Consider the following 143,562-nt stretch of genomic DNA (forward strand, 5'->3'; position numbering starts at 1 on the left):
TATACGGTGCCCGCATGCTCTCCCTCTCCGCTGCTCTGGGAACAAGGAGAAAAGCATTCAGGTGCACCTTTGCCCCACAGCTGTTGGGAAAATGGGGGAAGAGACACTGCTGCACTCTCTGTGGCACACTGCGCGATTTGAAGAAGTGCGTTCTCAAAAACCACATGTAAATTAATCACTTGATCACTTGCGTCAACGGAAATTTCAATTTATTGCCGCTTTCTTCCTTTGCAGTACTAGTGAAACTTTGCTGTATTGAAATCATTGATAATTATGCTTTGTGATATTGAGGTTACAAAAGTTCACCGACGATTATGATACTCACTAATGCGAATTCTGAGTGCAGCTCAGTGTTGCGGCAACGCCAACTGTGTTTGAAGTTTTGGCTATCTGCAGTTGTAGGAATGTAATGTTCATTAAATATTGCCACAGAAACTGCCAGTGCTCAATTGTTACGCACACCACTCTTTGCATTGCTGGCGTCGCGAACCAAGTGAAACGCCGGCAGCCGCATTACGACTAGCAAAAACCAGCCGCAGTGCACAAGCATGGCCGAGGGGCCAGTGCGCATGACGGAGGAAGAAAGTGAGGTTAGAGGCCAGTGGCTTGAGATATCGGCAGACTCTGCGATTGCTCCCTTTCATCCTCGTTCGCTCTATCGATTACGCCAACGCCAGCCAACAACGGTGACGCCGCTCAACCCAGGAACGGGCTCCTAAGAGCTGTGCTCGAAAACGTGTGGCAGCTCCACTACTGTGAAACCTGAAGAAGTGCGTAGCACGGGCACTCAGCAATTCCCGTTCGTAGAGTTCCCACTACTCCGTTTACCAAAGCGTCGATGACGCCAATGTTTGAGGTAAGCATTGTAGGGTTCGCCCGCCTCGAGTAGAAAGGGAGATTCGCAAACTCGGTGTGCGGCATGTGCACTACTTTTTGCTGCACTTTATCGACTTCCTGCTTGTTACAGCAGTTGAGATACGCGTCGTCTGCAGTGAATTCCGTCAGGTTGTTTCCCCATCAGATGTACGACGCAGCACCTTCAAAGTGTAGGGGGAAGCATAGACTAGTGCACGAGGGGGGCAGTGGGAGTGCACCCCCCCTAATCATCTGAGGGGGGCGTCAAGTCTGCCCTATACCTTCACTTAGTCGGACCTGTCCAGTCGTTGTTTGCAAGTTGATTGTTTAAAGTGCAAGTTCTCCAAGGTGGCAATCTGGGCACCTGCGTTGGTAGTCCATGCATTTTTAAGAACGGTAAAAGTGCTATGTATGTGCATGTGTGTGTGCGTTCTTTGTGTCGCTGTTTCCAGTGCACTTTTACTGGTCTTAAATGTTAAGTGCAAGGTTATAGTCGTGCAGGTTTTCGATGATAATGGCAGCCGAGGACCACTGATGGTCACCGTAAAGCCAGGGACCAAAGGTGGGCCGTTGTGGGAAGCATGTCATCGCTTTGCATTTTTGCATCCTCTGCGAAAGGGGGAGGGGCTTTGCCTAAGGGGGAGGGGGCTTTCGCTCAATTGGCGAGATGGTGGCGCCCTCTCTTGCGTGGCCTCGGAGTAAGCTGCAGGTTTCAGAAACGTTTTCAGCGATTTTTAGTTAATTACTGCGATTACTTCTTGGTTATCTCTGCTAATTATATTATTTTAGACTTTATTTGTTCATTTTAATCCGGTTTCGAGCATTGCTAGCCTTGTTATGGCCTGTATTGAGCGCTTTACTGTGAGCGTGATCACGCCACATGATATGCATGGATGAACGACAAGTCGGGCTCCTGAAGTGCTTCCCACTTAAAATGCATTGTGTTTATAGATCTAAAGTCATAAAAAATTGTATATTTTGTTACATCGAGAATTTTATTATGTAAAGTTTGTTATATATAGGTTTAACTGTATTCGCTTAGTATCGCTTATGATGGTGGTGATTAGCATGCGCAGCTCAGTGTTACTGACATTTGACGAAACGGTGCTGTTGTATTCGTAGACGCCTGTAGATGAGATACGGTACCTCACCCGCATCCTCTACAAGGCTCCTTCCGATTCCACCTGGGGTGAAAACGAAGTCGACTACATCCTCTTCGTGCACAAGGATGTTGCCATCAAACCCAATCCCAACGAAGTGAAGGAATCCCTCTACATTTCAAGGAAGGACATCTCAGACTTCATATGTGAGCACACATCCTTCTTATGTCTGTTACTCTTTCCTAAGAAGCAGACCTTCAGCATTATTGCAGGTGACGGACATGGAGAATGTCATTTTTCCAGTCCCAAGATTTAACTGCAGATTAAGAGAAAGAATGGGCAATCAGTAATTATTTTCAAAGTGATAACCTTCGCAATTCATACTTGGAGTATCCATCATACATAGCATGGCTGCCATATTGTTTATACTGGGTGTTCTTTTTTTTGTACGATACCAGATTTTTTATAAAAGTCCTATCACAGTAAGGCTGTTGTCGCTTTCTCACATGCAATCCACGTCGAGGCAGAAAAACTTTGCCGCAGTTAAAATGACACTGTTACCACTAATTAACAAAAACTTCTTAATTAACTGTTTAATTATTGACTTGAAGGCAGGTGTTTATATGAGAAAGTTGTAGTGCGTACCAATTTATGGCATACCTGTATTTTACAAATCACAAAAGTTGCACGTAGTTCGAGATATTCTTCATCGGATGCCAAGGGCGAAATCGAAACTAATCGCGCAAGGCACGCACGAAGCATGACCGTTCCGCTATGTCAAACCGGAGCTACCCGTCACAAGGGAGCGATGAAATTTGAATGAAGGTGAGCCGCGGCCGTATGTTTTCGTGAAAAGCTGCAAGTCATCTCGCTTGTGCCCACACATCGCCTTATTTTCACACGTAGTGTTTAGTGCTTATCCGTTTCTTTCTAACTGTGCACAAGAAAACCGCGATATCAACCTTTTCTTTGTCTGGTAGGCATAAAACTCAGGGGCTGCCAATTCGGTGCTTCTTCTTGCAGACACGCGAAATAGTTATTCGCGCCTCTTTGAAGTTTAAGAAAGAAACACATAAGCACCACCCATCGCACACAAACATTAAGCTGTCTACTTGTGTATTTCAGAATGCTTGCTGATTTTGCTGGCCAGATTCTGCTTCTGCGGGCCGTCGTTCAAATTGCGTCACTTCCCTGTCACGTGGTGTCCTGGTGTTCCGCTGCACTTGGTGGGCGTCGGGTGCAATCAGTTTCAATTTCGCCCTTGAAATTCAATGATGAATATCTCGAACAATGTGCAACTTTCGTGATTTCTAAAAAAAAATGGGTGTGCCATAGAATGGCACGCACTACAACTTTCCAAGATAAACACCTGCCCTCAAGTCAATAATTAAAGAGGTAATTAAAGAATTTTTGTTAATTTATGGCAACAGTGTCATTTTAACTGCGGCAAAGTTTTTCCACCTCGACATCTGCGACATGTGTTCATGTGCGAAAACAGCAAGAGGCTTACCGTCATTGGTTTGTTATAAAAAATATGTATTGTCTAAAAAAAAAAATCCCCTGTATATGCATACCTGCCAACCTAGGGATATCGAAAATCGGGAGCATCGCAGGGGAGAGGGGGGGATGCGAATGACAAACAAGTCATTTTTTGCTTCTTAGGACCGCAGTAACGTCACTCACAGCTCTGCGTAGACACCAGAGATCATACCGATGCTCATAACTAGGCGCGCAGGACAAAATGTGCTATGACCCGAGAATATCCCCTCCGCACACTTCGCTCACTTCACCGCATAATGTTGTACGACGGCAAACTTAACTAGCGGGTGCTGCACTGTGATGTTACCGCAAGTTAGTCGTCAAGATGAAGATAACACGCCAAACGGTAAATAACCAAGGCCACTCACAGACACGGCGGCATCTTCTCCCTTTACATCAGTATGTAGGAAGGAGGGTTTCACAGCAAGCTGTTCTTTTTCCTTAAGGCTAGAAAATCTTTAGAACTGTTGTCCTTTGTTATTTGATATCAGGTGGGGTTAGGGTTGCTTATCGGGAGATTTTAGGCCGCGCCCGTACTATTGGGAGGATGGGTCGGAAATCGGGAGTCTTCCGGGCAAATCGGGAGAGTTGGCAGGGTATGTATATGAAATTTCTTCCTTAGTTGTTCCAGGGCAGTGTGGAAACATCGTTAGCATTTCATGTAATGGCTTGAAATAGACTTAAAACTGTATATATATTCACAATTTTATTTGGCCCCTAATTGGCAAGCACACTTTGAAATTTGCCTATGCATTACTCCTAATATTTCCCACCTACTTTCAAGCTATGAACATGGCGAGTGACCTAGTAAGCACTTAAAACTATTGATTTATTCTCTCGTCAGCAGAATAACTATGGGAAGGTAATCATAGGGGAGGGAAAAAATTCAGGAGCCCTTTCCCTATCTGGAAAATGGGGGTAGCTGAAGCTTGGCATGTGCAAGCCTAACCTACTACCTTTCTTTCTTTCTTTCTTTCTTTCTTTCTTTCTTTCTTTCTTTCTTTCTACCGCACTGCTCCCTCTCAACTGTTCCCTTCCTCCATGCCGGAGTGGAACCGTCATCAACGTGTTTAGCAGTACAACACTTCATTTGCTACAGGCAACAATAACAGTTATACGTTCGTACACAGGCAAGAATGAAATGCGGCAACGTGGAATGACAAGTCGCCTCGATAACCTCGGTAAACTATCAGACTGTCGTATCAGAAACGACTGATCACCGACTAGTCCATGATTCATTCTAAAAAGACAAGGCATGCAAACACGGACACAAGAAAGAAGTCAGGACACCACAAACGCTGACTAACAACTGAATAAACACACAAAAGCGAAAAAGAAAGAAGGCACGAAAACTTCTCCGCGCATGCCCAATCAATAAGCGAACCTATCAATCTGACATGCGTGGGGGTCTACGTGAAAGATCATTGTTAAGGCATTTGATTTCATCTTTATGCAAGTTAATCGATGGTTGGCTCACGCGTGCACTGCCACTATTCTCAATATACCATGCCTCAATCATCAGGCGCGTTTCTTCATTCCTATGCCGGTACAGAACTGCGCATTCGTCGAACTTTGGCGTGCACTTACACTCTCGACAAAGTAAAGGTAGATTAGAAGGTGAGCCTCCGGTTAGTGATCTCTTATGTTCCAATAATCTCTGGTTAATGGAGCGCCCCATCTGTCCTACGTAGAAGCGACGGCAGCTCAAAGGGACCTTATACACCATGCTTGAACAGCAATCAGTTAAATTGTTGTTGTGTTTTACGAAACAAACATCGGTCCACGATTCAGAGAGCATCAATTATTGGAAAATGCAGCTTACAGATGCGCATGTGACCTATGCACCTTCGAGGGCCTATTTGTGTACATCCGTGAACTATGTGGTGCCAGCGGCGTAGTGCACGAATTATTTTGCTGCCACCAAAATCTGTTACACATAGAAGCTTTGCTTAAAATGACTAAAAAAGAATAAACAAACCGATTGTCCACTCCTACAAAGCTGACTTTATTACTTGATCAAAGAGCTGCGCTCGGCTTCACACAATAAAGGAACAAAAAGTCTTTTCTGTTCGTGACCCAAGGAAATACATTTCTTTTGCTCTGAGGAGAACCAGGGGCGTAGCCAGGGGGGGGGTTGGGGGGGTTCAAGCCCCCCCCCCCCCCCCCCCCCCGAAATTTTTCAGTTTTGCTTGCGTATATATACACGCGCACAGACAAACGCACGCACGAACATACATAAAGTATGGTTGAACCCCCCCCCCCCGAAAAAAATTTCTGGCTACGCCCCTGAGGAGAACGCATGGCATAACTACGCATATTGTTTAGTTTTCTTTGTTGACACTCTCGGGGTGCTAGCAAGGTGCGTGGCAATACCATAATGGTGCTTGAAAAAAGTTCAACTTTATAGTGTCACATTTATCTGAACGTGGCTAAGGAACCATAATATCTTGGAAACGCTGTTAGCACAGCACCGTCATTCACACCGCATCAAAACTTTATTGACTGTGCCCAACATCAGCTTTAACTTTCTCGCAGCCTCACTCGAAGTACAAGGCCAGGTGATTACACCCTGGTTCAAGCTCGTGCTAGAGAATTTTCTTTTCGACTGGTGGGACAACCTGCACGACCTGAAGAAGTTTGAGGACCATGCAACGATACATCGCTTGACAGCCAAGACCTCATAGCAGCCTCTCTTGTTCAAGGACCCCAACAACTGTGAAAGACTTTTTTAACCGCTCCGATACCTCACCCTGACTCGTTGTTTTTACTGTGGCACCTGTTTTTATTTATTTTTATAAGGTTTGTTATAAACTGACTCATCTGTCCTGACAGTGTTTACATGCTGATGCTTACATTTTTATGTGAGTGGTAAAAGACCATTTAGAGCGAAGACAGTTAGTCAGAAGAGTTCAGCAGAAATCCACAAGGTAAAGAAAAATCTATGAATAGGAATGTTATGAGATCGGTTTGGATGTACTTGAAGGCTACTAGTGTCAATTCCCTTCGTGGTGTTGTGCTGTATGTGGAGGTTGACATGGTACCAAGACACCGGAGCCGATTAAAGGTGCTTTTCAAAAAGGCTCTGCAGCACCTTTTGTTGAAGAAGCCGTTCCTTCATATCAGTGGCCTTTGGCATTTTCTGGCATGCAACTGCCGTCGACAAAACTTGATGCATTCTTTGACAGCCTGTGCCCTCCCTCCCGGTACGTGTGCCTCCCGAGGATAACATACTGACAAAAAATTATGAGCGGACATCAGAAATTTAAGTAAGCATGCAGTGGGGTCCCTCTGTAGAAAATCTACTTTCTGTTTTGTTAGAAGTCTCTTTTATTTCAAGATTTCTGACAGGAGTCGCATGAGCATAAATTCGAAAAGACGTGCTTTATTGGTGCGACATCAAATTCATGTTATCTCTCTGCTGGCATGCACATGTCAGAAGGAATGTGCCCTAAAAGTATTAAAGCAACTAGCACTCAGCCTTTGGCATTAAGAAAAGGTAGTTTTTCTATGCATCAGTAATGCGAGATGCAGTTCTAAAGCAACAGCAGGGTTTTGTGTCATGCTTGTATTGGAGGCTTTTTTTTGTGTGTACATTGTAGAACACAGCTACTAGTTATAGCAGCGCTGTTTCGATGTTCAGTATTGCTTGCCTCAGTAGTTGGATGTGGTCAAGCATGGAAGCCTAAAAATAACGGATGTCACAAAAGCACATCTTCTTCACTGCTTTGGTACGCATCCAGGCTGAAGTCAAGTGGTACAGTCTATGTTCTACCCATGTAATATGTTGAAGCTGTTTTACTAGAAGAAAATTTAACCTTTTTGTTGATGCTGTGGTCTCTAGACTTTGTCATGCATAATTAGGAGACTATGCTGCCACATTTAGCACTCGACTGCTCGAGAAGGAGCATCACAGCGTATATTGTGCGTGTTTTTTTGTTATTGTAGACTGCAATTTTTATCTGAGGTTATATTTATGCCACTGACACTTATCCATCAATGTGGCAGTTTATTTTTGGATTTGGGCAGCAATACCTAACCTTCCTAACCAAAGACACGTTAATTGTTTTGAGGTGAACACTTAACACATCTTGCCGGCTTCATGACCTTCAAAGCACATCAAACTGAATAACTATGTACCAGTGAAAACGGGTTTCCCGCGACAGTTGTGGTCCATTAATTTACGATGAGCGTAAGCTTTATACATTTTTGTTTGTTTAAATAAATAGTTGTTTACTTGCAACCATTTCTATTATTCTTCCGTCTATGACATTGTGTATGTGGTGCGAACTCGGTGATCAGAGATATGATTTGTTGTACACTCATTCCAGTTGCAGATAATTGTTGTGATATTTAAATTAGAGATCTTGTTTGTCAGGCATTGCCGGTATCTTGATGTGGCCTATAAACATCCCTCGGCTTATTTTGTCTAAGTCTTGGACAGAGTTTGCAGGTTCCAGTTTGTTTTGTTTCGCAGTGCATTACACGTATGTACGTACCTGCTTGACCCACCTCAAATAAAAGAACTACTGTTGTGTAAAAGCCTGTTCATGAAATTGTGAACTGCATCGGCTAGCTTTGATCTGCCTTATGAAACTTCAAGTGGCATAATGGATAATGGGAGTACGTTCCGACGCGGGCTTTTTTTTTACTTGGCCGGATGTTGTTTTACTTGACCAGTATGTACGTTCGCGCGTGTGTATGTATGTGTGCGCGTATATATACGCGCAAAATTAAAAACCTCGGGGTGATTTTGAACACCCCCCCCCCTTTTCCTTGGATGCGCAAGTGATGCTGGGTCACCGTTCAGAGTTCGTGGAAAACAATTGCTTTTGAAATTAATTTCAAACATGCGAAGGATTTAAAAGTCTTGATAATAAGAATAACAATAATAATTTTTATTTGTACAACAATGTGAGCTTTCGGGTGACGGGCAGGGCTAAGGAGAAAGGAAATTCCCTTAGGCGCGTGCGTCTGCTAGCCCGTCAGCGGAGGGCTGAAGTAGGAGCTGTAGGTGTCTAGGTGGGCCTATGGAAGCAATGTGTGGCATTACTGCGCGCATCGGAATGGATGTTTGGTTTGTTCTCCATAAGGATAACGAGGGCTGAATCTTGGAGAAGGGAAGGGTGAGGGAGGTTTGAAGCCTCCCCTGTCCTCCTACTCCGCTTCCGAAGCCCCTGAATGTACAGCAAGTAGCGGCACGCTGTCCCTGTTTCTTGTCGTATTGCCAGCGCGGAAGTCACGCGACGGGAGTTGAGGTCTCGAGGCGCGCTCGCCCGCCGGCTCGCGGATCTCACCGACCAAGGCAGAAGAGGGCGCGGAAGAGGAGAACAAACCGACACTGCGCATGTCCGTTGCTATGACGATGCACGTGCAATACGAGGGAGAGGAGGAAATTGACGTTGACTGAGCTTCAAGGTTGCAAACGCATGCGCAAAGTGGTTTGCTGAGTTTGTACCAGGGGGAGTAGAACTATCGCTCTAAAAGGAAGTCATCCGAAGCAATAAGCAATAGCTTCGTAGAGTAGAGCGCACGAACGTTCGTAAAGCCGTTAGCTATGTATCGGCGTATGCTTGCCCTGTTGCACTGTACATAGTACCAAGTGCTGCCGAAGGATTCTTTTTTTTTTTTTTTTGTCTACTCAATAAACGTTGCTACATGTTACTTATTCCAGCTGTCTTGGTGTCTTTGCGCACTTGCATTGGCTAGGTTCACTAAATAAGTTGGCTAACGCAGGGGCAAGCGATTTCTTCACCGTGAAGAAATAAAAAGGATGATTGCTCTGTGAAACATTACTTATATATATCCGTATTTTCCTATTGACCTAGTCTTAATACTTTAAATTTTTATTTCTTTGATCTTTTTTAATAGACAAAATCTAACTTATGATTTAATCATTTTCTTTTAAAGCTATTCAGTTCTTGGCCAATTCCCCAGCGTGGGTGTGTGCCACGGATACAAGGTTCTGCTCTATTCTGCTTCACTCTACGATGGACTACTTTGCTGAGAAAGATGAAGTAATGCTTCAGCAGAGCCACTAAACTTCGTGCAAAGCTCACGCTGAACCGCAGAAAATTACTATACAGCGCACCTTTAGAATGGCTCACCTTTGTAGTGTCGGTTCGAACCTTTTTACGAAGATAGAGTTCACAAAAAGAAGCTTGGTAGACCTATGCTGACCTCCCATCATAAAAGAACCCCATTAAAATGAAACGTTTTGAAGCTACCGGAAAACTAACCGATGAGAACACAGCGTATATGGGGACCCCTACTGAAAATTCCTATATATACAGGACCCATACATATGATGTTATTGGATACAGGTCGTATAGGGGATACGGCTTTATAGGTGATACAGGTTTATAGGTGGTATAGGTTGTATAGGTGATAAGTCGTATAGGTGATACAGGTAGTATAGGTGATACAGGTAGGTGGATTATATGGGTGTTACAGGTGATATGGGTAATAAGGGCCGAATCAGCGATTTGGGTCACAAATGACGTGCAGCAAAGGAACATATTGATAAGGACATGCCAGTTTATGAAGCGTATAATAAAAGCAAATATATACAGCAATTCAAGCTGTAATGATATCTCGCAGCAGTCTAATTATAAGAATGTAAGAATTCACTGTTGCACTTACATATATACTTGAAGAAAAACGATCAGGCAAGAATATTTGGTAACTGATTATTTATTTAAATCTTTAAGCATTTCCGCAATAAAACGGTTCATCTTTTTCAAACGTTCAGCTCCCGGCACTTCGTTGGGCTTCTCGGCCACATACTTGTTGAAGGCATCTGTGGAATAATGAGCAGGAATGTGAAGGAATTTTAAGCACTCATAAGTTCATATGTATGGTAAAAATGAATGTCATTACATTAAGCGAAATTAATGAAGCATGAAATACTCACTTGCATGAAATACTCCTTCTAAGCCCCTAGTTGACACAGTTAGCAAAAACAGGTGCTGTACACAATTGTGTACATAGCGTGTCAAAGGGTTAAGAACACTTCAGAACTGCAAAACTTTGGTGATGTAAACCGCAATAGTTACGTAGTTGCATACTGATACAACATCCAACGCACAATACTTTTTTTCACTTTTCATGACTTTCGAGTAGAACGTACGAAGGCAGTGAAAATGATAAACTTACCTTCAAAGATAATCAACAGAGGCGCGTGGTTTGGAGATCCAGCAAATACAGAAAATGTTGATGGCACGTCATGGTGACGGTATCTGTCTCGGCAGCTTTGCAGAAGGGAAGCTGCGATGGAGTCTTGCATGTAGGCTGTGGTGTCCATTTTTCCGCAAGAAAGTTGCGATGCTGGGTCTGGTGAACAACCGTTCCGCCGAAACAAACTTCCATGTACGGCCACAATTGCAGCACATGAGCGAAGTATGTTCTTCACTCTTTCGCTGATAGCCTGTGCACATCGCGGTACTCGATGTCCACGAAATCAGAGCAAGAGAGATCGCAAGTGACGAACACGTCCGCACTCGTGACGCTGGTGAGCAATTCTGAAGAAGGAAGTGCGGCGCGGAGGGATACACAACAAGAACTAAAGTGACCGTCAGAAATTTACACTGGTGTAACTGCCAATAAATTCTGCGAAGCTTATTTGTGAACTATCAAGTTTTCATGGCACAATATTAGCACCCTATAAAATACAAATTGATCTTTTCTCGCGTTATTTTCTTGATCGCAACAGTAGACGGGCCTCCTTGCACCTGTGCAGCGAAAGTTTGCGACATGCGTTCTCAGAATTCTTCTCTTCCCCCCTCATGGTCTCGCCACGTGCAAAGACTACCGCCCGCGACTTACCAGACAGGCGAGTTTCGGAACAATAGGGCGCGCCTTTTCCCCCCACGGTCGGGAGAGCAGCTTAAAAATGCACGACCGTTGAAAGACGCGTTCGTCGAATCCGCATTCTTTTCGCGTAAGCCGGCTACCACGACGTGTTTTATCTCCATTTTTATCGTACTTCTCATGAATAAATAGTAATAAAATAATAATAATAAAGACACTGTCTGTCAAAGCATTGAATACACATTCCGATAAACATTGAATCAAAGGTATTTTTGCTAATTTTGGAAGGCAGCATTTTAGCGAATCATTGAAGCAAATGCACGTGTCGCACTTGACCGCGACACGATCCGTCTACACAGTTCAGAAACACATGCGCCGCACAGTCAGTGCCTGAAAGCATATGCTTGCATGCAGTTTTATGTAATGCAATGCTGCTCCACTTAGTGCTGTAACTGTATCCTCAAGTTTGGTTTATGCCTAATTCAGGACCCTTATTAACGAACGTGTCTTACAGAAAAATGGAAAAATATGCGTAAGAGAAAACTGCAGCCAATAGTGGTGCTGGCCATATGACGCGCGCACACACACACACACACACACACACACACACACACACACACACACACACACACGCGCGCGCGCGCGCGCACACACGCACGCACGCACGCACACACGCACGCACGCGCGCACGCACACACACAATAAGTTTTGTGAATTCTACCCCAGAAGCTAATGTAGGTGTCAACATCCCTCATTGAGAGCGCTCAATACTAGGTCAATTAAATGTGTAGTGACCGTGGGTCAATTAAAACTTTCTTAATGTATGTCAATTAAAAATAAAATGAGTGAGAGTCAACTGAATATTTCAAACCTAATGTCAATTCAATGTTTATTGAGGGCACTCATTAGAAGCTTCCGTTTAATTGACCAGCTATTGAGTCAAAAAGGCCTCGGTTCGGGGTCAATTGACACGCAAAGTGCATTTTTGTAAGGGGTGCGCGTGCAAAAAGATGTTGTAAGAGGTGTGGATGAAAGCGGATGATTATGTGCTGCACTGCCATTTGTCAAGATTAAAAAAAAAGCCAGTTCGAGAGCTAGAGTGAGATGAAAGGGAATTTGAAAGATAACATTCAGAATTAGGTGCTGTCCTGCCACTTATAGAGATAAAAAGGCGAACTATTGATCAGGATGAGATTGTGAGAGGTTTGAATGAGAGCGGATGAAAGAAAACAACTCCTGTGTTGATCCTATATGCCGCCATATAGGTCCTGGGAAGCCCTATTTGTATCCTATAACCGCCATATGGGTCCTCTGGAGGTCCTATTTGAGTCCTATATACCGCCATATGGGTCCTCTGTAGGTCCTACTTGCGTCCTATATACCGCCATATGGGTCCTGTTTAGGTCCCATTTGGATCCTGTTTGGATCCTATATACCCCCATACGGTCCTATACAATTCCTATATTTAGTCCTGTAAGTCCTGTATAAAACCATACGGATCCTGTATGAAACCATATAGGTTTTTTCAGTAGGGACGTGTCTCATAATTTGCCGGTGATCGATCGCCTGCTTCAGCCATCTTGACCCGACCAAGGTAGCTTTGCAAAAGAGCCTGCTTGCGTCCTTTTGAGTGATATGTGACTTGATATGCAACGGTGTCTGATATACACAAGCGCACAAAACGACCCCCTGGAATACACTCTAAGAAAAAGTCGAGTATGTGGGGATTATTTCTGCCACTCAACTTTAATCGTCATCTGGCTTGCTCGCGTTTCGTTTCTTGAAAACCCAGCTCTCGTCACTTTCCTATCAAGGATGCTATGTCACGCTGATAGCGCGCGCGCCGTTCGTGACCGGTCGAAGTGCCGGGACCGCGGTGATAACGAGAGGTGGATGACGATTATAGTTGCGCGGCAGGAATACTCCCCAAACAGTCGATTTTTTTCTGAGTGTAGTTGCGTGGCAGAAATACTCCCCGAATACTCGATTTTTTCTTAGATCGTATGCCGAAGCACGCACAAACCCCTCGTCAGCTTCTATCCAGCAACGCAGTGAATAAAAGGCGGGCAGAGAAAATAGGAGCAGTTGCTTTACGTACGTAGCGGTTTTGATAATTGTGACTTCTGACAGGTCGTAATAAGCGCCGCACGCTGAACTTGAAGGTCGTATGTTTGTTTGCGGGAGCATCATATCGCCCGCCGTGTGCATATCGCTTGCTGCAGGTGTGACAAAACGATAGGAACGTCGAAAGTGTCGTGATATAAATTCCACACAGTAGCACTGACAAACGAGTAACGTAGAAAAAAAAATTACGAGAGTATACGATGTGTTTTCGCAAAATTGTTGATATAACAGAGCCTTCGCTATCCGTCAATCATTATCACCACATTAGCGTTCCAGATAATTGACTGAACGGGTACACAGTCGTGAACTGCCCCTTCTTTTTTTTTCTTTTAAATACGAAGCATTTCTTAGCGAACCTTTGGCACTTTGAACGTTTCTATCTACGTATCTATCTATCTAGCCGTACGTCTGGGTGCTCTCATGATCGCCTCCTTAACTTGGCGTAGACCAAAATTTTCATGGGAAGGTAACAGGATTTCACGAATATGACTGTCGGGTCATGACGTGAATAACGTGAAAGTCCTGTCGCTTACGTCGTCAAACCCTTTCCTCCAGACACGTGTTGCACATACCCGTTTACCACGGGCCGCGGTGTGCGGGTATGCGCCACAGGTGATTGACAATTCATATCTACCCAGGAACGGCGATTACAGACATTGGTAACGTAAATGCGAGAGCATTCGGAAAAACCGACATCGGCGGCGTGGACCCGACGAATGGAAAGAATGAAAATTAGGATCCCAGCAGGAATCGAACCCAAGCATTCTGCGTGGCAATCAGGTGATCTACCACAGAGCCACGCCAGGTCTATAAGCTGGTTTGGAAGAATAGCCTATGCAAGCGTAATGTCGGTGCAACGTCAATTGTGGTTATGGTGCTGGCAATCTAATTTTGCAAGAAAGCAATAAACACTGCATGATACTCTTACGATGTGTACTCCTACGATACAGGCGTCATATCAGATTAACGTTTGTAGTTCCAGTGTTGGCTCCGCTTTTATAGCAGTTTAATAAACATTACATTTGTATTCCTATGATTTAGCAATCTATATTGAAGCATTGCTCGACCGCGGAGGAATACATTAACGAAAGGTACGTATGATATTCACATCATCGCACCGTAAAGTGCACTTTGTCCGCATAGAACGACGCAGTGTCCTCTTCATTTCTTACTAGACTGGGCGATGGCCTCACGCATGCTGACCGAGGATGATGCCATATTGATTGACAGCCGCTACTAGGCTACGTAGGCCACATCCGCCCAGGTAGTCTACGAATACGACAAGCGCCATCCACTGATGTTGCTCTACGTAGCACTATCCAGGCCTACCAGCCTCGACGGCCTGTACCTCACCAACGCGAAGGGTGACTTCAGGTTCCGACGTGTCGCCGGCTCTATCGACAGACCAATTGTCGACGAAATGACCAAAGCATCCACGATTTCCAACAACGGTACTATACCTCATACTTCACTATACATGGACCCCTCGTCACCGCGATCACGACCGGATCCGACAACTGCTGGTGCTCACTGATCACGGTGGTGATTACCTTGTTCAAGAACTGTCAAGAACCTCTTCCACACATGCACATGGGTTCGTGAAACGTGCGTGCGTTCTCCATCATAAGGGACAAGTATAAGCACTACATATCAGTTTCCCGCTTCTGGTGTTGGTAATGCCCACGTTGCCGCTGGCAGCGTTACCCAACTTTAAACAATTGGTTATATAACACATATGCGCCTCTTCAAGATGTATGTGTGCGTATAAAAGTTATACAAATCTTTAGCGTCATTTTGTAACGTTTCGATCATTAAAAATAATTACGCCACTGTCACCTTCTGCTGCATGCTTCGCATAACATCGACTCCCACGGTACGTGGGATCTGCCGAATTTTTTCCACGGGTTTACATTACAGTGATCATGGTGTTACATTTACGCACGCTCCACTGAAAATCGCTACAAGCTCGTGGCCTAGACGCACGTATAGTGTTTTTGCTGTAGTGCATGAAAAACTTCCTCGCGCATGACGCGAAAGTTGCCCAAGAACAAAGTGCTGTCCTAGATGCAGCCATGCCAGTTGATGTCAAAGGTGGTAACTGGCATCCTTCTGCACAAATTGAGGTAACGACTCTAAATGCATCCCCGTTCAAGAGAATCTGCCATGTCGTCTCTGACCCCATTTCGCCGACGCGCAGCTGATTCATACTTAAGACTGTGCAGCGCTCACAAAAAAACGATGACGGACGAAAGAAGTGCACATACAGCGCATGTTGTGTGCGCTTCTTTCGTCCGTCGTCGTGTTTTTTCTTTCTTTTTTTTTTTTTTTGCTCAGTTTTCTAGCTCTGTTTAGCTTTTAGCTCAGCTTTACATTGTAAGGCAGCTGATGCGTTCACCAGCTTTGGGTCATCAGCGGAAAAGCAAGGACCGATCATGTGCACCACTAAATCAACATACCTTGTGTGACCGCTGCTTGGCGCTCAAAACGCGCTCGCGCTACCGCCAGCGCAGCTGCACCGTGGCTTTTCCGCAATAAACTGTTTTATGCAGTGAAGCACGCTTGCCGTTACGAAGATTGTTTTCTGTTTGGTCCACTTTGCGGTGCAATCGATTTCATTACCTGAACAAGATGGATAACTTTAGACAGAGAGAGAGAGTAGTGACAAGTGACAAGATTGTAACGATGATCACGTACAGGCACATTACGGGGGTATTCGGGCTAAGTCTACGAGTCGCGTGTTCTACGAGTCGCGCACTAGCGTCTGAGTTTGAATGCTGTCGGGCACTTGACGCAGAGCCCGACAACCCCTATTGTTGGTAAACTGGCTTAACTATGACGCTCACAAAGGGAAGAACGAAAATCTAGTCATCGACATCCATGCTTGCTTACTAAACCGCACACATACGGGTTCTATCTCGCACGGTGGCTCGTCCGATATAGCTTAACGGAATCACCACGCTTCGTTCACTCTGGCCAGATAGATTTTCACCGCTATGTCCCTTGCTGATGCAGGTGTGATTTCCTACGCTGTCAAAATATGTAACACGCGTACATGGTCGGTACGAGCAACGAATGTTAGCTTAACGTGCTCGTGTTGTACATGCTCCGCAATACGTTTCACATTGTTTTTCATGAATCTACACATCTTTTTTTCTTTTTCAGGGCCAGTGACGTCTCTTCTATCTTTTGATGCCGCGATTCGCGCTAACAGAATATACGCATATTGCTTTTTTCGTTCTTTCTTTCTTGCTTGCTTAGATGAGTCACAGGAGACAAGAAAGAACAGGGAGGACAGCTTAGGCCGATGCGCAACTAAGACGGCCTCGCGAGATCCAGAAAGGAAGGCGGGGGGTTTCGCACTTGGTGGGCTGAAATATATTGCCGTCCGATAAAGACAGGAGCTCTGCCTTGGCCGGAGAAGGTGGGCGCATTTGCATAACCCAGGCGCCTCCTTGGCAGCCGGGGAACGCGCGCCGGATTCCTGCCTCGCCAGCGACGGAGCCACATTAATCCCGCGTTGCCTCAGCCGCGAGGGAAGATGAACGGCCATCGCGGGACGAGGCGCGCTATCTCTATCGATTCTGCAAGCGAGGCGGAGCCTTCGGCAGATAGGAGAGGCACGCGGCGAAGCGGCTGCCAGCCAGGCAAGCGTATACGTGCCAGAGGAAAAGCGCGCGCGCGCCTATTACGCTGCATCGCCTCCAATTACCAATCTTAGCCCATTAAACTCCACAGAGATCAGTCCCGCGGCGCTCTCGCTCGCCGAAGACGCGGGCCCGCGGCCTGCCAAGGTAAACAAGCCCGGGCTCAGCGGGCCCGGAGCTCGTGGTGTACAGCCTAGCTGCGCAACAGGACGCGTGGGTGCGAAACAACAAACGCCTGTCTTTCTCTCCGCGAGCGGACGGCCCGCTTGAAGCGCAAAATTCTTTCCTACATATTCCAGGTATCGGCCCGAGCGTGGCAGCGGCGGAGTAATTACTTTTGCGCGATGCCCGGCGTCGGGTAAAACGCTTGCGGCGTCTATGCATGCTCCCGCGTATCCCCATTGGATGATGCGGGGCAACGTGGCGCCTCACGCTGCCTCCTCATGGAAGGGAAAAGAAGGTGTACGCACTACGTGCGCGAATATGTGCACGAGAATGGGAGAGGGAGATTAGGGAACAAAAGGAAGCAAAGGTACGGCAGAGTGTAAGGGATGAGAGAGAAAGGTGTTGCCGTAGTCCGAGATACTGATAAGCGGCCCATAAAGGTGAGCCCGTGAGCCGAAGCGCCGCAGTGCGCACTCCGGGGCAGTTTGGGGGCCGCGCGTTGGAAGAACACTCGACTTGGCTGCGAGGCGTTCCCATATCAATCAGCCAGCTGCTCGCCTGAGGTGAGTTCTCCCACTGGGACGTTCAGCTTCAACCAGCTGTCACTGCGCAGCAGAAGTGTCCGTGGTTTAGCCTCACCATATAGAGCGACGCAAAACGTTGCTTCAATCGCCTACACGTTCTCTCACGACTTTGTATGGCGCAGAACGACATGAGTGACAAAAAGAAAGAGACTTATGTGCCATCTCATCTATCCACTCGTTCGTTCTATCGTTTTACAGTGCAACAAATTGTGGAACACCACGTACGTCGAACCTGTGGTCGCCGCTGTCCTTTCATTTTTCTTAATTTTTTTAGGGTGGTGTGTAGCGTATTTCCTTGAGTGACGTGAAAGTGATCGGCTAGAGTATCGAAAAAAAAAAAAAAACAGACTTTGCGCTTGACCTGAATAGAGGGTGACTTGGCGCTTCTCTAAAACCGATCCACCATGAAGCAGAAGTCGGACAGATAAGCTAACTTTACCCCGCACTTGTAAATGCACTGCGCGAGTTGGTCCTAATAAAGGACATGTAGTTTAGGTGTGTATGTGCAAGTTTTACCATTCTTTACGGGCTTGATGGTGTCATGCTCCGTGTGATAGTCACACAGCGGAAAATTTGAGAAGTGGCTCGAATAATATCGGCTGCCTTAACTTTCCGTCTTAACATGTCGACGCATTCTGGAGTGAAACCGGTAGAATGAAGAGCCGTCCATTTGTCGGAGCGGTGGCTTGTAGATTGCCTATTGAGTGGAACGTGAAAGTTACGTTAAAGGCGTATACAAAATATTTCTTATTTCCCCCTTTTTTTATTCATTCATAAATAAGCGGAAAGAAACAACTTGAACCCGGTATAACGTCCTTTCATGCGAAACTCGGCGCATATATTTTACAGCCGTAATGAAATCTCTTCCCACAACGTGTATGCATAGCGTGCGGAGGGCGGCAGTACAGCAGTTTTCCACAGACTTCGCGTGTCACAACAACTCACATGTAGAAGCGTATTTTTGCTCCGCGATATAGACATCGGTAACGCGTACGATCGTGCGACTAGCAAGCAGTATGCGTGTTTACATAGAGGACGTTACTGCTCGCGCCCGCCGCTGCGAAGGACGGCGTGCGACATGCGCAGGTGTCCGGCCCCGTCGTCCAGCTCGAGCCCGCGCGGCGGTGTTCCGTCGCCGTGCCCGTGCGACTCGTCCTCCCCGCGGCTGCTGTCCAAGTTCCGCCAGCGTCGCCACAAGGCCAACGCGCGCGAGCGCCAGCGCATGCACGGCCTCAACGCGGCGCTGGACACGCTGAGGCGCCGCGTGCCCATCAACCACCAAGAGTCGGGCAGCGCGGTGCCCCGCCTCTCCAAGATCGAGACCCTGCGGCTGGCCAAGAACTACATCGGCGCTCTGGCCGAGACGCTGCGACAGGGCAGTCCCATGGAGGCCACCGTGTTTGCCCGCCACCTGGCCAAGGGACTATCGCAGGTCGGTAATCTTAGTCGTAGGCGTTCGCAGCTAAGGGGTGGGCGAGTTAGTGGGCGAATACTCCCCCCTCCCCCACGCACACACACAAGTGGTCGAGTCCGAAAGGAAACAAGCGTCGCAATGGATGCAAAAATAAAAATGAAGTGATGGCGTGTTTCTTAAACAGGCCTGCCTTTAGTACCCGGCTTTCTGGGGGTAAATGTGAGAAGCAAACAGAAGTAGGATGGCAGACTGGGCGAGTTGGTGAAAATGCATGCTACTTGAACAACGGCGCAAAAGACGGGGCAAGGAAGGGACGACACATACGACGCTGTCGTATACAGCGTCGTAGCTGTCTTCTCTTCCTTGGTCCTTTCTTTGCGCCGTTGTTCAAGTACCATGCAGAAGCAAACAGTTCTTGGTATGCAACGTGAAGTGTCGTCGGCTGGCATTATCGTCAGAAACTTGCATGGCCATAACTCTGCACTTTAAGCACTGGAGGTGCAAGTTCGTCTTAGTAAAAGTAAGGGGCAGACTTGACACCCCCTTCGTTGATAAGGGGGGGGGGGGCACCACCCCTGCCCCCCTCCGTGCGCACGCCTATGACCTTAGTGCGAAAGCACTTCTACCACACCTATATCGAGATTTCTGGGATCTCAGGAAAGAACACGAGGCTTCAGCTGGACTCAGTGGGGGAATGGATAGTCATGAAAACGCAACAAGCAATGCAGGATTCGGCAATGGCCCTGCAAGATATGAATAGCAACGCATGGTTAGTACCTTGGGCGTGCCTAGGACATGTTATGGCCCACCCGAAGTTTGACCACGGAATGACCTCGGCCGAATTTGACCGTTGATAAATATAGCAATTGAGAGACTTAGCAACAGCGCAGAAATTCCGAACCCTGTTAAACGAGACAAAAGCACCATTTTAAGCAACAGCCCAGCAACGCTAATGCTTTAGCGTGTGAACGAAAAAAGTAAGAGATGATATGGCTCCGCCAAGCAACGTAGTAGCGTTAACGCTACTACGTTGCTTGGCGGAGCTATATCGTCTCTTACTTTTTTCGTTCACAAGCTAAAGCATTAGCGCTAACATGTCGAGTGCGCCTGTCTGAGCTAGGCTGTCTAGATAGCGGTGCGCCTCCATTGAGCGTTGTTTTAAAAGGGTCACGCACCTCATGGGTGGGCTTTTCTGCCAAGCATCCTCTGCAAGAAGGGCAAGCTACCGCCGCCCGCTTTTCTTGCCTTGCGGTGAAGATGGCTTCGATGGCGGCTGCTGTCAAATGGTCTCGTCGGTACTGATTTTTTAAAGGTTCATTCTGGTGCTCTGCGTGGAAAACCCAGGATATTGTTATGAGGCACATCGGAGGCTCGTCAATTTTGACAACCTGAGGTTCATTAGCTTACACATAATGTATTTTTTCGTGGGCAGGGCGGGGGGGTTAAAAGAACTTTTATGTATGTTAGAGTACATGCTTTATGTATAGACCTCATGTACTCCTATGCACCGGAACAGCTAGGCTGCGATATGGGGGAGGGGAGGTGATTCTTAAAAGGAAGAAGGAAATGAAAATGGAAATTAGGTGTGGAGTGCACGATAACTGTCTCTCAGGTGAACGCTTTTCCGAGGCTAGTAGACCGAGAGAGAGAGAGAAAATAAACATCATTATTCGGGTGTCCTCTCAGAGTTGTCTTCGGGGTGGTCTCCCCCTTCCAGGAAAGCATAGACTTTCATTATACCTATATGGTAAAGTTTCGCACATAGACTTTCGTCACGTCGACAGCCCTCGCTACCAGCTGGCGCTGGCAATGTGAGGGTGGAGTTCCTGTGGACCGTAACCCGTGCTTATGGAGAGTAACACAGCGCGCTTTGAATGACATCACGTCGGTGCGATAGAGCCGCCCGTAAGGACACTTCAGGCTGCGCTAGAGAAATTGCATCACTTTAAGCCTGTAAGCCGTTAAAGCGCTTTGCAGTCTTTAACTTTATAGGAGCATTTAAAGTAAAAGGCATAGGTTTCAAATAAAATGCTGCGTGATTGTTGCTGGCGCAGTGTAACCGTTTAAAAACACGGAGGGATATTTCAGTCATGACTATAATATCTACCTGAGCAACCAAGACGTATCAGTAGTATAGCATTTTAGCTTGCGCATATGCGGCACGTGGCTTTGGTGCTTTAAATTTGAATGTCTTAGACACATGTTACGTTGAATTGCCATTGATGTTAAGCGTCTGTGACCGGGTTACCGCTCTCCAAAAGTAGAGGACGTGTACTCGCGGACAACTTTTCTGGCAAAGAAGGGAAAGCTTGGTGGACAGAGCTTCTGCACATGTACTCCTACGCGAAGTAGCCCGGCTTGGCGCGCGTTTCGTGCCGCTGTGGAAAGTTACGTGTAAAGCGTAGTTTCCTTATATACACTGGAGGAAAATCTGGCGCTAATGTCTATGGGAGCTGCAACGCATGGCGCTTCAGCCAGCATGGGAATGATGGGTATATACAGGGTGTCCCAGCTATCACGCAGCAAGATTTAAAAAAAGAGGAACGGCGTTACGCCAATCAAACCTACAGCATATTGTTCCTAGTACACCAGAGTAGCCACTGCTATTTTTTTTTCGTCAATGAGGTTTAATTAATTAGTCATAATTATATTTCTAACTCGAGAAGTACTCGCCTAATTGTCAAAATGTCAATGAGGCGTATGTAGGCATGTTCAAATGGCATCTAACTGCGCTACTTTCAACAACCTGCTAATTGCGCGCTCATTTTTTCCGGCTGATAAAGAAAGCCCGATAAATATGAAAAATAACACGTGACTACGCTCCCACCCGCAAAGGAAGCCAGCGCCATCAAATAAGCTTACTGCAAACAACCGCTTTGCCTGTTGCCTGTTGCGAAAGACAGCGTTCCGCATTTTGGCAAGGGTACAGGTCGGGCGCCAGCGATATGCGTGCAATTTCGATGGGATTCATTCCGTTCGATAGTACGCGGCAATCATCCATATCTCACGGCCGACTGTTCTCATTGATAACGCGGCAGGTGTTCTGATTACGGCCTGACTCTGTAAAGCCAAGCGGTGCGTTTCCGGGGAGTGGCACATAGGGCGACGCGTTTTTTTTTTTTCTTTCTGCATTTTTCCCTTGATAGTGTCTGCCTCATAGGGAGCCTGTTTGAGGGCGCTGGTTCCCGACGCGCGCAACACTCTAGTCACGTGTCACTTTTCATATTTCGCGGGCTTTCTTGATCAAGCGGAAAAAATGAGCGCGCAATTAGCACGTTGTTGAAAGTAGCGCAGTTAGATGCCATTTGAACATGCCTACATACGCCTCATTGACATTTTGACTATTAGGCGAGTACTTGTCGAGTTAGAAATATAATTATGACTAATTAATTAAACCTCATTAACGAAAAAATAGCAGTGGCTACTCTAGTGTACTAGGAACAATATGCTGTCGGTTTTATTCGCGTAACGCCGTTCCTCTTTTTTTTAATCGTGCTGCGTGATAGCTGGGACACCCTGTATACTATAGTACTAACAGATTTGTCTAAGCTTCGTTAATTCCTTCGGCTCCCTGTGGCTCCGTGTGGCCTGCAGCCGCTTTGTCGCAATACGGAATTCGGCCAATGTTCAGCAGTTCCACTTCACCACCTTGACCTCTTTAGGCTCACCAGTTCAAATCGGCTCACGAAGCTCACAGCGATCCATTATTTTATCCGAAATAAACGCCAGAACACAACAATAAACAAAGCCATAAGTGCGTTCAAAGCCGCAAGCACGAAGATTAGGCGAATCCGTGTACTGTAGAGGCTAGAAGCCTTTCCAGCCTTACGCCCATGGTGGCTGAGCGATCGCAGCGCCATTGTTCCCTCTAGTAAGTATTGTAGGAAACACTATGGTATATAAATTAAAGGAAATACAAGTATATCATTGGTGTGCGCCGCGTCCTGTCTCAAAGAGCTACATGTAGAAAATGAAGGATATCTCCCCTCTCCCTTGATAGTTTTCTGCACCCAATGTTTTGCACTGCCTCCGAGATCGGCCCACCTTTGGCCAAGCGATCATGTCTGATGACGTCATCGCGTGACGTCACGTTATGTAAACAGTGACGTCGTAAGGTGACGTCGCCACGTGATAATGATTTTTTGCATCACTCGTGTCGACGCCTCCGACGGCCACTTTTCCCGTTTCTAAGGTTTTCGCATACATAGGCGATGCGTTAAGGAGCATCGGTATCTTGAGAGCGCGCACGGAAGTATATGCAGTCAAGCTCGTGGTTACCTACTCGTGCCTATATTAGCGGTCGCTTATTGTTCGCAGGCCACGGTGAACCTGATTGCCGGCCAGCTGCGGCTAAGTCCGCGCGCCATCTCGGTCCCGGACAGCGGCGGCTGCGCCACGCCGTCTCCGGCGCCACACTGGGTCGGCGCATTAGGGACGACGCCCCCGCAGCCGTCGTCGCCCGCCGTCGTGGACGCCTACGAGAGGCCACCCCGGACGCCGGACGCCACAGCCGCGCTGGTTCAACGGCCACGGCCCTTGGCGCCATCGACGTATCCGGGGGCGGCTCCCTAGGTCGCTTCTCGACAGCGGCGCCGCGTTACACTGAGGCTGACTCGATCATTTCACTCTCCAACGCGTTTAAGCTCATTTACGCTAATGAACTGAGCAGAGAGATGGGGCGAGACGACCTTTTGCTGTATCATTTCGTTTCTCCACATTCTGAAAGCATTATCCCTCACTTTCGGTAGTCGTATACAGATATACTACGTTTAGGCCAGGTACAACCTGCATCGTCCCGCCTTTTCATTTGTCTCCCTCTCTCAGACCGTAGCTGTAGCGGCCTGTCGTACCTGTCAGATCAGATGAGGGGTCCTGAATTTAGTGCATGCACCTTTATATGTAGGGCTCAAGCTACTGGTTGTTAGAAATAAATCCACTTTTTTTTTCTCTCTCTCTCTCCATCTTTGCTGGAAACGTTAACCCACGTGGACTCCTAGCCACATTGAGGTGTTGCTGCGCGCCACTGAATGACGAAGGCAAGGAATATGAAATGTACACCTGATTTCTGAACGATAACATTTCGGGGAGCGATAAGAAATCGTCAAACGGGGAATTTCGCTGGAGTCGTCTTTTCGAAAAGTGGACTTTACTTCTGGCCCCAGTGTAATTATGAGCGATCGTTCTGTTCGCCCGTACAAACTACAGCCTTGTTTCCATAATCCCGAATAAATATGACTCAAAGCAAACACATAACGTGCGTAGACGACACGCGCACCTGTACGAAACGGGACTGTACTGCTTAGCGCGTACCCGCTGAAACTGTTGCTGACCGATATGGCCTGGGCACTTAATGTTTAAGGACTATAGTAATCCACGCAAACACGTTGCAGATTAGGAATAATTTCCTAGCAAATGGATAATGCAGTCGCTCTCTTTCACTCCTGTCAAGCATATAGTCGCGTTAGTATGCAGTCTCAACAGAGAATCTGCTCACATGCGCGTATATAATTTTCACGGCAAAATTAATTTGCTTGACAGGAGTGATGATGTCGTCGCGTATCATTTCGTCGACTTGTTCCTTTACGGCCTCGCGTTCTCGCGTCGGAACTCTGTACAGGCTCTGACGGAGTGGTCTGGCACTTTACTCTGTAATAATACGATGTTTTGCGACTGGGGTCTTTATTGCGCGAAAATCTAACGATCTCGTTAAATGTTTCTTGTTATTCTTGGCGTAGTCAACGTAAACATTCTGCGCCAACGTACCGCACGATTGGTTGTTCTTCGCGAAAGTTCAATATACTCCTCTGACATCATATGTGTGTCTGTGTTGAAAATTTTCAAGTGTTCCTTCGCTCTCTTTGGAAGCGATCGGCAAGTGGTCAGACAAAGTTAACTATATGAAAAGTTTAAAGCATATAATTTTCAATACGCGATATTGACGAAACAAACACGTTTGACTCCTACATGTCGAAATAAATGCGCGGCACTTGTAAATAGTTACAAGTAATGTTTGTTTTAATTGTCTTGTTAAGAACGACTCCCAACACATGAACGCGTGTAATTTACTGTTACGTATTGTTTCGTGTGTTAAGGCGCTGTTCGACCAACGTCATGCCGAACTGCTTATCCGTATCGTGCGAATCATATTTGACGTCATCGACGAATGTGATGCACGCCAGGAATTACTTTTTAAGTCTCCTTTGTGTCACGTAGCCAATTCGTCCCTGACTTGTTTATCTACCGTTTACCTTTTTTGTGTGCTGTCACCCCAGTACTAGTTAAATTGAGAATAAATACTACTGGCAGTGATCGTGACTGGTGCTTTTTGTGGAGGTTTCTCAAGACACACACACACACATACACACACACGCGCGCGCGCGCGCGGCGCGGAAGTGGGTCGCGATAACAAAGCATTCAACAACGCCGCTCTATGCCTACACCCTCTCTAGCCAATAGAACGGTGCAATACGACGAGAAAGACGAAAGGTATACTATTGAGGCGGTGTGTGTTATGACGTAAGCACGGAAGCTAACTTAATTAATTTAGCTGCTTCTTTTGAACGGCCTAAAACTTAGGCGAGTGTGTCCGCTTTTATGGGTTGGTTGGTTCCTATAGGGGAATAGCTCAACCCACTACGGGGGATCGGCCACGAAGGGTGCGGCAGTAGAATTTGTAAAAAAATAAAATAAAACGAATATGCGAAAAAAGATAATTTATAGTTAAGCAAAAATGTTAGGGGACAATATTAATGAGAACTAGCAGACAAGAATGCCAAGGGAAGTATAGAAGATGTTATTTGTAATAATTGGGATATAAATGTGAAGAAAGTAAAGTGGAGGAACGGATAACTTGCCGCCGACAGGGACCGAACCTGCGACCTTCCAATAACGCGTCCGATGCTCTACCAACTGAGCTACCGCGGCGGTCATCTCCCCGTCCACTTTATAGGGTATATGAGTGCATTTAAACCTAGGAGTGTTAGTGGTAATTTTGATTTATTTATGAAATGTTAGGACGCTGCGGAACCACTACACCATTTGTTTCGTCTTTCTCGTATAAAATATATTTTACGGATGGGTTTCTGTGCGGCCATATTGGGCTCTTAAATTTACAGTTTTGTGTTTTTGAGAACTAAACGAGCAGGGCTACGGTAAACGCGTACCAACTTTTCATCCAACCTTTCGTGACCTCGTTACTTTCGAGTCACTACATACAAAAGATAATAAGGCATCCGTTCAACTGCCCAAGATGGCGGCGCCCATGTGCGGAAAGTAAAATCGCCTATCCTGGCGCCGCCTGAAGCTCGTCACGAGCTAGAGGTACGAACCGGAAACTACGATACACCCACGCGTAATGTCCCAGCCTTGAATGAAACTCCGCGCCGGCAACCGCGCATCGCACCTTCTGCGTAGAGGAGGAGGACTGCCTTGCAATGACAAGGAGCTCGTCAGAGCCAGCACACACACACACACACACACACACACACACACACACACACACACACACACACACACACACACACACACACACACACACACACACACACACACACACACACACACACACACACACACACACACACACACACACACACACACACACACACACACACACACACACACACACCACACACACCCGAGACACTAACGCTTGTGCAGCGCATAGCGCCGGCGGTGAGTCATGCCCGCATCAGGGCCATAACACACTCCTCGCAAGCGCTTAGTAGAACGAGAGCGGGTAAGCCCACGCCAGGAGGCCGGTCACGGCGGCGGCGAAGGCGACGGGTTTACGCGACGTGCCTGGTAAAGACAACAACAACAGCAGCAGCGAAGCTCAGGGGTCAACGGCGCGCCGCCCCCGTTCGCCTGGGTCCGGCCACGTCCTTGCAGTTGTACGGACTGCGCACGTCCGCCCACGGAGCAACCGTTAGCATCTGGAGAAGGAGAAGTGGCTGCAGACCAGTTTCTGGCACTGCCCAGATGTACTGAAAAAACCACAAACAACAACAGGGGCGAGGAGTGGTATAGTTTGGGCGCGGTGATAGTTTCCTGCCCAGGTCGTTATGGGAACACGTGTCAGCGCGTCGTGTTTGCTTTCGCGATTGGGGATACACTTTAACCGGATTGACCACAGCTCGTCTTACGGAACGGTTCGTCTTGAATACATACAGGTAAATGACGGTCAGCGTCAGCAGCGGGCTGGCCAAGCATTTGCCTATACATGCGAGCAACTTCGTCATTCCGTCTTTGTATATAGTCGCGCCGCGCAATGAGTTGCGTCGATTCGCACCAGCCCGCTGGTGGGGAGGGACATGCGCGCAGCGGCCACCGCGACAAAAATCTAGGAAATAATGTGTTGTCGTTATGCTGCCTTGCTATTTTACCTGCACATAATAAGCAGGCATGGCTGGTAAATGCGCCAAAACCGAAGTACAAAGTAGCTAGAAAGTGGCCATGGAGCCAACCTGAAATATTCATCGCCAGAAGGGATCGTAAAGTAGCGAATTTGGCGCAAAGTATTCCGACCAACTGTAACCCTGGCATAAGCCAACTGCTGTTTTCAAGCAGGCAGCGACTACGCGTATAAAGCGCCTCATGTCATTAAACAAACGGTCGTTTGCGAGCAATTATATATGCAGCATATAGACAGGAAGTGGTAATGACACTTTATGAAAAAAAAAAGAATGTCATGAGAAAGCTGCGCATTTGCTGCGAGTTGGACAGAGGCCGAATTTTCGATTAGAACAGTCGTGCGTGAAATTAAAAGTCGCAGGGGCATTGCCTTTTAGATTACCCAAGGAACTGTGTTATCTCGGAAATTCCGCCGCTGTAATTCAAGTGTGTCAGTACGGGAAGAACGCATGTTCTCTAGCAACTGTTAACTGATTGATTGATTGATTGATTGATTGATTGATTGATTGATTGATTGATTGATTGATTGATTGATTGATTGATTGATTGATTGATTGATTGATTGATTGATTCTGTGTAGTGCCATTGATACTAGCAAGGCATGCCTAATGATTACACATAAACCCCGATTTAACGAAGTCATTGAAGTGAACTCTCCATGTGAACAGATGAAAAGTTAACTTTATAAGCGAACTTTGCATTGTCTCGTTGTTTTCTTTTTTTTCACTGATTAGTTCGTTAGTTAGGTAGGTAGGTAGGTAGGTAGCTCACAGCAACCAATATATAACATCAGAACACGAGAATCAATTATTTCGCTAAAGTGAGGACATCACTGAATCTACATAAAATACCTGTAGTAATTCAAGAGCAAGAAACAGGGCCGTGTAGTGCACGACTTCTTTGAATGCCCTTTGAACCCTGTCTATTTGTACACCATCGACCGCGGTTTGGCATTTCAAGGATTCTCCATCGATGGTATATATACACGCCAGCTTTCCCGTCATAAAGGACTCTGTCGTGCACGTTCTCGTCGCTTTCATTTATTTGACAAGTGTACAGAAGCTATCTCTAAGGCAGCAAGCAGCGCGTTAGTGCGCCGCCTTATCGGCGCCACAGCGCCTTGTTCCATTCGCACGAAAGCGGGGGCTTACGCATACCCAGCCTCCATTTCAAGACACATCTGCCATTCTCGGAACTGCGGGAGGCCGCGTGATGGCGGTGCAATGAACACGAGTTCATTGTTCCCCGAGGAGCCGTGTTCCCTCCCAGATGACGCGTGATTCAGACGCGTCTCTCCTTCGACTCTTACTCGCCCTTAATTGTTCAGGTAAATGTGCAAGGTTTTTTTTTTCGTGCCTTTGTTTTTATTTTGTGTCCTGCTTGTTTATTTTTATTACACGCTTGTGCACATTTGCGCCAGCGTGTGCTTACTTCGCGTCCTTATTCTGTATTCGTTTGTTTTTTTTGTTTTTTTTTTCTGTTTCTCGAAGTCATCAGGTGCACGCATGGAGTGGCCTGCGCGCAACGATCCTCCGGTGGCACACGTGACGATCCGAGGTTGACTAAAAGGGTTTTTCCATGATCGCCGTGAGTTTGAAAACAACTGCCCCGCGTCCTTCAACTGCGCGGCTCTTTCGTCGTAAAAAAAAAGGCCCGCCTATTTGGTGCGCTGTCTGTCTGGAGTGAATATACGCATTAAAACGGCGTGACGACCCGGCGACACTGCAGGTGCATTGTGTGAGAGTGTGCGCGAGCTCGCGTCACTCGCCGTTTATGGAGGTTGCGTGCTTGCGTTTGTTTTTAAGCGGTGGCCGCGGCAGCCCAGCGTGCTGCGAGGTCAAACGTAATAAGCAATATGTGTAGCGTGCTACTGCTCTAAACGGGAGGCATTAGAGGTTGTTGCGCTGCGGGAAAGCGTGCGCGCCGAGATTGCTCTTTCTCTATATATATACCGCTGTGAATAAAACGTCTAATGAAACTGCGGGCCTCCGCTTCGTGTCTGAAAGCTTTTTTACTGCGATAACGATTATATGGACACTGGAGGCGCATTTGAGCTGTCGCCGTCGCCGTCAGGTTCTGTATAAAGGGCAAATCGATAACATCGCACCGCGCGTTGTATGTTCTATGTGCGAACGAAAGCATGCGAGGACTACCGCCGGTCTCGACTCAAGCAGAGATGAAACGGTTGTCTCCGCCGCGCGATGGCGCCCTGTTGGATACCGTGCGAGGGAGGGGAGGGCTGTGTCGCTCTGATAACGCTCCTCCCCTCCCCCCCCCCCCCCCCCCCGCTGCAAGGTGGGTTGCATTATCATGTTATAGTGACAAAAGTTCGCGACGTCGAGACCTGCGTTGCTCCAAATGATTTCGGTAGGAATGAAAACCATCACCCTTAGTCGCGGAACATTATACCGTATCCTCCAATAGAGCACGGTTCTGTGAATTACATCACATGATGAAAAGAACGCAGACTCTTTCCGAGTGGGCGAGCACCAAAGTTGACACTCCGTCCACGGTTTTATTCACAGTAGTTCCCGGAACGTAGGTTAAACATAGAAGCGTAAATCATGCACAAAACCCGGTCGAAACGACTAACACATCGTCTGCGGGACGGCGCAGATGCCAGGTGAACGTGCATACTTCACCGTCCCTGCTTACAGTCTTGTACCCCAAGTCCGTGCCAGGGCTGCGATTTGGACGAGACAGCTTAACGGATACCGTTTACTTGCTTCATCTGACAACGAAAGTTATCTGTGTATTGCTTCCCGCGTTGCAGGAATGCGGCGTGGGGCTGGCCCGACTTGCTTTCAGAGAAGAAGTAATCTTTCTTCCGCGTGATGTATGAGCCCCGATGGCTTTCAACTAAGTTTTCTCTTCTTTCTTCGCCATTTCATTGATTTCGCGTCAATTTGTTGCCTCGTCATTTCATCGATCTCCCCTCTCATTACCTTATTTTTTATTTGTTCCTTTTCGTTTCCTTAAAGTGTTATCCCCGTACGAGGTTTAATCTGTTTCCCGAGCAGCACACCATGGACTCTAGCAAGCGACCCGACGTGCGCGCCCATGGTTCCAAGCCTGTCGCACCGCGAGCACGGCGTCTGCAGCTTTATTTCGGTGCTCGAGCCCGGTCGCGGCCGACTCCCCCTGTCACGTTTACGGACGCGAGATTGTCGTACTCCCTGACGGATAGTTCCTGGAAGCCCGTGGGCGTTTCGCGAGCTTCCTCATCTCATTCTTCTTTTCTTCTGTTTCAGCGTTTTAGTCGTTCTTCGTCTTTCACTACACGTTCGCTCGTTCGCCATCTTCCTTTTACCGCACTGTTTGCCGGTCGATCACGTTCGCCGTGTTGTCGATAACGCCAGGCGTCCCCGTCGCTGCTATCGATCTCGTGAGCGCACTCACACGTGCACGGGACGCCCCTAAGTGCGGCAGAAAAAGAGAAAACGAAATAAATAAAACGAGCGGGTCACTGAGGCGCGCCGGAGGAGTGGGGAGAAAATGATCTTTCCGCTCCCTTTGGCAAAAGAGCGATGCTATCTCTGCAGCGAGAGCACTGCTTGCCTTGGCACGCTTTACGACTTTTACGTTGGTTCGCGTTAACGTTTTATTACTCGTCAGTCTTGCAGTCCCTCGTTTTATTTCGCTTTTTCTTTTGTTTCATCGCGCGGTTCGATGGATGCCTCTGAACGCGCATAGCAAAAATATAAAGGCACGGAGGCAGCATCGACTTGGGAAACTGAACAAAAGTGCGGTTCGGCGGATACCTCCGTGTGCAAAGAAAGGCATAGCACGGAGTAATCGAACAAAAGTGCCCATTCGTCTTTTAGTTTCGCCTTAGAATGAAGACGAAATGATGGATCTGCTGGTTCGGGGTGATAAGGAAAAAAAATAATTACAGTTTAATACCCTGCAAGTATACCGCCGTGCGAAATCACAGTGAGGAAAGGTGAGGGCATACAGCTATAGGTATAAAATGGTGGCGTTCGCAGAGCGGGATATTGCTTTCCAAGGTGTGTATACAACAGATGAGAAACGTGCTAGTGAAACTGGTTTTATCTCATTTAAATCGATACTTCTTTTCAATTATATACAGATCGCTGTCGAGCACTGCATCATGCTTCTACAAAATGTGGACTTTTTCACATCTTAAACGAAAACATTCGCGTTGACATTCGGTATCGCATTAACACATTACTCTTCGACTCGTCGCAATTCGACAAGCTCATGATAGTGCCGACATACTCGGGCCAAATTCGACGAGCTTATCGTTCCAAGGAGCTCTTTGCCATTCGTCCGAAACCTTCAGTATGTGACATGTCTAATTGTCTCCATCGAACAATACTGGCTTAAATGCTGCTTGTAAATACGAGCCCTGGTTCACTCGCTATGTTCGTACAACTATAGTTGTACGTGGGCTTTAAATCTCATAGCTCAGGTGTTTCCAGCCTGATAGTCACCTGTCGAGCGCTGGCACGGCATCAATATTTAGAAGGAGCAAGGTGAAGAAAGTGGAGCCAACCACGTCCGATATTCTACCCTACGCAAGGAGGGATACACAGAAAAACACGTAAGGAGAAGCGCTCCCTTGGAACGTCAGCAGGACAGCAGATGTGAAAGTTGTGGTGGCAATGCTCTCACGGCGTAATTACTATCAAGGAGTTAAGGAAAACTGCTGCAATGTTTAATCTGACTTCTTGAAAACAGCGAGCGGTAATTCCGATTACTCTTCGGGTTCAAGCAAAGGTGACACGCCTCTTTGCGTTTACCTGCGCATAGGTAAAATAAGAAAGAAAGAAAGAAAGAAATAAATAAATAAATAAATAAATAAATAAATAAATAAATAAATAAATAAAGAAAGAAAGAAAGAAAGAAAGAAAGAAAGAGAAAGAAAGAAAGAAAGAAAGAAAGAAAGAAAGAAAGAAAGAAAGAAAGAAAGAAAGAAAGAAAGAAAGAATAGCAACTATGTACAGCCGTACAGCAGACACGGCAAACACTCTGTCTTTGTCTCCTCTTCTTTTTTTTTTTTACCTGGGCAACCGCATTGTCATTCATGTTGTGACTTCGTGCGACCGAGATTTTATATCTTGTTTGCGAGCCTGAAACCGCTTTTGATACACGCGACCGCTCACGCGTGACCGCACGCCAGAGGGCGCTTGCGGAGGCCGCCGCTACCGCGACGTGTCGCCCTCGTCGCATCTTGCTCGAGATCAGTCCACAAGCACGGGAACCGACATACGCTTTTGGGTCTCTTAGCTGCTGTATATTCGTGGCATGCACACGAAGTCCCGCTCTCTCTGCTGGTTTTTGGTGCAAAGTAGCCTCGATAAGCGCCTCTTTTAGCATCGCGTTGTGCCTTCCAAAGCACACACCGCTCGGCGATATATATGATGCTCCTCTATTTGGCTTTCATGCCGCATATGAACTGTACATGGAGATGATATCGCGATCTAGGTGTTTGTTTTTTCCTTTGCTTCTTCTTTTTGTGCACAAGACCCCTACCCCTACACCATGGTTCACGTGGAAGCCAATGTGGATATATTAAAAACAAAATCTGAAACATAGAACGAGAAAAGCACTGCTCTAAGAAATTACATTACCATACGTGCCCCGTACTCCGTGCTACCCCCATTAGCGAGGCCTCCCAACCCACACCCTTTTGCACGTTCCCAATATCTCGATTTTATTTAGTAGCGCAAGCGTTTGTACACTGCGTTTACTGCGCGCTGCATGCCGCATCGCAAACAGTCTGGCAGTTGAGTTTTTTTTTTCAGCCTACAGTAAATCTGTCGCTCTCTCTCAGCAGCAGCTTCCGTTATGCTAATTAGGGGAAGAGTTCAAGCACTAAGCGATCAAACAGCTATAGTTGAAACAAAACTGGATCGCACAGTCTTGGCCAAGAAGTGATAGATCTCTTTAACAAAAATTTCAACCAATATACTGCAGTCACTTTACGTGGTGTATTTATAAACGCAGCACACACTCCGCATTATAGATTGCATGTCCAAAAAACAAAGCTTTGAGCTCAGGTTATGCGTTGCAGGCGAGCCTGCACAAGACACATGAATTATGCAGTCCGCTAATTCTGATGGTCCCTTGAGGCGCTCCGTCCTAAATTGTGCGTACCAAGAATATACAAGAAACGCAACAGCACTAGTCGAAATAACGCTATTTAGAATACATCACATATATCTTGAAACACTCCTATGATTATACCAGGGTTACAACTTTGAACAATTGGTGTAAGACCCTTTATTAAAACTTGGTGGGAGTATGCAGACGGCTCGGTGTCTTCTATCGTGTTTCAGTATGTCATTGTGTAGCAGATTCACTTCATTCATTGTTGTAGTAGTGTTTTGCCTTAATTGTAATAGAAAACAGTATGCAATTCTGGCATTTATGCACATCTAGTGAATTTGACGAGCCTCATCGAGGAATTTAAAATCATTAATCTTTTCTACAGCTTTATACGTTTTTCTTGATCCTGACGATGCATGAAAATGTGGCAGAGTTCAATTGTGTTGATGCACACCTGAGAGCGAAATTATATATGCAGAGTTCTCACATATAATTCCAGATTACAGACAAGCCACGGATGTCAGTGCATATTCTATGAATCAGTGCTGGGCAGTATCGAGGATACATGTATCTTAGATACTATCTTAGATACTCTATGGGTATCTTGTATCTGTATCGCGATACTTCTAGAAAGACGAGTATTTGTATCTGTATTTCCGATACATTCGATAATGTATCGTGTATCTTAAAGGGGCCCTGCAACACCTTTCTTAGTTATATTGGAATAGTCTCATTATTGACGTATGACTCTTCACGAGTCATATGCCGCAAAAATTTTTCGAATCCGTCAAGTCTAAGTGGTGTTACCAAATTATAGAGATCACGTTCCGCAGCTTTCTCCCTCAACTCAACGCAGCGAGCGCGCGGAAAGCTGCGCGCGGCGTGAAGGGAGGGAGGGCGGAGGTGCGAGGAGGCGACGTCAGCGCCGGCGGCATTTGTTTTCTTCATTTTTTTCTCTCTTGTGTCTCGGCGCAACCACGTGGTCTGTGGCGCCACTTCCGGTCGGCTCGCGCGGTCGTCGTCGAGCGGCGGAGCCCCATGGCACCGTGTATCGCGCGTGCTTGAAAACTGCGAGTCGGTTTGGTAATGTTGGGTGTGCACCATGGTGTGCACCTCGAACTGCCGTAGTGTTTTCATCGCTCTGCCAACCATGGACGCAAACTTGCGTGCGCGTTTGGAACGAATGACAGCTTAGATGCGTTTCGACCCACACTCCGATACACCGCCTCGTCGCACTGCTCGCGCTTGAATCGTATTCAACACGGCAAAGCTGCGTGCACCCTTCTCCCAGTGGCGGTACTTCGATGCTGTTTGCTCTTCGAATGCGGGGGGCGCAAAGCGAGTGCGGGCTGACAACAGAGAACTAAAGACTAGAAGAAAGGATCGTGGGGCATCGGGCCGGCGCGGACCCATCCCCCGGCTGTCTGCAGCTACCGTGAAAATGCGAGTCTGCTTGGTTGCTGTGTCGCGGTTTCTCGGGAACCTGAGACTACGGGGAGGATACGCCGAGATACGGCTCGATGACATACTGAACAGACAGCGAACGGGACTCTCGCCATATAGCGAACACATGTATCCCAAGCTAGCCGGCGCCAGCATTGTTATCGGAGAAATGCTGCACCGCTGCCTCGGTCGGTCGTGAGAACGTGCCGACGATGCAGTTTCCAGCTGACGAGGTAACACTCGAACGGCTGCCACTGTCAACGGCAACCGGCGATGGTCAAAAGCACAGAAATATTCACGATTTCGGCACTGCACATGGTGAAGAAAACACAACCACGCAACTACGAGCAGACGAGCTGTCGGTGAGGCCGGAAGTGCTAATATTAATGTTTGTTCGGTGTTTTAACGGCATAACACAATATAAACATACATATTATCTACTTATTGAACTCAAAATTAACAACTAAGGTAATAATGAGGGTGTTATCGTGATTATAACATCAGCCAATGGTGGAACTGCCGACAATCGCGTCATATATTGGGGACTAATACATCATTTGTCGAGAGAAGAGGGAGCGATTTTCAGCTGACTTTGAGAATTTATTGTAAATTCCAGGCCGCTCGCTTCGCTATAATATTTGGCTCGCGTGTTCTCGGGAGCCTCGAATACCGATTGGCAGCGCTTTTTGACCCGGCTCAAAAAGTGTTGCAGGGCCCCTTTAAGATACAAGATACTTCTATCGCCACGCAACCGTGCGAAACAATCATTGCTGGCCAAGCTCCGCTTCTCAAGCTGGTACTGGTGCCACTAGCCATCTGAATAAGTCCTAGGGCAGTGACGCAATTTCATTTTTCCGCCAAAGTACCCCAGTGAGGGCAGAAGATGAGGAAGACAAGCGCGCGGACGTCTACGCCCAGCCCACGTATACCTTTTGTTTGCTCGAGTTCTTTTCTTTTTAGTTGCGCCAATGCCGCGACACTTGCTCTTAGCCACTGTCCTGCGCCGCGTCTATCGCGCAAATTCTGATGTTGCTACAATGTCGTTATTGAAGATTCTCTTGCGTCTTGCGTCTTGCCCCGTAACGAAATGTGATGCGTGCAAGAATGGGGTTCCTTTGCGTCGCGTGGATTTTACATATCAGCGATTTGAAGGATCTCGTGGATGTAAGTTTGACTTGCATGCCATGAATTAACTTATATGCAACTAAGAATCTAACAACGTTAGCACCACTGGTACTGATGCTAGATCTAAAAGAGCAAGCGTTTACCTAACAGAAAATACCTTGGCGTACCGTATTTTTCACTTCTTGCTACATTTATTCAAAGAATTTGTGAAATCATAATTTGATTATTAGCAAAAGTACTTTCTTAGCTGTCATTTTACATCCCACACATTACCTAAGTCTCTGCACTGTTTTCCCGGTCTGGTCACTGAAGTATGTCTTTTGCAACGCGCTCCCAAAATAAGATCTCTGCTGTATTCTTCTGTCTACTTTATTTCCACTACTGTTTACACATTTACACGTTGCCAAGGCGATTTTGAAAACAAATATATAATCATGTGGGCGTACCTTGAGTAAACAGTACAAAATATTCTGCTTGCCGCTGAAGAAAACAGCGAAATTGAGTTTGCATTATAATAATGGAAATCTTTAGGAGCCATCTTAAAGACGTTAGGAAGGGGATTCGAGAAACTTTGTTTTTGTGAATGCTCTGTTTTGCTCATGAGAGTCCCAACGAGCCGTTTCAAGCAATTTTCCATAGGCACTGAATTTTCTATTGTCTCAACAGGTAAGTTGTCAATACTTAATGCTCATAGCTATTAAGGGCGCCGTCTGTATTCTGTTTCTGTACTCATTCAATGTGAATGTTTGATACACAACCACCTCTCTATTTTACTTGTATTTGTTCTCCTGTTTTAGGCTTTCCTAAATATTTTTCGCATTACTAATCGCAACGTAATGGGAGCTATAAGCGGCAATAGCGCGAATAGCGGTGGTGTCCTGCGACGCTTTATGGAACTAATAAATACGTCTGAGACGTTTCTGTGTTGCACATGTTCTCTCGTTGAAGAATAATTGCTAAAAAGATTGCACGTTAGTGAGTATCTCAACAAAGAATCCCTTACGGCAGCAGATAAGTAGAATATGAAAATTCATTGCAGTTTTACGTCATCTACGTATACACCAGGGGTCTCAAACTGAGCTTATAGCCAGCGGGCCGCAGTCGCGAAATTTAGTTGCAAGGGCCAGGACAGTGAAGATGGTGGGAGAGAGTTTGAACAAAATTACGTTTGAAAGGAAGCCTTTCCCATATCTCATATACAGGTTATTTCTGAAGGGGATTTGGAGTCAGGATTCGAGAAACATCGATAGCGATGTACAGAATGACTGATATCTGGACGCGGATTCTGAAATATAGAGTTTTTGTTCCACGGTTATGTTTTAGCACATCGTGACCACATGTTCCTCACGAAAGGAATGCTTGAGACCACTCATGTCTGTGCAGCTCACGAACATACTTATTTAGAAAATAAAAACAAATGAGACGAAGACGGTCATGTGTGCGGGCCGGGCCGCTATCGGAATGGCTCAAACCCCTAGTATACACCATGCGCCCCCCCCCCAAAAAAAAAAAAAAAACTTAAAAAAAATGTCGCTACCAGCGTTGTTGCTGCTGTACACCTGTCCGGATATACGGTATTGGGCAAGCTGTCTTTTACGGACAAGGTAAAAGTCCACACCGGTATTTGCGCCGTCGTGAGAAGGCTTCTTATTGAAGTTATTGTGATTATATGGCAACCTGCTAAATGGTCGCCAGCTGTGCAAAGCAAGTACCGCTGTCAGCGAAGTGTAGAAAGAGTTTTCCTGTGAAGAAGCTAAAACAAACCTCAATAAGTTATTTTAGAAGCAAACTAATGTACCTCGAGCAAGAAGGGCAAAGCTTTTGAGATACTAACAGACATTTCATTCAAGTGAAACAAAATACGTCACAGTTAAGAAATTTTGAAGCAGACATTTTCGTTCATAGGCGTTTGCTGCTACATTATATGGATCTATAATAACAAATTTGAGAATGTATCGAAGTATCTTAAGATACAATTGTCAAGTATCGTATCGGATACAATTTTTGCGGCACTATCTTGTATCTGTATCTCCAATACTTCTTGCCTGAGTATCTTGTATCGTATCGCGATACAATTTCAAAGTATCTTTGCCCAGCCCTGTCTATGATGTTCACCTCGTCATTCACGCAAAGCTTGCAGTGTGCGAGGCCCGCGGTTCTAGCTCTTATTCATCACTGAAAAGGTGGAATGGCTGGCAAAGTACGTTGACAGCCATTCCGTAGGTTATCAGCCGATAAGAGCTGATGTGACGTGACATCATCTTCTATCTGCCGTTTTACACTCCTACCTATTGCCTCAGTCGACCCAACGACCGACTCGTTTTGACCGGAGTCCCTCGTTCAATACCCGAACTATGCCGGGTGTTCAAAATTAAGCTTTATAGTTTTATTAAAATTCAACACTGGGGGGTACGTGAAAACCACTTCTGCAGATAAGTTATGTATCCAGGGTGACACAAAGTGATACAATAACTATCGCTGTCAGCCGCCCAATTAACTAAGGTTGAATAATGAACTTTTTAATTAGTGCAGCAAGCGGGCATGTTTGTATTGAAAAGCTGGTGGCAGTCGCGTTTATACGTAGTTCCACTTGGAAGAATTCTTCTAGCATGTCTGTGTCCCGAGATATCCCGCTGCAAAGTTTAACTGCGGTTTGCATGATTACGCATGCAAGACAGTGAGCACTGGCGCAAAGCTCCTCCCCGATGTACCGCGGCAGTTGCGTGCGGCGTTTAATCTGACAAGTCCAAGGCATATAGGCAAAGATGATAACGGTTACCCTTTTGCTACCGGCTGGCGATAGCAAGCAATGACTGCTCGTCACATCAGGGCGGGACAATTGCGCCGATCCTCACCGTCTTGCATGAGTAATCATGCAAACCGCAATTAAACATTGCAGCGGTATATCCCGAGGCACATAGAAGAATTCTTCCAAGTGGAACTGCGTAGAAACGCGACTGCCTCCAACTTCTCAATATAAACATGCCCGCTTGCTCCACTCATTAAAACGTTCATTATTCAATCTTAGTTAAGTTGGCGGCTGACAGTGATAATTATTGTCTCACTTTGTGTCCCCCTAGATACATCACATACCTGCAAAGGTGGTTTTCACGTTCTTCCCAGTGCTGATTTTTGACAAAACCATAAAGCTCAACTTTGAACACCCGGTGTATGGAATCACTTTATTTCTATAGTAATTTACTTCTTCAAATGTTCGTATTGTATACCTCCTATGCAGTCGCGAGCGTAAAGAATTTTTCTTTTCTGAATATTAACAGCTTACCGGCAGCTTTCTACTGCATGCCTTGCAATTTAGAGCTGATTATAAATGCCTCGAACGGCGATAACGCCGACAACCGTTTGTTTGGGTTTTCGATGTTTACACTCCTTAAGTTCGATATCTTAGCGTCATGTGTGCACTTTATCAAATATTTAGCCAATAATTCCTAGTTCTGTATTTTCTGCCAAATTCCTCTACTTTGACAACTCTGTAGCATTCCTTCTTGTTTACAACATACGAAACAAACAAAAAACAAACAAACAAAAAAAAGGTGGCGATATGCTGTTTACCGGTGCACTCAGGCATAGCATGCATGCGAACGGTAGCTGCAGCAGAGCAGTCCGCAGGTGTATTTCGGCTGCTGCGCTTACGCCGTTTGCATGCCACTCGGTATGCATGCACGAGACGACGCCCAATATCCGCCTATAGATCGTGTACGTAGTGTAAACATATGCATCAGGCTTCACTCGAATAGATGCGATAACAGCTATACTCCACAGAGTATAGCGCGAGCCGTTTCCCGGGCGCTTTCTATCCGCGCAATCATCTTTATTTTCTCCATTTTTTCGTGCCTTCATTCTGTTTGATTTTCAGTGCACGTCGGTCGCTGAGGCAACTCGCGGTTTCGCGTGAGAGCGTAGGTGGGCTCGAGATAAGCGTTGACCATATTACGCCACTCGACTCTCCTCTCGTGAAAAAACAAACTTGGAAAGAGGCAAAAATGCGGGGGCTGCGTTTCTGCCGCAAGAGAAGAGCTGTGTCAACACGCTGCGCACTCCTTTGCGGCCGGAATAATTGCAATATCCCCACCTGTCACGGCCGGCGCACACGTGACACCGGTTAAATATATGGCTATGAGAAAAGCATCTCCAGTTGTTAACTGACATTAACTATTACTGCTGTTGTGTATGTATGTATGTATGTATGTACGTACGTACGTACGTACGTACGTATGTATGTATGTATGTATGTATGTATGTATGTATGTATGTATGTATGTATGTATGTATGTATGTATGTATGTATGTATGTATGTATGTATGTATGTATGTATGTATGTATGTATGTATGTATGTATGTATGTATGTATGTATGTATGTATGTATGTATGTATGTATGTATGTATGTATGTATGTATGTATGTATGTATGTAGGCCGGGCCCTCGTCAAATTTTGGCGGAGGTGAGGTCTCATTCGTACCTAAACAAACCGTCAAAAAAAGACCACCATATGCTATCGTTCGCGCTGAGGTTTTCAGGCCAGGCAGTGATGGCAGACGGCACTTCCGCTGAGTCAGGCTAATGACCTGTAATTGCTCGTTAATTAACTGTCAGTCATCAATCTCTTGCCTAATGACGTCCACTGCGATCCTCTCTCTGCCTGCATGGGCTGTTAAGCTATACGCTGTCGTTCTACAAATTTTCTGATTGTACAACTATATGCGTTTTCTTTTTTCTCGCATGCTTCTATATGCACACGCACTTATGGGGGGGGGGGGGGGGAATTCTGCAGATATTTGATGGCCATATCAGGTTGCGAAACTTTTCCGGTTTGCGTGACTCGTATAGAACGGGGGGAAAATATTGATCGGGAGGCACGGAACGCATCCTGTCTCTCGGGCTTTTTTTTTTTCCTTTTTCTTCTTTTTTACGCTCAGGATAAAAGCCCGAGGAGTGTATAAATACAGCACGAATTACCATGAACCTGTGTACGACAAGAGACGGATACACGAGGCGTGTCATGCGAACTTCCACGCGCAGACTGCAAGGCGTCACAGGATGCAGGGATATTCCGGAACAAGGGAAAGGTGAAGGTTAAGAGTAGAGTGCAAATCTCGCGGTAGGATTCCTATGTATATATATAGTACATTGCACAGAGATAAAGAAAGAAAGCTCTTTATTGAAAGCAGAATATCAGCCAGCGTATATTCGCCTACTCGCTATTCTGCAAGGAGACGGGAGAAGTGGAGAAAAGGCCGTACAAGAGTGTGGGCAGAAATATGTGTAAAAAAATAAAGCACGAAATGCAGGTCTTGTAATAGCTGCCCTAGGGGCCGATGGACAAAGTCTAGACAGTTAATATAAAATCTAAAAAAAAAAGAAGAAAGGAACATTTGTGCAGACAACACACGCTTTGTTGATTAAAGGATCAAAGTTTGCTGAGGAAACCAATATATTCGCATACAGTGTACTCGCAGTAAAAAATATATAGCATGCTTCGCTCAAAGGTGATTTTAATTCTTACGGCCAGGTGTCGTTATTAGCTGATTGAAACCCTGCAAATGAAGAATACATAGCACGCGTATACATATTATTCGACGAGTTCGTTAAAGATTGTCTGTTGAGATCCTACCTTAAAACCTGAAGCTAATTAAAGAATTCTTAAAAAGTCACATTTGACGGCATCCGAAGTTAGCGACACACTTTAACCTGGCTGTGTTATTTACGAACGTGCGCTTATAGTAAGTGTTGGAATAGGTCGAGTGAAGTTGCCGTCTTTTTTTTTTTTTTTACATCAAGCCTGATCAGTGATTGAAGTTGATTTCTCACTCTTCATAGACGCGGAGGCACGCCGTTTCGCCCCCTGTCCATTGCATGTACTGCACCTCCTCGCACCTCGCAAAAACGGGAAAAAAAAAAAGAAAAAAAGAAAAGAAAAGAAATTTCATCCAGTTCTGCGCAGTGACAACCGCCGGACAGCGAAGCTGTAAGCACGCGATGCATTTGATTGGCTAGTGAGATCACGTGTTGTCGTAAATCCGCCACCAGACTTGAAATACGCGCGCTTGCACATTTCGAGCTTCATCACCATCATTATCATCATCATTTCATTTTATTTGTTTCTTTATTCTCTCCTCCCTCTCTCAGATGACCTGCGTGACGCCTACTACTGCTGCTGCTACTACTACTACTACTACTACTACTACTACTACTACTACTACTACTACGACGACGACGACAACGGCACGGGGTATAGTAGGACGCCTTCGCTGTAAAAAGAAGTAAATCTGAACGAGATTAATCTGTATAAACCTCCGCCATAAAAATTCGGCAGATCCCGCGAACCGTGGGGATCAATGTTATGCGAAGCATTCGGCGGGAAGGTGAGTATGGCGTAAATTTTTACATTGAGCGAAACGTTAAGTAATGACACTAAAGATATGTTTATTGGTGTACGCACACACACATATGTTGAAGAGTCGCACATATGTTATATAACCAGTTGTTTACAGATGTGTAACGATGCCAACACCGTAATGGGTATTACAACATCAGACACGTACAGTAAGCTGATATGTAGTGCTTATATCTGATATGTAGTCCGCAGGGGCGTAGCCAAGGGGGGGGGGGGGGGGGCGTTGGGGGGTTCTACAACCCGCCCCCCCAACAATCTTCAATTTTGCTTGCGTATATATACACGCACGAACATACATAAAGTATGGTTAACCCCCCCCCCCCCCGCAAAAAATTCTTTCCTGCTTGTCCGTTATGATGGATAACGCACGCACGTTTCACGAACCCGTGTGCATGTGTGGAAGGAGTTCTTGAGAGTTCTCAGGTAGATGGCGGCGATCGTAATGTCTCTGCTATTGTAACTGATGAGCGCAACGCAGACCTCGCCGATTCCGCTCTTGTCTGTTTGTGTTATGTGTCTGGGATGCGGCCTACGTTGAAGTTGCGTATCACCGTGTTCTTATATGTGCCGACGCCTCCGCACCTCCAATGAAGCCGCTTGCTGTGGACGACACAGTGAGCTGCTCGCTCCAGGTTTTGGAAAGTGGTGACAAGCCAGTTTCTGTGAGCAGAGCGTCTTTTTCGTAGTCGTGCACGTGCGCGTGCATAGACTGTACGTTGAGAGCGGCGTGCGTGAGGTGATTCTTGTCGTTGTGGCATCGAATGAAGGTGGTATACCGGTCCAAGACAATGTCTAGAGGCATGTTTCCTAGCAGGGTCATGTCGTCGACAGACTGTCTGTCGATGGAGCCGGCGACATGTCGGTACCTGAAGTCACCTTTTGCGTTGGTGAGGTATAGGCCGCCGAGGCTGGTAGCCCTGGAAAGTGCTATGTAGACCAACTTCAGTGGCTGGCGCTTATCGTATCCGTAGGCTACCTGGGCGTATGTGACCCTTTGTGACATAAATAGTTATGGGGTTTGCTTGCGCTACGGGAAAGTGTCCTTTTACACGAGAATTTTTCTGGCGTATATCGTGGTTGTAGTGTGTGGTTCGCATTACCACGGGCACCCAACTCAATTCTATTGAGGGGTGTGCGGTAGGGATGTGCTTCGTCCTGGCTGGGACGACAATACTGTGCACGTTGGAAATTCAAGCCGCAGTCGCACGAGGTTGCCGTGTTCGTCACGCTCGATTACCACAAGGTGCCTACGTTTCCGTTAACGAGGCCGTCGCTCACGTAGATGTTGGCCGTGATCATGTACGGCTTGCCGATGCTCATGCAAATGGCCGGTAGGTCAGGGCACCCCTGTGTACCTGCTCGTTCTTATAGCCAGTTATGTTATAGTATGCGGGATGACATAACACGCTGTCCGCAGCGTCGAGGCAATGTTATAGCGGTCGACGTCCGCATTGCTGTATAGCCGTATGCCGTCAGGGCACTTTGCGGCGGCTTCTTCGCGTCTCACAAAGCGGCTCTCAGTCAATCTGACGTCATACTCGGTCAGCATGAGGCCATCGCCTAGCCTCATAAGAAATGGAGAGAACACTGCGTCATTCTGGCGGACTACGTGGACGGGTGGATGGCAGTCGAACGTCTTCCAGGGGAGTTCTGCCTTCAGCTCCCTCACATGCCTTGCGTTTCAATGCACGGTTACTGTGTTGATTGAGACTGTGAATCACCTGTGGCACATACCCGCATCATGAACTTTGGTATGCGGGTATTTACCACACTTGAATGATGGAAAGGGTTTCATGACGTACGCGACAGGCTTTTTGCGTTATTCATGTCATGACCAGTGAATCGTGTTCGTCATACACCGATCCCTTGGTATGCCAATTTTAGTACATTACAAGTATGGAGACGACCAGGAGAGCGCCCAGACGTAGGCGGCTAGATAGATAGATAGATAGATAGATAGATAGATAGATAGATAGATAGATAGATAGATAGATAGATAGATAGATAGATAGATAGATAGATAGATAGATAGATAGATAGATAGATAGATAGATAGATAGATAGATAGATAGATAGATAGATAGATAGATAGATAGATAGATAGATAGATAGATAGATAGATAGATAGATCAAAGCGGCCAAAGTGCGTGAGGTTCGCCAAGAAATGCTTCGCATTTGAAACCCACTCACAGAAGTGTAGAACTGCGCAGACCTCCATGGACGAAGAACAGCATCAACAAAATGCCGTGTAACTAAGTGCATCCAACTTCACAAACTTCGGGAGAACACGCATCCCTCCGCAGGGGATACAACAGTTCTCATACGCTCCGAACACAAAAGGATGTACGGGGGACAAAAAGCCTGAGATTTGCTCATTTCCAGGTACGTATACACACAGACGGGTCGCGCGAAAGCAATTACACTTGTTTACCTCACCGTCCGCTTTATACGTTTGTCCTTTATATAATATACACGGGCACGTCGAGGGGGTTCTTTCTCGTCGTCCCGTTTTTGGGGGAGATATTTCTGGCGCACGAATTAAAGCTGTCACCTTGGTACAATCCTTACGCTTTATATAACTTGCGTTTGTCTTTTATTTTTTTTGTTCTATCTAATCCTCCCGTAGTATACATGCGAGGAACCTGTCGTCAACGCGTTGTTGTTGTTGTTTGTTTTTCTTCCTCGTACAGTTGCCCCGAGAGAATTCCGCTGCCTCATTCTTTTTCTTCCATCCTCGCGGCGCGCGCTCTTTATTGATGAGGGGCCGTATTAAATTAGCGCCGCTTTTGTCTCGCCTCTAGAGGCGTGTGTAGTACGTGCGGACGAGAGAGTGAGTACGGCATTCGACGACGATAGCGCGCTGAGCGAAGGTTGCTTGCTCGTTCTGTTTTGTTTGTACGTTTGTTTGTTACGCTGCAACACAGGCGTCGGACGCGTTTACGCGTCAAGGCAGAAGCATCCGCTTCCCCCACCCCCACCCCTACCCCATCTATATCCACCGCGCCACGAGATCTGGTTGTTGTTCTTCCTATTCATCGTTATTTATGAGTTTGTTTACCGCGTGACGTTCGAAGGGGTTTTTTCTACGAAGCACGTTTCTCCCAATTACGGAACACTTTGCTCACCTCGCGAAAAGGTTTCCCCCCCTACACCGCCTGAGGCGATTTGTTTGCTACCGTCTGGAAGCCCTCAGAAAAGTTTTTTTTTTTTTTTTGCCTTGTTTTTTCGGGACCTGCGTGCGCGCACGCGCAGGCAAGTTCACTCCCTTCTTCTTTCGGAATAATTCTCGAATTTTTTTCTTCATTTGAGAGAGTTGTTGCTGATTATTGATTGCGACAGGGAAGAAATGAAATAAAATGATGTTTTAGATGTCAAAGGGGGGAAAAATACACGCAAATAAGAAAGCAACCAATAACATTCACTTTGGTTTTCAAAGAAGAAAAACCGAGACCGTGGCAGCAGGATAACAGTATGTACTAAAGCTATTCCACTACATTTCTAACTCAAAGCAAGTACTATTAGACATACCTTGCTTCTTCGGGATTTTCGTACTTGAGTTATTATTGCGCCAGAAGAAACCGTTAAGCCCGTGTTCGTAACAACAATATCATTTTTCTCCGAGAAACAATCATCACTAATGGGAAGGCATAAACCCATATACGAAAAAAATAATAACAGCATCACCAAACCTCCCATAAGAAGAAATGAAATAAAATAAAATAATTAGTACTCGTCTCCGTCTTGAAACTTCCTTTACGTTTTCTTCTGCTTTCTACGAACGTTACATTCGATGTTTTCTTTGTAATATGCCGTTCCATGTGATGAGCTCTCGGCGTTGCGTGCGCCGTTGCTAAGCCTTCGCCATCGCACGCACAGCTAGAGAGCTGCCCTGGACGCTATCTGTACGAACAACGGCCGGGTCCAGACGAATGGACCGTCTAATTACACGTGACGCGAGCACGCGGAATCCCTCTTTACAAATAGCGCACCCGGCCGCGGCCTCATGCGGCGCAGGCCACTCGCCCGCACGCAATCTCGACCGATCAGGGCCACTCTTAATCAATGTCCGTCCTTCTTTTACGGTCGTCTTTTCTTTTCTCTGTCTTTCTTTTTTCAAAATCTCTCTCTCTCTCTCTCCATTCACTGAACAGCCGACTGCATAATGCAGACTCGACAGCTTTGCGGCGGTGTCTTGGGTGTCCTTTAAAGACCACAGCCTCGGCGCGGCTTAAAGAACTGTCGCCCGTCATCTTTAAAAAAGAAAGCTGGCGGATAATTGCTCAGTCGTTTCGCGCCAACGACAGTCGCCCTTGAAGGAACGGGTAACGAGAAGCCGATGTGGCATGCTCCAGTGATTCCAAACTCGGCGCGACTTACGGATTAGCACCGCTGCTTTAAAACATATTCCGCCTTAAAAGGGGAATACGAAGGAATTAGAAGAGTTTAATTGTATAATTTGCACCCTTTTGTTTAGATATCCGTATATTCTTTTCTTTTCGTGCCACGAGTGTAAAGGCTGCGCGGGGCTTACCGTCGCGGTGAGAGCTACCGTCGCGGTTAATACTGGCAGCAGGGATGCTCTTTTACGTGCGTACACCTATCTCAGTTTCAGTTCGTCGCTCCCGTTCTGCCCGCCTCTATCTGCGAATAACTACCTCGAGAAATGCAGAATGCAGCTGTTTTAAGTGGGAATCAAACCCGCAACCTGAGGCTGCAGTATACCAGAACACTACAATCGTCGAGCCGCTGCGACAGCATGGCTTAATTAAGGGGGCCTGGTTCTACCACTAATACTTAAGATGCGGGGGCCGCGGCCCTCCTTGCCTGATGATCGGCAATCGATAAACACATACATGCCAGAAGTTTACTTTCTGCTCATACATACATACATACATACATACATACATACATACATACATACATACATACATACATACATACATACATACATACATACATACATACATACATACATACATACATACATACATACATACATACATACATACATACATACATACATACATACATACATACATACATACATATGCAGCCAGTGGAGAGCGGTTGCTTATGGTTTAGCCGAGGCTTCGTCACTGAATCGTCAGTGATGTCGTTCTGAAACAAGCGACAAGTAACTAGAGAAAGAAAAAAGAAGAAAAAGAGTTACATTGTAGCACACAGATCAGCGAAGCAAGCGATTATGTAACCGATATTTACTCTGTCCGAAAAGATTAATATGTCTCCTTTCTCCCGAGTCTTCTGTAACCGGACGTAAACGCTTTATTAACACGATTCGTTTCCTTTTTGACGGTCTTGCTTTCTTTTGTACGTGTCCTTCCGCATCTCTCTATCTGTCGCTACTTTCTATTGTCATCTTCATTCTTTCTTTCTTTTTGTTTGTTAGTCGTCCGTGCCAGGTACTTTCCGTTTCCTGTCCAAAGTGCGCGTTTTTTAAGAGACGCCCCGCCCCGTACTCTTCACAAATGACGCCGTACTCGGAGGAATGCGGAGTTGCGTAGTGGTAAAAAAACTGTACGGGTATAGGAAAAAGAAGGCTGGCTGAGCGGAAAAGTTTCAAGCCGCCAAGACACGCAGCGCGCGGCAGCAGCCGGTTTTCCCTCTCTCATTCCCAGCAGCGATTTCCATTCGCGCACGCGTACAAATTTCTTCGAGAAGCCTTTCATTGTTTACGAGCCACGCTCGACGACTACGCGCTAACTCGGCAAACGATGTCGAAGAAACAGAAACGGAAAAGCAAAACGCGGAACAGAAATGTCAAGTGCATGTGCCCTTTTTTCTTAGAAGCTCGTGGCGCTTGAGTCACCGCGGTTTATTGATTAATTACGATGGGCTTTGGTTGCGTTGGGAAAACTGCTGCTTGAGGAACAAATCAAAGTTGTCGTATAGTGCAACTTATAGCAGTCGTAGTCGTAGTAAACAATCCAGAAGCTCGAAGAGATGTGACCATATTTCGCCAATTCTAGGCCTATCGATCCGTGCGTACTGAAAAAAAAAAAAAAAAAAAGGCTTGTAGTTTACTTTTCTTTCTTCCCTTTTTTTAAGTTCTTTTTTTCGTAAAATCTTTTTGTATGGATGTTTGATATAATGATGTACGTACAATATAGTTGCAATGCGCGTTCAAAGAGTGCAGCCCAACGTCTGAGCTCTCCTACCATGCAATCAATCAATCAATCAATCAATCAATCAATCAATCAATCAATCAATCAATCAATCAATCAATCAATCAATCAATCAATCAATCAATCAATCATTTAGCATGTTCAGGAACAACTGTGAGGTCTTTGTGCTGGTGCGCGCAATGAAACATAAAAATAAATAAGCAAATACAAATAAATAAAGATATAAAAGACGTTCGTTGTTTCCAAACATCTGCTGTAGTTATGATACGAACGCTAGGCGAGTGACGTGCGAACAAGAAGAGGAGAAAAAGAGGAGAGAGAAGTAGAATTGTGCGCGTCAAACATTTGCATTCTTCAGATATCGTGTTTTTTCGCTCACGGTCACAATATGTATGCATCTTATGTTTTTCCCAAATTACTTTTTGCCTTACTTTATGCTTAAGTGAGCACCATGAGGTATTTTTGAAGAAACAAAGAAACAAACATACAAGGAAGCAAGCAACCGAAACAGATGAATAAATAAGCAAATGAATATGTAAATAAATAGATAAACCAATTAAGTTATATTGAACTCAGAACCATGATGAGATTACCTAAAGGAAGGGAGTTCTATAACTCATGGAGACAATCGCGAGGTAATTTCACCGATTTTCGATTTAAGTAGAGCGCGTATTTGTATCCTTGCAACTAAAACCAACAATGTACGTTCTTAACCACGACGGTTCAGTGGATATTTATCGTTCTACTATGGGTGGATCAGAATCGCGAGTTGGGCTAGTTGGTGGATGTTTTCAAAAATAAATTTAGTTGTGAGTTCAGCGCGGTGTCCTTTTCTTCTTTCTGTCCGTGTTTAACACGTTGCGCTGTCAATTTACGATGATATTGGTGGATCTCCAGAGGAAGTGTAGGCGCCAGCAGACGTGTTCGATTGTTACTGAGCCAAGAGCGTTTGTTGAGTAGTATACGTACGCTATTTTCGTCACTTAACGTGGGTACCCAAGTGCGTACGACGCACGCGCAGTGGTAACCAACGCCAACGCAAAGGTTTGCGTACGCTTTTCAAAAACTGCCTATTATGATACACGCCATAATGGGATACCCGGGATTAATTTCGACAATCTGGCGTTCCGAGCGCAAGATTGTCGAAATTTACATGACATTTACTTTAATTACATTAATTACATCACATTACATTAATTTACTTACATTTAGGTGCAAGATCAAGTTTATCTTGCACGAAAATGTAAGCGCTCGGATGTTCTTGCATTTTGTACGCATCGAAATGCGGTCGCCGTGGTCGGGAATCGAACCCGCGTCCCCGAACTTAGCAGCACAACACCCTACCTGCCAAGCAGCACCTCTTTTATAAAACATAAAGGATTCGTTGCCTAAGCTACGAACTAACATTAAAGAAAACGAAACCATGATAGAAAGAAAATAGTTAAAGGGAAAACAGTGACTGCGCCACTGATCGTGTTTCATACTTAATTTTGGTAGACACTGAACAAAAAGACAAGTACGTGATAACACGGATAACATAGAGCTGACATGGGCGTCCGGAGGGGGGTGCAAGGGGGGGCAGCTGCCCCTCCCTGGAATTTCGGATAATATTTTTCTATGTGGTAGCAATGAGCTACACAGTTTGATTAGCACACTCATGTCCCGGCCTTCTCTATTTCCAACCAATTTCGCATGTTGCACACTATTGATTAATCTTGCAGGTCATGTCACGGCAGTGAAAAAAAAGCTGTCAATGCTGGATCCCCCCCCCTTGCACCCCCCTGCAATAAGTTCTGCGGACGCCCTTGAGAGCTGATATCTTGATTGCTTCCCTTGTTCATTGAGTATCGCTGTGGCTGAAGTCGATTGGTTTTTTTTATCACACCAAGAAGTGTTTTCTACGTAGCCGCTTTACTGCGATTGAGAAAAAGACTGGGCGTTCTACAAAAGCGGCCTAGAAAGCAGAGCGCCGCTGGAGTCGCCATCAGTGCGCATGGTCGCCGCGATCGTTGCTATACGCCCCCCTTTTCACCGTGTTTCTCCTAGCGACCGTCAGACGGCGAACTGCGTCCAACTCGGCAGCGTGCCTCGGTTCGCGTAGGGGGAGCAGTGTGCGTAAGCTGCTTTCAAGCCGGCGTCGAGGGGAGCCGGCAGTCAACGAATCGTGTAGCCGGTGAGCGGTTGAGGACCCAGTGCAGTTGTTGTCTCGTTGCTGTGTCCGCCGGCGTCGCCACCATGGCCGTCAACGAGGCCGAGAAGACTCAAGTGAACGAATTGGTGAACGACTTCATGCGTTACCAGCTAAACCGGCGTGGCCTTCAGTGGAATACGTGCCCGCCATTGCCGCGACCTTCCAAAGTGTCTCTCGTACTGCGGACGCTGGGGGATGAATTTGTCACCAAATACCGCGAGGAGTTCACTCAGATGTGTGGCCGACTCGACATGACTCCCTCCGTGGCCCAGACGGCGTACACAGACGTCCTGAACGAGCTCTTTAGCGAAGGGATTACGTGGGCACGCATCGTGGGTGCCTTCGCGTTCAGTGTGGAGCTGTCGGCGCTCTGCGTCGAGAAGAACTGGTCCGAACTGGTGGACAGCATCGCATCCTGGTTGTCCTCGTACGTCTGTACGAGGCTTCTTCCCTGGATAAAGGACCACCAAGGATGGGTAAGTACGCTTCGGAAGCCTGACGCCCCCATTTTGCGCGACAGACGCGAGCCGGCGTTTTCAAATTCTCCCTCTGACGCCGCCGCCTGTTAATGAGCCTCCGCAGTTAATACTAGTCTATTGCCAGTCTCTCATATTGTTCAGACAATACCACGAACCCACCATTACTGCATGAGCATCAGCGCGAGTGCCTTTCCGCTGAAGTAATGAAAATCGTTGGCTTTCAAACATAAGTGGGCCACAAGATGGCTACTCGCAGTACAGCCCGACTGTTCTGCGCACAATCTTTTACTGGTTATCGAGGCGAACTTAATCTCTTGTAGTAGTGAGCACTGTGAACGAGTGATGTCTTAAATGACCTCGTTCTTGATGTTGCTGGCGCTGTTTACAAAACATGCCGCTTTGTCGAACTAGCTACGAAGTCGTCTCTCATTGTAACTGCCTCGTGTACGCGATTCTGCTTTGTGCGCTGCTCTTGTCAAAAGCAGTGGTACTACACATCGCCTTATAATTTGCTCGCGTCCCAAACTCAGACGCTCTTCATTATTTTGCGACAGCTCTCGTAACATGTCGTAAACTTGTGCTGGGCGTGTAGCACAGTACGACCATCGTTCACAAAGGAAGCTTTTCCTGCACTGCGTAAATGTAATCCAGTTTTATGTTTTATATAATGTGGACACGTCATATATGACGTGCCCACGGTTGTGCTAACTATAAAGAGCTTTCGTCGGCGGTGCATATCCGCTACATCAGCTTCCCTTACAACTCTTTGTAGTTATCTGCAGTCTGGTCCTCAGTTCAAGCTGGGATTAGCGCCTGGTGTGAGCGGAAATGCTGTTGTTTGCGAGTGTTACAGTGCTGTATAATAATATGGACAGACGGCGCGAGCTGTAGCTACATCCGCCCTTAGTGGCAGCCTCCCGATTAGTAGCTCAGCGAGAGCTCGCGCCCATGCGAGTGGCATTCTTCGGCTGACTCGTGGGGGCAGCATCGTGCCCAGCAAGCAGTCAATGGGAGTGTCGCCTCTGAGCCACTTCCGGCTCCTTCCGAGCCCTTATCGCGTCCCCAGGCAGTGCCTCCCTCCATCCCTCCGGCGGCGTTTTCTTGAGGAGCCTATCTAGCGGATGCCGGCGGCCGGGCCTCTCACTGGCATGAGTACTGAGCCTTAGAAGCGCTTCGGTTTTTCCTAGGGACGTTCTTGGGGAAGTTATTCGCGACTCGTCATTTGGAGAAGCAGCAATTTGTGTCGACTTGCCGTAGAAAACGAGTGACTTTTTAGTTCAGACCTGAACGAAAGAATTTAAGGGCTCGTTTTCTTTGTTAGACACAAAGTTAATGAGAACCAACAGACAATCAAGCCACGGAAAGTGCAGGGGCGTTATTTGTAGTAGTTATGATATAAATGTGAAGAAATTAAAGTGGACGAAAATAAAACTTGGCGCCGGCAGGGACCGAACCTGCAACCTGCAACCTTCAAAAATAACGCGTCCGATGCTCTACCAAATCACCTACCGCGGCGGTCGCCCTCTCGTACAGTTTATCGGATATATCTGTGCATTTTAAGTTGAGACCTGTCGTACTTTATTTCATGCATGTGCGGTTGCTCGCCGAGTGGCTGTCGTGACGTTGCTCGGCACTCGTCTTGCGCTAATTCTCCTGCCTTGGCGCCCAACCGATGCTCGCGGACCGTTCATCGGGCAATACGTGCGTCGCAAGCGCGCCGTCTTGCCCTACTGCGCAGCGAGCGGCCTGGTTTTTTCCAGAGCTTCGCGAGACCGAGGTCAACCCGACCGGCCAAGCCAGCGCCGAAATGGTTGTGGCAGGCGCTTCACGGAAAGGGCAGCATCGTCGTAGTTGCTCGTGGCGTGCTAACCCAATTAGCTGCCGCGTTCGATTAAGCGTTGCGGCCTGCGTTTGATTACCAGGCGGCGCTTTGTTCAGGAGCGCCTTCTCTGAACGGCAGCACTCTTTGTGCTTCAGAAACGGCCCTGAAAAAGAGGCGTCTCAAAGGAGTGCCGTGTCATCTGCGAAATCCCGACCGCAGGTGTTCGAGCGTCCGTCTGACGACGCTCGAACAGTAGGCGACGTCATCGCGTATTTTCCCCCACGTTGTTTATCGTAGGCAATCTCCTTTATCTCCCTTATCTACACTGTGGCACTGGTCAATTTTTGTGTGGCTCCCCGGGATAAAACTGTTGTTTATCAATCTCTGGCGCTTGTCTGTCGGGGTTTCTTTCGCGTTCGACGTCATCGCACAAAAATGGAGTTTCCGGCGCTTATTCCGAACCAATATTGAACCAGTGTCATCTCTATTAAATGGTGCGATTTTAACGCATACAACATCACATTGTTCGTATGAGAATCGACAGCTTGTGTTCGGGCTAGTACGTCTTGCGTTAAAATTCCGAGCTCGCACGATAATTGCTGGCAGCTTTGAGCGCATCCAGTCGCGAAGCGCATTTACTTTCGGCAACACGCTTTGGCATCTTTAATGCTTTATTGGGTATCCCCTGTGCTACAGATCACGGCTGTGCCTTCGCGTGTACTCAGTGTGCTCTAAGTGCACCGTCAGCGAATTCGCGTTCATGTCAGCTATACCGACAAACAGCATGCTGACAAGTATATAGGCGTCGATATGCCGAGCTAAGCGAGCAAGCTTAGTCAACTCGTAAGGCGTGTATCACCAGTCATTTATAGTGGACAGCTGGCCGTATTGTAATTTAAGCATTTTATGCATTTCGCCAATGACTTTCACCATACACAATTGCGACATCACAATTGGGCAATTTCACCAATAACTAGGGCAGCAGGTTCTGAACAACGAACTTGTGTACAATTTCTGGCACGTATAAATGAGTTTATCCAAGACTGGTTACGCTTATGCAGGTACACCGTGTTCTATTGTGTTTTTACGATTACTGTATCTTCATTAGTACTTTCAGCTCACTCTCACGTCAGTGGTTGCTAGCGTCTTTTCCGGCATAGTGTTTCACCGCCTGATACGCTTAAAGCCAGCTCTAGATAACCGACTACGTCGGCTAGCTGTAGTCAGCCCAGTAGTTTCGTTCTCGCGGTTCACATCGAAACACGTTTCCGCATGAGTCAGTCTAAACACATGTCTGCGCTCCACCCACACGATGTCACGTTTTGGTTAGTGCCACTTCCTGTATATACTGTTGCGCCAGCGTAACGATTATATAACTGCGACCTTCGTCGATATCTTAATTTGACGACATTCGCTGCATCGCTGTAGGACGACGCGCCGCAAAGCTGGGGTTTCTGCTTCGCGCGTCGACATCTGTAGTGTCTATAAATAACGCCGGCACTTCGTTTAAGCACTCCGTTTAAGCGCGCGTCTTATCCTGACTGTGTTAATACGGAAGCCAACTCGAAACTGTTTTCTTGAGCCGCTGTCCATGCCGCTGACCTGGCGTGTCCGGAACCGCTGGCGCGTTGCCTGCTTATGCCAATGAAAAGATCGGTAATCGTAGCAAAACGCCACGGCGTGCCCGATCAAGCACAGCCACCTTAAGAAGGCCGTGCGAAAGAGCCCCAGGGCAGTGTTCGGGTGGCGCGGGAGACCTTGGGTTCTTTTGATTCCGAGAGCTTTGCCCAAAGAACTTGGCGATCCCGAAGTTCTGCGTGCGCAAAGCTCGTATCTCTATATTGCTTTCCAATGCTCGCTCGGTTCGTTTCCTGAGCAGGTTTTGCCCTGGCGTCCTATGCTGCAGGGCTGGCTGCTGCCTTCAAGGTGAATTTCACCGTGCGCTGTCGCGCACTTGCAGCCAGTCGCAGGATCTGTTGCGACGGTTGCAGGTCCGGATGTAGCCGCTTGATTTGGCGCGAGCGATAAGTAGGCCTTTAGCGGCAGTTTTTGTGTTGAGGTTTTTGTTATAAGAAGTGCGACCGACAATTATCAGGTGGGGGCTCTTTTGGCCGAGGTCTGGAAAGCATTTGACTTTCGATCCATGCTTGGAGGAAATTGTCCTGAACCGCTTGTCTGAGTGCTAGCTAAGTGCGTACGTTCCATATGGAAGGTATTTGTTTTGACTTCTTAGCTATGGGCAAGGTCAAGACTGGTGATGATCATCATTGTTGCCCTGCCCTTTGCAACGGGCAGCCAAACGGAAAATTTGGATATGACAAAAAAAAAAAAGCGTCCAATCACTGGAGCCATGTATTTGCTGCCGGTCGTGTTCGATCCTGCTGATAGTTCGCACGCCAACAGTGTTCCAATCTTCGTTTCGTTGTTTCCACTGCCTTTTTTGTAGCGCACGGTTGCTTCTCAAGCGCTGGGATGTAGACGCATTCTAAAAGCAGCGTGGTAAAATCTGTATCTACCGTCGGGTTGCTTATGAACGCAGCTAGACAGTGGTGAAGCCCTGGCATCATCGCCGTTAGTTTCGTGACTTGTCGCAGCGGAGGAGGATGCTGAAACCTCGGTTTCAGGTTCTCCTCGGGCTCGCCAGTGTATATCACGACTTAGCGACGCGCTGCTGTGCAGCTGTTGCAGCTCAGCTTTTGCTGGCGAGCGGTAATTCAGCAGTTGGCAGGTTCGCAGCCTCCGGTCGTTCACCTCCCGATCCTCGGCCGAGAGATTCTGGGCTTCGCAACTGCTATCCTAAGGCGAATGATCGCCGTGCGCGCAGGTGCATTCCTTCTCAGTGCAGTATTTTCTTCGAGATGTTCCTTGAACTTCAGGCTGTATTGCTGTGCGGTCGCGGCAGCTTTAACTCGCCATTTAAGGTGCACTGTTTCTATCAACGCATCCCTTGTAGAGCAAGTTGAACGTACACAAGTACGCAGATTTGTGGGCATATTAGTGTTTGGTCGTTCGCGCTTCTCAAAGCACTCTTACAGCTTACGGATTCATGTGGAACCTGCTCTGTTTTTGCCACACACTTCTTCATTCGCTAGCAGTCATTTGAGCGTAGATACAGTCGTGCTCAATATGACTTAAAACGCGGAAGCGCGTGGCCTCACAACCTCAAAGGTTGGGCATGACTTCAGTTTGCCATCATTTCCACAACTAAATTGTATTTTCTTATTTGGTATCATCCCCCAGTAAGAGAGCACAGTATATATAGTCGTGAAGAAAGGACTATTTCAAGTAGCGGGTGATATTTTAAGCTCGTGAGGCCACGCGCTTCCGTGTTGCATGTCATCGTACATGTTTTGTCACCGCCTTGTTGACTTGTTTGACGCAGTAACACGTGTTGCGAAACCTACTGCTTCAGAGTTCCTTCGAACGAGCAGCTTACCCAGACATTTTGCAAACGAGGAACGCCGCCGGCCGCGCTGCAGCGGATACGAAGAGTGCAGTGTTGGGAGTGATTCATCAACGGAAGTCTCCCTCACTGTGCGTGTTAATGCAGTGCCCTTTTTTTTTTTTACGTTGCACAGTGCGCGCGGCCTGCTGACTCGTATTTACACTGCAGGATCGAGACTGGCAAGCTGCGGCGCGATGTGAGTCGGGACATCCGGTTGGCGTAAAAATGCTGGCGCTGCAGCCAGCGCAAATCGCCGCGGCCGCGCCTACAGTTTTTGCTGTTTTCTTACCTCTGCATACGGCGTCACATTGTGCCCGGCGCTAACGAGACAAAAAACTGCAGTCTCGTAACCGGCGTGGTTTAGCTTTCCTTGTCGAGTCAGATTCCGCTGCCGGCAAGGCCGCACGCAACTTTGCGGTGTTTTTTTTAGCGGTCTGTGGGAGCCGCTGCGATGTTGGTGCGCGGTCGACGTCGGAAGCGCATGAAAAGAGCAGTCCGGGGTAACGTCACATATTGCAAGGTTTTCAGCTACAGCCAGTAAAAGCTGTAGAACACATGACCGCTCGTGTCGTTCTTGTAGGACACCCGCGTTGTACTCCTGCAGCCTGGAGATCTATAGGCTGCCGTAAGTGCGTATGCATGCAACTTCTTCCGAGACGCCGAGACAGTTTACCGACGCCGTACGTGCATGCTTCACAACATCTCTTCATAGTTCATATCGAGGTAGCATTCCTCTTCATGCGTTAGGCTGTCGTCGGTGACCCAGAACAACAGTCCCCTGATGTACGTGTAGCGCATTCATCATTACGTAACATTCTGTCGCGTTTCCTTCGGCGAAAAACTGAACTCTCCAATACGCAGTGGCTCACGACTTTTTGTATACTACGCAACTATATGGCAGCCTACACGATTCTTCGGATGTGTGCGCAGCTGACGGGCCTCTTTCCCGCAGCTTGTGTATACGGCCGGCGTGAGGGAGTTTTTCGCACAGCTGTTTCTCGTGATCGTGTGTCTGCTCGCGTTCTGTTTGCGGGCGTGGTTTAGCGCAGCTTCGGTTTTCTCGCTCGTGTCCCCTACCCTACCCCGACGGTGCAACGCACCTTTCTCGCATGCGCGTAATGCGTGTTTGTATGCAGCCTGCTCGCGACATGTGCGAAATTGCTGCGAGCTCTGGTTTCGGCGCCCGTTGCGCCTCGTTTGTTCCCGTCACGGCTAGAGGGACAACCACTCCCCGGCTGCCGTATCGAATTGGATGGCGCTGCGCATGCGTTAGAACCGTGGGAAACGCGACCTGCGCCGTAGCATGCGCCTCGTTTGTTACACAGTGCACAACTAATGAAAATGGCTGATACACCGATGTTAAAGGCAGTGTTCGTATTCTTTCATACCTGTCAGGTGGTTGTCGCAGTCTGGCCACACTTTAACTGTAACGCTGACTGTGAGTACAATGTGGAGGTTTAGGAAATGGTACACGCAAGCGTTTCTGCGTAACGGAAGCCCCCACGTTTTGATTTCGTGAGTCCGGTGGTATGTGCCCCATACCCCCTGCGAGTATAATCGACAACACACTAACAAACATGGTCCGCTTATTTGCCACGTTATGACCAGGCGTCCTTGATAGCACCTACGACGCGCACTTCATGCGCGCCGGCCCTTCGTTTATGGAGCAATTCCTATTCTTTGTGTACTAACGATCTGCAGACACGTTTCCACGCGGATAGCATGCGGTCACCTTTCGGTGTGCTACTGGTGCGCGTGCGCACTTCTCAGCCGCCCCATCACACTCCATTTCTTCACACAAGTCTGGCGTTAGCGTAGCAATGCGCCCCTTTCCCACAGTATACCCCCTCATGATCCCTTATTGCGGCGGCACAGCCAGCGATGGGTGTGTGCACCTTCCAAGAATTCCAGCTCACGTGACCCTGCATGCAGGCGCCCTGCAGCAACCCGTCCTGCTGTTGCTGCTATGTGCGTCAGCAGCAACGGGGAGGCCGGCAGGCTGGTTGGCATGTCGATCGTTCACGCGCGGCGCCCCTGCAAGCAGACGCCAGAGCCAGCCGCGGCGGCAGAAGCGCGCACGAAGCACTTTCGTCTGCGCTCGTCGGCTCGTCTGTGTGATGCGCTGCGGTTCGCCGCGAAACGCTCACGCCCTTAATGGTTTGAGAATTTGGTCGCCGCGAGGTTCCCAGGATGACGCGGATTCCCAGGATGACGCCCACGACGACGTAACGGCTTGTAGCACAAAGGAACGCGCGCGTTGTGTCGCACGAGGGCAGCGCCGCTTGCTTTGACATCACTGGCCTGTGCTCTCGTGCACGCTGGTCTGCTCATTGTTTGAGGCATTGTTAGTTGCTCCGGGAATCTAAGATCCTCGTATGCATGGAGTTCGTAGTCTTCGGTATAAGACTCACCGAGAGGTTCTCTTGAGATTGTGTTCAGTTGCCAAGGGCTGGAAACGGGCTCTATTTAGGTCTAACGATACCTCGCCCGTTTGCTTGCACTGTGTGTCGCAAAAAATTTAAAACTTTTGACGCAGCACTGCCGTGGGGCAGCGCCGAACTGTGCACCGTGCGAACTCCGGTTGCTTTCTTCGCTAGGGGAGTTTAACATGTGCGGTGTGCGTGGCGTTCGCTTTCTCGCAGATGTGATCCCTGCAGAGCTTATAACAAGCCGACACAAGTGCACGTTTTCTTTGGTGCACTGCTCTATCGTGCGTACACACATGCGCACATGAAAGTCACTGGTTGTATACTGGTGGGCAAGGAGTGCGCGAAGGCACAGCCAACACACTGAGGGGGTGAGAAGGCAGAACGATCCGCATAAGACCCGGGGAAGGGTACGGCGCATGCAGTGCGAGCCATAAACTCGGCAGGGGAGGTCCGTAAATCACCGGGACGTAATCGCTGAGCTCGTGTGGCGCTCGCTCGCGGTTGGCGCATGCCTTTTTCCCCCATCTTTTTCTTCGAGCTCGGTACAGTTTCGTTCCCATGCAGCATCAGTTTTGCGGAGGCACGGCCGCGGAGTCGGCCATTGCGGTGCGCGGACGCGCGGTCTTCTTCCCGGGTTTCCGAGCCCCTCGCGAACCGCGGCCGCGTTGCAGTGCGGGGGGGATGCCCTCCCGCAATTTGCATCCTCTTCTCTCCGGTGTCGTGTTTCCGCATCCTCTTCCTCGGCCTCGCTCCTTATTCCGGATGATCGCGCGTCGTTTCTGCTGCGTTCGCGACGTTCTTAGTGGCGGCTGTCATCTTCGTAGCGCGCGCGATATAGTGAGGCTCGCTGCTCATCCTCCTCCCTCTCGCCTCGTCGTCGAACGCGATTCAAAAATGGAAAGCAGAGAATGATGCGCGTCCCCTCCGTCGCTTCGTCCCCCTTTCGATGCAACCCGCGTGCGCGGACCACTGCTGTTTCTTTCCCTCTCGCGTTCTGTCCCTTCTCGTGGCGGATATAACGGCCCATGACTCTTTCTCGTCCTCTTGCTCCGCGCAGTGCTCGTCGCTGCCACGTCGGCGGGGTGCATCGCTTGTTTAATCGTGAGCAGGGGCTAAGTGGAAGCGTCATTTGCATACGGCGGCTTGCGATGCAAATTCTCTCTCTCTGACACACTCTCTCTCTCTCCTTCCCGTTCCGCTCTGCGGTGTGTACGCGGCGTGTGAAACGAGCGGCTCGTTCAGCACGCGGCATTAGTTTGCTCTCGAATATGGATGAATCGCGGATGCGATTCGTACCACGTTGCATCTTTTGTATCGCAAATGCGTCCTGTGTTCTCCGTGGTATGCATCTGAAGCGTTGTCGACACCCCGTCCAGATCACGTACAATATTTGAGCCGCCTTTGTTTTACGGAACATGGAAGTGCTGTGCATACACTATAACTTATTTACGGAGCTGTAGAATACCCTTCATTAGAGTTTGCTTAAACGTGGAAGTATGCGCAGTAGCCTGCGCAACCGTCACATTTACGGGGCTGGCGATTTTACCAGTGAAAAATGTACAGCCACGTATCGTTGTCTCGTGCGTTGTGCTTAATTGGGCAACGTACATATGGCCCTAACAGACGTGTGCAACACTTCGAGTCCCGCCAACTATGCCAAACTTGGCGAATCCGCCCTGATTTTGCTCTGCCTGCTACATTGTAAGATGCAGCTTCAAATCATTTATTATCCATCGTGTAACCTATGCTGCGCCAAAGTTGGTACACAGAAAATTTTAAATGAGCGCGAGAGGCTAAAGTTGAGGCCCATAGTAGCATTTTTGACGTAGTGGCGCGAAGCCAAAGTACTATATAGTTACTAAAGTTTTCTGATCTTTAATGCATTCTCTGGAGATCATGAAGTCGTTTCAGGTTGCTTTGCTGTAGCAGTGCAACTGGTTTTTGAACATCACACTGTTATAAGTCACCCCCTGGCAGCGCGTGGTCTCTTGTTCGGCAATCGACCACCTCGGCACACCGCGTTGGTCGACGAGCTCCGGCACCCCGGGGTTCCCGACCATATCCCTTGGACGAAATTCTTCCGGTGACCGGTCGTAACGTGGATGGGAGCAGGTCATCGCCAGCGGGCAGGCGCGATTCGGACTTTGGTGGCACCTCGTGACCGTCCATGCCGCAGCGATCGTAAAGAGCCCGAATCTCTTCCTTCCGGTGCCCCCCGCTTGTGGTGGACCCCGGTCACCGCTTGAGCTGCTGCCCTCAGTCTCTAGGGACGCAGTCCTCGCACCGTTCTTTTTACATTTTACTTGACTGGTTCCTGCGGGCCTGTGGCTTGCATGCGTTCTTCTGTTATTCATTCGCCATATACCCAACGGGCTTCCAGATCGTACCGATGGATTTTTTTTTTTTTTTTTCACTTCGTCCTGGACCGCGACCTGTGCTTGTGCGCCAATCCTCCGGATGTTGTTCTTTTCTGTCGTGGACGTCGTTATTTTGCCCTTCGCGGCACGAATTCCTTGCCCCCTTTATATTTATAGCGCTGCAAGCTGCGAAAGTTAGCGGAGGTGTGTACACTTGCGACTCATTAACGCTTGAGCCTGTCGACACTGAAAAAGTAACGTTGGTGTGTTGACAGCTACGCAGTTTCCCCTGTTTCATGCGCTGTATTTTCGTGAACTGCACGCCTTGTCAATAGTTTTAAGAAACTGCAAGCGCAGCTTTTCGCCCGCTTATTTGGTTTGCCGCACATAAGGGGCTTCGAAGAATTAAACCATTTTACGTAGTATAGAATTGGATTGGGCAGCAGTCGTCCTTTCCGCGTCTACATTGGATTGCGTTTCTAATTGCTGCTAATGCCTGCTGCATACTGGCGACGGTATTTTTGTGACTATACGCTTAGCGGCTTCTGTATTCGATGTTATCGCAACTCGAGTTGTAAGTACGCAGTGAGGTTACTATGGTGGGGTTACGTCACATATGGACTTGAGTTCGTGTGTAATTAGCGTTCCAGGACCAGCACAAGAAAGACGGGGCTTGTTCGAATGTGCTACAGATGCCTTATACTATGCGCCAAGTTGTGAAGCTCCGGCCGCGCCGGACCAACCGACCGTCACTGTGTATAGGGCACGTATATACATAGGGCGAGACTTATATGTGCGCGCTGGTCTCTGGCCTGAACCGGAAACAGGAAGAGCGCTGCTTCCGACGGGCGTGACGGCCCCGGCGTGGAAATAGAAACGGCGGCGAGGGAGCTGGGGGAGGGAGGTTACGCCGGAAAATGAGGGCGCTTGCAGGGTGGTGGGATATGGCGCCGCGGCCCCTTGCGGGGTATGTTCGTTTCGTGCGTTTTTGCGTTCGTTGTTTCTGTTTTAGTGTTTCTTTCACGAAACAACGCCCCTTCCCCCAAAACAAAGCGTGTGTGATCGGTTAGACGTGAACTCTAGGCTGACCCCCACATGGTTGCCCGTGCTGTGTGGAAGTCTCTTCTTGTTTTTTTGCGTGCGCTCTTATTAACAGCCGAGCGGACTTAACGAAGATAACCACGAATACATTCGTCTCTGGCGACGTGGGGTGGGGAGCACCGCAGCAAACTATTCCCTTTTTTTTATCTTTACACGTACAAGTTTCTGCAGTTTCGTTCCTTTGTGCTCCCGAACAAACTTCCCCGTGCCCAGGAGCCATTAACGGCCATTGCTGCCTTTTTCCCGATTGTTTTATTTGTGCGGCCTCGACTTCTCTACTGGCAGCTACGTGATGAGAATGTTCTCCCCGCGTCACGTTCTATCCAAGCGGCGAATAGACGCTGGGAGACAGTGTGTGTGTGTGTGTATATATATATACGATCATCCGAGGCCTTGATGTTGACCGACAACTGGGCTTAGCTCCCGAGAACGCCGCTTTTTATCGCGCCGTGGTAATAAGTGCGGAGGCCATCGCTTTTTCCGATCTTCCTTCAATCCACGCTTGCGCCGCCGTCGTTTTGCCCTCCGCAAACGAAAACCTCGGCCACGTACACGTTTATTCTCGAATATTGTCTATCGAAGGAAATATCAGACGCGAGTTTCAGGTACATTTCGGGGGTTCATCCCGGCCGCGGCGGCCGCATTTAGATGGAGACGAAATGCTATGGAGGCATGTGTATACATAAATTTAGGTGCGCGTTAATTAAAGAACTCAGGCGGTTAAAATTTCTGGAGCCGCCCCGCCACGGTGGTCTAGTGGTTATGGCACTCGACTGCTGACCCGAAGGTCGCGGGATCGAATCCCGGCCGCGGCGGCTGCATTTTCGATGGAGGCGAAAATGTTTGAGGCCCGTGTACTTAGATTTAGGTGCACGTTAAAGAACCCCAGGTGGTCGAAATTTCCGGAGCCCTCCACTACGGCGTCTCTCATAATCATATGGTGGTTTTGGGACGTTAAACCCCAGATATTATTATTATTATTAAAATTTCTGGAGCCCTCCACTACGGCGTTGCTCATGATCATATCGTGGTTTTGGGGCTCAGAACCCCAACATTTATACTAGAAGTTGTATATTTCGGAGGTTGAGCGGGGCTCTTAAGGGAGTTTTGACATTCAGGCTTGTCATGTTTGGAGCAGGGCGACAAGTATATGGGGTATGCGCTGCTCACCGTAGCTGCAGTTGGTTTCCCGTGCTGTAGCATGACTGGCAAACGTTTTCACGAGGTGAGGAATTTCATCACGTCACGTTTCGCACGTTCCCGTCGGACGTAATTACCTCCTAGTTGATTCTATTTCTGCTGCGTTCTCACAACCGCACTCTTGTTGTGGTTAACCGTAGTGTAAAATTAGTTAAAATTAGTACTCTAGTACGTCACAATTAGTACACTACAGTTAAACACAGTTAGCGTCATCGATGTTTTCCCTCTCCTGACTGTCTGTTCGATTCTTCAGGCGAATCAGGATTCACCTGAACGAGTAACACGCAAAACTTCTTAAATGGACACTAAAGGCAGATATTAAGTCGACGTTGATGGCTGAAATAGCGGTCCAGAAACCTCGTAGTGCTACTTTTATGCCAAGAAAGTGCTTATTTTGAAATAAAATCACGTTTTAGTGGTCCGCATCGCGTTAGCGCACTTCAAATCACCCGCCTGAAAGCGGTATTTCGCACGTCACTGTTGCCGTGCCCAACGTTGCCCGCCTTTACTGCGCGGCGGCGTGCACTGGCGGCGTGCGCTATTCGGGCATCCGGTAACATAACGTGCATGCGGTATTTTGTCGAACTTTGTCAGAGCGACTTTCACGAGCGTGCAAAAACACACGCGGCAGTACGCGATACCGAAACTACCATTGAGACGCGACCGCGTGAGCGAAGCAGGGCTGGCAGGGCGCCGGGCGAAGTCAGTTCGGCGAAAACGGAACTTTGAACCACGCGCGCCGTTCCCCATGGCAACGCCAAAAAGGTTTTTTTCATGAATCAAACAGAAACGAACAAGCAGCATTTTATTAAGTCTCTTGATGCACGGAAGGTTCTTTTTTTATTGCAGCTAGTTTGATCACTAGTGATTAATTGTATTCAGACTCTCTCACGTCATCGTGTGATACATTTAGCTTAATTTCTCGGTAAGTAGGGCACTGCTGTTGATAATACTGCCGTTTTACACGTTGTCATACACTGAGCTTTCACTCTGACGTAAATTTTTATTTGCATTTAGTGTCCCTTTAAAGCAAAGCGTCTATACCCAAACTATATTGCAACCGTTGAAATATAACTTTTTCGATAGCCATGTTTGACTGCTGCGAGGAACACGCCGGACTACTACTATGCGATGTATATCTGGATGTATACATGGGCGGCCAGTTCGTGCAATGGCGCCATCTTTGCTTGCCAGGTCCCTGACGGGGCCAGCTGCTTCCCCTGCGGTGCGCACGCTTCCGCGTTCTCTCCTCTCAGGCTTTTTTTTCTTGCCTCGCTCCTGTTTTTCTTTCCACCTTTGTAAGCGTTGCTGCTTGCTCGCGAGTGCGTCGTCCAGCTGCTGCTGTGCCGCGTCAACTCCTCCGAAGGTTTTTTTTTTTTTTTTTTCTTCTTGGCGTGCGCGTGCGCCGCTTGCCTGCAGGCGCTGGCGTCGTTTCAGTGTGTGCCGGGAAACGTGTGCGCCTGAGGGTATATATACTCTCGAATTGGCTCCACGCGCGCACCGCTGCTTTTTGCGGGTGGGGTTCTTACGATTTGAACCAGCACGTTTTGTTCGGTACCGCGCACATTTTGATGCGGTAACGCATCAGTGTTCACTGTATGCGCGAGAGCGTACATGCATACGTGAGGTCCAGGATCACTGAATGCACACAACCTAGACGATCCCAGCCTTTGTCCTGTATTGGCCCGTGGAGACTCCCTTAGCGCTTAGGTGGTTCCCGAAACACTGCGCCTTGCCTTTCATTTCTGTACCATTGTCGGGTATGTGTACAGCGTGGTGAACCGCGGCGCAGCCGTTGTCGCGCGCCAGTCGTCCGTATCCCTATATAGCTATTTGCGAGCCTATCGTGCGTCGCCATGGACTCTTCTCTTCAGCGGGATGAGTCGTCGTCGGCATTGTGTATTCCGGGGCGTGGCACCTTCCTTCGTCTTGTGTGGTTCCCTTGATCCTGCCGCGGTTGCCCGCCGAGGGACACGGACGCTGCCTCGGATGAGCGACTGCATTCACAGCGCGGCAGTAAATCTTGCCCTATTAGTTGCTAGGGACACAATTAGCCTCACGCTCTGATGTGTGACTGCAAGCTTGAGTCCTTTACATCGCGCGCCATTTTCGGAAGTCCTACGTGCGACCGTTGTGCCCATCGCTTGGATTGGCAATGTGAAAGCCCTTGTTCACTGGTGTATACCTCGCGAAGCGGCTGGAACATTTTCGGGAACACTCGAGAGCCTGTAATTGTACATTGTGGTGTGGCCGCTTAATTGGTTCCGACATAATTTCGTGGTAAACACGCCGCTATGAGTAAACAGTGCGTTTATGCACGACTGGCGTATACATTAGCTCGCGCGCCTCGCTGGTTGCAGCATTACCATATTAGCTATAATCACATTTTCTTCGAAGCTATACAAATGTTAAATTTTGCGACAAGGCCGCGGTGTCCGCGTTTTTTGTTCGGACCGAGTTCCACGGGTAGCGTTGCGCAAATTGCGACCTCGCATAGTTGTTATACGCAAACTTAGCTATTTTGTGGAATCCGTTCGTCGTTGTCAGTCTGTTTATACCTTATGCAAGATATATGTATTGGGGGCTAACGCGACTGCAGTACTGCTTCTCGTGGCTAACTCATACCGCGTGGGTATACTGTCACATTTCTGACTACTACAGCAAGCTCGTTGAATTCTGGGTATATTCGTAAATTTCCACGTCACGTGCGCGGAAGGTATCCTGCTCGCTTTCTGCACAGCGGAGTCGACCTTCATCGCTATACTTCTCATCTTAACGCCGCAAAGTTCTCCTTCGAAACTCAAGTGATGCGAAGAAGCGCCTGTGAGAGTTACTGGCTCGTCGTGCTCGGGTTCTTCGTGCGGTCCCAGCTCCTCCGTACGACGCAATTCATTTTGTGCCTCCAATTCATTTCGCGCGTCTTCGTGCTAATCTGAGCACCTCGACTACCTTGCTAGCTCCCCTATTTCAGCACCACCGCCTTATGCACGGCGCCCCGGGGGCACAAGCTTGTTCGTGCCGCGCACGTATCAGCCGTCCCCGCCAAAATGCTCTCCGTCGACGAAGCGATGCCGAAAACTAAGTCGCCACTGCTGGCGGCGTGGGAGTCCAAATCGAATTACGGGGCCAACCGCAGCCGTACGAGCGCACCACCGGCTGGCATTCTCTCCCATCTCGCACCAACTCGCCGCCTACTCGCGTATGCTCAGCCTCCTCGGGCCCCGTCTCATCATCCACGTTCGTTTCTCGCGTTATAGCTTTTTCTCGTTACGGAATGCAGGTATATATAAGAAAATAGCGCGCGGAAACCCGTCGCCGCCGCCTGCGCGCCCGTTATCTCGTTCCCCGCGCACGCTCTTCATTTATAATTCACGCCCTGGCTTCGAGCTCGCTTGACGCGTTGGAGTTCGCGCGCCTGAGAACTCCTTTCTCTCCGCCTTCCCCAGCGTTTACCCCGCTAGTTTCTGAGGCGAATATCTGCGTGGCTTTCCCAGAAATTACGCGCTTTATAGGGCTGCCTTTGCGCGTGGTCTCTGGAGTGTGTGTGTGTGTGTGTGTGTATATATATATATATATATACAAGCTGCTTCGTTAGTGCGTAGTACGTTAGAGCTTTTCTTTACCTGTGCTCGGGGATTCTCGCTCGAATAACTTCGGAACTCTATAGGCCTATAGCTTATGCTCGGTATCGTTGAACTTTTGCCAGACAAAAGCAACGAGCTTGGAGCAGAAACCTCACGCTTCCGAGAATTCAATCAGCGCTCGTCGTTTCATCTGCTTGCGATATGCAAATGAGGTGCTGCAGTCGCCCAGTATTTTTTCACTATGTAGTTTTTAATGTTTTAGAAAGGTGTCGGCTTTCTTCGCGATACTTCGGACCGATCGTTGAAATTAAAATGCGACGTCTCACTCTCGCATTTGCGATGCGGCTTTCATCATGATTGATGTAGCCTGCCTGATTGGTATACTGACGCGCAGACACTGGCAAGTTCCAAGGCATGTGTACATATACACGCGTCTACTTTGCAGCGCAGTAGTTCTAGTCGAACCGAAGGGACTGCCGCATGAATGGCGCCGTTGGCCGCTGCTTTGCACCGACGACCGCTGTGCACTGCCCTTCATTCAATGGAGAGTTATGAAAGGACGCGAGAGCACTGCCGTGCGTGCACCGCTCTGACAGGCTCGCACGGTCAGTGGTGTGTGTGCATGTGCGTAGAGCGCGACGTGAATTTTACGTTCGCGTCTGTCGTCATTACTGCGCTTGTTTTTGCATTCATGTATAGTTTTTTTTTACACCGCACGCTTCAGTGCGCGTACTTTGTCTTTCGAGTCCCCTCGCTACAGCCGTTGCCGTTTCTCTCACGACCCGCTTTAATGGCCCTAATAAGCGACGGTGCATTCCTATTGTCTTTTCCTGAATGGGTCCGAGGAGATGGCCGCTGAAGGTGCGAGGAGGAGAGGTTAATCTTAATCGTGTACGTCGGGGCTCCCACTCCCCCCTGCCCCGTTCTCCTTGAACCGTATCAGCTGGTGATGTCATTTAGTCTTCTGCGCTTCTGAGACGTTGCCCTGTTTTGTTTACTTCTCTTTGCTCGTGTCTTTCATCTTACATCCACGATTTGCTCTAATCTTCAATCTACCCCTCAGTTTTCCCCTCCCTCTCTCCTCCATTCTCGTTCCCCGAAAAGAGAAACGCTGCTCGGGCCTCGACAAGCTTCGCGAGCCCTATACTCCACGAATGATGACGCCGCTCCGCACTTCAACCCTCCTCACGTACTCTAGCGTGCGCGCTGTCTCCAGCGCGCGATCTCCCATCTGGCGTCGCGGAGCCCATTGTTTTGTGCTCTCCTCCGTGCGCGCGCTCGTTAGAAATTAGTGCTCCGAAGCTCGTTCGCTAAGGGCCTGGAAACTGAACGCAGCGCTTAGTTCGGGAGAGGAGGACATACTGCCTGCTGCTGCAGCATTGTCTTCGTTCCGCGCCGTTGCTCGCCCTTCTCTCCACTGTGTGTGTCCACTTTCTCTCCGTCATCCCTGCAGGGTATTGGTGAAAGCCTGCTTCTCTGTCGTGTCTCGCAGCTGGGCACTTCCCTTCATCTTGGCGTAAGTTCGTGCGTGCGTGTGAACGGACGTCGTCGCACTCGCGGCTCTCGTTCAGAGGCATGCTGCTGCTCCTCGTCTTGGAGATCGTTTTCTCCGTCATGCGAAAAAACGCTTGGCCCGTTTTTACTTCTTTTTTTACTGTTTTATTATTGAGCCCCGTGTGCTCTCGCTCACGCCACCTCCCTCGTGTTCATTCTTGCGTTCCGAGGGCCCGTGTATAAGGCCCCTGCGTGATGACACCGTAGGAACAGTGGTGGTTGTGTATACGTCGAGGGCGGACGTAATAGCGAGACCTCGCTCCCTTTTTTTTTTATTCGTTTCTTCTTTCGCGTCGTTGTTCGTGCAACGACGGGACGTCCCACTCGCGGGTGCCGCTAGCGAACGACTATGCACGGCAGCATTGTTGTTTGATTTTGCTCTTGTCTCTCGCTTCGTTGCGCCCGTCGGTCGTTCGTGAATCGCCGGTGCCGTCCCGTATAGCGATGCGTATCAGCGTCTCCTATTCGGAAAACGGACTCGCAGTGCACTGCACGCGTTCCTTGCTTGGTGAATGGGCGCCAGCTATCTAATGGGTGAATGGGCGCCAGCTATCTGCCGTTGCTTGTGAGAGTAGCGCCAACGATGGCCATGTCACGTATATGGTTTTTTAAATGTTTCTTATCTAAGCGCACTGTAGGGTACTGTTGGTTTGTTGAGTGGTCATTTTTTAGGAAAGTAAACGTTGCGTTATCTTCTGCAGCCCGTAACGGAAAACTGCTCTTCACCACAGGGGTAATGAAAGAATAGATGAGAGGGTATTGATAAGACAAGTTAGTTTGTGCTGGCTGACACAAGCATGTGACGATGATTTTGCTGGTAAATCGCACCGGCAGCGCTTCCTGTATTCACTTAGCTTGCCTTATACTATATATAGTGCAAGATGCTGTTTCTTACGCGCGTTTCTTTCTTTTTTTTTCTCTCAGCCGTCTTCTTTCAGGCAAAACTTTTCCATTCGGAGGAGAAAAACTGCCTTTAGATCGACTCCCGAGGCAACGCGTAGCGCGGCGTTTGTTTTCCGAAAACTCTGTGGCGATGAGTTGTGCTTTCTTAGGGGCCCGAAGGGCTCGGGATGACGAACGGAGCAAGGTTGCGTAGACGAAAGATGCTGCAGTCTCGGGCCGCCTCCGCATCTCTCCTCCGCACACTGGCGCGCGCGCTCTCCGTTGCGTCACTTCCAGAAATACGTGCTGCTTTTCATGAGAGAGGCGGTCCTGTTTGCGTGTGCTCTCCCTCCTCCGCTCGTGGGTCGAAGGAGCTGAGTCACGCGGGTCGCGGAACATCATTGCGGAACTGCGGCGCCTACGAGAGACGCTCGTGGTGGGAGGCTGGAAATTTATTAATGCTGCTCTTTGCTCAAAGTCGGCGGCGCGGGCGGCCTCTTCTTGCCGTTGCGCGGGCACTACTCGCGCATGTAGTCGGTTTCTCTCGTTCTGTATAGGATCGCCTTCCGGAAGAAAGCGTGCGCGTGTTTTTTTCCTGTCTCTCTGAGCCTGTTTCGTCGTTCTCTCTGTACTACCCGCGTACGTGTGTTCGCTCGTAAAAAAAGCGCGTGGCATCCACCCCCTCGCCCCCTTTTTTTCCACTAGGATCGCGCGCCGGACCTCCCACTACGAGTGGCGAATTGCTCAATGCGGCGCCTTTGTTGACGTCTCGTCTTGGCGAGTTTGGACTCTTCGTTCGCCGAAAGGGAACGCCCCTGGTGCAACTTTTCTTCCGGGGTTGGCTGTTGTTGCTAGGGTTGCTTGCTATGGGGGGTGAAGCTAAGCGCGCGCGCGCGCCTGTCAGCGTCAAGTTGCCTGATTAGCCGGCACATTTCTGCGTACCCTCGTTTCTTTTTCTTGCGCTGGCAGACTTCCTGCGATAAACAGGCAGGGGAGCAACATAGCCTCAGTTCTGTTACGGAAGTGAGCCTTGAACGACGGGCGCCTGTTTAAGTATGCCGAGACAGCGACTTATTCTTGTGAGCAACAGTTCACAAGATTGAAGGCACGGCCAGTGTGTTCTGCAATAGATGCCTTGCGTTGACTTCACTGAAGCCGCCGTGTTGGAGCACCAGCATCGAGGTGACGCGAAGTTTGTGACGTCACATTAATATAATCAAAACATCACATGCAGGCGTTATTCACACGCAGAGCCGTTCCTGCCACGTCGTTATCACACTGAAGCAGGTTAACCGCAACGTGTTTATGTTGCGTTGACGTCATGAAAGCCGCCATCTTGGAGTACCAGTACGTTCAGAAAGTTTATGTTGTGTTGACGTCATGAAAGCCGCCATCTTGGAGTACCAGCACGTTCAGAAGCTGCATCCATGACATCACGTGTGAGGCCACCTGTAGCCAATTTCGCCATCCTCATTTGCCTCCGCTGTTTCTTCACTTGAATACGCATGTACTTGATGCATCAACACTATGTCTGGCCCTGCGCTGCCTGACCGGAGCTTAAATGGCGACATTTTAATCAGCTTCACTATTTAATGTCAGCTTTCGCAATATCGGGTCCCAGGTATAACTTTCTCTTTTGTCTGTCGAGTCGCGCTTCCAGAAAGCGACAGCGTGTCGTTCCTAGCGCTTCGCGGAAACGGCTGAGGGAGAGGGAGGCCTCGTAGGCGGTGTCTCTAGTCCGTCTTTGGCGCAGTATACCGTCGTCGTCGTCGTTGACTTTCCAAATATACGCCCTTTTTTCCCCTCGATGGGTCGGCATCTTCCGGGGCGCCAGGTGCAACCGACAACAGCCGCGCCGGAAGCGACGCCGAAGTCGGGAGAGAAAAAATAGCACGTGCGGTAGGAGGGTTGCTTCTAGTGAGGGGTGCGCGCAGGGGCGTGCGTACGTGCAAGATCTCTCGGCTTGATGAAGGCGCCACGCAACGCTCAGCCGAGCCGTCGCGACGCTCGGTGCCTGTATTTGGCAACAAAGGTTGGGATAGCACGGCCGGTGCTGCATTCGGTATCGCAAAGTCCGTGCAGTGCCGGGTAAACTGCGGTTATACGTCAGCCATTCTGAAAACTTAACTGGCTACTGAATGGCGCGTGAAATCGAGGCTTAAATGCGTCCATTCATTGCACTTGGCTAAGTCATTATTGCATAGTTCTCATTTGTTTGGCACAGGTTCTTAAGCGACTTGAAATGGCCAACAGCATTCTGGCTGTCGTACTGGTGGGTGCGGGCCGTAGCTTTGGCTACGCGCTGCACGCATTCTCTATAGGAACCCTTGTATCCCCTGTTCGCTGCTTCTGCTCAGCAAATCATCTAGCTGACTGGCAGATTCTGGTTTGCTTTGCTATTTCTGTGTCCCGATAGTAATCGAGGGGTAGCACTGTACGGGGGGCTGCAACGATGGCAGCGGATGTTCATACTGTGTTACGCGTCGTTCTTACCCGTATATAGAATTGAGCTGTAGACGCGCGCCACATTGCAGCTTGCTTCGCAACGTTGCACATGCCGGTCCCCGCAGATCTCTGCGAACGATACTAAACTCCTAAGCTGCCAGCATGGCGTGTCTAGCTACTGATGAACAGCTTGTTTCGCTCGCCACAGATTTGCTTCATATTATTGCGGGCGTGGATGGGTGGAGTTCAATCTGTCCTGCAGCCACACAGCCGTAATTATGCTTGCCGCTCTTCCAGTTCGCACGATCCGCATCCGCCCCTGACTGTTCGGAATATCGTTTGAAGATCCACGCCTTCATGGTTATAGTCATAGCGTTTTGTAGCTTCAATATACCACATTATAGATATCTGTAAATATGCTGTTAGCGTTAAGCATAGTCTTCCAGGTCCACACAAGGGTGTGCGTACGGCGAGCGCCAAAGACAAGATGCCATTGTCGCTGCTTGAACAGAAATTACTGGCATGGGAAGCCCAATGCGTCGCTAGGTTTTGAAACATATCCACATGACTCGGTCGATTGTTTGTCCACACCGGAAGTTGCGACACACCGATTTCGCTGCAGTAATTGAACTCCGCGGCCTTCAAGACTCACTGGACCAGCACTTCTTTTGTTTTCGCGACGTGCCCGTTCGCGCCGTTGTTGGCTACCTACAAGGTGTATAAAAGGTCGTAGGGTCTGTCTGCTCGTCGGACCTCCGACGCAGGTATATACAGTTGCCACAGCGACTCATAATGGCCAGTGGTGGCCTCGGTGACAGCGCATGGCAGGACACAGAGGAGAAGCAACAGATTGCGACGATTATGGGTCGACAACGGACGTCCACTTCCGGCGGTTAACGAAGGGAACGCTGCTGATGGAGCAGGAACAACTGCTCCTCCTCACCCTCCGCCTCCTTTCCGAGTTTGTCTCTCAGCACGACGGTCGTACCCAACGCCAAGCTATCGCGGCTTGAACGGAAGACTACGCGTGCGTGTGTGTGCGACGGCTCCTTCCACTCGCGAGGCGAGGTTGAGTACAGCGGGAAGAGACAAAAGGTCGCCTTGAAAAGAAAGCCTTTTCCCCCCTTGGCCCGCGTATTATGCAAGCGCGCGCAGGTGTCTTTTCTTCCTTGCGAAAACGGCTGGCGATGCATGCCGAAGGCGGGCTTGCTTTCGCCGGGTTCCTCGTGCGCGACGATTTGACTCGCCCGCTCGCTTTGGCATGGCGTTGCCACACTCGCGCCCGCCCGCGCGATTGGTCGACGGCTGCAGCTTTTCTCGGAGGCGACGACGGCAGGTGTTTTCGGTTTCCTCCTCCTCCCGTTCACCTGTGCGGTCCGCCCCACACCGCCACTACTTCCTTGATTATCATTACGGCGTCCACCGTAAAAAGCCCTTTGGTCTCCACGCACTTTACTGCTGCTGCGCCCACCCCCTCATCCTCTCGCGACGAAGAACCCATGGCCGTTCTCGCGCGGAACGTATCGGCGCATCGCGTGGCGGCCGCTGCACACGCGAGCTGAGTTTGTAACGCAGTCAATAATTGTCCCAAGGCTTCCTGTATTCACTCGTTGAAATGTAGCAAAAAGTGTGTTTACACCATCACAATTTGTGCGCAGAAGCAGCTGTGCTAAGACGACAGATAACGCGGACTGACGTTTCTGAGGTTTCTGCACACTCTAGAAAATTTTGCGTAAGGGCAGTGTGCGTAGTCGACCGAGCGGTGCGCCACCGCTCTGTCTGCATCCGTACGTATAACGACGCAAGCCGGGGCAGCCATCAGGCGCGCGTAGCTGGCGTACCTCCTGCCCAAAAACGTCGGTCACACTCCGACGCTCTGAATCGGTGTTCGCGCACCTCGCGCGGTCGCTAGCCTCCCGCAGTGGCCCGAGCTTCAACGTCGGGGTGACACGCACCGCGAAGCAGCTGCATGCAGCACCCGCCTTGGCGCTGCCCAAAAATACCTCGCTCGCGTGGCGGCGGTGGCGACCGCCAGCCAGCCAGCCAGGTCGGGAGCTTAGGCCCGCCAGGGATGCGAGCATCGACCGGAGGCGACACCCCCTTCCCACCCTGGCTTCGTTTTCAGAGCCGCTCCCTCCCTCTCCCTGCGTCTCCCAACTCTGACGCTTTCGGGGAAAAACCCGGAGGATGGCCGCAGTTCCACGTGGGGCTTCTCTCTTTGCCTGCCGGCAGAGTGGTGTGGTTCGCACGATTGAAAGCCTCATTTCGTGAGGCAGTATGCGCCGCGCGATTTTCCTGTCAATTCAGCAGCGTCGGCTGTTAAAGAGGAGTAGCTGTTAATTCGTCTTATTGAGTTCTGGGTTACCTCCCGATGAGTTACAGCCTGGAAGTCGCTCTTTTGTGTATGCTCTCTTAAGTTTAGCTCCAAACTAATTTACGTTGCGGTCCTAGCACGTCCCTCAAACTTCGCCTATCGAGAAAACCCTCTCCCGGCCGCTTGAAGTGGTGAAGCTCAGTGGTGTCCGTTAAAAACCAAGTCGAGGCTTTGTTGACGGGTTGCGCAGCTTTGCGCCTTTAGCCCAGCCGCTTCGCCAGAGACACAGCTAAAGCCTGTTTCACATGCGAGCGACCGAGCGGCGGGGCCCGCGGCGATCGAGCGGCAGCAGGACGCTCGGACGCGGCTTCGTTTCACATGCACCGCTTTTGCGCGGCGCGCGCCTCTGCGATGCGCAGTGATGGTTGTGGGAAGCGCCCGTTATCCGCGGGTTTCCTTTCTCCGGGCTCGCTTGCTTTGGTGCGCTTGGGTTGCAAGTTTCACCAGCCTTCTACTTCGGTGATCGATTTTCACGCGCCTAAACCTTGAATGATGAAAATGTGCAGTTTATCAGAGTGCAATTAAACAACTTCAGTAGTCACGTTTATTTCTGTTCCAGCTTTCTTTTTTTACCACGCAAGTCATGTTGCACGCACATACACTTGGCCATGGAAAAGCAAAAGAAAGAATTTGTTTTTGGGGTTTTAAGCTTTCACAGGGCTTTCGGTGGCTTTTGGTCTCGAATGCCGCAAGGCGTTGGTGCGCCGTATGGGCCGGCAAGCGGATGCCAACGGCCCAGTCGACGACATTGTGGGTTTGTGAAGGAGCTCGTCTCTCTTTTTTTTTTTTTTTTTGCCTATGGGCATTCTGCAGTAAAGAGGCGGCGGCATTTGTCGTCTTCGGGGTACGTGACCACTAAAAAAAAAAGGGAAAAGAAAACAGTAAACTGTTCGAACGTGCTGCACCAGAGTAGTAAAAAAAAAAAACTGAAACGTCTACTGCGAACAAGTGCGGAGTGTCGTAGGTTCCCCCTGTCCGGACCTATGTTGGTGTCACGATTCGATAAAAATACAAAAGAACAAAATGACACGTGCAAACGATTTGTCTGCTTTGATGGAAGCGCAGTAAAGAACAACAAAAGGAAAAGAACGACGTTTTCTACACTGCCAGCTCGTTGCAGCGAATGTCGTCTGCTAGGAAACCGAGTCGGAGCGAGTTCCTCCCGGCGCGCGCGGCTGCTCTCGTCTCCATCCCTACGGTCACGTGCTCCCCGCGTCACTGCTCCCCCATTGGTTGACCTTGGGCAGCCGCTCTGCCGCTCGCGAATTTTTCCAACTCTGGCGATCTCGATCGCGCGTCAACTGGACGCTCAAAAAAACCTGTTTTTGGGCTTCCGCGACGGCAGCCGCTCCGCTCTTGGAGCAAAATCGCTGCATGTGAAACAGGCTTAAGGCGTCGTGTTTCGCTGGCGCGCAGAGTCTCTCGGCGCTTTCCGCCCATTCATGGTGTTCCCGTCAGAAGTCTCCTCTGCAGAGGAGGCCCCGAGGGTAGTCTTTTTGTCTCATGGTCCTCGTCGTCGTCGCGCGCCGCCACGTTCTCGCGCGCGCGTGCGTTCGTATAGTGCTTGTACATATGCGCGCGCGTCGTGTCGCTCCCGCGAGCGGCATGCGAAGCCACCGGCGCGGAATGCCGCTTCCCGTGCGCGCCTTTTGTTGTCGGCCTCCTCTTCCTATTGTCCGGCCATGCCGCGAGGCCTTGGACTACGCCATTGTCGGGGACCCGATGCGCCGCCGCTCGACGGTTATGGCGAGAAGCTCGCTGTTGTGCGCGCGGAGGTCGTGTTGCCACGCGATGTGCCGAGCTGTCCTCAGGGTGTTGTTTATTGACAGTGGGCGGGGAGGGTCGCGTGTTATAATCTGCAGGCATGGTTCGTACCGAATGTTGCCTCCGTTTCGCTGCTTGAGGTCTTCTCGAAAACACTGTGGCCACCGAACAAGCGCGGTTATAGATCTCCTAGCGCTATACTTGCCGCCTATTAACGCGCAAACTGCTACGCGCCATTCTTCGCCTGTGTGGTGGCAGCATCACATGCGTGCATAACCCTCGTGTGCTCAGTCCATCGCTCATTTTCCCCAGCGACCGGTGATCATAACTGTATCGCGCGCCGCTGGCTAATTTGTTACCCGTCCCTAATCCTTGACGCACACACATTTATTAAGAGGTCTGGCTCGGAGATGTATAGCGCACTTCTTGGTGCTACTTCAGGCACTGCGCACTCTTCTTTCTTCTATGGCGATAGCAGGCAGTTTGTCCAAAGTGTTTGCACAACGCGCCCGCGCCATCCGCGTGCCTCCCCCGCTAGGCAGCTGTCGTGCGAATACGCGTGCATTAAGGACAACGTGAAAAACCCCGCCGCGGCGGCAGCAGCAGCAGTACCGACTGGTGCCTCTATAGTCGCGTTGGCAAGGCTGTGTCGCTCGGGGGACCCGTAATGACAACCCATTAGGTAGTCGCAGGGACGGCTTGCGTGTGCCGCGTTTTCTAGCGTATATGCCACCGTGCTCGCAGCGGAGGGCTTAAACCTCATTCGTGTTTGCCATTGTCTCGATGTGCAGCAAATACACACACGTGTTTGGTTTTGGTGTAGGATTGTTTGTCATTTGGACAAGACGCAACTTATTGCGTCTGGTGTCGAGAATTTCGTCACCCGCAGAGACGGTTTCGAGCTATAGATTTTCTTCTCTCGCGTGGGAGTAGTACCCACAGTCGCTCAACCGCGTCCACGTAAGGATACATATTGACTCTTAACTCGTCCTCAGCGTAACCAATGTAGCTGCTTGGTTTAAAACTTGCTTATAAACATACATAAGCTGCCGTAACGCAAGAGAAGGTGCGGCTCATTGCTCATTGAAGGCTCGTTGTATCTCCGACGTCCCTTGCATATCAATGATGTGGTCTCGCGCTGGCATGCGAAAAAAAATAAGATCCAGTCTGCGTTTGTTCGAACGAGCCTCCTCGTTTATCAAAGCGGCGCCGAAGGTGTACAGCTCTGCGTAGGAGTTTTGCCATTTGGTCTGGAAGTTGTTTACCCGAGTCGGTCGCTGGGAAAAACTCGTAAGGGAAAAAGGGCTTACGCTACTGGGCGTGTTTATTGTGTTTTGTTTAATTATTATGCGCCCTTCAGAATGGTTTCTTCTTGTTGATTCGTAGACGAGCCATATGTCCATGGACTATAACATATAGTTGTCAATTTCTTCGGTGTGAGAAAGAGGTGGTCGAATATTGCTCATGAGCTGTCAGTGTTCGACCGTCCGTGTTTCTGTAGGGCCCCTGACAAGTAGAAAACTTGTGTGGGCAGATTGTGCCGATTGCGACACCGACGGTTGTTACTCGACAGTCTGAGTTAGCCGTGAACGACCTTTTCCGTATACATGTGCACGGTAAACTTTACTGTATTCTCGGCTGATGCGATCATTGCGCCCTGCAAACTTCCGGTCTCTATATATATTTGCACAGGCTTTTGAGATTCTTGTATTTACACGCAGCTGTAAGCAGGTGCCTTCTTGCGTTAAGGACGTGCAGCTATGAGCGACTCCGTTCGGGTTAGCCAATGTTATCACATATAGCTCACGTGCCATATATCGCTATGGTGGGCACTTATAGCTGTCCCCCTGCGCGAAACGGACACCGCAAATTGGTGTTTTTCGTGTGGGTCCTCACGTATACACCTCGCTCGCTTGCGCCAACCTCTTCAATCACGCGATATCACGTGGCCTTGACTGCCGAGAGCCAATGAATGCCTCGGGGGTAGGACCTTTCGTACCCGGGGCATTATTTAATCTTCTCTAAAGGGCCGTGCGGTATGCGTGTATGTATTGCGGGCCCAAATGGCGCAACTCTTGGACGGCAACAAGCAGCCAGAGCCGCGGGCACAGGGTGGTGGTGGTGGTCTTCTAAAAAAATGCGTGCGTTTTGTCCGCGGGACGGGGGCGTACACCGTAATAAGACCTCTCAAAGCGAAGATCGACTGGGGCGACTGTCGAGGTTGGAAGGTCGCGCGAAATCGCGCTGGTAAATGCGCACACTTACGCGATCGCCCTTTTGTCTCCGTGTGCGCGCTTGGCACGGTCACACGTACACACACTATAAAGGGACGGGGCAGGTGCATGCATACCTATCCGCGCGCCAGCGGAGATGGATGGCCATATCCTCCGGCATCCTGAGCGTTGCGCCAGCGTTCCCGTCTCGTCCGAGCCGCCGTCGCCAAAATGTAGGCGTATATACACTTCTCTATATACAGACGGGGGCGCAGCAAACACCTGCGGAGGATGTAGGCGTGTATAATCCCGCTTTCGCCGATGTAATAGGTCCGGAGGTGGTGGTCATCGTTTCTTTTCCTTTCCTTTCTGCGGATCGTCCTTCGCCCGTATCATTTCGGGCAAGCACGTGCCGGGCGTGAGTCACGGCTTCGATGTTGTTCGCTCAAGCATGCACGGTCTGCGCTGCGGCGCGTCAGCTGCGGTGCGCGCGCTCATGTACCGCCCTGGTTGATGGTCAGTCATTACGCGAGCGTCAGCTGCTTTCTGTTGAGCAGGCCTCGGCGCCTTCCAAATGGTACGATTTTCGGACAGGACGACGCACACACAAGAGTTCATGCACGCTGGACTGTGAATCTCGGCGTTGAAATGTATGCGATGCTCTCTGGCTCCTAGGTGTTCTTGCTTTTGAAGATGAGACATGAAGGAAACCTTTCCGGTGATGACAGCGCATCCAGTTTAGTAGCCTTGAGTGTGAGTGCAGCCGCTAACGTGTGCTGCACAGCATTATATTGCGCGAACTTGCGGTTCATTAAACTATATAACCTACGGTTTAGTCTTTGGGATTGATCAGAAAAACAAGTTTTCCATGTAATATTGAAACAAGACTGAAACTTGGTCTAGTTGGTTATACTTCGATTGAACGGCAGCGGATCCGCACGTAGGCAAAGGGGACCACCAAGAGGAGGCCCACAAAACAGCGCTGTGTATTTGCGGCCCTTCTTCGTGTGTGGGTGCTGCTGCCGTTCATGAAAAGTTTCATGGAATTTTTCATGTTATATAGGGCATATCTGTCGCAATGGTATATTGTGTTTAGTTACTGCATATTTCTTTTCATGAGTCCTGGAAGTGAGCTTTGTTTTCATTTACACGCATAGAATGAATCTGATACTATTTCCTATAAAATCAATCACATCCTGGCTGCTGCAGTGTGTAATACGCCAACGAATCGATACGAAACAGAGGCGAATTTCTCGTGTGTGTATACGGTGCGCGTATTGAGGCGGCTTTGTGCCGAGTGATATTAATCCCACGAATTTAGATTTGTTTTTTTTTCCTTCGTTTTTCTTCTCCTTCACCGAGATTTTTACTTTGGCGTTGCTGAGGCCCGAAATCGGCTGCCGAGCCATCCATCACGCGCGGAATTCAGCCGAGAGAGGCAGGCGCATCCCTCAAGAATGGCCGCTTGCATGCGCTTCCCGTCGACACACACGCACACACTCGGCGTTTTGCGGCATTCTCTATACATGCATGGGTATGGGGATGCTGCCTCCGAAGAAGCCCCCGCGAGAAGAGCGCGCTCGTGGATGCGGGTCCCTTCTGCCATGGCGACCGAATCCATCATGTACGCATGCTTTCCTGCTTCGGCGCTGCTTCCTCGTCGTCGATGCGGGCTCTTCGAATCTGCGCCGAAAAAACTGTCGAGGAAAGAAGCAGCCGCGGGATGAAACGGAAATGGAAAAGGCTCGGGGTGTTCTGTCGAAGCGGCAGGCGGGCACGTCGTCATTCTCTTGAGGCGTTCCCTCTTCTCTCTATCCTTGATCCACGCAGCGGCTGAGACTTCGCGATGCGTGTCGAGAAAAGGCTGGGGGCCTCTTTCTTCCCTTGTTTTCTACGCCGCAAGCTTAGTGTACGCGTCGCGATCGCCGCTTTTGTCTTACGGATGCATTCCCTTTCGATCTGCCGAGTGCTTCGACGTCATGGCAGTTCTTCTTCGATCGGGTGCACCGTGGGAACGCGGATCGAGTTTGCGCAAGAGCGCTCTTTCGTCGCTCGTTGATCAGTGTCGATTGTCTTGTGCGTCAGCGACTGGCGATTGTTCGGGCGAGCACTTAGTTTTCCTCTTTACTGTACACCGCTTTCGACGCGATTGTGCGCCAAAGTGGGTGCATCGCGGCGCCTTCACTTTCCTCTCACACAAAGAGGACAGTGTGTGTATACACACCATGTCGTAAAAGGCATTCTCTATATCCTGGACACATCGACGCACAGTCATCTTATCCTCGTTGTACATGCCAGTCATGCATCGCTTGTATATTGCCGTCATTTCCTCAACGGCAGCATGTGTAAGCGCCAGCGCTATTTCAACCGCACTGCATAACTGTATACTCGGCAGGGATTTTCTTTCAATACACGCGTATCTGCATCCAAACAAAATTTGCGTCGCAATCTCCTCCCGCACTCGCAAACACTATTTCCCCGGCGAAATCGCCGAAAATGTAGCATCGCCTTCCTCGTTTTAAATTGTCCTTCGGAGATCGCGTGCAATTTTGGTAGCATGCAATCCCGCCGCACTACTTAAAGTATACATCGTATAGCAGCGCATGTAATCTCCCGTTAAAGGAATGGAAGCGGAAAAACCACGTGCGCGGTTCTCGAAATATCGGTTGGACAGCCGCGCCCTCGCTTCATTTTTTTTAATGAAGCGGAAAACGAAGCGCGGAAGCAAGAGTGGGGCGGGGCCCCCCCCATGCCGCGTTGTACGACGTATACACAGTAAAAAAAAAAAAAAAACCACCTCCGCGCTCATTTGAAGCAAGTCCTGCAGGCTGCTCTTAAGCCGCCTACGCCTTGTTTCCATGCTGCTGTGCGCCCTGCAATCTCGACTCAGGCGCCTGCGCATCCATCATATTCAAGTGCTGTTCGTGAGCGCGCGCCAGGGTGGAAGTATCGGTGCGGGACCCAGAGAACCGCGGCTCCGGCCCCGCGTTCGCCCATTTAAAGTGGTAGTCCATCACGCCGTGTTCATTTTCTCTTCGTGTGCGTCCGCTGTGTTTCGGTATATATGTTATGTAACGCCGTTTCTCGAGGTATTCTTTTCTGAGTCGATTCGTGCCACTTCGCGTTTTTCAACGCTCATCTCCGCTCTTATTCACTTATTCAACGCTGAGTTCTCTTATCGATCGATTGGGCTTGCCTATCAGTGCACCTTAAGCAATCTCCCGCACATTGTAAAGAACAGAGGATGCCGCGATTTTATGTTGCTTAAAGGGAACTCCCGCGTGATTCGTTAGGCTTAAAATAAGTACGTGCGAAAAGGGCTCTCGCTTTCTGATGCGCAGTATAGAGTACTTCGCGAAGGAACTGAAGAATAATTGGATGTCAAAAATGAACTCTGTTCGCACAGTGGGCCGCCCTCGCTCAAGCGGCCGCGCCGGGAGCCGTGTTCGTGCCTTCTCCGACGCCGGCATAATCTGCCATAAGACAGCGCGTGATGCGATGAACCTTTTTGAAAATTCGATAACGAGCTCCCGTAATGCAGGGGAGATGCACCCGGGGTGCGTTTACCTCCGCTTCGCTTCCAGCGAGGATCGTTTTCGCCTAAATGAGTTCGGATCCCATCAAGGCCCTCTTCCCCTCGCTAGCGCCCACCCTCGCTTACAGACCGACGCGCTGTGCAGGGGATGCTCGGTTCCTTCCGCACGAGGCATTAGCGTCACCTTCGCCTGGCATGCGGGCTAATTGCTGCCGCGGCCGTCCTATATGGGCGGCGCTGGTATACTCTGTCCTCTATAGCCATAGCGACCGTTGCTCTCGTACTCTCCCATCAGCGGGAATGTAGAGAGCATTGGCGTGGACCGGCAGAATACTGACCTGCATGCTTGCCCATCGTATACAGAACTCGGAAATTAAGCAGCGGCGCCGTCCGAACCCCATAGAGCCTACTCTTGAGTAAAGCGCCAGCAGGCCTGCATGCATGTGAGTGTGATTGCGTCGGGCTTCCCGGAACTCGTGATATTCCGGAATAGTTTTGGCGCTTAGCACTAGTCGGCGCATCGAGTTTGGAGTCACCATTGCTGGGCGTTGTTGATGTGTAGAACTTGCTAACGCATGCAGCTGTATATATAGAGCGTGGATCCATTACGGCCAGGGGTGGATGAAAAATGAGGAACGAAAGGAGTGCGAATATACCCGTCTCATTTCTTGCTTTAGAATTCACCACGGGCTGAGTTATTAGTTGGCGCACGGCGCTGCTCTATACTGCCTCCTTAATTCTAAACGTTTTGACACGCAGTGTTAAGCGCCTGGAGTCATTACGCGGTACAACCCGGACGCACTTACTACATGTAGCTGAGCTATACAGTGCGGATCTCGATTGTCGCCTCTTGTTTCGATTTGTAGTGCCAGCAGGAGGCTTAATTCATACACAGTTTCAGCAACACTGCTCAAGCAAGACGCCCGCGACTCGGCTTCGCTTCTTTTCAGCACGTGGGATGTATACAGCGTATATGACGTCGCGTCCTATACTTTTGCAGCTTTCGTTAGCGGCGAATATTTCGGCGCGTTTTTCTTTTCTTGCTCCCACCCTTCGCATCGGCTGCACATGCGAATTTCGCCCCGACATCTGCTCCGCCTGCCCCTCGAACTTTTGTAATTTAAATTCCTGCGCGTGCTCCCCTCGTTCTATATCTGTTGGCGACGTGGGTGGCGAGATGTGCGTTGCGGACTCGGATAACTTTCTTTCATTCACGCGGACTAAGAGAGAGTTCGTGGCTGCCTCGTCTATGCCGACCGCGGGCCGAGTTAGCTTTCTCCGGGAATGTAAAAGTTGGCGCGTGCCCTCTCGCATCACGTGGTTCTGGTCGTCACGAGAGTGAACTGTGAGGGATGGATGGTGGAGGGTCTCGCGCGAAACCGAGCCCCCCGGCGTTTGGTCGAGGCCTGCGCCGCCCCAGATTACGGGTTTTAAAAGCGCTCCGTTTCCTTTGCGCCCTCCTCCCACCCTGCCCATCCGCGCGTCACCCTCCTCCTTTTTTCCCGGAATTGCCCCCGGCTCGGCGCCCGCGGTCGGGGCTCGGGCCCGACGCCGCGTATTGTATACACGCTCGCTAGACTCTATAGCGGACTGCGTGCGATCTGCGCGCTGCGCGCGAATGGTTGCCACCCGGCGGTGTTCGTCGAACCTTCCGCAGCCCTCGCTGAGCAAACCTCAGGGCTCAGGCGTTTGTATACAGTGCTCGCCTATCTTTTGTCGCTGTTCTTTCGGGAAATCGCTGTTCTTTTGCAGGATGTTATATAATTTTTGTTTTAAAGTTTAAATTGAGGTCGTTTCATTTTTAGTATACACTCGCTCTATGATCCGCGTGCTTCAGTTTTGGAGCTGAACTTTAGTACAGCGTTTGTGCGGGCGATCACCGAAGCTGAACGCCCGCCGTTTCACTCTGAACGGGCGGCTCGTGTTTTGCGTGACGGCTGTCGAAGGAAACATGCCATATTATGCATATCTTGTAAATGCGATCACTACTCCTAGTTTGGTCAGAGCCGTTTGAGTGACAAAGCGCTTTCTGCGCACGCCTTTTTTTTGACTGTCAAAAAAAAAAAAAAAAGCTTATACCCCAGAACTTCTCGCGGAAATATTACGGTCCTTGTACAGAAGTGCCCTCGAAATCGTGTGCGCTCTTCATCGGCAATTCTTGCAATCATACAATCTCATCTTCTTCCGAGCCGAAATTCACTCTCGTGCGACTGGTGCCTTTACCTGGCAGGTCGCGGCCCGTGTCCAGCGATTCCAGGAGTTCTGCAGGAGGAGGAGATGTTCGCGCGAGGGTACACGGGGCCTCGGTGGCGAACAAATGCGCGCACAAAACACGGATTTCGCGTATAGTGTCTCTCGGTTGTGTGACAGTTGCGTATTGCAAACTTGCGGTTCTGCGGGAACAACTCTGGAAGGCAGGGGAGGGAAGCGGCGAGGAGGTGTCCGTGCGGCTTCCCTGCGTTGCATTATCGATTGCGGAGTTCTCCCCGCTCTGCGAAGCCCCTGGGAGGATGGGGAGCGTGCTCACCACTGCCCGTGTGCGGGAAGAGGATGTTAGGACAAAAAAAAAAAAAAAGAGAGAAAAGGATGCGCTCATAGTGCGAAAAGGACAGCGTGTTCGGCGTCGGCGCATGCGCGCCTGCTTTCCGTGGGGCTTCACCGCACTTTGTCGGTATATATATTTTTTCGTTCCGTGCGAGTGATGGTAAGGGGCACGGCGAAAAGTGCCGAGCACTTGCGCGGGCCTGCAACGTCGTGCTCTCTAGTTTGTCGTCAGCGTAGCTGCTTTAACTTGGCGAGTTTACGTTCGGCCTTTTTGCTGCCGGGTGTTTTTTCTTTGTCTACGTACTCTCTGCTATCTCTACGCTTTGGCGGCTCCTTTGTACCCGCCTGGGTGTGGAAAAACGCGGGACAGAAGCTTTGTGCTTAACGAAAAAAAAAAAAGAAAAAGTCCGAGGCTGCTCTGTGTTTCTCCTACCCCTGCGTTCTATCATCGCCGGTGCAGTGGCTTGGCCGCCTTGATAAGAGAGCAAATTGCGTGGAAACATGTGCGCGTGCTCCTGAAGCCGATGATGTGCTTGCACGGTGCAGGCGCGACTGAAACTGAGGGCAGTTTCTGTGTTAAGTTTTAGCGCGGTGCCGTTTTCCTCTCGTCGTAGCCTCTTGTGAATGTGCGTGGCACGTAAGCGAGTTTCTTGGCTAGATGACCAGTGTCATCGTGTTCGCCCGTTAATACTAAATAAAGCGGGCTTAGTTTTTGGCGTTTCTCTTTGTAGTAGTGCTCTAGAAGTAGCGACGCATGTAACGTCAATTCTCGCGACGCCATCTTTGCTTTTCTTCAATTTACAGCGCGTTGTGTGGCAATCCACAGAATATTGCACGGCCGAGTTAAAAGTACATCCGCCAACGATGTCGCTAGACTGCTTGGTTTATTCCATCCAAGCTTCATTCAAATGAGGCACACACCCTCAGCGCTTTTTCGCAACCGTAAAACACCATATGTGTATCATAGTCAGCAAGCACGGTCTTAATTTTTCTACAGTTTCTTTAAGGGCGATACCATAGTTCCGTTGGAAGCTAACGCAGCATCCTGCTGCTTCTGGTCACTAAAAAGTGGGCGGCGAAACTCGTTTTCACGCGTTGCTACCGTTCCAAGAGGAAGGCGGACATGGCTTGTCTACCGCCAGAGAATCGTGTCCGCGCCGCCCTGATGCAGTGGCAGGCGCGCAAGCCTTGGTCGCGCACCCGTATATGAGCCGATGCCCGTCGTGCACCGCCCGCGAGACCTCGCGCCTTCCGCCGCCCCCCTCCCTTGGAAGAGCGCGCGTTGAGACGTACGCCGCGCAGCGCGGCCCACGGGAGCCGCGGCGGGTTGCGTGCCCCCTTGACCGCCCAATTTGTCGGCTCCCCTTTGGATCGGTCCCGGGGCGATCGTTGACCATTACCCGTCGTCGCACGCTGACGGCGCTCCAGACTCTGTGATTAGCTCCGGCGGCCGCTCCTCTTCTCCGGCCCTCGTTCCTCGCCTCCCTTCTGCTGCTGCTGCTGTGCAGTCCGCCGGCAATACGCACCCCTGCATGCGTACTGCAGGCTGCTGTTACTTGGCAAGGCCTGGCCGCCGACGTCTCTTGAGGAACGCGGATGTAGCAGCGCGAAAGCGGGCTCGACCACTCTTGTTTTGCTTTGCTCGCAGCGCGTGCAAAGAGCCGTCGGAGCTGCAGAACCTGGCCGGCTTGAAAGCGGGGCTGTTGCGGAGGCCGCCCGCAAGGACCCCTTCATTGCTGTTCCTCCTTTCTCAGCTGCTATGCCCGTTGAAATGCAGCCAGGGGAGAAGGGCAAGAAGGCGCTGTGGTATGCGCGGCCGCTGCTGCTGTTGTTGTTGCTGCCTTTCAGTGCCTCCGCGTCGCGGTGTGTACGTGCGTGCTTCGCGTTTCCCCCTTCGTTTTTTTCCCCAAAGGTTTTCTCGAGGGTCCCATAACCGCGTGGCTCTTTACGACTTCGTTTTTCTTTTTTTTTTTCCTTGCGCTTCGCAGGATCTTTCCGGGAATCGAGTTCCAGCACTGACCCGGAGAGGTGGGCTCTGTTCGCCACCAGTGGTTGTTGCGGCCTGTGTACGGCTGTTGTGTTCACTCTGCCCTCTGCTGACCCTGCTCGCATTTGACGTGCCCCTTTGCTCTCCTCTTGGAGACTTCTGGGGGTTCACGGCTTCGCATTCCACCTATGTTTACCATGCGGGCTGTGGGCTTAGGCACCGCGCGCGCATCGCCCCACTTAGTCGTGTGCTTGTTTACGGGGCGAATGGACTTGTTAGATTCAGTTCGTATCCCGCTAGAAGGCTCATAAACCATGAACATTTGTTGGCGTGAGCACAGGGTAACGTTGTGCTTCTTCGGTTCATCCATCTACGGGTATGAAGGTTTGATCTTCGTGTTACGCAGGTGGTACAACAGTAATGCAGTCTTCGTTCAGTTGGGATAGGCACTTTGCTGAAACGCAAAACCTAGCCTGCTCGTCCGTTGAAACAAGTCGGTACGAAAAAAAAAAGGTATCCGGCTGCGAGAAACGACACTGCAGTTAGTCGCTGTAGTCGGCTGTACACAAGTTCCGGAAATACGTCTTTTTTTATCGTCGCGCTGGCCGTCTCGAAGACAGCTGGTGCAGCGCGGCTGCATAGACTTGGCAAGGCAGGCGTCTCCCGCGAGAGAGATGCGACAGTCGTCTTGCGAGTCCCCCTGACGCTCGGCGGCTGACTCACCGCCCAAGAATGGGCCGCCGCATAGCGACGGCGAGGAGGCCGAGGGCGTCTCCCTCTCTGTCGCAGTGCCAGTGGCCGCGGCGACACTCCCCGAACTCACTGTCCTTGAACCATCGAGACGACAGAAAGTCGAAGCACGGAGACTTGTCTTCCGCAGTCGAACAGGACGACTTATCGTAAATTAACTCTTCGTGTCATGTTACTAACGTTCGTTCGTCCGACCGCCATCTTAAGACACATTTCATAAATGGCATCGCGTGGACAGTAGCCGTTTCTGCATCCTCAAGAATCTTCAACTATGACACTGCGTACGTCCACCTGTCATCGTTACCCGGGCAACATCAGTCTTGATGTCATACGAACCGATAGTCTTTAGTCAAATGCGTGTCACATGCCTAGCGGTACCCCTGGCTTAGAGGTGGCAGAAGCGCATGCCGCCGCCGCCGGCGTAGCGGAAGCTTTGTCCTTTCCTCTTATTGAGCTGATGGTTTAAGTATGGTTAGCCTAAACATCACTTGTTGTTGGTTGTGCGCAGTCCTTGCAAGTCCTCCTGCGTTGTGGTTGATGGCGGATATCCAGGGCAGAGTTCATGCAACGCAGGAACGTGCCTTGTCGGTCGAGACAATGCGCCGTGACCTTCTTAAGGAACCCTTGTCATTCCTGCGTCTCTCAAGGGGGGCAGGTATTTCTGCGGGTACACTGTTGCTGGAATTTACTTCATGCGCTCCCGTACGATTCGATGCCATGTGTTCGTGCGCACAGCCTCGTGAGCGAGACTACACACTCCAGGAAAGTGAGGCCGCCGAGAAAGAGACGCGGAAACGTAGACGAGACGGCCGTACACGCTCGTCTCTGGGGTCAGCCGAGTGCAGCCGCACCCGCACCCGCTCAAGGCCCCGCCGTCTCGTCGGTCAAGGTTAGTTCCAGCTGGTTAACGACACTTGGCTAGTCGAGGCACTCCGATCGGCAGCAGCAGCGCGGCCGACGGAAGCCGTGCGTGCGTGCGTGCGTCTCTGTCCCGCTCGCTACTACTACGACTACTCTCGGAGGGGAAGAGGAAAACGCCCGCTCCTCGTTTTTCCATACCGAGGCGGAGTCGGGCCAAGTCGCGTCGCGTTGGGCATCGTGCTATTAATTTGCGTGTTTTCACGGTCGGCCGCGGCGCCCTCGCGGAGCAGCCGTGCTAGGGCGCGAGTCGCGCCGCGCGGCGCCGTGACTGGGCGGGCTCCTCGACATCGTGACCTGCCGCGCCTCGAGGGCTCGTATGCCGGTGGGTATGCTGCTTGGAACACTGGATGCTTCGTGCGGTTTCGCACGATCTTTCAGCAGCTTCCTCGATGTCTGGGACAATTCAGTTAACTGGCTTCGACCTCGCGAGCGAATTCAGGTTCACGTGGAAGCGACGCGACCTCTCCGCCCCACCATTTAAACGTCACGAATGGTAGGGGTTAATTTGTTACGGTTATACTGGCATTCCGACATAACTGTATAAGCGACGTTATGGCATCGGTACGTCTTAATGTTCCATCCTTTGCTGAATGTACAGTGCGTTTCTTCTCGTTAACCTCAGTGTAGGGGGTGTTCTCTCGGCGACATCGATCTGTCGCTGCTTGGAGTGGCTCCCGAAAGACCCTGGGCTTGCCCGCTCTGCGGCATCCTAGCGAGAACGGAGAGAGATTGCCGTGTCACGGTGACGTCTGTCACGAGAAGCGATAAATGCTGTCCCTTGTCCGTCAGTTGTGGAACTCCGTCGTTTTCGGGGATGTGGGTTGGACGGTATGGCGTCCTTTCACCCCGCACCCGCCGTCGCGTTTCCTGCGGTTTCGGATTGCAGGCGCGCGGTGTAATGCTACGACCACCGTCGTCGAGGCGAAGCCTGTTGGCGATGGAGGCTTTCTCCTTCGCTCCCGTGGGACCCATCTTTTCTCGGAAGGGAAGGGGACCACCACTGTCGGCGTAGCCCGTTTTTCGTCTTGCTTCCTTTTCGCCCTTGCCCAATAGCTTTTGCTCGAAAGCGTTCTGGCACGGCCGTGGTTCTCGAGTGCCGAAGTTCTGGAATCTCTCGCCACGCGTGTTTTATGGCGCTGAGCCGTGCTCCCGCAAGGGTTGCAGTAGATAGCGTCACTTTCCTTCGCTCCAAGAACCACCCCTCCCTCTCTCTCTCCGAACTTTCTCTCACTGCTGAAATTTCACACTGGCAGGCCCGTACCCTTGGCACAATGTTTACCGTTACATCCAGGCCACCTGACTGTAGTTGATTCCTTGCCACGAACACCCAGAGATTTAAACAGCGCATCTATGCTCTTTTTTTACTCACGGCTTCAGCGTCTTTGCAGGTAGGAAGGTGTGTCCAAGGTCCACTTAGTGTAAACATTACACTGGCGGCGGACGCAGCTGTGTTGATTGCAGTGCGCCCATTTGAGAGTGGAAGATTCCCGCGCCTCCTTTGTTGCATTCCGTCATTCGCAGTGCTTTTCCCGTCGAACCGGCTTTTTCGCAGAACGATCACCGAAGCCGGGGTGCTTCTTCTACTGATGCGGGCGAGGAGGCACAGTTGCCCTACTCTCTCTCTACTCTTCGTCTGCAGCCCGCGTCGTGAGAGCAGCGCTGTGTTGGTTGTTTATATTGCGCCCGCCTGACCGGAGAAGAACGAGTCCAGCTGGGTGGTGCTTCTCGGAACGCATTCCAGGCGAGATTTCACTTATGGGAGGAGCGGGAGAGCTCGTACCACAGGCGTTGTTGGGAGAGGGTGAGCGCACGCTTTCAGGGGAGGCTAGGGAGGGCAAGTGAAGGGCATCCGCTGCCTCTGGTGGCCTTCTCCGCGGAGAAAAGTGTGTGCCGCCGAGAATCGGCGTTGTAATGGCCGGGGGCAAGCAAACGTAAAATAAGAACAACCCGTCCGAGCGGAGTAGGGGAAAAAAAAACGCAGAAAAACTCGGAGCGGTTCGAGACGTCTTCGATGCGCAGTGGTATTCGTGAAGGACGTTTGAAAACCTTCCTTCCCTTTCACCTCCGCGTCTCCCACCCTCTCCTCCGCTTCAGTGGCAGGCATTCCCCGACAGCGCTGCAGCCAGCGGCTGAGGAGCACCGCTCTAGGGACCGTAGTGCCGCTTCTCTTTTCGTCGGGGGCTGGGAACCCCTTGTTGACCCCGCCTGCTGCCCCGCAATGCCTGCGAGGAACAAGTGAACGAAAGGCTTACTTCGTCCCCTCGACATGTATAGGACATTCCTTCGCTTCCATTGAACGAATTTGTTTTCGCGTTGGCACAGGTGGACTCGTGGAAGGAGGCTTGTATGAGGGAGACGGCGCTGGGATCAAGGTACCCCAGACTTCTCTGAGGTCGCAGCAGCCTTATCTGATCTATCTGAACCTTCGAATCGCCCACTACAGAAACTTTCGTAGCCCGGTGGATGTTTCTGCTGTCTGTTTCCTTACTGTACTGCAGTTTTCAGTAGTTTGTGAGTGCTAAAACCTGAGTTTGCACTGTCACCCGTCTTCCGCTGATGCCCTTGTGTTTTTGAAGACTTTCCCTATGTGCCGCAGCAAAAGACCCTGACCTTGGAGCAATTCTTAGTAGCAGAGCGGCAAGCGTCTGTTTCGTCGGCCTTCGAAGCTGCGGATGTGGTCTGTTGAAACCGGAGTGGAGTGGCCGGAGCCCAGACGCTCGTAAACACGGCAGCGGCGGCGGGCCGCTGTTTGGCCACTCGGTCACGTCTCGTCTTCAGGCGCAGTCTCTTCTTCTAGGGAGGTCCGCGTCATCTTCTCAAATGCCACCCCCCCCCCCCCGCCTGCTACTCCTCCTTTCTTCACACGCCCAGGCCGAGTGTCCTTCGTGCTGAGAAGCTCCGTACGCGCGGATCAGTAAGCCAGGTGCATCTCCAGCGGCGCACGCTTATTTCGTGGCCGTCGCTGCCTTGCGTCCTCGACGTCATTTACACTCGCTCGTGGCATTATCAGGATTAGGTGTCGCTCGGTTGGGAGCCTTGTGGAAGGTCGCGCTGTCTGCCAGGCGTTGTAGGAGCAGCTGCTTCGATTGCTTGTTTACCGCTTCTCACGCGTGGCCGGCAGGTCGCTCTTGTTGAAGAGCCACCACGCTTAGCCTCTCCTGCGATCGCTGTCACAGTAACCTAATGATCATCGTAGTTTAGCTACTTGATGTTGCTTCGTGTGAGGTGTCTACGAAAAAGAGGGACTATTTCTTATTTGTATGTTCCTCCTGTTGAAGCGAACGCAGCATTTTCGGGCTCCAAATTGTACTTGCACTTCGATTAAACGCAGCTCAACTACGAGGCATAGCGTTCTTCGCGCATAGAAACAGCGACGGGCCGCGTTGGCACCATCGGCGGCAATAGTTCGACGGCCCTGCGAATTCCTCGGGCGAGACGTGCCCTAGCAGCAGCAAGAGCGGTGGAAGGAGCCGCCGCATCAGTGTGTGGCAGCAGCAAGCAGCTCGTAGAGCCGGCGGCGGCGGCCCTTTTTACTGACGGCTGAGCGGGGGGATCCTCCTCCTTCGGCACCGGAGGGGGGGGGGGGGGGGCTACACGCAGGAAGGGGGCCCCCCAGAGGGGGCCGCCCGACCCCTGTGACGGCGATGAGGAGGGGAGGGAAGACAAACAAAAAACGTATGGGGAGGAGGAGGGCCGCATTCCATCGTGCCCCAGGAACAGGAACTCAATGGGAAGCGTGCGGTCCCACGACCTTCGCCGCTGGGAGGGTCTTTCTCGCCGTTTCTGCGTGATGGCTGGCTCGTCGCTCGCCGCCGCCGCCAGGGCCTGGCCGAAAATTTTCGGTGGGAGCCCAGCTCGACGCTCCTCCACAGACCGGCCGTCGCCGGTGCACTGCATCATTGGTTTTCGTCTGTGTGCGTGCGCACTGTCCCATTTGAAGGGCTCATTGACAGAAATTCGCCATCTTGGGCCTTAATTTATCCCTACTCCTCGATCTGCAGCTTGCAAAACCGGCGAAACTGTCCTGTAAACGACGTTCCCTTTTAACCTCGCCACGGTGGTCTAGTGGTTTGGTTATGGTGCTCGACTGCTGACCCGGGATCGAATCCCGACAGTGGCGGCGGCCGTATTTCGATGGAGGCGAAATGCTAGAGACCCGTGTACTTTGATTTAGGCGCACGTTAATGAACACCAGACGTTAACCCCAACAATTATCAGCTTGGGCTTTAATTAAAGTATCCCTTCTCCCTGATCTGCAGCTTCCTGATCTGCAGTCTTCCCGTAGAAGACTTTCCTGTTTACCTGAGCTCGGTACAACCTCTGAAGATGCGTCTCCGCAAAAGCGCGTGCGGTTATTCGCATGGAGCGCTCAGTTTGCACAATCCTAGACCATTTGATTCTTTCAGCGCACTGGTAAAGCTGGATCGTTTTCAACCAGTCGTCGCCACAACGGGGAAGGATGCGCATTCGTAGGTGTCGGGCTAGCGAAAGTGAAGGGCTCGCTTAGCGCAGAGAGCGAGGGGCTATCGCACGCGCCTCTGCAGGCCGTTGTGCCCGCGATCGATGCTCCTGCTCCAAGGCATCAGCTGGGCTTCGTGCCCCCTCTTTTGGAAGGGCGCGCCCTCTCCTCTGTGACGACGACCGCGCTCGGCGGCGATGTGTGTGTACAGTCGTGCACTGTTCACCCGGCTCCTAATTAAATTTTGCGAGGAGCCGCGTCTCGAGAACAGCTTTTGTCTACTTCGAGTGGTGTTCTTCTCGGGCGCAGTTGGTATCGCGCGCACGCCTCATCTCGGTTCGCCCGGTGCTCAGTCGCCCGTGAAGCTGACGCGCGGAGCTTTTCAATCGCCGGGCTATTATTCCTCGGCGCTCGGTTTTCTCGTCGCCTGTCGTACGAAAATGCCCCCGTACGCGGAGTTTCGCACTTGAATCGTACGAAGAATATTGTGGGTTTCTGTATGGAAGCGATATGAAGTTTGCGGGGATAACGTGACCGCAGCAAGCACAGGACCGGCTTGATTGGCGAAGCATGGGAGAGGCCTTTGCCCTGCAGTGGGCGTAGTCACGCTGATCATAAGGACGTCAGTCACGTCTCTCGTACCTGTATTGGGTCTCTCCAGTGCACGTGTGCATCGAAATATTTCATGTTCATCTGGTTCGTGAAAGGCTCGTCTATACTACTCTCTGTGCATTTGACTTTTCCTTTTACAGTGACCTAGTCGTGTAGCTTGCAGCAACCAAGGTATATTGCGTAACTCTCTTCAAACGCAAACGTTAGTACTTCTTTCCTGAGCCTCGGCATCTTCACGCACAAGTGCGGCTGCGTTGGACGCCGCTCCGTGTGGACACATAGTCACACGTGCGGGACGTAAACGACGACGGCCCTCGCGGGAAAGTGTACGCGCCCCGCCCTCCTCCTCCGCTACTTCCCTCGTCGAGGGAGAGCGGCGCGGCATGCATAAAAACCACGGCAAACATAAAAGGCCTCTTCCTCCTCCGCTCTGGAGAGGGGCGGACGCAGGGGGAAAGCACAACTCCCTGGCTTCATTCTTTCTTTCTCGCTTTTTGCACTTTGTTCTTTTTCACGCCCCGCCTGCGTTCTGTGTGCTTCTTTCCCACATCCTTGTTTCTTCTTTCGTTCTCCGATTCTCGGTCGTCTCTTCCCCCGCGCCTTCAACGAATCTCCTCTCACTGCTGCCTTCTCCGTGGTGTGCGTGCGCTCTTTGCGGCGCCTTCTTCTCCTCCGCGAGAGTATACATAAGTTGTAGGGACCGCGTTCCAGGAATTTTCTCGCCTCCTCAATGAACTTTCTCCCTTTCCCTCGGTGCCTGTCACGTGAGGGGTGGAGAACGGTGGAAAGGGGCCAGTCACGTGGCTCTTTCTCGGGCTCCTTCGTTCGCTCCCTCCGCGGCGTTCATCACCGTCTTCGTTCCTTCTTCCCACATTCGTCGCCGGGTCTCCTCCTCCTCCTCTTCCTCGCAGCCCCATCTCGGCGGTGTGCTTCTTCGTGGGAACGTGGCTTCGCACTCGTCGCCGCCGTTGGGGCGTCTGCCTTGGCTTCTCTCGTGTCGGCTCAAGCTGAGCCGCCACGCCGAGTCGTCGCTTTGCCGAGCTTTTAAAATTTTCCACGGACGTGCCTCCGTTGTTTTCACTTCGGGACTCTCCTGCCCTCTCTGCTGCACTGGCACTGCGACATGTTTCTTAAACATAGCTTTAAAGCCGGTGGTTTCGCCGTAAGGTGTTCACAAAAGCTCGGCGGATATGCGCCACTGAAAACGGATATGTGCCAAGCAGCTCCTTGCATAGTATAGTATAGCAAGGTGGTAGGAAAGGGAAGTGAGTAGTGATGTGAGGAGGAGAGAGTGCAAAGCATATCATAGTCTTGTAGGAGCTAGAAGCAGAAGGGTGAGGAGGCGGGAACGGAGGAGGGGAGGGAACGCCTCCAGCTCCGCTGTTTCCTCCGCCTTTGCACGAGTAGTACATACGTAACTGCGGCATTGTTTTTTTCTTGGTATGTCTGCTTTACCTTTTGTGTGCGGGACACGGCAGGCGATGTTGACGCAAGGCGTTTGCGTTTTTTTGCTCACTCTTCATATCGACAGCGTCATCACACGTGCGTAGCAGCGGAGCATGACATTTCTATAACGAGATTGCACTTACAAATACCTTTCAAAGTCTATGCTGCTTCGCCGGTCTTGGGGAATCATCGCTGCCTATTTGCTGTTAGCGCATTCTTGCCCCGTAACGAAGATCTTAAACGGTCAGCTTTATCCAGCAGGCGTAGATAAACACTAGGTCGGCTTTTCGCGGCCTTGTTTTTGCGAGACGGAACGTTTGGCGTTATGTGGACTGCCACTACGGTCTTGAAGCGGCTCGACTTTCCAGCAACACTATGTAACACAGAGCGAGGCTGTCCTTGCTGCTCGGGTTGTTTGTGGGCTCATTAGCGGCGCATTTCTCTGCCAGGCGTCTCTGAAGTGGGCGGCTCAGGCGGCGGCGGCGCCCGTATGTAACGCCGCTCAGTCCCTGCGTGGCAGCGGCGATCGTGGCAAGATATATATGTATCGCCTCGACACGGTCAGGAACGAGAGCGGCCAGCAGCACTGGCGCCTCGCCCGAGGTGGATGTGCCGAGGCAACCCGGATGTGGGCCGTGGAGCGGCGGCACGTGACCACTCCGGCCATTGTTGCTTTTGGCCGGGCGCCCATCCGGCCCAGCGCACTCGGGAACGGGGGCCGGCCAGCAGGCCTCGAAAATGATGGCGTCCACAACACCACTCCCCTCCTCGCATAGCTGCCGCTGCTGCGGGCGTGCTTGTGTTCCTTCTCTAGGGAGCTCCTTCTTTGAGCGCCGCCTCGAGATTGGAGGCGCAGATGAGGCGGCGCGCATCTTCTATCTTGGTCGTCCGAACCGATCGCCGTCTGGCTTCACTGCGGGAGAGAGCGGCGTCTGTTGCCGCGCGGTACGCATCCGCGGTGGAACCTGCGCGTTCTTCTTCCTCCTCTTCTCGTGTGTTGTGTCCTCGCTCGGCATCCAAGCCTTACGGGTGCCCCGCTCGGCCTCTGTGTTGTATATAACACACACGTCTGAAACCGTTCTCGCGGAGCCTATGCGTTCTCTGTTGGTGCGGCGGGCTTCCCGCTGCTGCGCACGGTCTACTCTCGTCTCTCCTTTTCCGCTCGTTGAAACATCTGGACGTTGCTAGGACCCAGCTCCCGCTGGCGGAAATTGGCCCTCGTTCGGCTTTCCTTTGATCCGGAGAACCTTACCTCCCCCCTTGTCTATATAGGGGCCTACTGTTACAGTGACGTGAGCCGCGGACATCGTCATTGCCAGCGACAGCGGCTTGAATGACGGGCGTCCGCTTTACACCCATTGTTTCGTTTTAGCTGTTTGTACAGCAAGCGCCTCAGGGCTCCGTAGCACAAAATATTGCGTCGATGTACCATGCTATTAGAGGCGATCCATACAGCGAAGCTAACATTTTCCATGTTCCCGAAGCGGTGCACCGTTTTGTGTATAACGTCAGTGTGTAACGCGCTTACGCTTAACTGTATACTTCTACGAGAACACATTCGCCGGCGGGTTTCGTTTTCAGCATCTAATACAATATCTGCGACGTGTACTCGCTCACGGAGCCGTGGCAGCGGTTGTTTTCCTTCGGATATCGATTTTGTCGTATACGAAACACGGACGGCGAACTGGCCGCCTTGTAGGATTAGCATACATTGCTCCTCTTTCAACACGTGGCGACAGCCAAGTTCCATCACCCCTTGCGTCCCGGGCACGACAAGGTTGGCGCACTGGGCTATCGCGCGCCCTGTGGCAGCATATATCCTTCCCGTTGCCGGTGCCTTGGACCGTGGAAGGGTAGCTGTGGCCCGCCAACGATGGGCGCGCAAGAGCGTCTTTAGCGCATTCCATCTCGCGGTGATCCGGTTGGGCGAGAGCGCGGGCGACTGCGCGAGCAAGCACGGTAATTCCGAGCGGATGCCGCGCATGTGCACCGACCACCGACCGTGCTTCTTTCTTTATTCGTGTTTCTCGACACGTGCACCGCCGCACGGCAATGCAGATGCGATGCCTCGAGGATGACTCGAGGCTCGACCGCCAACCGAAGCTTGACCGCGGCGTCAGTCACGCTTACAAAACGCCGGCCTCCCATGCGTGCCCGGTCGATGGGCCCGGCCCGATTGACCGCTGCCAGCTGCCGGAACGGAATAAATGCTCGCGCAGAAAACGTGCGCGCGCCGAAGGTGAACGTCCGGCCGCCATGGCTTCCGCCTTCGTGTGCGCGCGCAAACGCTGGTGCGAGCCAGTTGCAGGAAGAGGTTGCGTAACGGTGCGCTCTTTTGAGTGACACACCGCGGTTGCCCTTCGTTCGCTGCGAGCAGATGAAACGCTTGCTTATGCTGTTGATTTGCATTAGTCTGGGACTTCCGTACGCCTTCGTTTACGCGCGCCTTCTAGGAAGAGAAATCATAAAAATAAACAAATTGAGATCACGTTTACCATGATTTGTATGGGCAGAGTAAACGGCAGCATTGGAACTCTTCTTCCAATCTTATCATTCTTATGTAATGTCGGCCCTTCTACACGCGGGGATCGCGAGTGCTTCGTTCTGTTACCGTCTTTCACACAACTCATATGCATCTTCGGTGTTCGTCCTGTTCGATCTTCAATGTGCGGTTGTGCTTTCTGTGAGAGATAACATTTAAAATGACTCTTCCCCATTGGTTAAACGAGTTGGTTTGTGTCAAAGCATCAGGTCGGAGATCTAGCCGCGCATAGCAATCGTCGACGCGCATGGCTTGAAGTGTGTCTCGAAGGCCGTTGTAGGGCGTCACTTCGCCTGGGTGGAGTCCTTCGCACGTATTGGCTAATAGTGCTGGGCCCGCTAGTTTTCCCTACCTGAACGCATTCGTAACATTTATGCCGCGTATACAGCCCCTGTCACGTTCCCCTGAACGGTATAATGGCCCTCCGGTGGAGGGAAGTGCAATTTCCCGGTCGCCATTCGAACGAAGGCATAAGTGTCCTTTTGAGCCGGTTGAATGCACAGCCACCACCGATTCGAGAATAGTCCTCTAGACTAAATGTATTAGTTGAAGCGTTGGTTCGAGGCTAGTTCGTAATCCATAATTGTTAGCTTATAGAGCGGTAGCTTACACAAGAGCAGTCTGTTGTGCAAGTTCTGCGCTATGACGCTAACAATTACGTATTATAGGATACTTGATCGAAACGTCCCGACTGTTCAAAGTATTTGCACGAAAAAGATTACGGGGTGCGAAGTAGTATACGTTGGCTATAATGCTGCTATTCTCAGCTTCGCTTATACCATAATGTGTATGCGCGGTTTCGTTTTTTTTTTTTTTCGTTCAGTACTTCATTTCAATCCGTTTTCTTGAAGAGCTATTCACGTTGTTGTACTGCTTTCTATATGGGGTGCCGCCAGACACTGCACTCCTGCCCGTATACGGTTCTCTCAAGCGCGCACTGATGACGAAACATTAATGTTTACTGCGAATGTTCGATTCTTCTGCGGTGCGCCACTGCGGTATTTAAAACAAAACTAAACACAAAACACACTTTCCGCAAATCTTTCTACTTTGCGGCTATCGCGGAAAAACAGAAATACCGCTGATGCTAGCTTTTTCAATCCGGCTTCGCTCTTCCACGACTGCGCGCAGTCTTCTCGGCTTCAGAGCGCAATAAGAAGCCGCGCTGTTGCAGCGACACTGGCAGCAGCAGCAGTGGCTGGCTGTTGCCGGCGGCGCCGCCGCACTGTTGTTTTTCGACCTTCGGAGCAGCACGCGCGCATCAGGCAGTGCACTCGTGCGAGCCGATCGCACGACGCGGAGTCCGCGGCTGCTGCTGCCAAGCGGAGCGCGGAGCAGAACGGCGTCCGTCGCAGTTCGAGGCATGATTCACGGCGCCCATGCAGGCCGCGCGCGCCTTTGCATCTGAAGCCGACAAAACCGGCCTCAGATGCATTCTGCACCGTGACGACCTTCATTGATGAGCGCTCCTGATATCGGGAGTTCATTACCGGGCCTCCTAATGGCAACCGACGGTTCGCCCTTTCTCGGCCTTGCTTTCGTTGCCAGCGCCGCTCTTCGACTTTCAGCAGCAGCAGCCGCCGGAGATACCAGCTCATGTGCTCTTACAAGAAGGAGCCATTTCGCTCTTTTCTCCGGTTCCTCTGTTCTTCGAGATTGATTAGATAAGCAGAGCCTAACGTTGCAGGTTTATAGCACCGCCGCAGCGCGGAATCGCCATACTGCTATATATTATAGCGTATGGAAGCGCACACCTGCATGGTGAAAGGACGAACACCAGACAGAATGACACAATCGCTTGTGTATGTTTGTTTCGTGTTCGTCCTTTCACCCGGTGCGTGCTGCCACGCTGTAATGATCAACCAACTAGCCCACCAGTACATTTTAAGCATGACTATTCAATTATGTCGTTGTGCAGTGTGTATAAATAGTTATTCTTCTCTCAGTGCCACCCCCAACTGCTCACTGCCGTTCAGGTTCCAGCAGAGTAAATCTTGTTGCCAGTAGAAAGCTGACACCATGCATTGGTTGGTCATAAACCGCTTCAGTCAGAGAGCGTGCACGTGTACTATATACGTCAACGAACATAGCTCTTATATATATTATGAGCTGGCGCAGTTACACGGAAGGTCTCGTTAGGCGATTAAGACAAACTCGCGCTCCATTTCATTTCTTTTGAAAAGGGCGGCCACTGTTTGTCGGGTGAGAAACGCTCGCACTGAAGGGGCGTCGTGCGAGCATCGAGCGACTCTCCTTGGGTTCCTTTCACCGAATTTTCCAGCCGTCTCTCGAGCGAGCAAACTCGGCCGACGGACCGATCACGACGCGTGCCGTACTGGGTGCTCTTTTCCGGCGTCCGTCGAGCCGGTCAATTACGGGGGCGGAAACTCTTGAGGCCACTGTTCCTTTTAGCTGGCGCCGACGGCAATCAGGAGCAGGATGCCTTCTCCTCTGCCAGCGAGCTCTAAGCTGCAGCTTCACACGCGGGAAGCTGTTCCGAAGCGCCTGGCTTTCCAGCAATACATTGTCGGCTGTACCAATGTTGGTGTAGGACGCCATTGCCTGCGGTGTCTTGTTTACTCTAATAATACCTTGAATTGGGCGAGTTCGCTCATACTCGGACAAATACAGTGCGACTTGTACGAATACGAGAGACACCGATAGACACGGACGAGCTCGTCAGCGTGTCTCCTTTATTCGTCTAAGTGGCGCTTATTCGTCTAAGTCCGAGACTTGCCTTCTCGTCGTCTAACGACACGTCGAAATATCAGTTTTATTGAACTTCCTGTACAACGAAATGGGTTCGACCAACAATTGATCTTACTATACGGCGATGCGTTCTCTACGGCGGCATGTGAATCTGCTTCAGCTTGCAACTTCAGTACATGTTTCTGGTGCCGTATCCGGTCCGTATCCCGTGAGCTGCTTCTCCGTAATGTTCTTTGTCAGTGTGTAGTGCCGTTTTGATGGATGCCCCGTACCGATGACGACATTCCGCAGGAGTCACGTTCACGGCTTCTTGGTGCACAATATGCACAGGGCGATGACGTTCTCGCATGCCTGACACCACGAACTTCTTGCACAACTTGCTGCCCGCGTTCACGAGCGGCAGCTTACGTGATCCACCCTGCTGAGTTATGCGGAGTCGTATAATCCCTGGCGCCACCCACACGGAGATGGGCGAGGGAGCTGTCTGTATACCTCAGCGTAGTGTCATGTCTGCGGGGGAGGGACATTTTATACGGGCATCTTCTAGCCTCGCGTCTACGCTATCCGGCGGACCGCCCGCGACGGCGTGTTCTCTCCGGATTACGTCAAGTGCGCCTGCACCGCGGTTGCTGCCGATGCCCCCCCCCCCCCCCTTTCCTGCTGAAACAGCGCCGCCGCCCTAGGGTGCGCGAACTCTGCCCCCTCTCTCCCCGAGCTTCCTTCGCTGCTCCCTGAGACTTTCGTCTTGTCTCATTTTTCTCTCAGCCTCGTTTGGCGGTGAGCAATGCTCACGCGCATCGGCGTGTTTGCGACACTATATGCTTGCGAGGTAGCCGCCCAGAGATTACAGTTCCGCTGCGCTGTTGCTGTGCCCTGACACGTTGCAATAAGTCTTTCGACGCCTCGGCTGTTTCTGACCAGTTTTTCATTCTGTCACGATCCAGCCTTCGTTTGTGTAATGTCTGATCGCTGGAAGGGTAGTCGTAGAGCTGACGAGACTGCACATACGGGCGTTCTATTATAACAAACCTCCCCATTCCCATTTCACCAATGCACGTTATTTGTAGTCGTCACTCAAGTGATGACTCCTAATCATGCTCATTTCGGGCATTTCTTACCTAATGTAACTGCAGGTGAATTTGGGGGAAGGAGGGGTGGGGGATTCACGGATACATCGCATTCGACTTAGCATATATAAGATTACGCCGAGTTACGCTATGCGTCCGGTCGCACGCCAAGTTTCGGAAGTATATATACGTATACGGAGCAAATTACCTCCTGTACCTTAGCCGCTTTTCAGTTCGTTTCAGTCTCAAGCGCGTGTATGACAAAGCACGCTTCTTCCTCTTCGATCATTCGCGTCACAGCATACCCATTTCATTTCACTTCGTTTCAACCTTCTGCCAGGTGTCTCGTCTTCTTCCGGTGGTGCGCTCGCGCTGCATTTTCTTGCAGCATTGTGCGCACGGTGACCCGGCGCAACAGCACTTCCAGCAGCTGCCTGCTGCTCAGCTGCAAAACAACGTCAAAGCGGCTCCGCTTCGTTTCCAGCGCTGTGACTGACGTCGGTGCGCCTTGTCAAGCTCGAAAACAGCAGGACGCTTATCCACTGCCTGGAAAAAAAAAAAAAGTGTGGCGGGCGCCGCCGCCATACGCGCCGATGTGATGTGCGTGGAATTGCGCTCGGCGTCGAAGAAGAGAAGCGCTGCGCTGACGCATCTGTCGTTGGTTGCGCAGAGGAGGCGGAAGAGCGATCCAGCTTTAGCTCCGAGTGGCGATGCAAGGAGGAGATGCGAAAGGAAGAAAGCGTGGGCAAAAAGAAGGGGAAGGGGCCATCGGCACTTCGCGGCAGCGGCGTGGGAACGTCGTCTTCGGTCGCTTCTTATACACAGGGCGGCTCGCCCGTCTTTAGTCTTCTCCGCCTTCTTCCCACTATACAGTGTTTCCTCTTCGTCTTCCTCTTTTCGCCGGCGACCTGAGCTCGCCTTCTTTCTCTTTCCGTTCCCAGTGTTTCTTTTTATGTCGTCCCGTAGCTTTCGGCGGCCGTGTTGATTCGGGCTATATCTTGTTTGCACGCGGACGGACCTCCCTCTATTTTTTATTCGTGACGAAACTTTATTGACTCGACCTCTAGCCGGTTCGCGCCGTCCTCTCAAAGACCTCTTGTTCGAGCTCCTCGGCGGAGAGACGGGCCTGTTTTTGTCCCTTATGTACACACACAGCGGCGCCTGAGAGATGGCGATAGAAGGCGGTAATGGGAGCTTATTATACGATATAACGTTAATCTGGGAGAGGCGAGATTTCTTCTTCTCGTTCCGTTTCTGGAGGTGCGTGGTCCAGCGTGAGTTGTCCGTCCGTCTGCAGTCGACGTCGTGACCGTGAAAAAAAAGACCTCTACTATGGCTTCCCCGCGTCTTGCATATATAGTTCGCCGGAAGCATTCGGCTGCTTAGCGCGTTTATGCAACACGGGAAGTGCGGCGCGAGTTCCGCCAGCTGTATACGGCATAGCTCGGCTTATCTAGCTTTGTTTTCTTTTTCATTTCTTAGCCGTCCCCCGCGGTTCTGTGTGATTTACGTTGGCTTCCGTGTTTGCTTCACTTATGACGCACTCGGAGCGGTGACCTCATCACTTCCAGCTTGATGGATGCATGGCTGCCGACCGGAGCTCCGTCTGACGCCGAAATTGTCGCGTCCTGTGTCTCTTCTTCTTCTTCTTTTCCTTTTTTTTTAAGTTACCGACCGGACGCCATGATATCAGTGCAAGCCGCATGACTACCGGCTACATGAGCCTTCGTTCGATATAGCGCGCAACCAATTTCTGCGGCACGAATTTGTCTTTTGTCCTCATTATTGTAACATTGAAAACAAGAACGATTAGTGTTAGTTCAGAACGACTTGTACGACACGAAATGAACGAGACGCCGTGTTTCTTTTTTTATATGAAACCTAACTGACTAATCCAAGACAACGATTTAATGAGCGATTATTCCTTGAGATGCTGCTACTGCATGCTTTGTCCACGCACCTTTCCTTCTTGACAGAATGCGTTTATGTCGGCGGCGCCGCGGGAGCCGCGCACCGCCGTATGATCACCTCAACAAGCACCCTTTTCACGCCGCCTAAGCGCGGCCCTGAGCTCAAACGGGATCACTTCGTTATATCAATTGTTTTTTGAGTCCTCCGCCGTAGGCTTTCCTGTTCGCCGTCGACCCTCCATGGCTTCTCCCGCCGTGGTGGGAAAACGCCTCGAGGTGCCGGCTCATTGGCGTCCGATCGAAGCCGCTGACTGATTCACGCGGCCCCCCTCTTGCGCGCCCCGAGCGTCGTCGGCGCGTTTACGGCCACTTTGGCGTTATTCCGCTGTCACCAGGCTGCTGGCGCATCGAGGCACTTATTAAACGGGCGCCTTCGTGTCTCCACGTCCCTCGTTGTCGTCGTTGTGACGTCTCGCCCCGGGCTCGTATTCGCGCTTGTTTTTGGCCGTTTTGCTTCTCCGGCGCTTCCGGAACAGTCTTCGTCTTCGCTGCATGCAACATTAACGTTCGCATTCGCGGCCTTCCTTGCATTGCATTTGTATCGTTTCACTTAAATATTGCTTCTAGTGTAGAGTTGTCCAACGCACGTCGAATTCGACGGCAGGCTACAGATGCTCGGGAGCCCGTTCATTGCACATTCGATCGGCCTCCAAGCTTGTTCGCGCAGCGTGTTTCCAACTCACTCTCTCTCCGGCGCCTCTTAGTGAGTGAGTGGCTTCTGAAAATCACTGACCTACTCAATCTCGAACATCCAGTGAGCCTAATTCGGTCCTCGTAGTCCAAATCGATACCCGAGCGCAGCGCAATTCACGCGTTATCTTGCTGCAATTCTCTATTCCTCGCAGTATCTCGTTATACTTTCCATTCGTGTACGGAACGTTTAGCCGGCTTGAGCTGCGGTATACTCGAAGCAGACCGTAGCGCTTTGCTCGCTACAGCGCATTGGCGAAAAATAAGTGCCCGTCCCCTTGAATACGGCGCTGGACGGCCAGCACTCTTATCAAGTGCACTGGCACGCACATCGACGGCTGATCGCATGCGAAGCTGCGACAAACCCGTCCCCAGTGAACTGGTTGCTGCCGTCCCTTCTTCGTGGCTGATACGGAGCACTCCTCCGCAGTTTTTTCTTGGCGACCTCGGGCACCCAGTGTGTATACGCGCTGGCGGCGTTGTTGGGTTCCCTGGTGCGTGTGATGCATTTTGTTTCTCGGCGTTCGCGCGCGTGCTCTCGCGGGGTTCCCATGTCCCGATGACTCGACAGTGGCTGCTGCGGCAGTTTTTTCCCATGGCCCCCCGATGTCTTCACGACCACCGCGCCGTTGCTAGGGCTCTCCTTGCTCCTAGTTCCGTCGTCTTTGGGGGAGAGGCGACCTCGGCTCAGCGATCGCCTTAGATTCGCCCCGCCGCTACTTGTGGCCTCTTTGCCTGCCTCCTCCTCTTTCTCAGTCCCCACCTCGTTCTAATGTTTGCATTTTTTGTATGTGTGTGCGACACGCATGGTGCGTCACTCTCTCAGCCTCCCTCCCTCTCCGCGGCGGCGAGACGCGACACCACCACCACCACCACCGGCGGTCTTGGAATGCGGTTCATGGGCGGCGGCGGCGCCGCATCGCTTTTGACGTGCCGTCGAACGCCGCTCAGGGGCCGTGCATCCCGAACGCGAAGAATGCCAGTTCTGCCTGCCTGCCGCGGCCGTACAGTCGAGTTCACGGACCGCGCGCGACTAGTCGCAGAGGAGTGCCTCCTCCTGCTTCTCGGGCCGTGACTTGAGCGTTGTGTTGTCACTGTGCTCTTATAGAAGACGTCTTTCGCAAGCTTTTCTGTTCTTATGCCGACGCCCTACGTGTCTGTCAAGAAGTGGAGTGTGAACTTGTTTAGCTTTGCCAGTAGCCCTTGTCGGTAATTGTGCTTAGCTGTCAGACAGTTCCCGTCTGTAGCCGGTAGGAGCAAGAATTCCGCCGGAGACAACACGCGCATGCATCGAGGTTCTTTCCGCATTCCATCTGACCGGTCTCTCGCCTGCTAGGGTTAAAGACAGTGTAGCCTTTAGGCGTGTCTTAAAAGTACCGCTGAACTTATCTTCTGGTGGTGGCAGTTGATTCGCCCTCTCTGTAGTTAAGCGCTTGATCCTGGATGTCGGTATCTTCAACCAAACCAACTTCACACCGGTCTGCGATGTACAACCTTGGCCGTAGGTGTGATTACATCTTGCCCGCCTTGTTATTGTATTCGTTCCTTTCTAAGCACTAAGTCACCAGTGACACACGGGCGCGGTATTTTAACATTCAATGGCTTAACGTTCTTCGCGAAGCTCCTCGATTGTTTTCAGCCGGCGCCCGGTGCAAGCAGCAGCACAGAAGCCAATTTCATTTCTCGCTCGGCTGCGCGGCCTCTCGTCGAATCCATCACGGCGTGTCTTTTTAACGGCGCTTGTTCTGAACGCTCCGCCCCATGTCAGTGATCACGAGCGAAGACGTTGTTGTCCTCGTTAAGAAAAGAACTCTCTCTCTCTCTCTCTCTACCCCTATACATATGGCTTCTCCCCGCGGCAGGCCCCCGAGAGAACCGGCTGCGCTGCCTCGGCCGAGGATTGCCCGTGGCCGCTTTGAGAGGTTGTGGAATCGATTACCGTTGCTGCCTTTGTGACAGTTGAGAACGACGATGAAATGCGAGGGCATGTGAATCTTGCACGCGAAGCGTCGTTGACGGCGGTGCATCCTGTTTAGAGCCCGCGGTGTCCTTTGTCCGGGGAGGAACGTGACGGCCCGCTGGGGGCCTCTTGCATGGTGGGCCACCCTTGGAATGCCGTTCCACAGCCACATCGATGCCCCCAGCTCGCAGAGAGGCCGCCACGGTTATGAAAAGTTGCGCAAATTGGCCCTCTGTTGGCAGCTGGAACACTGACGTACACGTTCTCAGACGATCGCGGCTCTCCTGGTTACTTCCGTAACTGTGAACCCAAGTTTTGCAGACATTTCCGCTTTCACTTTGCTTCATTTACAAAGTGATGACACCCGGCACTGTGGTTCTTTTGGACCCTTTGTACACCGAACGTTGCGGTAGAAGGATCATGCGGTCTTGCTTGGCGAAGCAGGGTCACCTTCTGGTCTCCGAAGGTGCATCCAGCGTGTACGACTCGCTACTGTTGCGGCCCTGCGAGCCTCCTGGTCTTCCTAATGACCCGCGGGCTGCGGTAGCCCACGCGCACCACGCCCCGCATGCCTGCAGCCAGCGGTGCTCCCTCGCCGCGGCCTCTTGTGTCGGCGCGGCCGTTTTCACGGTCGTGCCTCTCCTCCCTCCCCGTCTTCCCGTCCGCCACCACCCCGAACAGGATGCGCTCCGCTGCGGCAGAAGCGGGAGGAATGAAACGGGCCGTTGTTCCTGTCAATTCCAGTAGGAGACCGCGGCGCGCGGCATTCTGAGCGGGCCATCACGCGGCTCTCGGGACGCGCGGTCTTCGCCGCCCTCCTCTCCCTCGCTGCATTAGTGCGCGCGTGGGCCGACAGAGGGGACGTAGACGTGCCGGCCTGCGACTTGGAACGGGATTTGTCTTGGGAGTTGTCTCTCGCTTAATTCTTGTTTGGTTCGGCCGTCTTCGTATATGCGCAGTCAGCCAATTCGTGCATCGGTGATGGGATGCGTTTCACGGCGAAACGAAACGTCCCTGGCGGTCCTGCCTCGCGTGCATCAGCGAGAGTCGCTCGTGGTGCCTGCCCGTGTGACTGCGATTCCGTCTGATTGGACGTTTCGCTGCGTGTGGGCCGAAACTGCGTGATCGGCGGCGACTGGGCAGCGTGGTCACATTTTGTATGTGGCAGCTGTCGCGCGTCTCGTTCAGCCGTCGCCCGCTGACTCGTCACACGTGCGTGTATAGTGTAACTTATAGCACAGCTTCAGCTATGCTTAGGTTGTCGATAGTTACTTGCGCAGCCTACGCCGAGCTGTCAAAATGGCTTCTACCTTGCACAACTGCGTGTCGCCTGGTAGAACGCCCGATGTAGCTATCTCCTAGAATGTGGAAAAGTGGTGGCACCGTCATTTCCCGAGCGCGGCGCTTGGAACTGTGTGTTTGCGCCTCACACCATGTATACTTCTACGAGGGCATGCGGTGGCGAAGCGCGAACTCTCGAAGCTCGCTTCCAGCTTGCGGCATCTTCTCTCGGCAGTCTCTGTATGCGTTGTAAGGAAAAAGAGCCGCCTATAGGCTGGTCACTTCCTGGATCCCGCCGCGTATACATATACAGAGGGCGCCGAGGCTTAGCCGCAGACCCGCCCGTCGTCGTCGTCTCGTCTCTCCGCGTATGTATATCCGCCTCGCGTGAACCGCAAAGCCACGAAGTGAGCGCCGCGCCTCGACGTGTGTGGCGCCGGCCGGCCTCTTTTCCTTTTATATTCGGTCCGCGAAGTCATCTGCAGCTTCTTACGCGGGCGGCGGCCTCGTATACGTGAGCCTCGGTGTAGCCCTGGGAAGTGCTTATCTTGTAGAGCGACTGTTTCGTCCGTGTAAAATATCTGAAGTGTGCCGGAATATCTTACTTCGGCTACCAGAAGGTCCAGAACCTCAGCACTGGCCTTTACGCGTGGCCCCGCAAGAACCCGAACTACAGAACACTCTATCAGCCTTCCAGTTGTCATTCGTCACAATCGGGGGGCCTGTGTTAGAGGAGGAACTTAAAGCTATGAATCACTACTGTAGGAGGCGATGTCGGTTTATTGGCAAGTAAGGGAAGCGGGGCCGTATGTAGGCGGTCTGCACGTTCTTGCGTCTGCCGGAGGGGGCCATGGTTGGAGAGCAGGGTGGTGCATTCTGTTCTTTGTGCTCCATAGACGGGGTTCGGGGGCGATAGTCATGACGATGCGACCTTGGGGACGTTATTCGAGCACTCCTGGGAAAGGGCTGCGTCATCGCCTCTAGGGGCAGCAGCGGCACTCCTTCTTCGTGTTTTCATGTTTTTGCCTCTATATATGTGTGACGGTTTTCACGTCACTCGTGGACGTTTTGTCCACTCATATAAACACGGTTCCTTATGCGTTCGCCTAAGACGACTCGAAGGCGAGAGGAATCTTCTTTTTCTTCTCAGTCGATGTGTTGATCGTTGCCCCCCACCGCCGAAGGCTTTCTACACCTAACGTGGTCTTGCACTGCCTCCGGGATCGGTCCACCTTTGACCATGCGATGATTTCGTATTTCATGACGTCACAAGTTTCGGCGATCTGTGACGTCAAGCCGTAATCTCTGATCACGTGACTCTGCATCTCGTGTTGACGCCGACGGTCATTTTTCTGGTTTCATGAGGCATCTAAGGCTCTCGCCTTGAAGCTTAAAGGGACACTAAAGAGCAAAACGATTTTTCTCGCATTGGTAAAGTGGTCTTCCACGATACCAAAAACACCACGCTTGCTGCGAGAAGACGCTTAATATTGGGACGTTAAACCCCAGATACTACAGAAGACGCTTAATAAGCGAGAAAACGCGCAAAAAGAAAATGCAGGTGGCGACGCCACCTTGGAATTCCCGCACCATTTGCCGTGACGTCACATATTTTTGACGGCGCCTGCTTGGGCCGACGTACTTCCTAATCGGTTAAATCGAAGTACATTGTCCTCTGAGGGGGCCAGAGACTTGATAAAACGAGTTTGTGGAAATTTCGTCGAGCCAGTGGCGCCAAAATACGTTAAATGCTCTTTGAAATGTTTTACGTCACGAATTACAAAGTTCGGCGCGAAATTTAAAAATGAAACTTTGCACTTGGGTTTTCTCCGCTAATAATAAGCCTATGGTGGTGAAATAAACTACGCAAGAGTTCTCCGAGCATACTTTATCAATCTAAACCAATTCATTGTTTCTCTTTAGTGTCCCTTTAACGACGCTTGGTCGGTGACAGGTCGTGTGCCGCTATCCGCGTTTCAGCCGGTCGCGTTTCTCCGCAAAGGCCGCTGGAGAACACCCAAGCTAGTGCAACCGAAAGGCCGCGTGCTGGTTATGTGCGTACACATAGGGAAAGCTTTGCGGGCGCGTACATTCGCCCCTATTGTCACTGTTCGCACATAATACGGCTAATAATTATTAACCAACACGGGCACCAATCTGCGACTGTGCCGCCAGCACTGCCAGCGGATCTTGACGGTCCTCCGTGATCCCCGACCAGGGAGCCCAAGGGTTCGTGGAGTGCTTGTCTGCATTCCCCGAGCAACCTCGCCCACACTCCTGTTTTGTGGTGGCTGGCGGGTGTTGCGCCAGGCAGGATAGAAATTCACACAAGCACTGAGACAGAGGCTTTGCCCCCTCGCTTCCCACCTATCTGCATCACGCGCGCGCTGACGGCGTGACCCGCGATGCGTGAAATCCGGGGTCCTTGGGCGATCCCATCTGCGGAACGTCATTTATCTCGGTTCTTTCTTTTCACCCAAGTAGCGTTTTTGTTTCTTCCGCGCTGCGGCGGCGTGCTCCTCTGTCCTTCACTTTGTGACTGTTTTGTTTTGGGAATGCGAACGGGCGTTTCTTTTTGCGGTTTCTCTGCCCCCGCCTACTACTACTCCCTGCTCTTGCGCAGCTTTCTGTAGTGCGGTCACGAATGCCGCGAGAACGAGTATGGCGCTGCTGACTGCACGAAGAGCTGTTTTCTTCTGTGGGTTCAGTCTCGTTGTTTCCATTTATTTTGCGGATGTTTCGTGCCTTCTTCAGGCGTTCAAAAGTGCATAGTTAACAGTGCGAACATAAACGGGGTTCTGGCTTTCCCAACCTGTAACCCCCTTTTCATGTGTTGGAAGCTTTGCACAGGAAAACAAATGTATGAAACCGAACGGGACGTCTTAAGACCTCTCTTCGAACAAGGCCGCTTCCCAACCCGCTCAAGCGTTCGTGGGAAACGGACGCATCGACGTTCCTTTGAAGCCGTGTCAGCCGTCGTGCATCTGACGACTTCCCGGTGGTCACAGGGTGGCTGTTATGGAAGTCCTCGCTCCAGAGGCGCAATTTCGCGTCAGCAGCGGTGACTGCGATTTGCGGATCGCTTCCCTTCTCCGCGTCGACCTTTTACGACGCCTTGTGATCGCAAGCACCTGATGTCGGACGGGAATCGCCACCGGCCCGTAAGAAAAGCTGGCCGGCCGGCCAATAGAGGGAAGGCGAAAAGGACGTGCTCTCGGCATGGAGAGAGCGTACGTTCGGCGGCCACCGCCGCATTCCTGAGGAAGCGCGCCCGCGAGGCAGTGAAAAATGAGGGTCCAATCTCGGCAGTCCGTCAAGCGGGGCTTCCCACGGCCAAAAGGCGGCGCCTTTTCGACGGCGTTCGCCAATACTCGAGAGATAGATCGCCCGTGCTTCGGCGGGCACGCACGCTGGTTGGTTCGCTGTGCGAGAACTAGAGAGGCCCGGAGGGTTGGCTGGTCGGTCTTTTCCCTTAATGGGAACTGTGTGTGTGCGTGTGTGGCGACGGCTAGCTGCTTGTCGGTTCCCAAAAGACAAAACGTCTTTTCGTTTCGGCCGCGAGGCTTCCTTCCGGCTATCTCCTCGGCGTGTCTGGCGCTCGCTGATCGAGGCTGTGATTTACGTTCGGTCGGGGAGACCGAGCACTCCGCCCGCTGCGCCGGGGGTCCTTATTTCTGCTCCGGCTAGCTCGCGCTCTGCCGTTTCCAACGGCGCACACTGCCTTTAGCAGTTTTCTCGCCTCACGTCCGTGCGCCCCCGATCAACGAGGCAACGGAACGACACGTTTACTGGCTAGAGAGGAACGCGAGGTGTCGTATATAGTCCACCCGAGAGCTTGCTTGCCTTCCGCAGAGTTTCACGCGACGCAGAGAAGACTGCAGCCTCCGCCTCTCCAGACCGGTACACCTTGGCGCGTTGCGCACGACGAAAAAAATACTTTTTGTCTCGTCCTCGATGCCGGAGCGGTGCGGCTCTCTAATGACGCGTGGTAGCGAACAAAAGCCTTTTGTTTCTGGGCGACGCCCGCATTTCGTGGATGCTCGCCGTGGTGCCCCGCACTGCTATACGCAACATCCGGGAGTGAAAGGGACAGGGACGCTTTGTTCTGGGTGCGGGAGGAGGCGTACAGCACTCGTTTCCCATCAGGGCGATACGCTCCATGCAGCTTTCTTGTCCTGGCTGTGCAGCTCTTCAACTGGGTGTGGCGGATCCCTCCGTGGGGCTTCACCTATGCGATGTGTTCGCGCGTCAGTGCCATTCTCGAAAGTGCAAACAAAAGAACGTGTTCGTTTGTTTTCGTGATCCCGTGCTTCGGTGAACGGTGCGGAGTGCAGTAATGTGCTGCTTGTTGGCGCTTAGAGGTTTCCACTTCAGCCAGAAAGATCCTCTGCCCGTCTGTGCATTCGAATACCGTCGGAAGATGCGGACTAGAGAGGGCATTCTCTCTGCATTGCGAGACCAGGAGTGCTGCCGGTCACACGTGGAGGCCCTCCTCCCATTGCGAAGACCTGCGTGCCGAGGGAGGAGCTCTTTTTCCTCGGCTGTCTGGTGATCCCACGCCCGGCGTCATTCCGCCGCCTTCTTCCGCGGCGGCGGCCTCGCGGCTGCAGTCCGATTGTGTTTGTGTTGCACGGTTAATTTCCCCAAGGTCGTTCTCACGGCGGTGCGGACGGCGGAGCGTGTGGCGGACACGTTGTCGCTGTCATAAAGAGGCGCCGCCGTGGCTCGCCCGTTCTTGATGCGCGTGCGAGCTTACGCGCGCGCGTGCGTGTGTAGGTTTTGGCCGTCGCCTCGTTTTCTTTTCCCCATTGGCTCGCTTGGTGGTCCTCCCGAAGCGTCTCCGCCCCGTTGCTTATACTCTTTCTCTCTGGTCTGCCTCTCCACTGCGAAAGCCCTGTTACCGCTCTTCACATAAGCGCCAGCAATATATGGCGTTTCTGATGCCGCGAAATGCTGCGTGTTTGTGGCTTTGGGTGGCGATAGGCGGTCTCGAAGACCCGTTTCCATCTGTCAGGGCTCGGCACCAAACAGCGACCGCACCATTCTCACTACTACTTCTGTAACATCTCGCGCGGAATTCTCCGATGTCGGATACAAACTTAGAAGCCTGCGGCATTTCCTCCTCAAAGGCGAATGTATATAAGCCTGCACCTATGGACGCATACTCCAGGATGACGTCATGAGCCGGACGGCAGGTGCCCCCGCCTTCGGAGAACATTGCCATGTGCATGAGCGGGACTATTTCTTTAGTCGCGGAGGCGATCGGCTGCCGCACTTCGGTCATGTGAGCGGGGCTTCTTAAGTTGCGTCCGTCTATAGCTTCGGGTTCTTTAACTTGTCACAACTTATCGCCGGCACGAACTTTTGCCGTCACGTCCGCCACGGTGTGCCGCAAGAGCCTGACATCGATCGCTGTAGGTCACGTCAGCCGCCGCACGCGCACGAGTATATGCAGCGTTGCGCATCATTGATAGCGCGCGGATCTTCTTCGCAACTGTGGTCGATAAGCTGTTTATTTAATGTATTCCGTTCACAAGAGTGCACGCTCGCTTCGCCCACTACCGCCACCTAGAGCGCTCACTGAGCTGCTCCCCTCTCGACTTGCTCCATGTCGCAGTGTTTCCCCTAAGAAGGCCACGGTGGTTCTCGTCACGTCTTTCTACTTTCACGAGTGCAGAGCTCAGTCTTCTGTGTCGACGCTGTCGTCTCAGACGAGCCTGCGCCGCTCGTGACGTTGACACACTACCCCGTGTGAAACGAGGCGAAACGCGAGGCACATCAGCACAATCGCTACAAAACAAGTAAAAAGCCGTGCAAGGAGATGAAAAACGAATTAATAAACTGGTAACGCCACGCACGCCCTGCTCTCGGCACCACAACGTATATACAGACACTCCCTTTCACCCCACTCCCCTCCCATTTCCTTCCACCGTCTACCAGCCCTTCTATCGGAATGTTTGCTCCGTTCGCATCACAACGGGGTCCTTGGATGCTGCAAAACAGCGCTGTCTCCGCCTCGCGGATCTTGCATGTACGTACTGTATGCAGCAAGGGTTCATGCTTTCTTTTCCTTTTTCTTAACATCGTCATACGTGTCGCAAAAGAGCACAGCAGCTATAGCTTTCGCAAAATGCCTCGTATTTACGCCTCGGCAAAACTGTGCACAAAGCATGACCGTTGTGAGAAACGTGCGAAGCACCGCCGTATTGTTTACGACGTCATCGCAGAGCTCCACAGTGCGCACGCGCGCACGTGTACAGGATTCGTGGGACCCTCAGGGTCGCACCTTGCGAGGCTGTCGCCGCCGGTCGCCTATGTACACATACACGCCTTTGAGCACGGCTCAGCGAAGCATTCACGTCACGTCACGCGTCTCTTCCGCAAAAGAAAGGGTTCTTCAGGAGCAGCTCGTTCCCGGCTTTCCGCAGCTGCACCACAGTGCGGGCGCGTTTGGGTACTTTTTTGCAGGCTCTTCCAGCTTCTAAGCCCGTTCGCGTTGCGCAATATGACCACTATGCGTGGACAATCCGTTGCGCCCGCCTGACCGCAGGAATAAGCAAACTGTGACGCACCTCCGGCCCTATTTGCCTCTCGTCATCGGGGGGCCCCTCCCTGTTGTGTGTAGGCTTTTACCCTCAACTCATCATAGCCGTGACGTATGTCAAGTGCGTGCGAACGGGCACCCCTTATTTCCCGCGCGAAATGAAAAAGCGCGCGTTGACGCCTTTCGCGCTGTCACCAGTCTAGCAGGCGCCGCGCCCTGGCCTCGCGTGATGTCCTCTCGAAGCGCGCGCGCGCCCGCTAATATGCTGTCGGGGCGGGGGAGATGTCACGCCCGTTTAGGGAAGCGCGTGCGAGTTTGAAGCATTTGCATAAACTTCCGCGGGGAAGGGGAACTCGTTTCTTCCTGCTTCGTCCCCCTTATACATAGCCGCCTCGTTTCTTCCTGACGTGTGATGGCGTTCCTGATTCGCCTTAGTCGAGGTGGGCTTTTTTTTTCCTTTGTTTTTTTTTCTGCCAGGTCTACCGTAGCTCATTTAGGAAGGACGCTTTGGCGAGCGTTCGTGCTCAGCGATAACTCTGCGAGATCAGCGGCGTTGAAGGGTCCGAGCGACTGAAGGGCGCTTGCATACGAAGGACCGTGTCCATCTGTTCGGAGAGGCAGCAGCCTCGAGGGATCAACGGTCCGCCATGCGCGATGTTATAGTCTGGAGATGAGATGAAGCTTGTCTGCTTTCACTCTGAAATATGCTCCTTGAAAACTTTGGTTGTTTAAATAGAAGTGTAACACTTGAGCGTGGTGCATCTGTCTGGTCTATAAACTTGATTGCTGCACATATGCTGGACTCTCTCGAGCTTGCATACCTTTAACAAAACAGTGATCGTTTCGTCGTTAGGTTTCATCTCGGTTTCACTCTTTCCTAACATTTAATCTCACGTGCTAAATGAACGGTATATTTTTAGAACGTTCTCTCTCTCCCTAGAATGGCTTTTATGTTTAACTGGCGCTACTGTTGCGGTTGCAAAACAGAGCCGCGCCTGTCAGCACTACTCAAGGCCTGTAAGCACATAGTTACTGAATCGGCCCTGAGTTTTAAATCGTTCCTGCTCGCGGACATGAAGCAAGCAGTAAAAGCGTGCGCGCCGATTCTGCGGTGCGTGCAGCCTCTCCGAGGACGCGCGCGCTCTTGCACATCGACTGTGCAGCCTTGCCTGTCGCGATGCGGACTCTCGTCTTTTCCCTTGCCGCTATCTCGTTGCTTGAGCGCGTGTCAGAAACGGTCCGAGTCGACAAGACTCTACACCAGGCACCGCCTCGATATGTTTTCACTGCGTCGGTGGATTCTTAAGGCCCGAACACACGTACGCGTTGCAGCGCGTCAACGCGTGACTTTTTGACGCGGCGTCGCGCCCTCTCCCTATGGAGAGGGAGGGCGCGCAGCTTCGCGTAGCCGCGCGCCCTCTCTCCCCATAGGGAGAGGGCGCGACGCCGCGTCAAAAAGTCACGCGTTGACGCGCTGCAACGCGTACGTGTGTTCGGGCCTTTAGAGCTTGTTGGGTGGTATACGCCTCGCCGACTATATATACTCTGCTTTGACGCTAAATGCATTCGCGGACGTGCCTGTCCAAGATGCCAAAAGTTGTCTTGCGTTTTGCGTTATTAAGTGGATGATTAAGGCCGCTGTCGTAAATACAACGCTGCGCGAAGACGTTACCAGGCCCCTTGAAGTCCGGGGTTCTGTCGTCACGGAAGTGACGCAGAGCCGCTCTCCTAACTTATCAGTGAGACCATCTTGGCTCGTCAAGAGTTTGTTAGCTAGTAAGTGCGATATATGACATCACTCACACATTTAACCGTTTCTTAGTTGTGACGTTTCCGTCGTCGCCACTGCTTTGCCCGCAACGTACCAAGCAAGCTTGCATTCCAGTAGTCACATGTGATCAAGTTCAATTGTACATATTCTTGAGCTTTGGAACCAGCCCAAGGAACGAAGGACAGAGAAAAGTGGCACACACGACTAGTGTGTGCCATTTCTGCCAACCGTTCCTGGTTCCAGTCTTCAAGCTTGCAATCACGTGCTCGACCTGGAAGCGTCCAGGTCGAGCGTACCCCCCGCTTCCCCCTTTAGATATGTATTTATGTGGTAAGCTAGAGCGTCGGGTGTCCAATAATGTGACGCGGAGCCATGATTTTCGCCCACTGCGAAGTACGCTTCTTCAGATCCCTGTCCGATCCTCGGCCCTCCAGTTTTGACGTCATTGCGCAACCTGCTCGCCGCGGTCTCTCTCGTGTTTATCATCATCATCATGACGCCTACGTTGTACCAGCGTCAGCCCCCCCCTCCTTACTCCCTGCGTGACCCGACGCCATCGGGTGAGTGGCCCCGCGACCCCTCGCGCGGCAATAGCGGTCTCTCGCTGCTGCAAGGGCGCCGACGAATCGATAAAACGGGCCGCGGCGTATCGCAAAATCGATGACACCAACACATCGGGGCTTTTTGCAGACGCGTTAGCTGCCTAAGCGCCAACGCCTCTGCAGTCTCGTTTTATTTCGTTGCTTGTCTTTGCGAAAGTTGCGTGCAAGACGGTGCGGGATCTTATTCCGCGTTCTTATGCTATGCCAGCCAGCATCGGTCACGGTATACACGTGTTTAGAGAGAACTTCCTGGCTTCATAAAAGTACGAGCCTTTTTTTGCATACTCGATTTGTTGCTGCTTACGTGGGTTTGACTTGCACAACTTTTGACCAATTCGTGCTGAGCACTGCTTAAAGTGTTGTTATAGTCTCTCAACGATTTCAATGACATTTGCCGTTATTATAATTGAAGTTAGCTACACTTTTATTAATGGATGTGTTGGCCTCACCGAATGTTCTGTACCTGCTAATGATAGATTTTTTTACGTGCTTCCTGTCGATCTGAGTCATATGTAATTATCTATTTCTGACGCCTGGTGGACAGCACGTGAACTAATCAGCGGGAGTTGGCGTCCTGTGATTGCCTGCTTATACGGATTGTTATACAGCTTAAGATTCGTCACAGCCAATGATTTTGAGTGGTGGTGGTGGTGGTAGTATTAGTACTAGTGTCTAAGATTTCATATTCCAGTAAAGTGTCCCTCGCTTATACTACTTCCCTTCATCAACTTTCGGCGCGGCTGTGCTTGCATTCACGGTGTGTATATTACGCACTGCCTAACACACACGGCGTTCTTTTTCTCGTGCGCAGGACGGTCTGGTCGTGTTCAGCGAGGAGCGCGACGACACCGGCGCTGCCGAGTCTCCCTGGCCAATCTTCAAGAACGTGGTGTGCGGGGTGGCCGTCACGGCGCTCGGTGCCCTCACGCTCGGCGCCTTCCTCACGTCCAAGTCGTAAAGGGGCCGCGGGTGCAGGCGCCGGACCATTTGCCCAGCTCTCTCGGCCCGCCGCCATCATCCTCGTCGCGGCTGACCTGGGGCTCCACAAACACACACCCGCTTCACGTGTACCTGCACGAGAAACACAGCCAGCCTGCAAGCCCGTCCGGTCGGCCTTCCGGCTTTTCTAAACCGCTGCGTCCCTGGCCTATGACGTAGTCGCCGAGCAGGAGGGAGCCTGCGCTTACAGCCGATTCGCGGACACTTTGACTGATCCCGTGCATCTACGGTTCACCTTCGGTGCCTCAACTGTGGGGGGGGCATCTGGCGACTGTGGCGGTGGACAGTAGGTGCAACGGCATCGGTGCGGTCGAGTGCGTGACGAGTCTTGGGCAGTGCAGACTTTCGTGTTCCCCTTCGCCTGCCTGCCTGCGTTCGTTATGCGACCTCCAGGGATGACAGTTCAAACGACGACGCTGCTTCGTCGTCTCTTCTATACAGACCCCGTGCACCCCGCCAGCAAAAAAAGGACTTCCAGAACGAAATGTGTGTGAGATGGGTGCGGCGCCGCGGTGAATTCGCCCGTGTGCGAAGCGAGCGCCTAGCTATATACTACATCGCTGATGTGTGTGTGTGTGTGTGTGTCTGTCGTTCACCCGAAAGAAAAAAAAAGTGAATGTACCTTTTGCTACTTTTACTTGCGGACTTCCCGCACGCCGAAAAACGCAATCGCCTCCCGAGATGAGCGTCGCTTTACTGTATAACGCGTGGCGCTCCCGGTCGTGCTATGTGTCACTTTTCGAATACGGCAGTGCTAACTTCGTAGGAGTCGAGTGAATATTTTCTTTTCTTGTTAATTTTTACCTGAATGCTGTGAACTACTTTCGTGAATGTGTGCTGTCCAGTGGCGCGTGTGAATTCCGGTCTTGCCTGTAATTGACTGTTCATGCTTTTCATATGTTTCTAGTTGCTTTTTTTTTGCTCTTTTGTTCGAATGCTCCCATTTTCTCCGCCTGAGAGCACAGGCTGTCAGCAACGCCAGCTAGTCCTAAGCTGCTTTTGTAAAAGGAAAAAAAAAAAGAGAAAACAGTGATTACAGCCTTTGTCGAAGACCCGCGGTTATGGTGTCTTCTTGGGCACTTTTCTTTTGTTACGTGAACGACGTCTTACCTCGTTCTTTATATTCCATGCTCTTCTAAAGCGGAACCCAACAATGCAGCGAGAAGACTAGCATATAACTTTTTATACGCGCACATCCTCATAATGTCTATTTTTTTTTATAAAAACATATCCTGATGTCGCTTTACGGCGCCGATCGTTTCGATTCACCACTGCCACAAATATACAGGCGTTTGATCCCCAAGGAGGGTGTGCTTCAGGACAGTAGAAAGTCTCTTTGTCCAGTCAAAGGGTTGCTGCCGAATGATGCGTGGTTTCTCCGTGTGTGTATCGAATAGGACGGTCCGTGCGCAAAATACATCGCTCCTAGTTCACGGCACATATTGTAGATATGTACTCGATCAGCTGGGAAAGTGTCACGTATTGAGTTTCTTTGAGCTCAAAATCGTGCGAAAGCACTTGGTTAGGGGTGCGGTTTGACCTTATCGGCTATTTGATGCCAGTTGGCATTGCTTGGAAGTGCGCTGGATATCTGCGCGGGGAAACACTTCTTCACTGCCTTTTCCATAGACGAGACGATGCGCCTGCAACTTACACTAACGATTCGCGTTCCTGAAGCAGCTTCCACGAGCCTTTTCTTGTAAGTAGTTTTGCAACTTTTGCAACGTCCGACGTGAAGCGAATGCGTAGCATATAACTTCCATATGTAGGTAGACATTGGAGTTGTTAAACAATGCTTAACTTTAACGCATGCCTAGGAAGCCGGATGAGCAGTTTTTTCTTTTTTTCGTATTGTGAGCTTTACTTACGTAATGTGAGCAACATTTTCTCTGATCGCGAGATGTTTTTCCCCGCAGTGTTGATACTGCGGTGGCAGTAGCGAATGTATGGTGCCCCGCACGCCGAGGACCTGTAAAATCTCGTTGGAACAGCCCTGTATACATACACCACCAATGAATGTCTGGTCTGGCGTTTTTAGTAAAAAAAAGTCATCCTTAACCGTGGTCATTTGACGCTCCGTCACGGCGCTGTCAATCCTCGTAGCTGTTTTCTGTTCGGTGACGCAGTCCTTTGAAATCTTCGTTTTTCTCTTTCGTGTACTCACGACTACCGATGTCTTCTAAAGCGGTGATGGAAGAACATGCCGTGACCCTTTCTCTTTTCTTTTTTTTAAACACTGTCCACCGCTTGAACTGTAGCGCATGGAATGTATCCGATTTTGAGCGAAGTGTGAGCAATTGCAGAGTGTTATCTCCCGTTATTCTTTGTGGGACCCCCGACCCGAGGTTCAGATCCTAACCCCGGCAGCGAATGCGTCAGTGTTCACATTTTTAAAGTCTTCCTTTGTGCGCGCACCTCTACGTTGCCCTCTTGCGGTGATGATGCGCTACACTATTACCGTGACCGTGTGATAAGTGAACCTGTTCAGTTTTTTTAATCTCTGTATTCCGTGTATAAGCAGTGTGAAAGTTCTCTACAAAACTTGCGCGAGGTAGCAGTATTTAATAAACACGCGCGCGCGCGCAAACCGGGTTCGTGTGTCGTTTTTTTCTCGGGCAGCTTTTTGTTTCGCTTTTATGGACACGTCCATTGCCGTCGGGTGGTTATCCCTCGGGTCTGGGTGCTCCCCCCCCCCTTTTTTTTCCCCTTAGGTTTATCATGTGGCGGTTATACGCTGTGCGGCGTTTTTACGCCGCGGGTGCACCGCCGTATTTATTTATCTAATTCGCGCCGGTGTTGCGTGTGTCATCCCCTGTTGTCCACTTTAGGAGTACCTTATAACGAGTTTTTCATTATGGCGAGTGTGGATGCTGTATGGGACAAAACGAAGGATGTTATAGCGTCGCTCGCATTTTTCTGTCCGCACTTTACTTTGTCCAGTGGTTATAAGTCTATCCCGTTGTCAGTGGTGTGGTGGTTCTGGGGAACCGTGTTTTTTTTTTCTAATCGCGGAACAAGCCGCACAAGTCCTCCCCTTACCCAGTGGTAAAGGCGTTTTGCCTTACAAATCTGCACTAATGATTGCTTGTGTTGCGCGAGCAAATATCGCTTGTCGATCACGCGTTTTTTTTTTCACTTTTTTTTCGTATTCGGTTTTTTATGCAGAGTTTAACGACTGTCCGCTCGTCCTGTTTTATTTTCGTGTTTAATTAATGTTACCTGAGTTCTTTTTTTTTTCTTGTGTGTTCACCTTGGTGATGCATCTATGTTCCTGTGTTCAAACAGCAGCAATTCTGAATGTTCGCGTTGGTTTATTTCGTGTCGTACTGTACATACCTTGTGCTTTACTTTTTTTTTTTTTTGAGCCTGAAGATAAATTTATTGAAGTACTAAATAAAAAGCACGTTATGCTGTACATCACTGCGTGAGAGTCCTCTTTTTTTCTGCAGCTACCGCACCGCACTGCTCAGACCTTGTGACGTTGTCAGGTGCTGCAGCACATTTGGTGTACATCCTATTCGGTGAAGCAGCTGACTAGTGAAGCCGGCTGCATCAAACTCGCGACGAAACAGTGCAGGCAAATGCGCAGCTTGCTTGCGTTGTTCACTTGCAAAGCCTGTTTAGAGCAGCAAATATCTGAAAGTTTAACGCCCGTGGCAAATTTCAGCTGACTCATGCGCCAGATAGTTACACTAATAAACACACCTTTCGTCAACTACCGCCGATGAGCACCATAATTTGAAAGCTGTAGCCAAACTTGAGACGTATGACACACTTATGAGGGCATGTCATGTTGCATTTCGCATGACGTCAGGTAACCTTGGTTCGGCAGTGGCAGTTCCACATAATAATCGGAACTTGTTCGTGCTCACTCACAAACCATATTAACGCGATAGCGTTAAAGAGCTTGTATCGCAGAAATTCCGCCGTCGGCGTCGGCGCCGGCACCGTTGGTTGTGAGCGAAAAATCATCTTGTCCGTGACCGAAAAATCGAAAAAGCTGCAAATAAAATAAATTATAAAAACGTTGGGTCCGATTGAGAATCGAACCCAGGCCGTCTGCGTGGCAAGCAGGTGTTCTACCACACAGCCACGCCTCTGCTTGAAGCTGCACTGAAAGTAACTTTCATGCTTCCCAAAAATACGCGTCCTGTATACAGGTGTCACAGTACGAGATGTAATATCGCAGTAATATTGCGTGGTACAAGCGTACATTGCCATCGGGCGTCACACTATGTCAATATCCTAACGACTTGGTGGTTTAAAGACAGCCACCCATTGCAAAAAGGCACACACATTACTGAGCGTATTCCCTTAAGGCCATGTAGAGGGTGCATCGCAACTTCGAAAAAGGTTCTGGTTTAAAGCATGCTACCCATTACATAAGGCACACACCTTAGTGCGCGCATTCTGTTAAACACTCGTAGTGTTCGAAGTGCGCACAAGGGGAAGGATATCGCTATCGCGTTCAACTCTTAAAGGCGAAGCTTAAGCGGCTCCCAATTTTTTTGCTTAGGCTTACTCTGCAGTGTGCTCTTCTACTTCAAGCTCAGACTCTGTGCTCTTCTAGGCTTATACTGTGCTCACACGGACTCTCGGGAAAATATTACCCGGCTTCATTAGGACTTTATCTTACCAAAATTCTGCTCCACGTTAAAGAACCCCTAGATGGTCGAAATGAATCCGAGTCCACCTCTACGGCGTTCCTCAGTATATGTCCTCGTTTCGGTACATAACACACCACAATCTAATCTGACCGAGATTTTGTTCTGCCGGCCTGAATTGCGGACTCTCTGTAAAGCTCTACTTGGCTAGGATCAGTCCAACTAACTCTACGAAATTAGAAAATAGTGGAACGAGGAGGAGGAACGCCGAAACACGTCATCGAGCAGTGCGATGGAAAAGGTAAGTGCATGTTGTCTGTTGTCTGAAGATCTTAGGGAGCTTCCTTAGTGCTGCTATCTGCATCAGCAACCACGCTTTAAGCACTTGCGTCGGCGCATCTATATTTCTTCCTATATTCCTCGCTATATACTTGGCCAAGTCACAGGAAAAAAATTGGCAAAGCTTGCACTAGGCCGCGCGCAAGCCTTGAAACAACGAAACTGGATGATTTTGAAGACTAATCTGGTTGCTTTTAGGTTGTTTCTATAGGCCTTAACTAGGTTGTCTCTACGTTGATTCTCAGCGCAGAAGGGTTCGATTAAACCACACACAGTCACAAACACGACACGGATGTCCAAACTCCAGAGACAAAAACTCGCGCTAAAACCAAGCGTTCGCACCTCTCGCATAGCAGTCACGGACGACATAGATATCCAACAACACAACCAGAGACAAACTCGCGCTGAAATTAAGCGTTCGCAGCTCTCGTAGATCTACGGTCACGTCGTCGTTGGCGTAGGCGTTCGATCGCTTCGGGGTCTTCTCGCAGCCGCCGTTGCCTTTCCCGTTCCCTAGCGTTGTTGTTGTTGTTCCTTAGACACTTGGCGCGACCCGCTTCGGGGGATAAGCCATGAATCGGACAGTGCCTTTCTTAAAGAATTATTTCACTTTCCAAAGAAAAGGGTTTTAAAAATGAATGGTTTATGCGTTACACATTAACCGTAAAACTTCTTAAAACTTAAAAAAGAGAGGGGGAAAAAACCGCAAGGAAAACAGCCAGAAATACCTGTATATACAGCTGTGATTAAGGAAAGAAACGTTCCAAAAAGAAACTGAATTAAGTTACACTTAACATTCAATTCTTTTAGTCTCTCGTGTAGGAAATTGCATACAGCGTCGAAAACACTCCTGTGGCTAAAACCAAGCACGATAGCACATGGGCTAACTGCAAATGGTGGCTTATTCCTTTTCAGTGGACAAGTGACGAGTAGTGGGATTCGCCCAATTTCTGTGGCACGTACCCTTTTATTTTTCGAGATAGGCTCGGACACATTACGGCTAGTTTAAACGGCTTCGCTGTTAAAAATAGGGCAGATTTTCACTTTTCACGTGAAAATCCTGTCGATTATCGTATAAACTTGACACCGCGACCTTGTCATGCGAGCTGGCTTCACGCGTAGCACACTACAAAGCACACTAACATGTTTCGTTAACCCTTCCCGAATGTAAAACATCGGGCGCATCATGTACATAAAACGGATGAGTGAGAATGAGGCGTAACGATGAGTCGTAATTTTTTTAAAAATCGCAGCGCGCTCAAAGGAAAAAGGCAAGTTAACCAATAATAGTCACATACTCATCGAAATTTAAGTTCTACAATATTGAGTGTTAAGTTTTATAACCTTCTTTATTAGGTATAACAGAAACAGTAGAAGTTTATAAAATTTAGTATAGGAGTACAGATGCTGGACATCGTGCCTTTGCGTCTTTGTCCTGAGGGCGTGCTCAGAAGCTGTATGCAGTACTGACTCTTTCCTGTTCTGTCCTCGCATGTGAGTCATCGATCCTTTTACTGTTTGTCCGTCGTGATCTATAAATCACCCCCCTTGCTCTTTCCTGCGAATCGCTGTCAAACTTGGGAAACAGCATGCGGGTGAAAGCAGTGGAAAAGTGCAACGTGATGAAAACACGAGCAACCTAATAGAATCGGATTTCAGCCTGTATGAAAGAAAGGTTCCAGTTGCAGATAACTTCACTTACGCCAACCGCTGAAACGGTTCCGAAATATACAGCGAGCAGCTCACAACAGCTATCGTTTGAAATATATATTTTTAATTAAAGAACAGCTGTCGTTCCACCGCCAGCGGATGTGAAGGCAAAAGGCCACAACTGGGACAATCATACTGCTAGCATATGCATGCAAGGCACTTCGGCTGTGGCTGTAAAAGAGGAGAAAAAAAGAAAAGAAAACTGAACAGCCATTTAATCGAGCGCCAGCGATTTTGCAACTTCCATTACAAACGGAATATTCTGAGTATCGGGCATTGTGCTCCATGACTGGCAGCTGACTTCGTCGCGTGCGAACGAGCAAACAAACACAAAAATCAAAAGCTGAAATTAGGAAGTCAAACGTTCCTGCTACGGGATGCAAGTTAAATATGGGTTGCACCTCCCATCTGAAACGCAGGATATCTTGCTAACGTTCATATAAACACCTGCTGTTTGTGTCAGCAGCAAAGGAAAACTGGAGAGATAGACGATATTTATTTCCAGGTGAGTATATTGCCCTGCACGAAAACTTGATGTATGACATTTTTTATATGCCTTTGTCCGTGGGTATAACAAACAATACCGAAAGGGAAGATGTTAGAGTACTTTTTTACCGGTCTATGTATTCAGGCATTGCCGGTAGGGAACGACTGCGTGTGTGAGACCGCACCCGACAATAACATCAAAGTAAAAAAAAAAAACGATACAGTGACCCACGCGAAGCTGAGTACACAAAGCCTCTTCGTTCTCGTTAAACTTCCATTTGGGTTCCGTTCACAACAGCCTGACCAAACACAGCTTGCTCTGCTGGTTATACGAACAAGGTGCTGGACACTCTTCCCTTGTATATTTCGCCGCATAAAGCCAGAATGAGGATGAGTCAGTCAGGCCAGACGTCCGTCACAGGAGAAACAGTGATACGGTGCAGTGACACTGCGATGCGTCACATTTTCCTTCCACGTCACGCGCGTTGCCTGGACCTGTTTTCGACATTTTCTCTCCTTTTTCAGAACCTATATATAAGGTCCATGCTCTTACTTAAAAGTGCGTTCATACGACGGGTCAAATGAATGATTCAATCCGCGGAACGAGCGTAGTGATGTCGCAGACGTTCGGCGGTTTGGACCATCGTGTTATCTGCCTCATGCTTGTTCTTGGAGCCTTCTTTGCTGAAGGCGTCTTCGCGTAAAAGGATCCAGCTGTACTATGCGCCGGAGTCTTGTGCTGTACTCATGCATTGTACGTTGTACACTGAGCCTGTTGTCATGCTCTGTCAACGCAATGAATCTGCGGTTTTTTCCATCATGTGGATCTCCCTCATGCGGCCAAGTTCTTTCGACTATGCATCTTTGTTGAAAGTTTTTAAGCCACATGCTGTCGTAACATTGCGTCATTGTATTGCAGCGCGCCCGCCACCACACTAATTCCAGGGAGCAACACTGCCTCCGTCTTATTCGTGAGGCTTTGAAGCAGCGAGCTCATTACATGTGTATAGGTACGCGGCCTGACGATAGCGCCGGGCTCGCGTTCACCGGCTTCATTATACCTCTCGGCGAAGCCTGCACATTTCACGACTCAAATCTTTTTCATCTGAGCAACAAAGTCGCCTTATTAAGGTGGTGCTTATTACTGACGGCTATGTTACGAACGTAAAAACCCGAAAACGAAATAATTGCATATAGACAGAGCCCACATTTCATTCCATGTAAGCATACATTGTCATTCACACCACAGCCGACTCCTATCATTCAGTGGTGCGTTTTCTCGTTCGATTCACAACACAGAATCACTTGCATGTGTAGTCACCCAAACCACCTTGTGCAATGCGGCATTTATGCAGTGGTTAAGACCTCTGTTAAAAGCAAATGAGAAACAATTCACAAAGAAGTGCAACGCTCTGACATTTGTTCGCACGCACACACGTAACAAGAATGACGTTGGGTTCATACAACGAGTGTTTTGCCTATGCTGTATGTCTTCAGCATTCGTGTGCACTCAGTGACCCGTCGATGACATCAAGCTCCAGAATGCACCTCCTATTCAACGGTCACGATGACGAATATATAGTAACATGTATATACAGTTTAAATAGTTGTTTCGACCTGGCTCAACAACGGCTAGAGAGACCATGTAGTATATAGAGCGGCTCCTTTGTCATCCCGTCTTTGTGTCCCTCTCGCGTATTTTCGGGCGCCGATTGAATGTATAAGGAGAGCCCCTTGTTTTGAATTCAAAGGAACATTCCGATGACGTGCAGGACAGTTCACTCAACCCTGGCCATCTAACATCGAAGTTGAAAGCCGTGAGATATGACCGCGCGTAGCCCTGTCATTTCACGAGTCAGGTCATGGTGGTAGGCAAGGCAAGTCCGGACGTGCATGCCGGCACCGTGATCAGGCCACGGGCGTCCTTTCTCTTTCTGCCGGGACGGCCATTGTGTTCACGCAACGAGGCCTGCCTGCAGCCCCCCTCGCCCCCTTTCACTCTTTCGGCCTGCAGCCAACCCCTTTCTGCAGCGAGCAGGTCGCGCAACGGCCTGACACAATGGGTCGCCAAGCTCACCTGCCTGATGCAAGGACCCGCAAGAATAAGACCCGGGGGGAGGGATGCGCGATCCGCCCGCTCTTTAGTCTTGATGAGCGGCCGCAGTGTCCCCACTGGCCGAATGGCGGCACGACGACAGACCGACAGGGTACGCTGGTCTGCTTGACCACTCCGTCGATTGGGCCTAGCTAGGGACCCACGGGCGCCTTTCTGGCTTTCGCGCTGGCCACTTGGACCGGGGCGGGAATTCATTTGTCAACGAGGGGTCCGAAGAAAGAAAAAGGAGCAGAGGGAGAGAGTTCGGACTGTAGCCCATTCTTCTGTCATTTGCGTGCGCCGCGGACAAAGTGATTTCTCATTCTGGAGCGGCCCTCCACTTGGCAGCTGTCGCGCGCACAGACGCCGCGAGAGTTGCATGAATGGTGCTGCCGAGGCGAGTGTTCCTTGTTTTTCACCGCTCCGATCCTCGGAAACCGCAGTGCCGAGAGTGAGAGCAAGTGGTATGTGGGAAAAAGTTTGCGCTGTGGGCGCAATGTGGGAAAAAGGGGAAAGTGTTTCTTCTCTCCACGTACACGCAGAGAGGAACTGGACACTCTGGGAGCAGACTCTCTCGGACTCTGGAGCAGCAGCGGCATTGCGAAAAGAGGTTGAATATGAGTGGAGAGATGGGTACGCGAAAGTCGAGTAACGAACGGTTTGATCAGCGAGGCCACGCGCGACCGCGTTTGCTGGGACGCTGCCGGACAAACCCCTTCCCTGGTGAAAAGACCAAGAGAGCACCGGATGCGAATACAGGGAGCCAGTACCGCCACCGACGTTTCCGCCGCCTGCCGGTCCGGTGGCCACGCGGTGTTCTAGGTCCTATACCACCCGGTCCATTGTATGGGCCCTCCCCCAGGGAAAGGGTTTCTGTGTATACCAACGACGTGCGAAGTGCGGTTTTCTGGGAAGCAAGGGTGGAGAAAGGATAGAGTTCCGTCTCCCCCTTTTTGCTTGTGTTTGCGCTCGTCTTAATGACGTCTATTAATCTTCCGCTAGAAAGGACTTGCCGAAAGCCGGACCGCAGACGGTTCATCATCCAAGCGTGATCGTCACACAGTGAGGCTTTTCCGAGCGGCCATACCCTCGACTTGATTGATCACGTCGCGCTTCCCTTGTAATTCCGCTACGCTTGACAACTTACATAAGCTCTGTGTTCGGGAAGCTGCGGAAGTGAGCTTCATAGGGACGAAGACTATTCTCCAATAAGCAAGTGGATAGACTTCAAACCTGCCTTGTATGGAAGAGATGTGACGGCGTCTTTGACTATGTAGCCGTCGTCGTAAGAATACACAGCCACTGACAATTGCACGGTCGTTAGAATGCCTTTCATGCTTCATTCTACTGGTTTTCTTTCTCTCTTGAGAACCATGCACGATATCGAAAGTATATGACGCTGCTCCATTCACCGAATACCCGCAATTTGGGCGTTGGCCTGTTCTTGTAAACAAGGGAACGCAGGCACGAAACGTACGCACAACTGACAGCAAGCTGACCTACTGTAAGTTATCGAGGTTTAAAAGTTGCATGCAACTGTTCCCGCTTGGACGGACAACCTCATACTGTGTGTGCCACGAGTTAACTAAACGACCGGCCTTTTGCTGCATAAAGAGCAGGACAACTATACTATATATATAGCTACGCTCCCGAGCAGCCCAGAAAGGCACACGCGTTCTTCAGGGGCCGAATTCACAAACCTTTGCTTTCGTAAGTCCTCTTGTCGATTGGCCGGCCTCCTTCACTAATAATATGTCCAATGAAAGGATTTTCTGATTTTTTTTTTCTTACGAACATTTCTAGCGTAAGGTGCTTTTGTGAATACGGGCCCAGAACTTCCTGAAAGCAAAATTTGAGTGCCTCGTCCAGCGCATTAAGCTATTGACTTTAAGCTATTGTCTTCTTTCTCTTTCACTCTCTCTTTACCCCCATCCATATACCGACGGCAAAGTGGACGAATCCTAGTTACTCTCGCTGCCTTTCCTTCGTTACCTCTCTCTTTCTCTCTCACTATTTCTACAGAAGAGTTATTTGTACGAAGCATTTGACCTTTGTCACTCGGCAACTTAGGCGGCAACGTGCACATTCACTTGGGCAAATCTTTGGACAGGGCCGATGTTCAATACTGGACCGACATAGCGAAACGACTCCTCCTTTCTCACGATTATACACTTCATTTATCACAACTCTTCCGTGCCATCGGGTACGTGGGCGCATTGCTTGCGCTGGCCACTTACGAAGCGTGAAGACGAATTTTATTGGAGCAGAGCATTATCCAGGTTGCAGGACACGAGTGTATGTACTCCAGGTCCAGTGCACCGTATCTGTGAATGGCGACGCAGAGTTGGGGCTTTATCTCTCGCGTAGCCTAGGAAGCGTCGACCGACTCGCATGGTTCTCGCTCTGTTTGGGGTCGCGGAGTGCGGGCGCTCTATTTTTGGGACCTTTGCCGTCCACCGCGCTGCGTTTTTTTTTTTCTTTTTTTTTGGGGGGGGGGGGGGGAGGCGTTGCCTCGCGTGCTTCCTTTCTTTGACTTTTCTCCTTCCACGGCTGCAGCTGGCCCCGACGTCTCAGAGATTCATGAATGGCTCGCTGTCCTCCTCCTCATCCCTCTCCGTTGTGCTCGCATATGAGCCCAAGCGTTGTTGCTGTGTTGAGAACGCTTGCGTCATCATGGTGGAGCACTGCACTGTGCCGTAACCGTGAAGTGAAAAACAATGGAAACAGGCTTTCTTATAACAGAGTTTAATGCATGTGTGCTAAAAAGGGAATCTTGCGCTGCGCTAGCACAGCTGTGAGATGACTTGTCCGTGTGGTTTCACCCTTCTGGCTTCTGATGGCCTCCTTGAAACCCATTTTTCATCAATTTGTTTCAATAACGATCGCTATACCCTTGCTTCGTTTCTGCATCCGATCACTGAACTGTTGTTTTAGATATAAACAAAATATGCTTATCCGAAGTATACAAATAGACAGAGCCATAAACGCATTCTAATGCGTCAAAGTATTATTTTTTATTCACACGGAAAGCAAACATATGATCAAATAAAATGCCCTTGAACGCACAAAGTCGGACTCCGTGAAAAAGACTTTGCGGAGCTTGAGCAAAACAAAATTGAACAGCAATAAACATTGTAATGAGCCGCAATTTGATTTATCAAATCACACATTGAAGACTATTTTTTGAGCGACAAATGGACACGATTTGCCGCGATCCATTAACGTTACGCAGCATATCAGGTCCAACGCCCAGCCCTTCAAAAGAGCGAGGGGTTTTAGAGTATTCAATTACCTGTCAGAAATTGACCTAAGCAATCGGAAAGCTTTAAAGATTCCCTATTTTATATCGAAAGGCATAAACTCACCTGACATCCCATTTGTAAATATTAGTATCAATTTCACATGCACATTTCATCAATTTTATTCTTTCTTTTTTTATTAACTATTTTTCCCACTCCTCTACAATCTTTTAGTCTGATTCCACATCCCTATATGCAGAGTAGCATGCCAGCGGCCATACACGCGCCGGTCAAAACCTCTGTTTTCCGATAAAGATTCTTTGTCTCTTACACCTCTTACACATTGCTCATTTACACGAACGATGGACCCTGTCTAGTAATTTCTTCTTCGCATGTGCTTCATTACGTTCAGAAGGCTGTACACCAGGTTGAACGAGGGGACAGTTTATAAACACTGTCTATGCATGCAGAGGGCAACGCGGCAGCCATCGAGGCTATAGCGAGCTATGCTGCGGCAATTCAAGGAAACAAAACAGCATCTTGAAATTTTTTACTTCATACGTGACGAGATTGAGCTTTAAAACTAAAACAACAACAACAAAACTCGGTAATAAAAAACTCTCAGGGTCCCTTATGCATTCACCTAAGACGACTGGAATGCAAAATCCAACTTTTTCTTGTTAGTCGAAGTACTGACCCCGCCCCCCACCCCCCGAAAGCTCTCTCCACCTAACGTGGTTTTGCACTGCCTCTAGGATGGGAGGCACCTCACCAGGTTTTGTACTTCCTCCGTGATCGGCCCACATTCGACCAAGGTACGATGTCATGTGTCATCATGTGACGTCACTGTGACGTCATAATGACTTCACAAATTTTGGCGATCTGTGACGTCGCGTTGACGTCGTACGGCGATGTCTTAACGATGTCTTAACGTGACGATGATTTTCTGCATCACTCGTCCCCGACGCCACTGGACGCCGACGTTCAATTTTCGCGTTTGATGAGGCATCAAAGCTTTCACCTTAAAAGGTGAAAATTCAAGTACCACAAATTTAAGATGGTTGGCTAGCTGGGTCTTGGAGTTGGTTGGGTCTTGGAAAGAGGGAAGAAAGATGAAAACTAAAAATATTATTTAAACAAATGAAGCTATCAACGCGTTGATTTTTCTTTTTACTGAGTCACGTGGCAATAAAAGTCTATTTCTTTAGTTATCTTGTTATGAATTTTAAAAGTTGCATTAAATTTAGGCGGCTTTGTTCTAAATTCTGCGTCTTCTTCCTTTAGTGATGGAAAATGCGCGTGCCCGCTCGGCTCCACCCATTCCGCCGAGTCGAGCAAAAGAAGAACAGTACGAACCACTGGAAGCTGGTCTGCTTCGATCATGCCGCTGTTTCCCCTGTTTCCGTGGATCTCATGGCGTCGGCGTCGGTCCCGCTTCGTGCTCAAGATCTCCATCGCCTTCATGATCGCCCTCACGTTGTTCGTCATCTGGAAGGACGCCTGGTATCACCACGGCAAGTCGGCTGCCTCTGCTTCTGCCAGAAGAGGCGGCCCCAGGCGCTCGCGCCGTTCCACCCAGAAGTCGGCCAACAACGCCTGGAAATGGATGCCGAGCACCGAGGGGACCGCGGTCTCCTTCTACGACGCCCTCTCGACTCCCGACGCGGTCATGGACGGGCCGGAGGACCCATCGGGCGACGACGAAGAAGAACGGGAGTTTATGGCCCGTATTCGCCAGGATTGGGGACGGGACGGCCGCGGCGTGTACCTCTCGGGAGCCGAGAAAGTGAAGGCCGACAAGGAGTTCAGCAGAGCCGGCTTCAATGCGTACGTGAGCGACAGGATACCACTGAACCGGACCCTATTCGACAACCGACCGCGCCAGTGCCTGGTGACGACGTACCCGAAGGACTTGCCTTCGGTAAGCGTGGTCATCACCTTCTACAACGAGATCCTGTCGGCGCTGCTGCGTACCGTGTACAGCATCGTCAATCGGAGCCCGCGACGCATCCTGCGCGAGATCGTGCTCGTGGACGACTTCAGCGACCTGCCGGAGGTCAAGTCGCCCCTGTACCGATTCCTCAAGCGCCACTTCCGGCCGGGCTTCATCCGCCTGCTGAGACTGTCGCAGCGCGAGGGCCTGATCAGGGCTCGACTCGCCGGCGCCAAGGCGGCCCTCGGTGAAGTCGTCGTCTTCCTCGATTCCCACTGCGAGGTGCACGACGGTTGGCTCGAGCCCCTGGTCTCTGTTGTCAGCGACGACCCGACCACCATAGCCAGCCCGGTCATCACAATCATCAACGAGCAGTCGTTCATGCACCAGGTTCGTGAGCACGCTGGACAACTACACTTTTCAAAATCCAAACAAGACGGATGTTCAGGCCTCTTAAAGGCGCGAAGTGATGAGAAGCCGTTCAACAAGAAATGTCGCTGGAGCCAGCGTTTACAGGGGTGCTTGACTTGTCGCTGCCCTGACGACTGGGTCCATGCGACATTCCTTGTTCGACGAATTGTAATATTTTGCTGAAAAGCACCTTTAAGGAAGCTAAATGACGGGTGCCACGCTCGCGCCTCTTCGCTGTGGCCCATGCGCTAACCACGCACTGTTGGAAAATACCTGACGCAAGAAGCACGCATTTCCAGTCAGTCTTCCTGGCTTTCATTTCTGTGTCACGAATGAATACTTAAGAGTTACGTTGACCTTAAAAGATATCCTGAGCCATGTAAGCGAACGAATCCGCTAAAAGTAAACCATAAATAATATCTGGGGTTTTACGTCCCAAAACCACGATATGATTATGAGAGACGCCGAAGTAGAGGGCTCCGGAAATTTCGACCATCTGGTGTTCTTTAACGTGCACCTAAATCTAAGTACACGGGCCTCTACCATTTCGCCTCCATCGAAATGCGACCGCCGCGGCCGGGGTTGAACCCGCGACCTTCAGGTCAGCAGCCGAGCGGCGGACCTACAAATAAACAAAAATGTAACTGTTGTCATGTTCAAAAATACGTGTTTAAGAGATTAAAGCGAAAGACGGGGCGACGCCACTTTTGAGGTTTCTTCACCGCCGAAGCGTGACGTCACTGAATCCCTTAGAGCACTCAGCACTCAATTTGATTTTATTAAAACACATGATTTATAGTTTTCAAAGAATACATTATTAGCCTAAGCTGATTGGTGCTCCTCTACATTCGCATGTTTCTGTGCGCAGCCTTTTGTGTGACAGACGTGGCTGACAAGACTAGTTAATGGACAGCTCAAAGAAAAAAAGGTTCCGAATCGCGAACCCACGACTGCTGGGAACCGGATTGACAGCTGTTATACTACATGCTCCTTGTGCATGCTTCTTGTTGTGTTTCAAATGTCGTGAATGTTATCGGGATCAAACATAGTGCTACACTGTAAAAAAAAATTACTCCCAGGAAAAAAGGGAGGGCCATAAAATGCTTGTCCTCTAGCGACCCCCCCATTCGGAGTTTTTTAAAAGAAGCTACTCTAACCAATCGGGGACATCTTCCGGAGTAAAGCATTTACTCCGGCTGGCCGGAGTTACACTTCACAAACGCGTGGCGCCTCCGGAGTGTTTCTGCCGCTCCTTCACTCCGGCTGGCCGGAGTTATTGCGTGGCATCTTCGGAGTATTTTTCACTGTTCTTTTACTCCGGCTGGCCGGAGTTTTTGCGCGGCACCTCCGGAATATTTTTTGCCGTTCTTTCACTCCGGCTGGCCGGAGTGACTGCGTGGCACCTTCGGAGTATTTTTCGCCGTTGTTTCACTCCGGCTATCCGGAGTTTTTTCGTGTCACCTCCGGAGTATTTTACGAATCTCCTTACTCCGTCCGGACGGAATTTCAGTGAGATGCATCGGGAGTATTCTTCTCTTTGCTTCGCTGCTACAGTTTCTTCACTCTATGCTGATCGTGTCACGCGTTGGTTATCGAAACACTGCAGAGTCACTCATCGAAACACTGCAGAGTCACTGTGTACTTTTATCCACAGACCTCTAGCAGATGAAAGTCAAGAGAACACGTGAGTTCTTATTATTTCATTTATTCACAATAAGCTGCAGTTTTCTGTTCATGAGCAAGCATTTGGGAAAGCAATACAAGAAACAAATATGCAAAAGGCCACCAAAAAACAAAGCAGAAGTCAGATCACGTGAAACCAACGGCGCTCAAGTTTTAAGCGCAGCGTGTCGAAATGAAGCCCAGAATGCTGCAAAAGAATGCACAACAAACGAAGGAAGCGTAGTCGCCGGAAACCATCCACGACGGACCGTCCATCAGATTCATTGACGACGCAAAGATTCAGCTGATTTCTTCCTGCATAATTTAGCAAAAAAGTAGTACATGAGAACTAAGTCATGCCACAAACACGAAAACTGAGGACACTGAAGCCACAGATACTCATTAAATTACATACAGGGTGGCAGTCCATGAGAACACCCAGGTTCTTACAGCATAGTCAATACTAAATTAACGACAAACTTTGACAGAGCAGCACTAATTAAACGGACCACACAAAGTACACAATATCACAAAGAAGTCAATATAAAGAAAGCACATCCCACGTACTCTGGTGTCAGCCAGCCGCTCTATGATAAAAACACACCTCCGCGCCGCGAACAAAGTGCAAAACGCGCGAAACTTTTCCATATAATTATAAATCGATACCTGACTTCTGCTCAGTCTTTCAAAACTTCGCTTTTTCACTAAAATGAGCGAATTTCAGTACTCTCGACGAAAGTATCACGAATGCCTCTCCCGATTAACTTGCTAATTTTATAAATATCATTACTGGTGTATTACAGCGTTCCCCGCATTTCGCCCCGAAAAAATCTGTTCTTATCGTCGGGCTACTTCGCATATTAGGCGCTTCCAGTTTTTATGCTTACGACCGCTCCATAAGAAAAGCGTTCCTCTATTCTGCTTTCCAAAACAGGCTTCGAGGCAAGTTGGCGTTGTACCTTTCTTTCTTAATTTGCTGCGCCCGCTCTGTCATGAAACTTTTCGTAACGGACATTTTTCAAAATAGTTATTGCCTGGTAAGACGACGATGTGTACACAACTACGTTCTGCGTCCAATATGCGACGCTCTTCTATCACACCTCGTTCTCTGATACGCTTTCACCGCTAACTATACTACAGCTACCACAAGGGTTTGTTTAAAGGGGCCATGACACGGTCACCCAAAGATTTGTGGTTTTCAGCGAAAACTAGAAGTAGAGGGTCTATTATGCCTATACAGATGTCAAAAGTGGGCTGTAAAACAATACTTCAGTGCAAAACAAGCCCTAGAAGTCGCCGGCTGTAAACCCCGCCCACCGCCGGCGACGGGCATTTAGCAATGGCGCGTGTGACGTCATGTGCAGCACGGAACGGAGCCGTCGTCTTCTACCAAAGTTTCAGCCGCTGCAAATCGTTCAATTTCAGTGCCAAGCTGAAGAAAAGTAAAATATCTCGATGTCACGTGCAGCTGACCACGGAACAATATCGTTCGCCGCAATGCAGATGCTTGCACAGCTAGCTGCTTGTTACGTCACGGCTCGCGAGTGCACCTGTGTTGCCTGACTCTCGGGCCGCTCGCGTGTTTATAAAAATATTCGATTATAATTTAAGTGCTCGACCAAATGCGCAAAAATTTCGCCAGCTTATTTGTGAATGCACAAGGATTAATCCACATAACACAGATTATGATCGAAAATTGGGTGTCATGGCCCCTTTAATTATTTAACAATGACGTTAGTCATCGGGATGAAGATGTACCACCAATCATCAAAGTGGGTGCATACACGTTAACGGTGCCATTAGCTGCCAGACATCAATATACATTATGCAAACTCTCTTATATCAATGTACAGTAAACATTCAGTTACTTCTGTACGGGCACACTTTACTTTCGTGTTATTCGGATTCCTATGACGGAGGGATCAACCATGTTTTTTTTTTAATCCGTGAGGTTGCACTTCGTATTCTATGAAAACCATTCGGAGTGAACTTGGCATGAGTTTCAACAACGGTTATAGAGCCACGGTAATACAAGTATGATAAAATACATTGAAATCTATGACGTGACAATGACGTACCGGCACTGGCGTTAGGGTTAAAAACTTCGAAAGTTTACTTCGACATTCATTTTCCCTTAGAGCACTCAGCACTCAATTTTGATTTGATTAAAACACATGATTTATAGTTTTCAAATAATACATTATTAGCCTAGGCTGATTGGCATGCTCCTCTGCATTCGCATGCTTTTGTGCGCAGCCTTTTGTGTGACAGCCGTGGTTGACAAGCATATAGTTAGTGGCAAGCGACCGAATCGCGAGCGACTGCTGGGAACTGCATTGACAGCTGTTATACTACATGCTCCTTGTGCATGCTTCTTGTGGTGTTTCAAATGTCATGACTGTTATCGGGTTCAAACATAGCAGTGTTTTGCTTATTGTTTCATACGTGCGCCTCTTACAGGGTCGCGCCATATACTTGAGGCTTTCGAATAAGAAATACCGAAGTTCTGTAATACGTTACGACATTTTCCCTCGATGTTCTCCATGCTGTTGTCAGCGGCACTCGAGTTCACACGGCCGCTGTATTTACAACATGCGTGCTTGGCGTCCAAACAAAGACGATGGGCTAAGGTCCGGGAAGCGCTGGCTGCCGCTCGAATTCACCGGCAGCATTTCGGCGCCCGCACAAGAAACGCTACACTACGTAAACGTGAACTTCGGGCCTTGAGCACGTTCGCCCGGCGCTGTTGGCCATGAGGCTTGGATCGACGAACATTCAAAAAGAACAAAAGTGAGATTGCGAGCCGGGAACGCGTAGCAACGCATCGCCGAAGAGCAGAGAGAGAGAGCCGAGACACCAGCGGCGTCGGACGCAGCTGAACGAGCTCCAGCACCGAATCCCGTTTTCTCCTTTCACATGTAACCCCGCCGATTTGGTTGTAACATAGTCCCTATGTTTGTAACTTCAGTTGAATACAGTTTTCTTCTTTAAATCGAACCTTGCCTTAAATCCATCGCTTGGTCACCGCTGACACTGTGATTCACACGAAGAGGACCCGTACACGCACACTCGTCCTCATTTATCCTTGCAGCCAATCAATGCTCCTCTTCTCATACATCTTCGCCTGGCAAGATACTCGCTTCGGAAACGTTTAAGCCGCATTTCCCAACAAGCACCGCGTGCCAGAAATTCTCGAGCGAGACCCGACAATTCATAGCGTTTACTTATCCACGAAAGCGTCCAAATCACCAGTACGCATCTCCGTCGGATTACACACGCTCGCATCCGTGCACCGGCGGTTTTGACACGTTACGTCATCCCTGCGTAAGAAATGCGTGCGCGAAAGCACTGCCAGTTCTCGGCCTGGCACGCTGCTGCATACGCTATAGCGTACGCGTGTTTCGTTAAGTCCACTTACGCGCTGAGTCACGCGCGTAGGAATGCGTCAGCGCTCTCGCGGAAGGACCTTTACGAGGCGGCAAGGAAAACGGGACGGCGCCGGCCGGACGGCCCTCGCAGGCATCCATCCACCAAAGACCTTTCCTCGGGACGGCCTTAGCAACCGCCTCGTCGTCGCGACTAAAAGCGTTCGTCAACGCGCCGACTATCGCGCAGAAACCGTGAAACGTCGCGATCAACTCTTCGTCTGTGACGTATTAAAAGCAGTAGCGCGCGGCAATGGGCGTAAGCGCGATATGCGAGGAATCTGCCGGACCGGCCAGTCCTCGGCTTCAGAAGAGCCTTGTGTAAACAACTGGGCCGCCGCCAAGGCGCCGTCACTTCATCAATGAAAGAGCCTTGATCGACAAACTTCGCTCTCTCTCAATCTGCAACCGCTTCGTCTTTCCTCGAGTGCTGCGAGCCAGTCGCAAAAACTACTCCTCCCTGATTACGTGTCCGGCCAGAGCAAGAAAAGAAAGAAGTAAAAGGAAGTGTGGACGCACGTGGTGGTCTCGACGGGGCACCGGGCGGCCTTCGCGATGTCCGCAAGGAGCGCTGGCGCGCACGCAGGTGTCTCTGCGCGTGCGAACGTCCGTATAGTATACGTGTATATAGTATAACACAAAGAGTACAAAGTAACCGCTGTAGTCCATTTCCGGAGTTTCTCTGTATGTATCCTCCCACCGTTCGCCGAAGAAGAGGAAGAGTTATATATGCTCCGTGGCCTTGGCACTGTCCCCTGTGGCACCTCGCGTTTGTTGCCGCCTTATTGCTTCTCTTTTTCTTCATCATCGAGTCCTTTTGTTTTCTTCGTCCTATCCTCACGCGGTCTCAGCCTCCCAAGATTACCGAGAAGACGGCCCAGGTGCCGTAAAAGAAAATGGGAGGAAGGAAATTCGCGCACGACACGGTATGATTCAGCGTCCCGAAAAGGATTTACATGTTTGCTGTTTTTCCTCCCGCGCCGACGACGACCGCGGAGACCTCAGCGAGAGTCGTAACAATCGGCTGTCGTCAAGAGCCGGTAGCCTTCTTTTCTTTATTCTCAACTCTTTCCTCTTCCCTTTGCGTGCCAGCACCCTTGAATCCGAATGCATTAAAGGCGCCTTATTCGTGGGAGGTCGCCCCCCCCCCCCCTCCTTCCAGAGGACGGGAACGCGCACGTCGCTGCCTTGGCCTCTTGCGCGCTTTGCGTAGCCTTTCCCACGGCATGTCTCGCGCGCCTCGCCGCTTGGCTGAGACGGCGCTGGTGACGTCACGAATAGTACACTTTCTCTAAAAATGTATTTGCTCGATCGCTGCATGCCAATTCCCGGTGTGAAATCATCGGCTGGCCTACCGCTCGTGGCGTTGGCGACGTACAACTTCAACGCGATAAATGTCCCGTGGTGAAAACGTCAACGTGAAAGCTTGCTGCCTGGAAGGGCGACAAAGATAGTGAATAACCAGCGCGAGTGTCGATATCTGTTAAGCAGTGTATTTCTCATAAAGTACATACATATACATACATAGAAGAGCAAGCATGCATACATACGTAGGTATACAGTCGTGAGAGAATGTTTGGGAACCGTGGCACCAGTAAGGAACAGGAATTTCTTCTTAAACAGTCCCACAGCGCAGAATCATTACAATGCAGTGAATTGGTCGAACATTGACCATTTATCAACATACTCGGGCAGCAATCGAAAAAATAAATTTAACGGCATGTTACACCCTTTGTAACACTTAAAGGCGAAAGATTGCTGCAGACTTGGTAATGCATACAGAAGTCATAGTAGCGCGAATGAGCGTGATCAGAGGAGAGGACAGGTCACCACGAGCGCTCGCGGTGACCTGTCCTCTCCTCTGCCCACGTTCCTTCGCGCTACAATGACTACTAAATGTTTAGACCGACTCACCCAAGAAGTTAAGCTATAATGTCGGGGATCAGACTTCTTGCGAGATATGACGAGCCACAGTGTGCGAAACGCATTAAATTGCCTTGACGCTGCCAGTCAATTGAATTCTTTTCCTCGGTTTTTTCCGCGGCTTCTTCCTCACCTTATTTTATTGTTAAATGGGAAATTATTTGCTGAAGCTTGTGGACACAAGGAGTATACGTCATGACTGGAAGAATACATATGTGTTTGTTTTGTACACGCAACGATGTGATGCAGGGCGGCGGCGAGTTCTTCATACAGCTGGGCAGCTTCCAGTGGGACGGCGACTTCACGTGGATCGTGCCGCCGCGCGGCTGGCGCGATCCAACGGACCCGATCCGGCCGGTGCGCAGCCCGACCATCGCGGGCGGCTTGTTTGCCGTGGACCGGCGCTACTTCTTCCAGATGGGCGGCTATGACCCCGGCATGAACGGATGGGGAGGCGAGAACCTCGAGCTCTCCTTCCGCATCTGGATGTGCGGCGGACAGCTTGTGGTCGTGCCTTGCTCGCAGGCGAGTTACAGCCTTACCGAACCGAATGAAATTCGGCACGAATTGAACGAGGACGAAGAACACACATAACAGGACGGGCGCCAACTTCCAACTAACTTTATTTCACTGTGGAAATACGATTTTACAGCACAGCCAAGGCACACGGTGATAGTGCGAGCGCATCACGATACTATTTTTTTTTAACATTTTTTCTTTACTCGTACCTAACAATGAAGGAACCGTAAAGTTCTTTTAAGAAACCTGTGAGCTATTTATCGAGAAGAGATAGTGACGCCGTGCTGACCCTTTGCCTTATGTAAAACACCTCTATCACTTCTCTCTCAGTTGTTTTGTTTGTCATTTGTCCTCGTTCAATATGCGCCGAAAAGTTTCCTCAGTTATGAACCAATTAGCTCTAACGAAGATTCTGCTAGCCTTACAACCGCAGAGTCAATCCGGGCTGAAACGTGTGTAGGCGTCTGATGGCGGGCCGTCGCCATGGCGAGCGATTGGTCTATCGGCTTCCTGTCACCACCCCAGGTTGGAAGAGAAACTTCGAGGCATATATGTGCCCGATGCTGTCGTCACAGCCGCGGCAGTGTATTTTGTGGGGTCACGCATATATACAAGAGCAGAGAGGGGATCATGGCGGCACCCAGAGAAACGTGGATATAGGCAATCGCTTCTCAATGTGGTTCTTATTAAATACGAAGCATTTCTTAGCGAACCTTTGGCACTTTGAGCTTTTCTATCTACGTATCTATCTATCTATCTATCTATCTATAGATAGATAGATAGATAGATAGATAGATAGATAGATAGATAGATAGATAGATAGATAGATAGATAGATAGATAGATAGATAGATAGATACGTAGATAGAAAAAGATCTATCTATCTATCTAACCGCCTACGTCTGGGTGCTCTCATGGTCGCCTCCTTATCTTGGTGTAGACCAAAATAGGCATGGGAGGGTATATAAAGGGATTTGACGAATATGATTGTCTGGTCATGACGTGAATAAAGTCAAAATCCTGTCGCGTACGTCGTCAAACCCTTTCCTCCAGACACGTAGCACATAACCGTTTACCACGGGCCGCGGTGTACGGGTATGCGCCACAGGTGATTGACAGTTTATATCTACCCACGAACGGCGAGAACAGATATTCGTAATTTAAATGTGAGAGCGTTAAGAAAAATCGACATCGGCAGCGTTGACCCGACGAATTGAAAGAATAAAGATTAGGATCCCAGCAAGAATCGAACCCAAGAATTCTGCGTGGCAATCAGGTATTCTACCACAGAGCCATGCCAGGTCTATAAACTGGTTTGGAAAAACAGCCTGTGCAGGCGTAATAGCGGTGCAACATCAATTGTGGTTGTGGTGCTGGCTTTCTAATTTTACAAGAAAGCAATAAACACTACATGTGTACTCCTACGATACAGGCGTCATATCAGATTAACGCCTGTGGTTAGTGTTGGCTCCACCTTTTATAGCAGTCTAATAAACATTACATTTGTATTCCTGTGATTCAGCAAGCTATATTAAAGAATTGCTCGACCCCTCACATGATTGCACCATAAAGTGCACTTAGTTTCGATAATATAGACGTATGTGCTTTAACGTGAAGGCTGACGTATACGTCGCACCGTATACCCTTTAAACGCCAGTGTTGTCGACGTGCCTGGTAAGCCCACGATGTGCACACAGCTACTACACTTACAAAACATTTCTAACGCTTGGCTCAAAGATTTAAAATGCAGCATAGAAGTACTCGCTGGCTGCTTCGCATGAAACGGATTCCCGAAACGCTTGGGATCTGCCGAATTATACCAACTTTTGCGTTGCGAACGTGAACACCGCGCCCTTATTTTGCTGTTGTTGTTGTTGTTGTTGTTGTCATCGTCGTCGTCGTCGTCGTTGTTTAAATATTCCGGGAAGGTATACTCTGAAAGCAACACCGTGTTTACCTTGAGAAAGTAACCGCATCCTCACGCGATAGCCTCGTGAAGACTACGTTTTCGTGCCTAAACACATGATCACGATAACGTATCCATGTAATTAGGCTAATTAACATGCGTATTCTTTACGTATAGCGTTCCGAATCTTTGTAGTCGTCGCGGAGTATTCGAAATTTATTTATCGAGTGTTTTTCGTTGTCCCGAGCGTCACAATAGTCTGTAGGTCAAATTGTTATATACTGTATTAAAAGTTGACCACACGATTATAATTAATCCGTTGCCATAATAGGATTCGGCATGCATGCGACGTATTAACCGGGATACGAACGATCATAACGCAATCGCTTTTGGGTTACTACTTGTACCGAAAGCAACGCAGTAATATTATTATTGTTATTGTTAGCTGTTCTTTAAGCATCAATTGGCTCCACAGCTTTCAGCAGCACTGCAGGGTGCGCAAAGCCGACGGGAGCGTTAACTGGTTCGCGGTCGAGATTAGTCAGTGCAGCGAACTCATTTGAGGAGCCTTGACTGGACATGGTGATATAACTCACCGTATAACTGCAGGTCTAAGATTACAGGAGTTACGTGATGCATGCGCGGCAGTCCTCTGAGTGGGTACTGTTGCTGGGCCCGGCATCGCAGTTGTTCTCCTGGCTTCACCCCCCCCCCCCCCAGTCCTTGCGTAACGTGCCGCGGCAAAGTGTGCACCTTTGCCGAAACCGCCAAGCTCGTGCTGACATACACGTAACTCGACACACGGAGACGGTGCTGAGGTTTTCGCGTCTTGCGTTTCGCCATGTAGGTCTCCTAGCTCTTGCAGTGCGATCGTTTCCAAAGTAGGCCGCCGCCAGGCAGTCGTTTCGTCTGGCTTTTGTTTGGTTGCTGCTCATTCTTTTCTGTTCGCGAGTTCTGCTTGTCCAGCCGATGAACACCGTCGTTCCGAACGCTGTCTGTCAATGCGCAGTTGTTCTGTGTGCGGGTCTTCCACATGCTCCCGTCTTGTATGCCTCGTATATAGAGTCTGTTTCTAAGTGCGCAACTGATAGCGCTCCTTTGTCCACTTTTTGTTGGTTCTGAAGCCCCCTGACCAGGCTGAGGCACCTTCTTATGCGCGATGGCGTTTGGAGGAGAGTGAGGGGCGTTTTCTTTCCCGTTTCCTCACGACGTCTTAATTTTTGGGCTTTAACGTCCCAAAACTACGATATGATGATGAGGGACACCATAGTGGAGGGCTCCAGAAATTTCGACCGCCTGGGGTTCTTTAACGTGCACCTAAATCTAAGCACACGGGCCTCAAGCATTTTCGCCTCCATCGAAAAAGCGGCCACCGCGGCCGGGATTCGATCCCGCGACCTGCGGGTCAGCAGTCGAGCACCATAACCAACAGACCACCGGGGCAGGTGTCTTGCGGCGTCTTGCAGTGTGGGTCGCGAGAGGTGGAACGTCGTGCATAATTCATCGTCATAAGTTTAAGCTATGAACATACGAACATACACTGAGGGGGTCGGACCCCACTCCCTAAATAAATTTCTGGCTACACCTATGAATTAAATATTACCACCAGAAATTCACGGTCCGTAAACTAAGTACGTTTCCGTCCGTATACAGGTATACTGATGAAATTTCTTACACATACAAGTTGGCTCAAAGCTTCCTCATCAATCCGACAGCAGTTTGACTTATTCTTTTTCAACGTCGCGGGTGAAAACGCAACGACCAGGGCTCGTAAAACTTGATTAGCCCAAGCAGGTTGTCACCGTACCGTTTCAAAATATTTTAAGTCATCATCACTCAGAACAACCATCAGATTATCACTTAGTCATGGTGAAAGACATGGCTTGCGCGGTAGGCCGCAGCTGTTTAGTTTTTTTAGGCGAGGGCGGCGTCTGAAATATCACGCCGACTGACGCCTTGGAGTCTAGACAACACCTGCGAGTGATCTCTTCTCTCGCACACAGTATTCGAACTCTCTGGTGCAGCAGCTAGCAGCAAAAGCTGATGCCTGGCTCGTGTGTCTGACAAAGAGCCCGAGTGGCGTCATGCTCACTTAATGTAAACAAGATTGTTTGAACGGGAGCGAGCTCCTCAAACAGATAAACACGCGAAATTTACGCGTTCGCCAACGAGGTTAACGCCCAGTAATTGCACCTCTTGCACCAGTGACTGACAGTGGTCTATCACTATGGGTCAACGTGT

The 143,562-nt window shown here is 50.2% G+C and overlaps 5 protein-coding genes across 6 annotated transcripts in view; all 5 read left to right on the forward strand.

Moving 5' to 3' along the window:
* LOC119387222 (isopentenyl-diphosphate Delta-isomerase 1) overlaps positions 1–8,033 on the forward strand; it is a 110,326-nt gene extending 102,293 nt beyond the window's left edge. The window contains exon 7 of the transcript XR_007415404.1: positions 7,945–8,033. The gene's annotated coding sequence lies outside the window, so the exon portion shown is untranslated. The remainder of the gene's footprint in view (positions 1–7,944) is intronic.
* The window catches only part of LOC119387223 (isopentenyl-diphosphate Delta-isomerase 1), a 109,641-nt gene extending 101,608 nt beyond the window's left edge, over positions 1–8,033 (forward strand). For both annotated transcript variants that reach the window (XM_049413445.1, XM_037654543.2), the window contains exons 5-6: positions 1,978–2,161; positions 6,030–8,033. In XM_049413445.1, the coding sequence (XP_049269402.1) occupies positions 1,978–2,161; positions 6,030–6,178 (333 nt within the window). In that variant the 3' untranslated portion in view covers positions 6,179–8,033. The remainder of the gene's footprint in view (positions 1–1,977; positions 2,162–6,029) is intronic.
* A 9,374-nt stretch (positions 8,034–17,407) lies between these two features.
* On the forward strand, positions 17,408–23,913 carry LOC119385106 (neurogenic differentiation factor 1). The gene is made up of 3 exons (XM_037652644.2): positions 17,408–17,796; positions 18,883–19,249; positions 23,549–23,913. The coding sequence occupies exons 2-3, from the start codon at positions 18,896–18,898 to the stop codon at positions 23,801–23,803; spliced, it is 609 nt and encodes a 202-aa protein (XP_037508572.1). The 5' UTR covers positions 17,408–17,796; positions 18,883–18,895; the 3' UTR covers positions 23,804–23,913.
* A 26,873-nt stretch (positions 23,914–50,786) lies between these two features.
* Positions 50,787–120,485, forward strand: LOC119387224 (bcl-2-like protein 2). The gene is made up of 2 exons (XM_037654544.2): positions 50,787–51,508; positions 116,883–120,485. The coding sequence occupies exons 1-2, from the start codon at positions 51,077–51,079 to the stop codon at positions 117,027–117,029; spliced, it is 579 nt and encodes a 192-aa protein (XP_037510472.1). The 5' UTR covers positions 50,787–51,076; the 3' UTR covers positions 117,030–120,485.
* Positions 120,486–130,924: 10,439 nt separating this feature from the next.
* LOC119385107 (polypeptide N-acetylgalactosaminyltransferase 5-like) overlaps positions 130,925–143,562 on the forward strand; it is a 15,772-nt gene continuing 3,134 nt past the window's right edge. The window contains 2 exon segments of the mRNA XM_049413446.1: positions 130,925–131,866; positions 139,147–139,422. Coding sequence (XP_049269403.1) covers positions 130,925–131,866; positions 139,147–139,422 — 1,218 coding nt within the window.

Source organism: Rhipicephalus sanguineus, chromosome 3 (genome assembly GCF_013339695.2).
Source record: "Rhipicephalus sanguineus isolate Rsan-2018 chromosome 3, BIME_Rsan_1.4, whole genome shotgun sequence".
NCBI lineage: Eukaryota > Metazoa > Arthropoda > Arachnida > Ixodida > Ixodidae > Rhipicephalus > Rhipicephalus sanguineus.

Coding starts and splice junctions, on each gene's coding strand:
- LOC119385106 (XM_037652644.2), top strand. CDS start 18,896: ATGCGCAGGTGTCCGGCCCCGTCGTCCAGCTCGAGCCCGCGCGGCGGT. Junction 19,250..23,548: donor TGGCCAAGGGACTATCGCAG/GTCGGTAATCTT, acceptor TATTGTTCGCAG/GCCACGGTGAACCTGATTGC.
- LOC119387224 (XM_037654544.2), top strand. CDS start 51,077: ATGGCCGTCAACGAGGCCGAGAAGACTCAAGTGAACGAATTGGTGAAC. Junction 51,509..116,882: donor TAAAGGACCACCAAGGATGG/GTAAGTACGCTT, acceptor TCTCGTGCGCAG/GACGGTCTGGTCGTGTTCAG.